This window comes from Coloeus monedula, assembly GCF_965178545.1.
Source record: "Coloeus monedula genome assembly, chromosome: Z".
Taxonomy (NCBI): domain Eukaryota; kingdom Metazoa; phylum Chordata; class Aves; order Passeriformes; family Corvidae; genus Coloeus; species Coloeus monedula.
The window spans coordinates 9,613,036-9,714,236 of NC_138822.1; the positions used below are offsets into that span (position 1 = coordinate 9,613,036).

The 101,201-nt window shown below is 42.6% G+C and overlaps 3 protein-coding genes across 4 annotated transcripts; 1 reads left to right on the plus strand and 2 right to left on the minus strand.

The window, feature by feature from the left end:
* Nucleotides 1–8,708: 8,708 nt before the first annotated feature.
* INIP (INTS3 and NABP interacting protein) lies at nucleotides 8,709–20,817 on the minus strand. 2 transcript variants are annotated; one of them, XM_082302113.1, is made up of 6 exons: nucleotides 20,728–20,817; nucleotides 20,279–20,386; nucleotides 19,652–19,739; nucleotides 12,951–13,053; nucleotides 10,363–10,453; nucleotides 8,709–9,453 (listed from the first exon to the last, which is right to left on the minus strand). In XM_082302113.1, the coding sequence occupies exons 3-6, from the start codon at nucleotides 19,674–19,676 to the stop codon at nucleotides 9,358–9,360; spliced, it is 315 nt and encodes a 104-aa protein (XP_082158239.1). In that variant the 5' UTR covers nucleotides 19,677–19,739; nucleotides 20,279–20,386; nucleotides 20,728–20,817; the 3' UTR covers nucleotides 8,709–9,357. The 2 variants fall into 2 exon arrangements, with proteins under 2 accessions (XP_082158239.1, XP_082158240.1); XM_082302114.1 differs by having other exon boundaries at nucleotides 20,279–20,480; nucleotides 20,728–20,802.
* Nucleotides 20,818–29,590: 8,773 nt separating this feature from the next.
* Nucleotides 29,591–84,777, plus strand: SNX30 (sorting nexin family member 30; the record flags this gene model as incomplete). The annotated part of the gene is made up of 9 exons (XM_082301440.1): nucleotides 29,591–29,752; nucleotides 55,481–55,669; nucleotides 62,004–62,114; nucleotides 65,693–65,851; nucleotides 68,422–68,617; nucleotides 69,918–70,117; nucleotides 75,658–75,744; nucleotides 82,185–82,337; nucleotides 84,469–84,777. The coding sequence occupies 9 exons, from the start codon at nucleotides 29,591–29,593 to the stop codon at nucleotides 84,526–84,528; spliced, it is 1,317 nt and encodes a 438-aa protein (XP_082157566.1). The 3' UTR covers nucleotides 84,529–84,777.
* A 5,959-nt stretch (nucleotides 84,778–90,736) lies between these two features.
* Nucleotides 90,737–96,326, minus strand: SLC46A2 (solute carrier family 46 member 2; the record flags this gene model as incomplete). The annotated part of the gene is made up of 4 exons (XM_082301446.1): nucleotides 90,737–90,794; nucleotides 91,847–92,003; nucleotides 93,624–93,707; nucleotides 95,267–96,326. The coding sequence occupies 4 exons, from the start codon at nucleotides 96,324–96,326 to the stop codon at nucleotides 90,737–90,739; spliced, it is 1,359 nt and encodes a 452-aa protein (XP_082157572.1).
* Between the last annotated feature and the right edge of the window lie 4,875 nt (nucleotides 96,327–101,201).

Below are 101,201 nucleotides of genomic sequence, written 5' to 3' on the forward strand. Positions count from 1 at the left end.
TTTGGCGGCCAGGAGCTCCTAAAGCTTAAGTGCCTATGCTTTCAGAGCCACTGTACAAAAATTACTTTATTGTGAATCATATTTTTTAATGGTTCACAGCTGTGTACACTTGTTCAGTGTATTGTAAATACAGTTATTTTTCACTACCTGATTATTTACACTAGATCTGTAGGCACTGCTATAAACTCCTATTGGCTATACCAAATAATAAACAAAGAGATGAAATTAATTAACAAATTAATATCAGACAAAAAATAGCATCCGCAAAGGACAGCATTTTCAGTCAGTCACGTATAAATGTTGAGCACCTAAATCAAAACCCAGCAGTTTGGGGCTGACCAGGTTTTGAGACATAGTAAAAGGGGCTTATATTAGGAGTCAAATGCTCAGTCTGGCATCCAAATGATGCAATTTTCAAAAATTGGTGATCAGGTATAAAAATAATTGCCCTCAACTCCTACAGCTATGGCTTGGTCCACTTTCTATTGAGAGGAAAAGTTCATTTCAGCTGGAGCTGTGATGAGCCTTTAAGTCACAAACAAAGACAACCTGGAAGACTTAACACAGAGCTGGGGAGCAATATTTGATGATGTACAATCAGCTTCTATTCTAATGGAAGGATATGGCTGGGTTTTTACTTACCATGTAAGTCTTGCAGCACTGTGAGAGGATTGGTGAGGTTTTCCATGCCCACTATACAGACACTGATTTTTCTAGCTCTCTATAACACCTCTCCCCTGCCATGTCAGAATAAAGCAAAACACTATGGCATAATCGTTGATCATCATCTGACTACTAATGAGATGCAAATATTTCAACAGTTATACTTGCAACTGAAATCTGTAAGTCACCAAAAGATCATTACTCCTTCACCTGAGTTCTGAATTCTTTTCAATTCTAAATCCAGTCCGTAAATGCAAAAGAATTAAAAACAAATTCCCAGCCATTATGTGAATTATCAACATTATGAGATGCAGGAAAGCTAACACTGGCTGGTAAATAATGCATTATATATCAGACCAGTAAGAACCCTCGCTGTGATTCAGTATTTTGCTTTGTTCTTCATGAAAATGGTCTTGGTTTTGAAAAGCTGTCATATTTATAGAGGACTGCAAGGTGTATTTTGTTACTCACTGTAAATATTACTTATGGGGTTATTTCTAAAATCAGTTTGACTGTCAGATAGAAGCCTGTAATTTTCACTATAGTGTATGCATTAGGAAATCCCACTGGTAGATCTCCTGCCACTTGAAACCAATATTGTAGGAAATAGCTGACAGAAAAGAAAAGCATAGATAGAGTCAGGGAGGGGGAAGGAGACCCAGCATTGGCTTTCATTGCTGTATCAAAAGCAAGCAAGAAATCGACAGTGACATAGCTACATGAATCTATAATGACATGTTTATGGGGAATGCACAATGCATACTGAAAACACATTGCAGAACTAGGAGGCAGTGAATTGCTGTCTGATGGAGATTTATGTCCTCTGAGTGAGGGAAAATTCCTGTACTAATTCTGTTTGGGTGTGAACTACTGAGAGGAGATGAAGCCTACTCCAGTTTGGCATTATCCTTGTTCTGACCTTGCATACAAATACTCACTAGCACAGAATAGGCATTTTCCTGAGACACCTATCTCAACCTCCCTCTTTGGAACTGATCCTCTTTAGATAGACACTGAATTCACTGCCTTGGACAAAACCAGCCTTATTACCTTCAGGGTCAGGCTCTCATCTGGCCTGTGTGAAACCGTGGGTCAGCTTGGGTTCCAATTATTTTTCCACCATTTATCCCAAGGGAAGAAGCTCCAGTTGGATTGAGAGTACTGCCTTTGCAAGCATGAATCCAGGCACTTTCCTGTGCTATGGAGGTCAGGTTCACGTTCCACACCTGGACAGAGCAGCACACAGACTGCGCCTGCGTGGTGAACTCTTACCTCTGGGGTTTTTGGTTGCCTTCTCAGATGGTCTGAGAAGCACTAGCACAGAGTAAGATTATTCTGAAGTCCCAAGATCTCCCTTGGAAAGTGAGAACTAGAGCCTCACCCGGCTCTAATTATCATTTTGTATTTAAGGTGACATTTGCACTTCCCAGCATAGAACTGGAGAACGAGACTGTCTTAGAGGAGCAGAGACTAAGATCTCTCCAGAGCTAAAAGGATGGAGGTGCTCCCACATGCACAGACAAACCTGTGTTTCAAGACAGCACTGGCATTGCATCTTGCAGCCCCATGGGCCACAAAACAAACCTTCATCCAGTCACCACTCACCTGTTTTACCCTCTTTTTCTGACCCTTACAATCCAGTGGCAAAAATAAGTTTCTGGGAGGACTGTGCCAGTTGCCTTCCACAGGGTGTGGCAAAGTGACCAGATGCGGGGTGCATGTGGTCTCTGTGGGTTAGAGCAGGGGAGCCTTACACCCCCTAGCCTCAACCTGTCCCCTTAGAGAGCTCTGGGCTGAGATGGCTTGATATGTGCTTTATCAGGTGCTGTTGTGACTCTTCACCAAAGTCAGGTAGCATCCCTCACTCATGTCATCAGGCTTGTGCTCAAGCTGGAATCAGCCAGCATTTCATTTGACTCGGCTTGCTAAACTCTTCACAATCTACGTCACTCTTCATTAATAATTGAACTGTTTAAGTGCTGCAAAAAACCCCCCAACTTTCTCATCGATGAATCTGAGTACTTTAGGGTGATGCTGAGCTATCCAATAGAGTCATGGCCTTTCTCAACTGAACACACTCTGACGGTTCCCAAAAGTAATGTTCTGATCCTAGTCTTGCTTGCACATGTCAGAAAACAGAATTGCATCTTGTTTAGTACTGAAATAGAGCTTCATTAAAGCACGTTTGCTGTGGCATAACCAAGTAGCTACGGTAAGGGACACTGCAAGGAAGGAACGCTGATGGGGGGTAAGGAAGAAGTGGAGCTGGAGAAGCAACAGTGTAGCTGTGAGAGATGAATGTGTCTAGCAGAGGAAAAAATGGCAACTCTGACAGGTTGACCCTAGAAAGTCTTAAGAAAATGCTGACAAGACTTAGAGAGGACCAAAAGGGTGTAATGAACAGGCCAGCTAGAATCACAGACCACGTTAGTGTGGAAAGACTAAAAAGTAATAATCACAGAAACAAGAATCACCATGTTTCCTGCTTTAGAGCTCTGCTGCTGTACTGTCTTCAGCCATGCTGGGGGGAAGCAATTTGCTGACTTAAGACATGGAGGATATCACTAAGATGGGGTTTTGGATAAGCAAAAATTTATTAGTCTTGAGACTATCCACTCTTGGCTGACTATCAACAGCTATCCTTAACATATGTCTGCATCACCAGAAAGCTGTGCTGAGTGCTGCTGTCCTTATGCTTTCTTCTTACACACTGCAGGGATCAGGATGTCATGCTGATATCTCTGAAACCCTGCCTCTGAGTCTATCACTGGAATAAGGTACAAAGTAGCACAGAGGATATTACTATAAATGGGAATAATTTTTTTGTGATTGCTCTGGTAATGCTAGCTGAAAGGAGGATCAGTAACAGAGGCTGCACCAGAAGTAATTTGTGCCTAATAATGGCATCCTGTGCTTAGGAACCTGTCTTATGTCGGGATGCTGCTGTGCCAGGTGATGACCAAACCTATCAACAAAAGATGGTTTATCCCAACCAACAGATAAGCAGGCTTGTTTGCTGACTCAGCAAACTGACCAGTTCAAGGTATTGAATTGAAAGAGATTAGGCCTGAATCTGACAAAACCAATCTGTGTGTGAATAAGAGACTGGGACATATACCCAGGTCCAGCTCAGAGGGAAAAGTTTGCAAACCTCAAAGTCCAGGGAAGCAGGCTATGCTTAGAATGAAGTAGCTTCAAACCAACCCTTCATTTGGATGGGACATAAACCACCTGGTCCTTACAGGTGCTACCAGGGGTGCTGGCACTGCAGCCAGTTCTACACAGGCCAACACACAGCATTTTGCTTTCTCTGGACAGGCAAGCCCTCTGCTGGGCACTTTGAGAACATACGACTCTTGGTGTGTCTCTTCTGACAGGCTGTAAACACTCAGTCCTTCTGACCCATCCCAGTTGTCAGAGAGAGTGGTTTGGGCCCATATCTGGCCATTCCCACTTCCACAAATGGCCACTGACTGCCACACGAAGAAGGTCTAGAGTTATCCAGGCAGACAGGTGCTCTAAAGTACCTCTACTTAGGGCATGCAGTGATGGCTAAACCCCAGCATAATGGGCAACTTTATCTGGGCACTGTTGCAAAGAACAAAGCACAAAAAAAAAAAAAAAGAAAGCCCTTTCCAAAAACCAAGTATAATGTTGCTCTCTTTTGGTTTCCATCTCTCCTACCCAAAATTTTAAACATAAAAGGCCCAAACTCTGACTTTGTTGTCTTCACCATCTGAAAAAATACCCAAACTAAATCTAAATCACTAGCTCTCAATGAAAGCAAAGACAAACCAGAAACCAAAGAGCTCTGCATCTTCTTGTAGGGGGTGATGAGCCAGCTGCTGGTGTGGGATGCAGAGCAATAGTCTCCAAATGATGCCTCACACCAGCTGACTAACCAGCAGCTAATCCTGACAATTCCACTGGCTTTCTGTGTACCTGCAGGCATTGGAATCCCTTGGCATTTTTCTCCATCTGCAAAAATGAAGGTAACAGTAACTTAGTTTATGTCATGTGAGGACTGAAGTAACACACTGAAAAAGCCTGTGAAGATGTAAAGATGTCTGTAAATCTACATAAATTTTTTATGATGAGATACTTTCCCCTACTGAAATTTATGCACTACCAACCAGTCATACACATATGCTAATGTACAATGCCTAGTGAAGGTGGAATGTAAGCTTGTGATTTGCATGTTCCAGGTAGATTTTGAACTTTCAGACCCTAATTACAAAATCTTGATGCAAAAAGAAGCAACACTGACACCAAAGTACCCCAATTAGAGGCCTGAATCAGAAAAGATTGAGAACTATGTCACCACCTTTCATAATTCAATGCCTGAATGAACCTGGCAGAGTGGAATAGCTAAGGAAAGTAATTTCCTTGCCAGTAGTTTAATGTAATTTTTCATAATGTCTCACTGAAGTAATCAAGCTTTCTCTAGTACATTTAACTTCCTCTCTAAAAAACCTGTATTCAAGTAAGGATCATTTCCCCAGAAATGTATATCATTTGGTTCCTTCTATGAAGAGCAAGAGCTAGGAAACTGGATGGTGGTGTCCTTGCAGTAAAATGCCTGAGGCAAGCTCTGTGCCTCCAACAAATGCAGAAACTCACTGAGCAAGCTATTAACCTAACAGCATATGAAAACTACTTCACTGACTAGTCATCGAAGTTACCATTCACTCCAGAGAGCTCTGTATTTTAGCCCAAGAATTCCCTATGGCCTCCACAAGTGTTTCAGAACACACTGATTACCAGGCTTTCCAGACACAAGGGTGTTACTAGCAGGTGCTATAGAATTTTCCCTGTGTGTTAGTAAAACATAAATCAGGCACACAGAGCATGGGTAGATTTTTCCAGCTGGGTGTCACACAATCCTTCCCTCTTTCTCCACCCCCTCCTTCAGAGGTGTCTGTGAACACAGACCACCCGGCAGACCAGCTGACTTTTAATAAATTTTTCCCTTAGGATTCATGTGTCTTTTTGGGAATCAGCTTCAGTTTCAGCAGAAGGACTGACTGACCTTCAAGAAGACTTGCTATTTGAGCTGATTTGTCAGGAGGAATCGCCACAGCTATAAATTTAACCAACAGGAGTCATCCCATTGCTTTCTCAGCCATTCTCCTGATTTTGAATGGATTAGATACCATAATGCTTAAGAGGATGTGCCGAGATAGTCACTGCCTCCTCATGTCTGTGACTCCACACCATACAGTTTTAGGCTCATTTCCGCCTTCAGCCCTTGTGCTCTACTGCTGCAACACTGCAGATTCTGTAAGAGAAGCCATAAAAAGCTGTACACTCTTAAGATGTCATTGTCTGCGTTTCCTTCCATCAGTTCAAGCTCATGTTCCCTGTAAACTGGTTGATAATTGATACTTTCCTCTTCTCAAAAGAGGTTGGGAAAAGCCTGGCCTCCTCACGTATTTCTACAAGGCTTGGGTTGGAGCACTAACTTCTCTGCTATGCAGCAAGATGGTATGTGACCTCTAGCCTTTAAGTTACAAAGATGATTTAGTAAAAGACTAGAGCCATCCAAAGTGTGTACCTCAGACTAGACTTCTCGTCATGAACAGTGCTACCCAGCTGTGTCCCCAGTACTAGAAAATTACAGCTGCCTTGTCCAGTGCTGAAAGCATGTGAAGGCAAAAGCAGCATTTATCAATTTTAACTGATTGAGCACATCAAAGCAATTAGTAAGATCTAGGCAAGGAACATTAGGGGGTGTAATTTCTTTCCAATACTGAGTTTCATGGAGTATTTTGTGTTCTGATATAAAGTCCAATACAACATCAGGTACTATTGATCAGTTTAATACCAGTGCTTCTAGCAGATCAGCAGAATGAAAATGCTAAGGAAAAATGGAGACTAAAAGCACGTATGGTAGGAAACCACACATGGTTTTACAGGCCAAGTTTCTTGGGTTAAACCAGAGCATTTTCCAGAGCCTATGGTGGTGGGGAAATGGTGGGTGACTTTGGAAAACAAAGATATGAAGAGAAAACTTGTCTAGTGGAAGAAAAAGAAGACAGAGCTAAGAAAGGAGCTGTGGTTCAGTTCTTTTAGTGCTTCAGTACATCTTTGACCCCTTTACCTCATCTGTTCTTGAGAGATTACAACTCTGCCGTCACTTAGAATATCTGACCTCACTGTGTATTAGCCCAGAATGTGAGCTGCCTTCACCCCACCATTCAGCTCTGACACAGACTCTACACCAGCCTGTGGTGAGTGGGAAGGCTAATTACTACTGTGGCAAATGAAGTAAAATGACCTGAGCCATGTGTGTTGAGGTACACAGGTCAGCACTATATTACAGGCCTTCGGTTTTCATGTGATCAACTTAGTGGCTACTGCCAGAAGCAAGACATTCCAGACACCTCCTGGTTCACATGTATTCTGACTAGTAATGATTTGAATTTGAACATGTGATTCCAAGTGGAGAAAGGGTTTTGCTGAAATTACTCTATAGGGCTAGAGTAATGTGTTCAATACTGATTAATAGTAGGAAAGAAAGAGTGGCAGGACAAACTGATGCATCTGACAGTAATTGCTCGAGGCTGTAATTTCTAAGATAGCTGCTTCCATATATGGAATTTGTATATTTGACAGTTAATCCTATCTACATATATCACCAAGACCCCCACAATTGCAAGGAATAATTTGAGACACTATAACTTAAAAATACCACAACAACTGTGTTCATTTCCACCCCCCTCTTTCAAATTCTTGAGCCCAGGCCCTGAATTTTCAAAAGCAGATCTTTCAACACCCAAGGTGAAAACAACATAGCCAACAAGGTAACTCCTTCAGTGGAGTGACAGTAACTTTCCAAGGGGGAATGATGATTACTGTTTCATTGCTTGGATCGTTTGCAGTCCATACAGCAACACTTGACAGATTCTATAGTTCAAATTTTTAGCACAGAGCTCCTTTAATGTTAAATTCAACTCAAACACAAAATCCACACTTTCTGCTGCATCTGCTTTAACTTCTTTGCCTGTGTATGTTTCCAGGTTGGACAGATTCATAGCTGCCTCTTCTACACAGAGATTTGCAGATCTTTTTCTTCAAAGCATCTAAGATACGCAGCTCACACTGCAGAATAATGGTCAGGACAATTTCATATAGTAATTTCATATTCACTCTTGGTAATTAAAAAGAAAAAGCTACACAGAGCCAACCACTGAAAACAGAAGTGACTTCTTTCTCCGCTGCCCACAAAAACCATCATCACTCCTGTGACTCATCACATCAGAATGCAAAAAAAAAGCAAATGGTAAATAGTTCTTGTTAAAATTGCACATCTTTAAGCTCTATCAGGCTGGCTCCAGAAGATTTTCCTTCCTGAAAATGTTTCAGTATGCTCCAGTTTTTGCAAAGGCCTATAGTCAGCTGAGGTATATGAAAGCAGTGGCATTTTCCTTATATGTGCATCCATCTCTTGGTACTTGTTCTGTATTCATGATTAATGCAAACATTAACAGTGAAATATGAACAGATAGCTCAGTAGTGCTTACTGGGTTCACGTGATCTGCAAATGGGAACAGGATACCCTAGATGTCCCTAAGGAAATGCCAACTACAACCCTGGAAACTTCATGGGACAGCTAAATTTCTGCAAAGGACAGAGCTGCTTCAAATGGGCACCAGTTTAACAGATGCTTTCTGATTTATGGTTATCACATAAGTTTTCCTGTTCTTTTCTGTTTTCTAGAACTTGCTTCCACAGGCAAAGCAATCAATGCAGTAGCATAATTGTATAAGTAATTGTATAAGCAAAGCTGTGGAGATATAAGAAAGTCTGTGTAAGGACTATTTTTCACTCTAAGTTACTCTATCCTGGTAGCACAACCACAGTTCCAAAATCATTTACCTTAAGATCAACAGATTTTCTTTCCGCAGGAAGCTGGAATTGTTTACCACAGATAAAAACACTAAGGAGAAAAGTGAACAAAAATAAAACCCACTGAGTCTTGAAAAAGACATGACTAGAAAAATTTGACCTTTTAAATGGAATTGTTTTTGCAGACAACACTTTCCACCTGAAATTTCCAGAGAACTTACGACGTTTTATTTTGTCTGTAAAAAGACTGTTTGACACGTTTGCTTTTTTCCCCACTTTAATTCATTTCCATATTTCACAAAACAAGGTAAGAGGCAGGCACACTATAACGAAGGACTTGAGACCAGATGATGTTACAATGGCAAACAGTACACTAGAAATGTTCCTGCATAGGAGGGGGTGGGGAAGGAAGACTGGCTGATGCATTTGATAAATTCGTGTCTGTTTTGATGGACAGAAGTAATTTTTTTGTTATTCATTACAAAAAATCATACCTGTACATAACAAAAAAAACCCACAAATACTGACGGTTTGTGCATCTCCTGGTGACTCTGGTTTGGACATTTATTTAAAGGAAGCACTGAAACAGGGAAGAGAATACCCTGTGCACTTCAAACCCCAAGAAAAGTCTTGCATTTGACTTCGACCTGACAGAGGAACAGAAATACAGGATAAAAATTTTTCAACAACACTACTTCCCCATAACTAGAGTTCACACTCCTGAATGGCATTTGCAAAAACCCAGAAAAAAGTAGGTTTTAAGATACATAAAGAAATTAAAAGGTCAGACAGCTCCTGCTATGGACAAAGATCACGTCTTAAAAGTTCTGAGACAAACAACACTCCTCATTCTGCCTCAAGTCGAGGTAAGACAGGAAGAATAAGATTTCCAAATGCAGAGTCTTGAGTTATGAAGTATCCTGAGGAATGTGCATGTGCATGCTGGAAAGAGAAAAGCATTTGTTAAAGCATAATTCCCTTCAGCACTGACATGATTTAAGACTTCATGGCTTCTGCAGCATTAATTATTTATTTCTTCCAGTCTGCTCCTTAATTCTGATAGTCAAATTCAAACCCAGCATTTTAGATCAGCCACATCAGAATAGGGCCCATCAACACAATTAACTTGGACATTTTCTCTGCTGATCTTTTCAGCCAACCCCATGGAGGTGGGGCAAATCAACTCCTGATTGCTCCTCTTTGCCTAAACCCCGTGTTTTCCACTCCCTTCCACAACTAGCTTGCAAGTCTTGGTTTATGACAGCTGCCACGTAGAGTGCTACCAGACATACTCCTGAACATGGGACACCAGGATTCTGTTCAAGTGGTGTAGATATGCTTGTTCACCTGAGGGAGGCAGCTGCTCTATGGTTCTGGAACACCTTTGTGAAATCCTACATACCCTTCCCCAGTCCAAAGGCTGGACTTCAGCAAGTTAGATGTTCTGCACATTCTCTCCCTCCACCACTGGGGAAAAGCCCTGCTGGATCTCAAATTTAGCCTGAGCCTGCAGTGTGCCCTTGGAGTGATCAAGGCTAACTGGCACCGTGGGCTGCACCAGCAACAGCATGGCCAGCAGGCCAAGGGGAGCTATCTGAGTTTAGTTTGAGGTACAAACTGGAGGGTGTTCAACAGAAACACAAAGAGAGGGCTGTGGGGCTGCGTGAAGCTCTCCATACCCAAGGACATGTTTTGCCATTATGAATGAGACTTCACTTAATGACAAATACAGACATGTGTGACACCTAATCTCTAAAAGGGGCTTTTCAATATCTCTAGGAGCAGGGCTGCTCTCTGAAGGGATGCGCATCTGAAACAGAGCCAAGCTAAACTCTGACTGTATCAGCTCACCTGCAGTGCAGCCTTCTGCTGTGCTGCAATGTGCTGTTGCTCAGCATGATCACGAAAATCCTTATTCAGAGGTGATCTTGCAAGCGCAATGCTGAAAGAAAGAGTAAGATGGTATGACACAGACCACAGACAAAACACGTGTCCTTGCAATTCTAGCCATAGATACTATGACTTCCTCAGCTCTCCATTTATTTCACTCATGGCTTGACAATTGTCAGTTACTGTTTGGAATTACTATTTGTTAATATAAGAGAAAAAAGGCTAGATAGAATGACCACAGCTGTACCATTTGAGCCATCATAAACAACTCCTGCCAAACTAAACCTGAAGCCCATTGCGAATTTTCCTCATGGGTTGAGTCCCACTGAAGTCAGTGAAACCACTGGGGTACAGTGTTACACAATACAAGGAATTTCTAAAGCAGCTTTGTGCTTTCACCACTGCTCAGTCACCGAGTGACTGTTCTAAACAACTTTGGTAAATGGAAGCACTAACAAGAGCTCTGCAGACTTCAGTACAAGAATAGCTCTTTGGTGGGAGGACAGCAGTTCATTACCTATGCTAAAGGAGCTTCCTATTGATGTTAACTGAAATAATGATCCCTTGATAAGAGCTTGGAGTACCTAAACTGATTTAGCTTATCTATTTCAAAGCAGCATAAGGTTTCAAATTAAAATTTATTACTGTTTTTTCTTGTCTTTCATATCTTAAGACTTGCCTGCCTTCTTAACCCAAAAACAAGACATGAAATGCATCCCCAACTCTATAAAAGTATATATATACACCCAACTACATAAGTAACATGGAAATCAGATGAGGGTTGCCATCAGAATTGTGTTGCAAGACAGTTCACAGCTACCTCTGAAATTGTCACTGGAGACTGCTCTTACCAATCACAGAGACAAAAGTACAAATGATGAGGATTCCAAGCAAACTCATCAACTGAATTTTACCAACAGCTTCAATGTCAACAGCTGATTTAGTAAATCCGTTTTTGAGAAGCAGCCATGCTCCTGAAAAGATCTTCAGCCAAATATATGCCTAAATGCATAACAAAACCAAAACGATTCAGAAAAATTTTTGCTTATGGCAACTATTAAGATAAGCTTCACTGCTGGAGAAGAGTACTACTCAGTTTATTTAAAACACAGTATTTTTGGTTATTTTGAAGGTATTTGATTTTCATTTAATCTGTACCCCCTAACTTTTCAATATGATTTCTGTAGATAAGCTTAAGGCTTCACCATAAGCTGACATTTTTCAAAAGAGGTCTTCTGTTCTTGGATGCCAGAGGCCAGAAATCAATTAATCAAATCATTCACTCTTACATTGTCCATACCACTGTTGTGCTTCAGGTACATCAACCTCTTTTGGTCAAGTTTGCACAATTTTTATTGTCTCAATTCTGACAACTCTGTGGTCCAAGGCACAACATGAAAAAACTGTAAGCTGCTCAAAAATCACACATCAGCCCACCATGCCAAAGCGCAGACTTTGACTGCTGCTTTGTAGGTTCCACCCATGCCCACCTTCAAAATTAGTAAATTCAAATTCTGCTCACTATAATACACTGTTGTATTTCCTTAAAGAAAAAAGAGAGTAAACAAGCACACCCTGAAACTCTGTCAGACTTGTAATGAAGTATGGAAACACTGTTGCCAGGAGTTGTACATAACAGCATGATAGTCTGATTTTTCTTTCCAACAATTTTGCTCAAATAATAACCACATACAGTTATTACTAATAACTTCTTATCTCAGAGGTCTACATCAGGAAATTTCAAGTATTCTGCACGTTTTTTCACATTAGGACGGAATTAAAAGTGCCGTGGAATCTCTGAAAAAAAGACATGGGCAGCCCTCAGACTGCAGGCAGAGTATTTGACTCTGGTACAGCTGTTGTGGGTTACACTGTGTCTAGAATATGGCACTGTATTCACTTCATGCTAACCACAAGTTTAAGGATCTCAATTTCTCCACATAAATTATTGCATGATTTTCTAGTTACTGATTTATGACAAAAATCTCATCTTTTTGTCTTGTATGGGAGAAATGCAAGTAACAGCCCTTCCACTCAGATTAGATTATTACACCTTATGGTGTGGAATCATCCTTACAACACATAATCTTTTACAGGATTATCTGCTGTAACATAAACTGGCTTCGTCTTGCACATAGGGAGTTTCAAGAAAAACTCACTCCTGCTGTAACTGTTCTTCTCTAAGCACACACAATCCTGAACCTAATGGTCTGCTACTTCCATTCCCCAGTGTGTTTCAGCTTAATAATTACATGTTTTCCCAGTGTCTGCTTCCTGATTTTTCTTCATGGTAGACTTTAACACACTTGAGTAAGCATATCTGCTTATCTCACTCTCAAATGGAAATTATGTAAGCCAAAATTCATGCTATGTAAACAAATTTAAATACTAATATGTTCCTAAAGAGCAATGTCCCTCTGCCTTGTTATTAAGGATGGTCAGAAAACACTTCTGTTAAATATTTATATAAGTTTACGGCTCACTAGCTGTTTGCTTTCTTCCCTTGATGTAATCAGTGATGTCCAAACAGGTCTAAGAACATGAAATACCTGGCTCCAGGGTGATTTGTGGAAGACTGGTTTTGCATAAGTAACTTTCTCTTCTCCTTGTCTAGTTCTGCCAGGATTGCAACCCTATTTTTATTCTGGAAACCTGGTGAGAATGACAGAAAAATATTAGAGATATTTACTTGACTTCTGTGGCCCAACTCTAACCCTGTGGAATTAGAAGTCCCTGTACAAAATTACTCTAAGATGAATACACTAATCTTCAAAGCTTTGTACTCATTTGAAAAGGCTATTAATAAATAGGCTTAATTTTTCCTTTTCTTATTTTACAGCATGCAATAGCTTCCATAAGCTATCATGCATATTAACACATTTTAAAATAGAGGCTTTTAACTCAAGTTAGATCCTATCCCTTCCCAAGCTGGCTCTGGAGCTACAATCAAGGTACACTATCAAGTAACTGCCTTCCAAAACAAAAAGTCAACTTACCAGGTTCTAGATTTAAAATGTAGTCACTGAATGTTCAACTCAACAATAACAATGGAGTAATACACTCATGGGGCCTAACTTCTCATGTCAGTGATCTCAAACTATAACACAAGCATTATATATGTAACAGGTAAGAATGAGCTAATCACAAAGCTTGCACATGTGCTTATACAAACATCTTTCATTCAATCGGTGCAGAGAAGTTTAAATATACTGTTGTCCTTACCTATATACACTACCCTTACTCTAAGTATGATCAAATGCTGGAATAGAGAAGCAAAATTAAACTATTAAGCTGTCTGTACACAATTTAAGACTGTGGCCTCCATTTGCTTTCATCATTCTCCCAAAGAGACCTTGGATACTAGGGAAGGGGTCAGGAAGTAGGGTGACTTGAAAGAATTTTAAAAATGCCTACAATAGCTGCAACCTATGTATTTTTCAAAGTTGCCTTCTAAATGCAAACATGACAAAACTGCTGTACCTACACCAGACTCATATAATAAAGGATCTCCCTGCAGCCCTCAAACAATCCAGATGCACAAGTCCCTGGTGTTGCCAAGTATGTGCTAAGAGCACAGCTGATGACAACAGCTCCAGGCCTGACTCTTACACACCTCTGTGCCACCAAGGACACTCCTCATGTCAGAAATACACACTTTTTGAATCTCTGATTTGCTGCTGTTCTACAAATAACAAACTATGACACCACCATAAAAAACAAGACATGTAAAAGTCAAGTTCTTTATTTTCTCCATACAAAAAGTCAAAGATTCCCACTGGAAATTGCTGCATGATGTGCCCTTGCCCTGAGAACTGTATCAATGACAGCACTAAAATATGGTAGCACACAAGCTGTTAGGAAGGCCAGAAACAGTAACTCTTAAGGAGAGTATTATCATGTCAAGGTAAAATGATTTATTTTCAGTAGCTGCACTTAAAGGTCATCCTCTTTGACAGACCTTGTGTTGATGCTCAATTACATAATCCAGAATTCCTGTCATCTGCATGGCTCAATGAAGGAAACAATTACCAGAGAGAAACCTTCAATTCTAAATAACAATTTGTATCTATACTGCCTTGCTATCAAACCCTTACCTTTTCCTTCTACCATGCCTAACATACACACCCCATTATCCTCAGTGTCTCAAGAGTTCTTGAAAGGTGCACAGTCTTTTGATTATATTGTGCTGTGGTTTTATGTAAGATCACCCACAATAATTTTGACGTTAGTTAGTAAGATTTTCAATTACATTTAATTAACTGGTATTTTTTGGTCCACTAATCTCTCCTTCCCATGTGGCATTAGCTCCACTTAAATTCTATTTTGCAAGAGTATTGATTCAGGTCTTTGATGTTTCTCTGCTCTTCGGGCACTGTACACTATCTCTTTTTTTGAAGACCTTACACGTGCAATGAATCTGAAACATTAAAACACAGATGACATACAAAGGCTGACAAATCTTGCCAACAAGCTAGGATTTAATATTTCTGAGCTGCAACTAGCCCATACTTTACACTCTTGTAAATTCTGGAAGCAATGTGGGAATAGGATGACAGAAGCACCTCTAAGAAGGTCTGACCTAAAACAACCATGTCTGTATGCTCATTCTACACAATTTTAATCCAAAAAATCTTTATACTTGACATATTACTCAGCACCCTTCTGCTACTGCTTGCTTATCCTGAACTGCATAAATCTAAATGCATGCTTGGAATTCAGAAGATATGATGATTAAGGAAAGAAAAAGGAGACCAGTTTTTAATATAAGTTGTTGTGACCTAAAAAAAAAAAAGATTAAATATGCTTAAATTTATCATGAAGCAGATGGTATGATTCAGAAAAGCCTGAAACATTTAAAATGCTGTTTTTAAACTGTGATGAGAACCTGTAGAAGATTCTGTCTTCTATTTTGAGTCCTGTTACAGTATCTTTTGGCAGAAACTCTAGAAGTATTCAGAAGAAACCCAAGTCTTTTTTCTTTTCTTATACCTCTACTAAGAGCTTTGTGGTGTGTTTTTTGTTTGATTTGTCAGTTGCTTCCTAAAGTAGTACTTTGCACTAGAGTTCAGACAGTGATCATCAGCAACCTGCTGTGCTGAAAAAGACACTTAAACAAGAAAATTTGTTACTGGTAAGGAGAAAAAAGCCTATTTAAGAAAGTGGACAAGCACATTCAACACGTACATGTTAGTACTCCTCAGCTGAGCAACGTAAAGTTCCTGCAGGTAAACTTCTTCAACATGGAAAGCAAAGCTTGTTAATTTAAAGGTTAACAAAAGGAGGGGGTAGAACATGAGAAATCCATTTTACAGAGAAATTCTGGCATCCTGAGAAAGTAATTAGCCATATTTGGCAATATATAAGCAAGACTTCCATTTAGATTCTTCCCTGTCCAGGAACCCAAAGCACTTTCATAAAGACCAGCTTGAAACTCCTACAGAAGTTTCTCACTTCAATTATAAATAAGAGTAATTTTTCATCTGTAGATCTGTCGGTTCTGCTTTCTAGTACTAAAAATGTGGACATGCAAAAATCAAAAGCCATCCTTAGTACAGACCAGATTCTCATCTGTGAAAGCAAGTGCAGATTTTAAAACATGGGAACTTCCCAATAAAGTTTTAAATTTACACTTCCCTTGACTGGGCTGAGTTGCATTAATATTTTGAGTTCCAACTGTTTGAATATTGCAGTTTATTAATATTCTCTGCTTTGCTGACATGAGTCCTGACACAAAATGACCTGTTCCAGGCAGCTAAATAGATTAATGGCATGTCAGACATCAAACTAGATCCCCAGATTACTCTCTAATGTAGCAGATTCAGGACATTTAAAATTTAAACCTTTCTGACACCTCAATTTCTGGTATCAAGCATTGTATCTGTGCAGGACTGGAAAGACTACTTGCACCTATTTTCTGCACATGAAAGGCAGAAAGCCAGAGAAAGCTGAAGGCTTGCTGAAGGATACTGGCAGCTTTCAGAGCTCACAGCAAGCTTCTTTCCTTAACCTAACCTTAACACCTTATCTACCACCCCATCTCACCATTATCTATGTCAGTTAGTTCTTCTAACTCTGCATGGCAAGAAACAGCATTACCTTTATCTTCTTTTAAGTTTTTGCTTTTCATTATCTTCTCCTTGATCTGTTGGTTGCTTCAAATTCACAGCACATTTAAGTTTTTTCTAAGATGCACTATTTATCATTTGTCCACAGATGTGTAACAGCACAAAAGAGCCCTCCACTACTCTGTGTTCAAGATACACATTTACTTGGAAAATGCTTTCAAAGCTGTATGTCAGCTCCAAGCTCTGAACATTGAAAGGCACTGCATATTGTCCTGCCTGCTCAATTCAGAAAGATTTAAAGCAATTTCTTTACTGAAGTATATGTTGCTATAAATGGCAGCATTCATGAAGTGAGGCAGCACCCTCTTAAAAAGCAGAATCTAAAGACCTTATTAAACATGCACCACTTGTGAAAAAAATGGAGTAATTCTATTCTCATGTCCTCTTCTGCTTATGATGACTGGCATCTCAAAACATCATCTAATAGTCTGCTGCACGCCAATACTCTCAGTAACAATTTACATCTGGATAGGCTCGCATATACTTTGCGTGACAATGAAACAAAAGGCAAACTGGTTAAGTAAATTAAGTTGAATTACTTAAAAATACGTGAGTATTTTGTCTGTGCCTCCAGAAAACAGCTACATATGCATAGCTGAATGTAAGTAATTGACAGCTTTATGGCTGCAAATTTCTCAAGTACTATGTTTACACACAGATCAGACACAGATGGGGAAGAGCAAAGTGTGTACATGATGATAAAATTCAGTGCAGAGCAGCACCATCTTTCTTTTCAGACTCAGTGAACAGAGAGCCAAATCTAGCTGCTTAGACTGTTCTATGTGAATGCACTCACATACCTTTAGTCCAAAAGCATAAACAACTGCCAGGATATAAACAGACTCTTTAGAATTGCTACAGCCTGAAACTTGGAATTCTGTTCGTATTTCAAGAGCTTGTTCTTCCAACATGCCAACATACCAGAACTCTTCTTTTCTGAAATGTTCAGCCCTGTCTGAAGCAGGATCTGTATTTTTTCCACCTTTGGGGACCTAAAGGAAAATTCTGTCCTGAGCAGTTACATTTCTCTCATCTCAGAGGGCTTCCTCTAGGAGGACTCACACACAGCATGGTAATTCAGTTACACACAAGGTATGCTTTGGCCTTGCAAAGGCATTACCCAAGAGAGCAGCCTGATGAATGCATGCTGCCCAAGTACTGTGAAGTGTTGCAGTAGAAGCAGTGTATTTCTGAGCACCTGGAAGTATTTGCTGTAATTCAGAAGCTGATTTCCACCCCTCAAAGTGTACCACTCTGGTCTATGAGCTCATCTGGTGGACAATGCACAGCATGCTAGAAGATTTTCCACTGCTTTTAAACGCCACAGTCAGTGTCATGCAATCAGTACTGTGTGGTACTAACAAACTGAAATAAGGATTTTCATTCAATTCTGCTAGGTTTTTCTGCACTCACATGCAGCTCACCACCAAGAGTGCTTTTCTAAGAGGCCTGTGAATAAAAGTTTGGTCCACAAAATCTTAACTGTTATATCAACGGAAAACTCAAATTAACTCCTAAGAAATACCTGGTACCAATCAAAGGAAAAGGAGTAATTTGGTACAAAAAAATCCCATTACTATCTACTGGTGTAGAAGGCTAATGTTTAATTCATCCTTACAGCTCTGCCTAAGTGCTACCAATCGGAACCATTCTGGTATGCATTTCAGTAAACTTCTATTCCTTGGATTGCTTGAACAGTACTAATACATATGCCATGAGGCAAGCAAAAAATGCAGGGTTTTTCTCAATCATTTTCACTACTAGACTGCATCTAGCCAAGATAGAAGCCCTGAACTGTTGTTTGTATTTACCTGTTCCTTTCTAATTTTCCTAGTGGTTCTGTTTATAGGCTTATTTGGTAATTAAACTTGATAGTGTTTCTTGTCTGCTTAATGCAAACAATTTTCATATGATAATTACACAGTTCCTTTAGTGAGTCTGTAAGGGATATCTCAAATATAAAAGATTTGAAGTCTCTATTAAATTATAAGGTCTGGAATTGGGAGGAAAGCAAAGGTATTCTGCCACTAAAAACCAACATGACAACATTCTATTCCTTGCAATGATGCTGATTTGGTATTCACAGAATAAAGCAAGATCTATGTACCAAATACTTTCTCAGAGTTAAAATTTGCAAACAGACAGCTCTGCAATCTGCAGTACTCCTCTCTCAACACCTTGCAAAATCTCATTCTAGAAACTACTTCCTTTTCATCAAGTAGCAAGTCAAATCTGTGTTTTGGACCCACATGAGTCATATAATATCCCCTGAAGTATCATCCAGCAACACCCAGCTTTTCAGGCATTGAGGTAAGGACACAAACACAAACATAGATCTGCAAAAAGTCTCCAACTGCTGGGAAACTGAACCCAGAATTCATTTCTCATAACCAAGTAAGGGAAGAGCCGTACCAGAGAAGCTTTTTCCTTAGCTCTTTGACAAAAGAAAAGCCTCAGAGATTCCCTACGGTTTCCAGAAAACACCTCTAGAGGGCGATTTAAGACCTTCCTTCAAATTTACCGGGTGACACTCCCAGACCCTCAGCCCCCTCTAAAGCACCTGCATTGCCTGGACAGATGGACCATTACTAAGACTTTTATTATTTTAAGGATGCAACTGAGATGCATCTTGGTACAATGGAACATTTCATCGCAGTTAGCATTATGGTTTTAATTGGCTTTCCCTCCTAGGCCTGGCCACTTGCTGCCTGTGACAGATATTACTGCCTGGGTCTTGCTGTTCCTATCACCACATGGAATGTATTTGACTTCTGGCTGTTCTCTCTGATGCTGAGTGCAAGAGCTGCAAGTCATGTTCAGTGCCAAGTGTTGTAAGTGTCTGAAATAAGCTTCAGGAAATCATCACTGTACCACATGCATGGTAGGTACTTCCTAACCCTGAGCATGACATTATGCTCAGTCATTCGGAGCTCCCCAGCCATCAATGGTCTTCTTCAGCCATTAAAAGTGTGTACCTTGTCCCAGAAGAATTGCTGTCATTCTGCTGCTTTCAGTCCCACCTCTCTTCCCTTTCTTCATCTTTCCATAAAAATAAACTTACAGTTATTGGTGACTTCACTGACATTTTGCAGTCTTTTCCCTTGAATACACAGAACAAAACCTACCTTGTCCTGAAGGATTTGCTGCCATCCTTCAATTTTCAGCCCTTGTTTTATTCAGCTGGAGTTCAAGCCTTTCAACCCCCACAAATATCTGCAAAACAGGCACAATACAAGATAAACATACTCCTTTAAAAGAAGAGCTTGGATTTCAATGTTGGAGACTTCATAAATACGGCAAATGTTAGAAAGCACAAGACAAACACAGCATGTGTGTTGCTTAAAATGTCTTATACAGTTTATATTGTTCTGACTGAAACTTTTGGCTTGAAATATCAAGGGTTGTGATCAATCCTTGTTTTCAGATTCTAGTGATTTCTAGTAGTAGTAGTAGTAGTGGTAATAATTTCTTGTAATTTCTATTCTAGTAAAAATAACTTTATAGAGTCATACAGTCATTTTCCCACCTGAACTTCTTCCTGACAAGGTATGTCAGACTACACTTAAGAATAACATCAAACCTTTGTAGTCCTTAAAAGCTGAAGCCTTGGAACACCTCAGTTCAGGCTCTAACTCAAGAAAAACTCAATTGTTTGAGGAGAGGCAATTTAAATCCCACATACAAGGCCAGCCAAAGTTGGCTGCAGCTGTGGCAAAACAAAAAAGGAGGCCTGCTCCTCGGCCATACGTCACCTCGGGCCACCATCAACTTCTGTTTCCATCAAGGTGCCAGGCTGTAAAGTGCAGTGGCGAAGAGCTCTGGCTCAGCCAGGCGGAGCCGAGGGACGGGAACGCTGAATCCTGCAGGAAACGTGAATCAGAAGTCACAGTCAGACTTCCACAGGAGACCGAGCCGCTGTTACGCCCTGGACTTGTGGGTCCCTGAGCAGCAGCGCTGCAATGAATGAATAACTCAATGACAGTATTAATTAAACACAGTGACAGCGGGTTTCTCCAAGGGCCATGGATGGCCTGACCCACTCCCGCCGCTGCCCGCCTCCCCCCACACGGCTCGGGAATGGGCTCTCCCGCTCGCCTTTTCCCTCCCGCCCACAATGGATGGATGGACTCCCCGGCTCTCCCCGGCCTGGCGGCAGCGCTCCGCCCCGGCCCGGGTCCCTGCAGTCCCGCCCGCCACCCACCTGCCCGAGGGCTGGGGGCTCCAGCTCCTTCTGCCCCGCTCGCCCTTCCCGCAGCGCGACCGCGCTGCCTCCGCCTCCTGCTCGTGACGCGCGCACAGTGCGACAGCGCCCGCACCTCCCCTCGCTCTGCCCGCGCCCTTCCTTCCCTCTTCCCGTGCCCTCCCCTCGCACTTCCCGTGCCCTCCCTTCCTACTTCCCGCGGCCCCCTCGCCCTGCCCGCGCCCGGAAGGGTCGGGCTTGTGCGGGGTGTTGCGTTCAGCGGTAAGGCTGTGTCTGCCTGTGTTGGCTCCTGCCGTGGGCATCCGCCCGGGCGCGGGAGGAAGCGCGAGGGTTTCACGCTGGGGCCACGCTGTGGGGACTCCAGGCAGCACCGCGGTTAAATAGTAAAAAAACTCACAAGTGGAAGGGACGGGGTCACAGAATCAGGTTGGAAAAGACCTCCGACGTCATCGAGTGCAACCTGTGACCCAACACCACCCTCTCAACCATACCATAGCACTGAGTGCCACCTCCAGTCATTGCTTAACACATCCAGGGACGGTGACTCCACCACCTCCCTGGGCAGCCCATTCCAACTTCTAATTGCTCTTTCAGGGAAGAACGTCTCCTGGAGCAGCTCGAGGTTGTGTCCTCGTGGCCTGTCCCTTTTTTTTCTTTCTTTCTTTTTTTTTTCTTTAAATCACTGCCATGCAGACTGTGTTTGAACACAGCAGCAATATTTGGCATGAATTCCAGAAAAGTTTGTTCATGGAACCAGTGCATGGTTTGCTTTTGGAATGTCAAGTAACAACTCTATAGATTAGGGTATCTGATTAAGTGATTCGGTCTGACCTGGAGAATAAATCTTAGTCTTAAAGCAGCAATTTGAGACTTTTTGGTTTATGTCTTTGTGGTTAAAATACTTCAGTTTGCATCAAACTGAACTGAGTAGTGATTGAAACTGTGGCTCATAGCAGCTGTAGCTTTGATTGTACATAAATCAATTATTAAGGACTGCTATAAATAAATAAATATTTAAAAGACTGCATACAGATAGGCCAATACTGACCTCTCTGTAGCCAAAAATCAATCACATTTTCTACTTCAGTTTTATATGCAGGGTTTTTTTAAGGCACTAAACAATTTTCATGAAATAAAGGGCCTTTTTCTTCTTTACCCGAATTTAAGGATAAATACAGGAAATCGTTACCTTTTTTTATGACTTAGTTCAAGGTGTCTAGACGTGCTTTTACTGCAGGATATTAAATTTTTTAATATTAAGGTTTTGATGATGTATGTAACAGGCACTTCTGAGCAAATGACACTTCCTTACAGCAAGGATGTTACTGGATCTTGTAGTCAAACCTTCAGTATACTGCAGGGCATTTAATTTCATCTGCTTTCTCTTTCATCAAATCCTAAAAGTCCATAACCTCCTCACTCTTCAGGCCTAAAGTAGAAAAAGGGCTTATTAAAAACTGTTGGTTTAGTTACAATGGAATTATTTATCTTGGTAAGGACACACGTAGGGTATACATGGTGCTAAATGTCACACTAATCCATTAGTTTGGACAACCAAATATATACAGAGATATTGAAGGCAATTAACAATTTCTTAAGATCTGCTGTAGCCAGCTTTACTAGATCATGAAAAAATCACATTTTTGAGAGTGTACAGTATACATAAAAATACTGTCAGTAGCTATAATAATGGATTAATTGGTCTTAAAATAGTGTGCCTTAGTATTATATACAGAGATTCTGTGAGATAGGCAATATTTTGCTAAAGAAGTATGCTGTCTCTTCTTGCATTTGTACTTTTCAAGGACTCACTAAGTGTTTGACATTTGTAAAACTGAACAAATTTGTGTCTGGAAACTTGAAATGTCCAGATGTAGAATTTAGTTCCCTGGATTGTTTGCCTGGTAAAAGCAGTGTGTGTGTGTGTGTGTGTGTATGTGTGTTTTTGTAAGGGGGTGTGTGTGTGCCTGTACCCAAACCAGCAGACAATCTCAGGGAGTTTTCTGTTTGCTTTAAGGCCTTGTTGATTAATATTGTGGGAAGCAAACACTGCTGCCATTCCCACTCCTATTATTGTCAACTGTTCTCTTTGCATGAACAGCTGACTGAGCACCTGCCCTCCTGATTCTGTTTTGGTATTGGTTTTTGTTTTGTTTCATTTTGTAATTTCTCATTTTGCCTTTAGAAATGTCATATGTGCTAATTTTTTTCCCTTTTAAATTATTCTCCCTTGGATGATCTGCAGACCATTTTATCTAGACACCTCGCTTGCAATCCTTAACAGCTGAGAAGCAGGGTGAGTGAAGAGCAGCACAGCACCCAAGCTAATAATTCTACCTGGTGCAATTCTGTGTGTTGTAATGCCAGAACTGAGGATGTATGTGATTCCAAAACCCTGTAGTTTGAGGCAGATGGGCCTAGCTGCTGCTCTCCTCTTTATGCAGCTAACACTGGTAAGAAGAATTAATTAGTGGACAGTGGTTCTTCGTTGGGGGTCAAGAAAGGAAGATAGAGAAACAAGAAGCAGCAGGGCAAGGAAGAAGAGTCATGAGCAAGGAAACTCAGCTGAAAAAAAGCTGGGACTCATTAATTCTTCATTTCTGTACAAGTGTGGTGAATATGGATCATAGTAGTAACTTCAAGCATCTCTACAAAAATGTGGTCATGCCTCAAGTCAAATGATCCCTTGGCTTTGGGAGGAGTTTCATATCAATATCAATTAATTTCCTCCTTGGATTGTAGAAACAGGAAGAAGTGTAAGCCTTTAAAGGAATTGTGTCTAATCTCTGATGTGTCAGAATACTTTTGCCTGAAATTCCTCCTTTGTGTTCAGCATAAGCAAATTAAAAATATATATAATAAAGCATTTATAGTGTGTCTTTCGGAAAGCCATCACAAAATCTTCAGTGTAAAAAGAGGTTGTTCTTGAACACTGCCTCACAAATCTTGCCATGCTGTCCCTTGAGGCAATAAAATGCTTTTCAGGCTAGCTGTTCTCATCATCTTGGAGTAGAGGGAGCTGTGTATCCCATTATATAAATGAAAGCTGTATTAAACTGACTGTAATTCTGAATGAATATAAACTGCAGTATTTCAGAATGACAATAGGCAGTTCTATTCACTATAGGCTGAGGTAGAATAGTTGGAATAACATGTTGGGTTTTTTCCCCTGTAAGTGAAAATAGTATGTACATGATGTCTCCTTGGGTTGAACCAAGATCTTACAGAATGCTGTTTTTATTTCCATATGGCAGTGCTACTCATACATATCCATCCTAAACACTTCCTTTCTCTATTTATTGTGTGTGTCACAAATAAACCCCTTCAAACAAATAAAACACATTTTAAAGAGCTTTAAACATTTTAGACTGATTGGGGTTTCTATATCCAATTGTGTAAGATACTATATCCATAGTTATAGTCTTTCTCCTTAATTGGGTTTTTGATTTTTCATTTTATAGCCATTTAGCACAGATTTCCACTTTGTATCACAAGTGTCCTTTGTTCCCACAATCCTGTTTATGGCAGCCCCATAAAACCTGACAGCTTTGAAGGCTTTTGATGCAGCAAAAGCTCATGCATTATCTAATATGTGTGCATGAATGTGCAGGTGTTGTGTGCTCATGACTTGAAACTGATTCTATCTCTGTAGAAACTAATTGAGCATGTGCATAAGATTTTATATGATCGAGTCAAAAGCCTGCCCTCTCCAATCTCTGCAGTACAAGACATGAGGTCTAGTAGCTTATGGAAGGCAGGACCTTTTTTAAAAGACAATTGTTTTGGGGGTTTTTTTACATCTTCTAGAGTGGTCTTGTTCCATAGTAGTTTCATGTGTGCCTATGTGCAGGCAGACACAAATGTTATCCTTGCCAAGGTAGACCACAGTAGGGAAAAGATAAAGCAGTTGAGAAGAGGCTGTTTGACAGCAGGGAAGAAAACTTCTACTGCCCTTGACCTGTCAAACCAGCCAAGCCTGCCAGTGTCTCTGTGGCCTCAAGCCTACCTTATTGTTTGTACTGTCTGGAGTGTGCTATTGAGAATCCTAGAATTTAGTCTTTAAATAGACTACTTGATGAAAAGCAGGTGGGTTTTACATGTACATTAATAGAACGTGAACCTAGTCTCCTGATACTAACTGGAAACCCTGTTGCCATTTTATGTCTCATTATCTGGACAAGAAAATGAAGATGCATTACGAAAAGAGTGTTAAGAAACAACTGAGAGTCCTTCTCAGGCTCACACTGAGCACTTATAAAGCCATCTGCCATTATAAAAACATCCTGGGTGGTATTACTGGAGTAACTGTAGCACTCCAGAACAGCAGTGCAAGATAGGCGTTACGTTTACATTTTAAAGTAGGTTTTCCTGTGCATCATTCGTGGATCCTTCTTCTCCCTGTTTATCCTAGTAAACAGTCCTAAGAGGTAGCCTGCAGGACTTTGATTTCAGTGATACAGAGACAGAACTATTTTTTTCAGGAAAAAAACATGTGAAACCAGTGACATTTGTCTTAATTGGTGAGATTCTTGAACCCCAACCTGACCATTTGTCTTCTTGCCCACTTAGTATTACACACATACCTCTCTGTTTCGTCCTGCTTCTGAGCTGAGATGATGTAAACATAATAAATAGTTATGACTTTGCTAGGAGAGCATGCCAGTTCTTTCAAGTTAACTTGGGTTAAGATGTGGGCAATGAATAGCAATCTCTTTCTTTGCCACTGATTTTGGTTTCCACTGTGTATTTTATTCTGGTTGCATGTTTCATGTACTGAATGGTTTTAGCTTGGTTGATGTTTAACAAAAAGAAAACTATCAATATATACATCAAGCAAAATATTATGGTTGTAAAATTACACCACCATGGATACATAACCATGTTTTTAATCACTCATCATTTCCTAGCAGAATTAGGACATTTATTTATTTCACTGCTGGTATTAGAAAAATAGACACTTTCCTTCCTCCGTTTTTCGCAGTACCTCTTGTGCCTGCTGTTGGAGCCAGATGACCACATGCTGACACATTTAGAGGTTCCTATTTGTGTGTAGAAAACAATTCGTACAAGAAGTCAGCTGCATGGCGTACCTTTTTTTTCCTGTTTCATTTCATGCACAATAGATTTGGAGTTCTTTATGACTGCTGTTCATATTGTGTGACTAGTTCTAATCAAGGTACAGGAATTTGCTCCTAAGTCTAATTTCAAATTCTATGTTCTATCATCTTTTTGAAGTTCCAGTTCTTGAAATCAACTACATAACATGGTCATCTTCCATGTTAAAAAAAATAGAAATGGGTTTGTCTCATAGCTGAAGAAGCAGCTAAAAGCTCACCCTAGTCTGTGATATGAACTCACAGAGAATACAGCAAAGGCCAGACAGTTGTACAGATTTTTAAGATTACACATTTAAAGTAAGTTTACTCTATTTTCAGATATGATTTATGATTTTTGAGCTCTTCTCATAGAATATAGAATTGTTTGGGTTGGAAGGGACCTTAAAAATGGTTTGGGTTGGAAGGGACCTTAAAAATCATCCAGTTCCAACCCCCGTGTCATAGGCAGGGAACCTTTCACTAGATCAGATCACTCAGAGCTCCATCCAACCTGGTCTTCTTCTCATTTCTCAGTATCATAGTTTGCATCTGCTACCTAAGATATGTATCACTGTTAAACCTAGATTGCTGTCTGTACAAATCTTTGCAGATTTGGTACTCACTGAAATCAGAGGAAGAGAGACATCTGTCATTAGTCATCAAGACAGTTAGGGTTAGATCGCTTACCCTGTCTGTTTTTGGGTTTTTTTAAGCATGTTATTATCATAAATTACAGTGAAGTGATCTAGTGTCAAGAGTTAGCCAGCTTGACTTTACAGTATGCTATGGTGTTGGAATTCTGAAATTTAACATGACTTTCATAGCCAGAATTTAGGAATATCACCATAATAATCATCAAGTTTGTCATTTTCCTTTCATGTAACAGCTCTTCCACTAATGTCTTCTGAAGTTTTTCTAAATAGATTTCAGCTTACTTGTATTCACAGGTGCACAAATATTCCTGCATTTTTTATTTACTGATCCAGTTAGTTATTTGAAAATGTTTCTAAGTATTCTATGTCAGATGAAATGAGTAAGGATGACATAGCAGAAACAGGTAACACAGATAAATGTAATTAATAAACAAAGAGGCATATATTGCCCTATCACAGGAAACTAGGCCAGTAAGTGAATCTCTGCAGCTTGGAAGTTCATTCTTATATACAGATCAATTGAGAGGTCAGTTTACATAATCTCAAAACCAGACATCATGACTTCTATAGCAGCACTGAATCATTCAGGCTGGAAGGGATGTAGGGAGATCTCTGGTCCAATCTCTTGCTTAAAGGAGGGTCAGATGTGAGATTGTGCCAGATTGTCTTGACAATCTTCAGGGGTGAAGACGACACAACTTCTCTCTGCAATCTGTTCTGCCTCTTGACTATCTTCTGGGGGAGGAAAGTTGTTCCTAACATCCATTAGGAATTTCCTGTTTCAGTTGATGTCCTTTGTCTCTTGTCCTCCTGCTATGGTTTGCTGTGGTAAGCCCACTTCCATCTTTTCCACCCCCTCCCTATGGGATACTGGAGGATGCAATTAACTGCCCTTGAAGCTATCTGCTCCAGGCTCAAAAAGCCTCAGCCATGCAGCTGCTGCTGCAGATGGTCACCAACCATCTCAGTGCCCCCCCTCTGAACTTTGCCCAGTTTGTCAGCATCAGTATAAACGTCCCACAATCGAACACAGGATTTCTGATAAGGTTTAATGAATGCCAAGCAGGGACTGATAAACCCTGCCCTCAATCTGTTGCCTGTGCTGCCTGCTGTTTAGGCAGCCTGGATACCACCAGTCTTCCTTGCTGCAAGGATGCAGCAGCCTTATGCTCGGCTCACTGCCCACTAAGCCAACTTTTAATGAGTAGAAGGTCATCTGTACTTGCACAGAACTAAGATGGCCCCAGGTTTCCAAATATTACGTGTTGGTGTCCCTGACAGGCTTCCTTTGGAAAAGAGTTGAGTTGGAAACACAGGATGCTTAAGGGAAAAGAGAAGAAGAGCTCTTGGTAAGGTGTAAATCTTTGAGATACAGACTGTTTCAAAACTGAAGGGAACCAATTCCTGAGCTGTGTGGCAGATACGCGAACCTGCCTACTGCTTTATCACAATAGTTTCCACTTTAGATTTGGATAGTCTAAAAGAAAGTTGGGATGCATGTGTTTAAGCAGGCTAATTTGTATTGATTCCTTCTCCTGATAGATAAATAGGTTGTTGTTTCTGAAGTGTAATGAACAAGGAGCATTTCACAGGTGCTTTCTCACTTTGGGCCCGGCCCTTGGCTTGGACTTTTGATCTTTGCTGGGGTTCAAACATTATGCAATAAATAGTTATTCATAGTAAGGATTGATATTTTTTTTCTGTATTTTTTCCCCATGAGAAACAGCATTTCTTTTTGTAATGATAGTCCACAGTGTTGTGCTCTCATGCTTGTCCAGCTATGTGGCACCTGGCAGTGACACCTGTAAAACTTGCTAGCTTAGCTTTAGGTATTGGTGCTGCCCTTTTGATTTCAATGGTCAGGAAAAGTTAAACCCAAGTGAAATGTTTACAGCATCCAAGTCTTATCTGGCCACATACCTCCATGTTTATCTTCATATATCTATCTGTAGCTTGAAGGATTGTGACATTCTTACAGTGATACATCACTTTCCCCAGTAGCGTGTTACTCTATCACATCTAATTAGTGCTGCAGCCAATTTTTTGGAAAAAAAAAAAAATCAGCCAAATTTTGCTGCTTTATCTGCTCAGGGAACATCTTAGACCAGACTATGATTTTTCTCCTATTTATTAATTATTCTGCAGTCATGAACACTTCTTCCACACTGTTAAATGTGGATAGATCACTGAATTTTTGTAATGGATACATGCTACTAGACAGATTGGCATGGATCGCTTCTACAGGTCTTGGTGTATCTTTCAGCTCCTTTCAGCACGATGAAACATCCTACACTACAAGATCTCTCAACGTGAGATCTCTGTGCCAAACGTAAACACATGGCATCAGTGAAAGCAGGTTTCTGTGCAGGCCTTGCGTGCAAGACATCTCCCAGTGTATCTGCCTGCGGTGCATTCCCACCGTGAGAGAGTCCCGGAGGCCGGGCCTTGTCCCCTCCTGTGCCCGGCTGGGGTAGGTCCTGCACCGCAACCCGCCAGTTTACAAATTTCCCTTCAAACATGAGCGTAGTTTGAGGTCGGCGAACTGAGCCTGGAAAAGCCGAGGAGCTGCATTACTTTTCTGGCACTTAACCTGCCGTTCGACAGCGTGCAGCGACACCGCCGCACTCCGGGGTTACCGCCGGGACCGCTCGGTGGCGCGGGTGCCTCCCCCGGCTCGGCTCGGCCCGGCCCGCCTGGGGCTCCAGCAGACCCGATGCCTTCCCCCGGCCCGCCCCGGGCTCCACCAGACCCGGTGCCTTCCCCCGGCCGCCCCGTTCCATTCCGTTCCGCCGGGTGGCTGCCGAGGGCGGTGCCTCTGTCCGCGCCGCCGGGCAGGGCGGCCCGCGCCTTCCGCTGGCGGTCCGGGCCGGCCCGGGCGGAGCGGGGCGGCAGGTGGCGCGGACGGCGCTTTGGAAAGGGGCGGGCGGCGGCGCAGGCGGATGCTGCGCTCGCTCCTCCTCCTCCGCTGTCGCCGCCGCAGCCGCCGCCTCCTGCGCCTCCTCGTATCGCGGCGGTGGCGGGCAGGCTCCGGCCGCGGCCCCGCAGCTTCTCGCCGAGGCGGCGCGGCCTCCGCTCCCTCCCTCCTTGCCTCGGTCGCTGCCCGGCCCCGGCGCGATGTCGGGCGGTGCGGCGAGCGCCCCTAAGCCCCTCCCGTCCTCCGGGCCCAAGTCGCTGCGGGAGATGCCGCATCCCCTGGCCACGTCCAGCAGCGAGGAGATGGGGCCGGCGCTCACCCCCAGCCCCGACCTGCTCTTGCCCCGCAGCATCGCCGACAAGGTACGGCCCGGGGGAAGGGGGCACGGCATTTGAGGGGGGCGTCTGGTGTTGAAGGGGTCTCTGCATTGAAGGAGAGCAGGGAGAAGGGCTGTGTGTGTGTTTTCTTGACACATCCCTTTTCCCGGCTTCGTCTCCCCGCGGGGAGATGAAGCCCTGGGCGCTGCTGACATCCATTGCAAGAGCCCAGAGCGGCTCCGGGGGAAAAAGGCATCGTGTCCCTTGCTGCGAGGGACCGGCTGGGACACTGGTGGTCGCGCTGTCACCGGAGGGTTGCGAGAGGCAATATTTTACTTACTGTATCTGCCTGTGGCTCATACCGTCCACAGATAGATGTAAATTTTTCAGGAATTGCTGCAGCTCCTTTCCTGTCTCCTTCCTCTAAGCCCTCACGGGAAGGCTTGGAGCTGGCATTGTTTCCTTATCATCAAGTTGTCTGTGATTGTCCTTTCCAGGCTGAACTCCTGCTCACTTCTTCCCAGCACTAATGCAGACGGTGCTCTGCAGGAGTATCTGTGTCTGTTCTCCCTTTCCTAGCTCTGGCATGTGTTCACAGGACGCTAGTGAACTCTGTGAAGTGCCTTCCCCGTGGTGATAATTCGGTAGTGGCAGTACAACACTGCTGATACGTTAGCTACACTTGCAAGGACTTGGTATCTCTGTAGATAAGACTTCCTGAAATTTTTAAGGTAGGATTTCCTGGGAGCAAGAACTGCAAGAGGTGATACAGGCTCGAAAGCAGTTCTGGCACAGCGGGTTTGTTCATGCAAGATATTTCTGAGTTGCTGGTGGCAAGAAGTGCTTCTTGTATGGCTATTGTCCTGGGAAGTATGGAGCTGCTTCTGGGAGAAAGGATCCCCTAGGCTCCAAAAGCCTTGAGGCCGTCAGCAGTATCTGGCCCGATACACTCCCATGCTACAGGAGAGTGAGTCAAGGTAGCCTGGCCTCTTCCATATTTCACCATCTGCTGTGTGCAGCTGTGATGTAGGGATTCAGCACTTCTTCCTGCCCATGTAAGGAGTCCTTTCTGTGATCATTTGCCCACTGTTGCTCTAGTGAGAAGCAAGGCTTACCTTCTCTTCAGGAACTTATGCCTTCATTTAAAGAATTAGTCAGAGTTGGTGACCTGCTGAGAAAAGGGTATGTGACTAAGGCAGGGGTAGAAATTGTGGAGGTTTTTGTCTGTGATAGATTGGTTTAATTATGTAACTAGGTTGTTGTGTGGCAAACGTGTAGCAGTAGAAATTGGCAGCTGCCTTCACAAATCTTGCAGCTGAGGAGCTGCATCTCTTAGCACAGTCCGTCCACACTGCTAGATAGCTGGTGAGAAGCAGTGTTCTGAGGAGTTACTCACACCCTATAACGTCTTTCCTCAGTTGTCTTGAAGAGCTTCTTTGCTTTTGGAGTGCAAGCAAGCTTCTCTCTACTGCTTTGAGGTTTTGAGAAGTGTATCAGTATTCCTGACAACCTGGAAGCAGAAATAACTCCCTAGCCTTGGGCTATGGTCAGCTAACGTCTGATAAGTAGGAAAGTTCTCGCCCAGTTTTTCCGTCAGCAATAAAAATGAAATGCACCTTCCCGTACCCTGTATGTAGTGCCATCCTGTTCTAGGCACTTGGCAGCATAGAAGTACTCTAAAGGCAAAGGAAAAGTGGCTGTGGTAAGTGATGTTCAGACTTGAGAGCAGTTCTGTGCTTGACCTGGAAATGGCACTAGGCTATGATCCTTGCAGAATAAAAGGATATCCAGTAGGAAGAGAATATAATTTTTTTTTCCTTCTAGCTGAATTAGCAGAAAAAGCCAAGTGTCTTATCCTCTTGATGGAAGGAGATCAACAGCTCTGCTGTATATGGGATGTCCCTTCTTCAGCTTAATACTTCACACACTGGCAAGAAAAAAAAATGTTAACTTCTTTACCACCTTAGAAGAAAAATTCAGTAGACAGGTGTTCCTAGCTTTAAGGCAATGCTTGCAGTGTGTATTGTGTAGTCTACAGAGGAAGTATGGTAAGAGGAGGTAAACTGGTAAAACCACTTTTTGAGTGATTTGTATGTCTCAGTCTCAGAATCATGGAATGGTTTGGGTTGGAAGGGAGCTCAAAGATGATCTAGTCCAACCCCCATGCTGTAGACAGGGACACGCCTCACTAGGCCAGGTTGCTCAGAGCTCCATCCAGCCTGGCCTTCACACTTCCAGTGTTGATTTTAAAAATCTTAGTCTCTGATGGTGGATTATTGATCTTTTGAGAGACTGGCTCACTAATCAGATAACAGTGCTGAGTAACTTCAATAACTGAGTAACAAAGGGAGGTCAGCATTCAAGTCTGATTTAGGCTTAAAGCTCTGCAGTTGTTATTTATTGATTCTTGAGTAGGAGCTGTTGTAATCTTCTCTCTGGCCTTTTGGGAGAGTCTGGTGGAGACTGGTACTGCACAAGTTTTGGTCGAAGTCTCCTGCTTCAAAGTGTCTTTGAGTTAGATTCTTTAAGGACAATTCTCCATATCAGACCTGTACTAGGATATCCCTTTGGGAAGAGGGCTAGTGACGATAGCTGACCCATCACCACGAAATGGATAATTTGCTTTTTCTGAGTTCCTCATATTTTCTCTGAGCAAATACTTCCTAAAATCTGCTGCAAGCTGCAAGTACCTAAGACTGAAATCCTCTGAGTGGAGAAAGTTCAGAAGTAAAGGGAGGTTTTCTGTCCATAAGGTGCTTCAATTTTCGCTGCCACAGATGTGTAGCTTCAAGTGGCTGAACCTCTGCTGTGCTTTGTGTTCTTTAAAGCATGCTTTTCTTACTTTTTTTGATCCATTGAGTAAGGACACCACTTCAGAGTCAGGGAAACCTGGGGGACAGGAACACCTGCCTGTGTGTCTCCTTTTGGATTTTGATTCAAATATGGGAATAATGTAGTAGTTCAGAGCCTGTGTAACTTGAAAGTCTCATAAACCTTAGGTTGCTGTTCAAGAACAGTGGCTAATGCTACTAGAGCAGAAGGTCATGGGAAAGGGAAGGCAAATCTTTTGTGCTGTTTACTGAGGCCATCTAAGTAGACTAGTCTCAAGTTTTCCAAATTGTAAGAAGAGGGCTGCAGAGCTTTTGTTGTCTTCATCCTGACTTGTTGTGGGAGATAGTTTTACGACCAGGATGCCTTGACTTTTGATAGCATCTACCTTTTAAATGAAAGGACATTTTAGCTAAGTACTTGACTTTCACAGTGATGCTGGAGGAAACATGAAACACTTGAGTTGTAGATTCTTGTTTCTAAAGCATTTATATATGTGCTTCTACAAAGATCTTTCTGTTCCCCTAACATCTAATTTCATAAAACATTGTCTTGACATGTGACCACCGTGTCTTTGAGTTTATTCTCCCTTCATCCTTGCTAGCTTTCAGATAAGGAGACAGTTAAAGCTGAACCTGAGTGCTGCCATGTTTGTTGTGTTTTGGTTTTTTTTCCTTTTATTTGGTTGGGGTTTTTTAACATCAGGTGAGAGGAGAAACATCCAGCACAAAAAAAAATCCTCAAGTTGCATGGCAGGGTTAGTCATAGAGTTAGTTGTAAAACTGAGGTCTTTCTGGTTTAGATTTTGGAACACATGCAAGCTAATTGAGATCTGGTTTTCAGGGCAGATCCTCTGCTGAGGAGGGCAAGAAAAATGGGGAAGTGTCTGTGGGTTTCTCTCTGCCTTTTCATTTTTAAAAAAGACGGAAGTTCTGCTTGCACATGACTGCTTGACTCCAGTGCACAAGTTTGTCAGGTTTGTTAGCAAATCTGCTCTGTGCGCTAGGACAAACACTTCAACAGTGAGGAGAAAGGCAGTATTAATAGGTTACTGGGTTCAGAGCAGAGGTGAGAAGTGGATGGTATTTTGCTGTGTGAAGAATCAGATTCAGCTCTCCTGAGGCTGTGCAGATTTAATAGGCTGCTGCCAAGAGTTGGAAGTGCTAGGCTGTGCAGAGTTAGAAAGCAAGTGTTCTGTATGGCTTAGTTCCGCTGTTGTCTAGCTGTGGTCTCTGTAGACTTGTATCATCTAATAAGAGTATCTTCCTAACTCAGTGGTATTGGCTGTTCTTGCTACAGGCTGCCTTGAGACTGGCAGCTATCTGATAAGAGTCCTGATTCATACCACTGATTTCTTGCCAAGGGCTCCAAAAGCTTTCATATCCCACCTGTCCTAGGACTCAGACTCTGTTGTCCTTTTTCAGACATCTCTGACTACTAGTACTGGCCATCTTGTACTTGTACTACATCTCTGACCACTGTATTTGTGGCCAGCTACCTGTAACTTTCTCAGCTTTTTTTCTTGGAAACTCTGCATACCTTGCGTTTACCTCTGTTAACTCTATACAGCTGAGCTTCAAGGCTGTTTTTCATGTAGTATATCAAGCAGATCGCAGAGCTGATGTGGAATACCAGGCTTGCAGTGAATGCATAGCTTGAATTTGCTAGTTCATGGAGATGGACTTTAAAACTCCTAGTGCAAACTTCTGGTTACTAACTGAAAACTATTGTTTGCATGCTCCTCTGCTTCCAAGTTACCACCCTGGTGAATTCCTAGAGTTCTTATTAGCACCTGATCAAATAGAAATACTTGGCATTTGCTGGAGTGCTGTTACATAGTACTTGTTCTGAAAGCCTGGCATCTCTCCAACTCAAAAAATGTACTGGGAGTCTGAAGCTCTACTTCAGCCTCCTTGGTTGCTATTTTATAATTATTGCTCTTAACTTTATCCACCCACAGATGAAACCAGTTTGCAGTATAATCTGAAAACTTAAAATAGATCTGCCTGAGCTTATACAAACTTCTTCCTTCTCTGACTAGATGGGCATCTCTGACTAGATGAGAACTTCTCTGACTAGATGGGCTCCATGTATTGTTTTTTAAAGGAAGCTGGAGGTAAATTCTCAGTTGTGGGAGAGACTGAAGACTGCAGAAAGTCAAACTGAAGTTGGTGAACTTGGGAAACAATGCCAATATGGATGGATTGATCTCTGTTCCTATCTACAGGGATGCAAAAATGACAGTCACAGTGAAGTTGAGGCTGGAAGGCAGTTCTTCATATTGTCTAGTCCAACCTCTTGGCTCAGATAGAGCAGGCTGCCCAGGAAGTTGTGAAGTTGTTTTTTGAACAGCTCTTTGGGCATCCTGTTCCTTCATCCAGTCACCCACAAAGTAAAATATCTTTGTCATGTTTAAGTGAAACTTACAGTATTTTAATTTTCACTAAAAAGAGTCTATCACTTCCTTCTGTACACCCTTCCATCAAATATTTATCCTTATTGATAAGATTCCTGAGCATTATTATCTCCAGGCTGTTTGCCATCTTTGAGGCATGTTGTTGGCTCTTGGTCAACTTTTTCATCAGTGTCTGTGACGGTTTTTTTCATTCCCTATGCCAAACTGCATTTCAGTCAACCAGCCTCCAGCATACACTCCTGGATGGGGTTGCTCCTGGCAGGTGCAGGACTTCGCATTTCCTCGTGTTGAATTTTTTGAGGTATCCCACAGCCCATTTCTCCAGCCTGCTGTAGTCTTCCTGAATGACAGCACAAGCATCTGATGTATCAAGCCCTCTGTACAGTTGTATACTCTCAGTACGCTTGCTGAGGATGTACCCTGTTCCATCATTAGGTCATTGATGAAGGTGTTAAAACAATAGTGGCTGTAGTTCTCTCTGATGATGCACACCATTTGGAATTTGTGGGATCACAATGCTTTGAGCTCAGTGGTTCAGCCAGTTTTCAGTTCACTTTGCTGTACATCTAGGATGATGTCTAGGATGTGTTATAAGAGATTTTGTCTAGGATTGTGTTATAAGAGATTTTGTTGAAAGCCCTCTTAAAGTTGAACTGTTTAAAGCTCTCCTCTTGCACGCCAGCCCAGTGATATCTTCATCGCAGGTAGGCATTGAGTTGGTTCAGCATGACTTCCCTTAAGTCCTTGCTGGCTTCTCATCACCTTGTGCTATGTGTGTTTGGAAGTGGTTTCTAATATTTGTTTGACCATTTTCCAGGGATTGAGGTGAAGTTGCCTGTCCTTTAGTTCCCTGTATCCTTTTTGAAGACAGGAGTGAGCTGTGTTTCCTAGGCCAGAAAGCTTCTAGGTACAGGCAGTTGTCTGCCACATACTTCCTAAGTAGGCCATCAGCTCTCAAAGGCTGAGCTTGGTTGTCATCTTGTTCAAAGGAACTGCTGTCTCTTGTCCTGTTGCACAGTGTGTGTGCATGCTCTTTTCTATTCTGATTAAAAGATCTTACTTAAACCTAGCATGGCTTTCAGCATGTCATCAGTGCTCTATCCACAATCAAGCTGCTGGCTGAAGCCAGTTTCCTGTCTTTCATTATAGTGGTGACTGGAGCTGCTTTCTGTAGCTATTCATCTCTCAGACTTGTAATACCACTTGGATAGGTTAATACCACAGTATCCTGCTGAAAAGATAATGTTTGTCTTTTTTTTCCTTGTAGCCACTCTGAGGTTTGGTGGTGTAGAAGCAAACTGTAACACACAAGAGGACATTGGTGCTCTTACTTGCAGTTGCCTTCACTTGTAGAAATGGGGAAGGGTGCTTTCATGGTATCTGTCCTGGGTTGCAGTGTATTCTATTACCATCCCCATCAGCCGTTGAAATCAGGTGGGGCAGTGTTTCCTTGCCTCCTTCCCCCAGACTATCTTGCTGTTAATGGCCCATCATTGTCCTGCCGCCTGACTCATAGATAACTCCCTCTGGACTATCATCTGTTAATGAGCCCAATCAACACCTGGCCTTATGACTCATTACCCCATTGTGAGATGCTCCACCCAGAGGGAGGAACCAAGCATCCCAGCGTGGATATAAGCTGAGGTTGAAAACCAGAGAGGAGACCTTTCCACTGGATTTCCAGAGGACAGGAGCTACACAGTCACCATTGGACCTTCTGAGGAGGAGCAGACCCTTCCTTTTCCTACAGGATTGCCACTTCGGGAGGACTGCAGCCACCATTCTACCAGACCACCACCACCACCCTGACTAACAGGGTGCCAGGTTGTATCTTAACTCTGTCAGTTTAACCCAGTGTTATCCGCTTCTATTGGGTTTTTTTGTTTTTCTTTCCCCCTCCTTTTATTTCCCTATTAAATTGTTATTCTGACTTGGTGTCTCCCACTAGTTTGTTTTCAAACTAGTACATAATTTGGCGCCCAACGTGGGGCTGGCTGCTGAGAAAAGTCAGAATTACAATTTCGTATTGTAGAAGCCACCTACTCACTATGATGTTCAACATTCTTACATGGGTCTTGTACCTGGCTCTCTATATTTTTCCGCACATGGGGAGCTATCTGCCGATTGCAATGCTCCTGTGTAGACCAGGGTATGGTATAAAATTTGCTTTATTAGTCTATTACGCCTACTGCATGATAACCTCCGAGACAATGAACATAATTCGGAATATATACTCAACTTTATCTGCTTGTCCTACTTTAGGCTGCTACATCTGGGGCTTCAACAATCATACCCAGCCCCTGGGGGGAGGATTAAAGAATGCTTTTTTCCAGCCTTTCAGACCGGACACAGCAGTTTTTGAAAATATTGAGTTCCCTGTGGATGTTAAGGATGGCATAATCTTCTTGTCAGTTCTCTTCTCTTTTTTCTCTATGACCTGCACTGTGTACACCATGCTTAGGATCAGAGCTATGGCACAGCATCCCCAGGATGAGAGGAAAAAAAAGAGCCGAGCAACAAGCACAATGTCTACACAGATTGTCGCAAAGAAGAAAGGAACCAAAAGCATAGTGACAGCATCCATCCCTACGCAGACTGACGCAGAGGAGAAAGAACCCAGACGCAAGACTGCAGCATCCATGTCTACGCAGACTGACGCAGAGGAGAAAGAACCCAGACACAAGACCACAGCGTCCATGTCCACGCAGACTGATGCAGAGGAGAAAGAACCCAGACGCAAGACTGCAGCGTCTATGTCCACGCAGACTGACGCAGAGGAGGAAAAAACCAAAGGCGCTGTCAGCATCTCCACACAAACTGTTACTGAACCAGAACAGCCTAAACCGATTGCAGTTGCCCCCGTTCAGAAGAAGAAATCAAAAAGCAAATCAGTCCGCATAGTGACTGACGAGGATGCAGCAGGACCTTCGCACCCAGCAGAAGAGGCAGAGCCAGAGATCATCACTCGGTCGCTATCCCTGGGTGAGCTGCGAGACCTGCGGAGGGAATTCACCCGCCAGACAAACGAGTCTATCCTGACCTGGCTGCTCCGCATCTGGGATGCTGCAGCCAATGACACCATTCTGGACGGAAGTGAGGCCAGGCAGCTGGGATCTCTGTCCCGGGATGTGGTCATTGACCAGGGGATCGGGAGAACCCAAGAAACTCTCAGCCTCTGGCGGCGACTGCTTACAAGTGTAAGGGACAGGTACCTTTGTAAAGAAGACCTCCAGGTGCACCAAGGGAAATGGAGCACAATGGAACAAGGTATCCGGTGCCTGAGGGAATTGGCTGTGCTGGAGATAATTTTCTCAGAAGATGAGAGATTTCCGAAGAGCCCAGATGGTGTCCAGTGCACATCACAGATGTGGTTGAGGTTCGCACGCCTTGGACCAGAGATATACTCCCGTTACCTGGCAACACTGCAATGGAGGGAAGGTGAGGACAGGGTGGGTGTCTTGGTGAACAAACTGAGGATTTACGAGGACACCGTCACAGCCCCATTTCGCACTCATGTCTCATCTGTGGAAACAAGGCTGGCTGAGCAAGTCCGGAGCTTGATCGAAGAAGGCCATCAGAAACTGAAAAAGGAACTTAAGGAAGAGATTTACCCGATCTCGCCAGAACCAACAAGAGTCTCTGCCATTAGGAGCCGGCGTCCCCCAACCAGGGAGAGAGGATACACCCCACGAGGTAACCTCTGGTTTTTCCTTCAGGAACATGGAGAAGACATGAGTAAGTGGGATGGAAAACCCACCTCCTCCTTAGCAGCTCGGGTACGTGAACTAAAAAGAGGGACAACTACCACAAGAAGCGCATCTAGAGTCAATATTGCTCCGGTCTCTCGCACACAGAACTCCAGATGGTACCGGAATGATAATATGACCGATCCTCTTGAAGGGACCTCAGGAACGTATTCACCGGAAGGGAGCAACATGCAACACGACCAGGAATAGAGGGGCCCTGCCTCTAGCCAGGTAGAGGAAAGGGAGAATCGGGTCTTTTGGACTGTGTGGGTCCGATGGCCTGGCACATCTGACCCACAAAAATACACGGCTTTGGTTGACACCGGTGCTCAATGTACTCTGATGCCATCAAGGTATGTGGGAGCAGAACCCATTTCTATTTCCGGAGTGACAGGAGGATCCCAGCAGCTGACTGTACTGGAAGCTGAAGTGAGTTTAACTGGGAACGAGTGGCAGAAACACCCCATCGTGACTGGCCCGGAGGCCCCGTGCATTCTTGGCATAGACTATCTCAGAAATGGGTATTTCAAGGACCCAAAAGGACATCGTTGGGCTTTTGGGATAGCCGCTGTGGAGACAGAAGATATCAGACAACTGAGTACACTGCCTGGCCTCTCAGATGACCCCTCTGCTGTGGGACTGCTGAGAGTTGAAGAACAACAGGTGCCAATCGCCACAGCAACAGTGCACCGTCGGCAATACCGCACCGACAGAGACTCTGTGGTTCCCATCCATGAGATGATTCGCAAACTGGAGAGCCAAGGGGTGGTCAGCAAGGCCCATTCACCTTTCAACAGCCCTATATGGCCAGTGCGTAAGTCCAGTGGAGAATGGAGGCTGACGGTGGACTACCGTGGCCTGAATGAGGTCACGCCACCATTGAGCGCCGCTGTGCCGGACATGTTGGAACTTCAGTACGAGCTGGAGTCCAAAGCAGCGAAGTGGTACTCTACTATTGACATTGCCAATGCCTTCTTCTCCATTCCTTTGGCAGCAGAATGCAGGCCCCAGTTTGCTTTTACCTGGAAGGGTGTGCAATACACCTGGAATCGACTGCCCCAGGGGTGGAAGCACAGTCCCACCATTTGCCACGGACTGATCCAGACTGCATTGGAAAAGGGTGAGGCTCCAGAACATCTGCAATACATCGATGACATCATTGTGTGGGGAAACACAGCAAAGGAAGTGTTTGAGAAAGGAGAGAAAATCATCCAGATTCTCCTGGAAGCTGGCTTTGCCATCAAAAGGAGCAAAGTCAAGGGACCTGCTCAAGAGATCCAGTTCCTGGGAGTAAAGTGGCAAGATGGACGGCGTCAGATTCCCACTGAGGTCATCAATAAGATCACAGCAATGTCTCCACCGACCAACAAGAAGGAAACACAAGCTTTCCTAGGCGCCATAGGTTTCTGGAGGATGCACATTCCCGAGTACAGCCAGATCGTGAGTCCTCTCTACCTGGTTACCCGCAAGAAGAACGATTTCCACTGGGGCCCTGAACAGCAGCAAGCCTTCGCCCAGATCAAGCAGGAAATCGCTCATGCGGTAGCCCTTGGCCCAGTCAGAACAGGACCAGAGGTGAAGAACGTGCTCTACTCTGCAGCCGGGAACAATGGTCTGTCCTGGAGCCTCTGGCAGAAGGTGCCTGGTGAGACTCGTGGCCGACCACTGGGATTCTGGAGCCGAAGCTACAGAGGGTCTGAAGCCAACTACACTCCCACAGAGAAGGAAATCTTGGCAGCCTATGAAGGAGTCCAAGCTGCCTCTGAGGTAATTGGCACTGAAGCACAGTTGCTTCTGGCACCCCGACTACCGGTGCTGGGTTGGATGTTCAAGGGAAAGGTTCCTTCCACGCATCACGCCACCGACACCACATGGAGCAAATGGATCGCCCTCATCACACAGCGTGCCCGTATTGGAAACCCGAATCGCCCTGGGATTCTAGAAATTATAACAAACTGGCCTGAAGGTGAGACTTTTGGATTATCTTCTGAAGAAGAGGAAGAGCAAGTGACTCGTGCTGAGGAAGCCCCACCATATAATGAGCTACCGGAGACTGAAAGACGTTATGCCCTCTTCACTGATGGTTCCTGCCGAATTGTAGGCGCTAACCGAAAGTGGAAAGCTGCAGTATGGAGCCCCACACGACGAGTTGCACAAGCTACCGAGGGACAAGGTGGATCGAGTCAGGTTGCAGAGCTTAAAGCCGTCCAGCTGGCTTTGGATATTGCTGAACGAGAGAAGTGGCCGAGGCTCTATCTCTACACCGACTCGTGGATGGTAGCTAATGCTCTGTGGGGATGGCTGGATCGCTGGAGAAAGGCCAACTGGCAGCGCAGAGGGAAACCCATCTGGGCCGCTGAGATTTGGCAGGACATCGCCACCCGAGTAGAGAAGCTGACCGTGAAGGTTCGACACGTGGATGCGCACGTACCCAAGAGTCGGGCTAATGAAGAGCATCGCAACAACGAGCAGGTGGACCGAGCTGCTAAGGTGAAAGTATCTCAGGTGGATCTGGACTGGCAGCACAAGGGAGAATTATTCCTAGCTCGTTGGGCCCATGATGCCTCTGGTCATCAGGGGAGAGATGCAACATACCGATGGGCCCGTGACCGAGGGGTGGACCTTTCCATGGACAGCATCTCACAGGTCATCCACAGTTGTGAGACCTGTGCTGCAATCAAACAGGCCAAGCGGGTGAAGCCTCTGTGGTACGGTGGACGATGGTCAAAGTACAGGTATGGGGAAGCCTGGCAGGTTGATTACATCACCCTTCCCCAAACCCGCCAAGGCAAGCGCTACGTGTTGACCATGGTTGAAGCGACAACTGGATGGCTGGAGACCTACCCTGTGCTTCATGCTACAGCCCGGAACACCATCCTGGGCCTGGAAAAGCAAGTCCTGTGGAGACATGGCACCCCTGACAGGATCGAGTCGGACAACGGGACTCATTTTAAGAACAGCCTCATCAACACCTGGGCCAGAGAACACGGTATTGAATGGATATATCATATTCCTTATCATGCACCAGCTGCCGGAAAAGTTGAACGCTGCAATGGACTACTTAAAACCACCCTAAAGGCACTTGGTGGGGGGACCTTCAAAAATTGGGAAGTGAACTTAGCAAAGGCCACCTGGATGGTCAATACCCGAGGGTCCATCAATCGAGCTGGTCCCGCCGAGTCTGAACCCTTGCACACAGTGGATGGAGATAGAGTCCCTGCGGTACACCTGAGGGGTATTTTAGGAAAGACTGTTTGGATCAATCCCACCTCAGGCAAAGGCAAACCCATCCGTGGGATTGTCTTTGCTCAAGGACCTGGTTGCACTTGGTGGGTAATGCAAAAAGATGGGGAAACCCATTGTGTACCACAAGGAAACCTAATCTTAGGTGAGAACGGTGCGTAGGGTTTCATTGTATATATATATATATATGTATGTGTGTGTAGAGTTTAAAGAAGGTATTGATTTGGGATGATGTAGATGGTAATAGAATAAGGGGTGGATAATGTCCTGGGTTGCAGTGTATTCTATTACCATCCCCATCAGCCGTTGAAATCAGGTGGGGCAGTGTTTCCTTGCCTCCTTCCCCCAGACTATCTTGCTGTTAATGGCCCATCATTGTCCTGCCGCCTGACTCATAGATAACTCCCTCTGGACTATCATCTGTTAATGAGCCCAATCAACACCTGGCCTTATGACTCATTACCCCATTGTGAGATGCTCCACCCAGAGGGAGGAACCAAGCATCCCAGCGTGGATATAAGCTGAGGTTGAAAACCAGAGAGGAGACCTTTCCACTGGATTTCCAGAGGACAGGAGCTACACAGTCACCATTGGACCTTCTGAGGAGGAGCAGACCCTTCCTTTTCCTACAGGATTGCCACTTCGGGAGGACTGCAGCCACCATTCTACCAGACCACCACCACCACCCTGACTAACAGGGTGCCAGGTTGTATCTTAACTCTGTCAGTTTAACCCAGTGTTATCCGCTTCTATTGGGTTTTTTTGTTTTTCTTTCCCCCTCCTTTTATTTCCCTATTAAATTGTTATTCTGACTTGGTGTCTCCCACTAGTTTGTTTTCAAACTAGTACAGTATCTTACACCATAGATGCTCTAGTACTGTTGTAAAACTCAGTGGTCTCTTTAGGAAACATAACTACAGCGAGTTTCTCAAATTGGCAATTCACCTCTCTTCTGAACAAGATGAAGGCTAGCTAGCAAGTTGGAACAAACACTTGCATAAGCATAACTATCTTAGTACCATTACATTTTCAATCTCTCCCGATAAAGCTAAACATAGCTTCTACTGTATAATAGTATTATTACTTTGTGGTTCTTACTTCAGCTTAATGGAGGGAGGGGTGTATACGAGGTTGAATTCAGTGTTGCACATCTTTAATAATCTTTTCAACAGGATTTCTTCATACATAACGAGACAGAGTATGGAAAACAGATATTCAGAGCATATGTAGAGGAACTTGGTTCTTCAGATGGATTTCAGAAGGATGAGGCTTGGCAATAACTTGTCAGCCATGGTGGAAAAAGTTATGCTTGGTGGTCAGAAGGAATCCTCAGGGCTGCCTGTGCTGGAGCGCCTTAAACTTACCCAAGTAGCTGAATGCTTTCTGAGCTCATTCATGGATGGAATGGGATAACTACTTGATAAGTTCTGTTATCACAGTTGTGTGGGTGCTTCCTCCTACTATCAGTGCCTCAGGCAGCATGTCCCTGTAATTGAAGGTGGGAACGGCAGAGAATAGAAGAATGAAGGTTTGCTATTGACACACTCATCTGGGAGACCTTGGTTCCTAGATTAATGTGCAAACTGTTGTCCTGGTGTCTTCTAGCATTGTGGTGTATTCTTGTGGTATCTTAAACAGATGGTCTGGCTGTCACATGAGCCAGTCTGCTCCTGGTCTGAGTTGAGAGACTGGTCTCTGTAAAGGAGGTCAGGAGACAAGGCAGGGAGCTCTTTTGGTGCGGTGGGACTTAGTGCTGCTACAAGAAAATCTACTTGCCACAACTGAAGTGCATCTTTGAGATTGTAACTTGTATGTGCTTTAAGTCTGCAGAAGACTTTTAGTAAGTCTATTAAAAATGGCATTTTATCTTGTGTATTTCTCAGAAATAACTTTACTGAGACTTGTTCTCTGCTGACCTTGAGCAAGATCTTAAATGCTGAGCTGTACTGAGTCTTTAAGCTGTGACTGAGTTGACTGCCTGAGCCTGGGTGCCAGCGCAGCTGAGATATCCAAGTTCTTGTGGCTGGGGAAAACTGCTCGCATCACTAGGATGTAATGGGGAAGAAAGGTCTGAACTCCATGGCATCTAAAACTATAAAGTAAAATCTGTGTAAAGTTACTCTTAGCAAATTATTGAAAAACAAAGGGGAACAGTTTCTTTCCAGTTACTAAAGGCAGTAACTGACAGCAAGGTAGCTACTAGCAATACTGCAATTACCAACTGAAGATGGAAAAAAAATTAGTAAGCTGTAATTATTTTAATGAGTTAGCACTTTCCAGAGCCAGTCCAGCCTAAATGGCCTTCAAAAAGGGTGAGAAGGGAGACCTAGAGGGAACTACCGACTACTCAGTTTCACCTCAATCCCTAAGAAGGGTGATGGAACAACTAATTCTGATAGTCGTCTTTATCCACAGGGAGGACAAGAAGGTGATTAGGAGTAGTCAACATGGATTCACTAAAGGTAAATCATTCTTGACCAACCTGATTTGCCTGCTGTGAAGAAACAGCTACCTGGATAGATGAGTGGAGGGATGTTGTCTTCAGCAAGGCTTCCATCTCTGTCTCTTACAACATCCTCATAGGCTAACTCAGGAAGAGTGGATTGGATGAGTGGACAGGGAGGTGGATTGAGAACTGGCTGAACAGCGGATCCCAGAGGTCATAATCAGGGTCCAGTTGGAAGCCTGTTCCTAGTGGTGTCTCCCAAGGTTCAGTACTGGGCCCAGTCTTGTTTAACTTATCCATCAATGACTTGGATGAAGGGGCAGAGGCCTCCTCAGCAGTGTCACTGGCAATGTAAAGCTGGGATGACTGGCCAATACCCCAGGGTACTGTGCAGCCCTTCAGAAGGACGTTGACAGGCTGGAGAGATGGGCGGGGAGGAACCTTCTGAAATTCAGCAAAGGCAAATGCAGAGTCCTGCACCTGGGGAGGAACAACCCCAGGCACCAGCACAGGCTGGGGGTGACCTGCTGGAAAGCAGCTCTGTGGAGGAGCTGGGGGTGCTGCTGGACAACAAACTCTCCATGAACCAGCAGTGTGCCCTGGTGGCCAAGAAGGCCAATGGTACCCTGGGCTCCGTTCAGAAGAGCATTGCCAGCAGGTCCAGGGAGGTGATCCTGCCCCTCTACTCAGCCCTGGTGAGGCCTCACCTGGGAATGCTGCGTCCAGTTCTGGGCTCCTCAGTACAAGAAGGACATGGAGCTCCTGGAGCAGGTCCAGCAGAAGGCAACAAAGAGGATTAAGGGACTGGGGCATCTTTCTTATGAGGAAAGGCTGAAGGAGCTGGGGCTTTTCAGCCTTGACAAGAGATGACCAAGAGGGGACCCCATCAGTGTCTATGAGTATCTGAAGGCAGGGTGTCAAGAGGATGGACCAGGCTCCTCCCAGTGGTGCCAAGCAATAGGGCAAAGACCAGTGGGCAAGCAGATGCACAAGAGGTTCTTCTGAGGAAGAACTTTACTGTGTGATAGATGGAGCATTGGACAAGTTGCTCAGAGAGGTTGTGGAGTCCCCCTCATTAGAGGTATAAAAACTGTCTGGATGCAATCCTGTGCAACATGCTCTAGGTTAACCCTGCTTGAGCAGGGAGGTGGGGCCAGATGACCCAATGTGATCCCTTCCAACCTTGCCCATTCTGTGATGCTGTTTTTTGACAGATGAATTTATGGGAAAAATTCTACTTTCTGAATTGGGTGGGTCAAAGGGTTGAAAGAGATGTCACCTTCAGCTGTAAGTGATGTTACAATACCAAAACTGTTTATTCTTCACCAGATAGTTCACTGAAATCAAGAGGTATCTATCACGGTAAGCACCTAGGGAATATGGTTAGTGGAACTAGCTGAAATGGTTCTGAAAATAAAAACAATAATCTGAAGTTTATACAATAGTCAAGGAAAGAGTTTAGCCATGAGCTGTGGTCAGAGTGGTCCTCAAAGCATAAATCCTCTTAGAGAGCATTACTGTCAGCCACATTTGGAGCTTCTACACTGCTGCTTCTAGGAAGCTATAAGCAGTAGGTAAGATGCTACTGTGGAAGTGAAAGTGGTGGTGTCTATAACCCTTAAAGACGGGTTTCTGCTTTGTCGTTTTAGGTATCTTGGTTGAAGACTACTACTCAAGTGTGGGAGCAAAGACATGGCAAAAATATGTAGTACTCTGGTTTGCAGGAAGATGTGGAAAATGTAAAATGTAAACTTGCTTCTAGATTATGCCTCAAATTACAGAGAGCAGACCCTACTGTGAGAGTGACAACCTCTTCCTGTCTTGGAGTGATCAGTAGTATTACTAATGTAGTGGTCTATAGTGTTATTAGTGATGGAAGGCTTACAGCAATGAAGGACATGCTTTCGTCATGATTATCAATCTGTCCTCTGATCTCATGCTGAATTTAAGTCTGATAAAACTCCCCTGCTATTAAGTTTTACTGTACAGTTTGCCTCACTTTTCCAGTCAGCTTGAATGATGCTGTGTATTCCTTGAAAAGGAATGCATTGCAGACGGTGTTGCTCAGGGGCAGGGAAGCCTCCTCCCCATCACCAGTGCAGATGGGGTTAGCAGCAGGCACTTTCAGCTAACTCTGTGGCGAAAGCACTGGCATCTGGGAATGTCAAGTGATAGACTACCCTGACAGTACTCAAACCCATGGTTTTCTGTGTGGAACTGTCGCCTTTGCTGTGGCTTTTTAGATGCTAGTGTAAGGCAAATTGAGTGAAAATCTTCAGTATTGACGAGATGAAGTTGTGGGTTTTGGATTGTTGCCCAGAAAATCTGTGGAAATTTTTAATCAATGTCATTTATTGCCAGTGATCATCTTGACCTCTTCACAATTTGTATGCTGACTTCCAGTGTGCTGACTAGCCTGCTCCTGGATCAGTATGCTTCACTTAAAGCCATGTGTGCTAAATAACTTTCGTATACCTTTGTGGCTGTGGTAAGCCTAGACCATCAACTAAAAGGTGTTCCTCTAGATAGTCTGTAGGTCTCAAGTCCATCAGTCTCTATAGATAGTTTTCTTACTGAGGAAATACTGTATGACTGCTTTTGCTCAGTTTTTCTCCTCAAAGCAGGGACTGAAGCAGTCATACTGTGTGGGTTTTGGTTTAGGGTTGGGTTTTTTTTCTTCCAACAGGTGAGCACTTCATTTATTTTGTACCTTTGAGAGCAAATGGATTTCTACTGGAAAATGTCTTGTGTATCAGTGAATGTAATAGAGGGATATCTCTTTAATTGTACCTGCATAAACTAACTCTGAGAGCTTCTCCAAGAATACACTCCTCCAACTCTTCCAGGGTTTGAGATGTAAACATGAATACTCCCCTCTTATGTATCTTTGCCTCTGTTACTTGCACAGTGATACCTTGTCAGTCTGACTTGCTCTCACGAAGTCTTCACTGGACTGCATCAGGAAAGCTAATGCAACTCATCTGAAACAGAGAGCATGAGGGAACTCACATCATAGTGTATGCATATTCTGTCTTTTTTAAATTAAATATTCCCCAGGATACTACAGTGCTTTCCAGCCCTCTTACGTCTTTCCCTCCTATTTCTTCTGTGTTTCTCCCCAGTCCTTTGCATCTGTCCACATTAAAAAAACTGAGCATATTACTATTTGCTCTCAAAGGCCAAATTAACAGTTTGGTGACACTGGGTACCTAGATAACAGATGCAACTAAACTTACTTCTAGAGGGTGAACAGGAAAAAAACAAACTTCTGCATGGTGTGTCTGCAGAGCTTTAACACAGAACTGTATGTCTCTAGGAGAAGGCAGTTTAGTTTGGACAAGCTTAATAAGCCGTTTCATCTGTAATCAAATATAAATCTGGTTTCTTGGATTGGAAATGATTCCTAGTCATATGCAGGACTCAAATTTTCCTGCTCATGGTCTGAAATCCTGGCTGCTACTTTGCTATTTAAAGTCAGAGCTCAGCTTCTGAAAATGAAGCTTTAAACAAAACACTGGGTGTGTTAGACTTGTTTGTTAACAAGGTGCTCTTTAACATGTTAGAATGGTTTTTGGTGTTTCTGTGCACAGAACTGCAGAATCCATATAACAAACAATACTACTGAAACAAAATCCTTGCATACAGATGTGGAACTTAACAGAGCTAGAGGAGATTCATAAATTCCATTATTTTCTAAATGTTTCTAAGGACATGTAGCTTCTGCCGTTTATGGAGGCCTTTGAGCTCTGAAGAAAGAGTGGAATTGGTGCTTTCTACTGAGAACTGTAGAAAGAACCTATGGCTCTTCTAATGGAGCATCCAAGTCTGCTGAAATCTTAAACTCTCTTGCTTTCCATCAGGTCATAAGTACTACTTTGTGTAGCTTAAACTTAACTGAACTAATTGTGCTGGACAGTTGCCAGCCTGGCATCTTCCTTAGGAAGATAGATGTAGCTTTCTCAAAGGATTCAAGTGCTCTAAAAACAGATGTGAGAGCTAACCTTTTATCTGGAACATCTTATGTCAAGAGAGCAGCTCATCTTGTGGATGTGTTAAAATACCTCTTGACGTTTACCACATTAAGGAAGCTATGGCAATCCTGCAGTTACTCCTTGCACTTTCTTTCCTGTTCAAAGGATGTGGGGGTCTACATGTCAGCTTCGTGGCAGTTAATAAGTCAAAAGCATGTCGTATACCTTTACATTTTGCCTAATTAATGCCTGCTGCAAATAATAGCCCATGTCATCTTCCAGATGCCTGGTCTTCGAAGGCATTTGTCCTTTCATGGACAGAGCAGCACAGTAACATGGCTTATTACTAGTATTGAAAGTCTTGTCTTAATTGTCATAAAACATCTGTGAGATGCCACTCGCATTCATCATTTTCAGAGTCTAACCTGAACCACATTTAGGTTTAGAGTGGTGTTGCACAGTTCCTGTTCCAGACTAGGGAGAGAGGCCAGCCTGTTATGGACTGTGAGAAGACAGACTTGCAGCCAGACTATATGAACAGATAGTCTGATGTGGTACTTCACACCTTCTTGTGACACTTGCCTTTGCCGTGGTGCACAGGAATGCTGAAGCTAAGCCATATTGTAGCTGAGTCCCTAAAGACTTTAGCAGCAGAGGTTGGAGATAGCTTATAGCTCTTGCTGAAAATGGTGTTTTCCAGAGTATTTCTGTGCCCACATTCTTGTTCTGTTTAGCTTAACTGTGATGACTTATGGGAAAACAAACCACCAAGTAAAATAATCCGTCCTATGCAATTTGGCTGTTAATCTCAGAAATGAGGTGAGAATCCCGTGACCTACATGAGAAGGCTTGGAAAATGCTCGTGTCAACCATGCGGTGCCTCTATGAAGCTTGTTTCAGTGTTTCTCTGTCCAGCTGAAATGCAAAGAAGCACTGTTCCAAGTATGATACCTGTATATGCAAGAATGCTCCCAGGCCTTGAGTGGTACCAGGCTGCAGGCCATCGTGATTAGCTGTTGCATCTTAAATTCTTATTTTTTTAAGGGATGCTGAGGAGCATGTTTCTAGGCAACTCTGACCAACAGAGCAGAAATATTAGTTCAAATGAACACCAGAGCAAAGTTACCAGACTCATGGCTTGGCAGCATGTTGTACTTGGACGCCTATTTAAAATATTCTGAGAGCAAATTGATCTAGTCTTATCTAGTGGATTTTTGGTTAGATGGGCAAAATACCAGTTGTACTGCTGAAACTTTAGAGATGAGGCATGGCCCTGTTAGACTGGGGGCTTTCTGCCCAACCCTGCAGAGCCCACAGATATGGTTCATAATACCCCATGGCTAAGAAGTGAAAATTTGGGCTTGTGTCCTCAGAAACCCAGGATTGTTCCTTGTCTACCGACACATTTTAAAGTAAGAGCAAGAGGAATTCCTTATGATTTGTACTTATTCTGTATTGCTCTTAAAATGTCCTCTTACAGTCTGATTTTAGATTATTATTATAATGGAAACCGCTGACCTCTTTGGAAAGTACCATCTTGTTCCTTTTAAGTACATCCACATAAATTATACCATCCTTCCCATTACTGGAGAAGGATGTCAGGAGCTGGCACATAGAACCACTTACCCTTTCCCAGGAGGGTAGGTCTAGCCTAGGAGTTGATTATCACAATTCTTCAGTTCTTGTCAAACAACAACTTAGCACTGTCTTATTTGCACATCAGTGTAAGAACATGGTTATTCTTCCTGGAAATGAATAGGGTTTTTGGCATTTAACTATGGGGATTTATTTTTTTTTTAACACAGTTGAGCATTACCGCCTTGTTCTTTCCATCCCTTTTGTGTCCATAGCATTCTCCCTTCTCTGCACTCTGTCTCCCCGTATTGGTGACTTAAATTAACTGCTCAAAAACAAGTGCAAGGTACTGTCAAGTACCTCAGACATGTCAAGAAACAGAAGTGACCTCTAATAAACAAAGTCTGATGCTACTGCCTGATAGAGAATGAAACCGACCATACATAAAGGGAAAGTAAATACATTTTCTTCCCTTGTTCTCTATCTAGCTGGTATTGGATAATAGTCTTGTGTAGACTGAAATTTCACTGAACAGATGCTTAGTGGGGTCTTCTAATAGAATGCTGTGCACAGATGAGCTAATCTAGGTGTACTGGAGGATGCAGAAGTGCTTTTTCTTTCTACATGGAGCTGACCTGTCCAAAAAATACCTGCGTTCAAAACTTGCTGGGATGGGACCTGGAGTGCTGTGAACAGGTTTGTGAAAGCCAAGTTCATGTAAGCTTTTATAATGCCTTCAGGAATGTTTATGTCTAAACCACGTCAGTCTTCCAGTCACTGGCTGCCACTCTTCTCTGACTTACTGTCATGTACTGAAGGTATGGAGATTAGAGTGTTCCAAAAACCAGCTGCAATTTTTGTGTGGAATTGTTGTCCACTTAACACAACTCTGGCTGTCATTGTGTCTCTGGGAAATGAATGGAAAAAAGCAATGGAACACCTTTTAGAAGGAGGAAATATACAGCACTCTGAATTTCGGAAATGAAGCAATGAGGTTTTAGGAACAGTACAGGCCTGGCTTTATGGTCCCTAAGTTAGGCAGGGCTATTTAGGGTTAAGTGCACCTCTTGCATATAAACACCAACATTTCTAAATGTCTCTTACTGTCACACAATACTTGTTGAATGGGAGCAATGGGCACAGAACATCACATGGGTTCAGGCTAACCCTTTCCAGAGGTGAGTTCATGCGTGCTTGGAAGACCTGGCTGAACCACGCCTTCTGCTTCCTTGTAGACTGCTGCTTAGAGAGCAAAGCCATCTGGTTAAGCTGTACACTTGCTCAGGCAGGATAGGTGAAAACTAGCACTTAGTTTGTGGAAACTGTTATATTGACTAGCTGCCTGTACCTCAGCAGAAGACTCCATGGTCCTCACTTCACAATAAAGCAATACCTACAGAATTTTAGACCCTTTTTTGGTATTCAAGGGTTGAGTCCTGGATGCTTTCTCTGGCATACAACTCCGTGGGAGGAGGCTTCCATCCAGAAGACTGAATACCAAGCTCCTGAAGTTTTTACTTTACGTGGATCCAAACTGCTCTGTAAATGGAATCGTGGAAAATCTCCTGGGAGAAGATGACAACAGCTGGAAACTTCCCAACTCATTTTGGATTTCACATGCAGACTTCTAGTCTAAAAAATTCAGTTGAATTTTATATTTGGATGGAGTGAACTTCTTGATAGATTTAAGATCTGTTTCTGGGCAGGCTGGCCGGTCAAGGTGTTTGGACAGCGTGAGACAGCAAACTAATGTGAAGCAGTCTTACTAGATAGCAGCCTGCATAGTTGGCAGGGTGCATTTCCAACACAGGCAGTTAGTTCCTACTTGCCTGGCACTGTAGGATACCAAACATGTGCTGCTAAAATCATCTGACTTATGTATCCATAAATTCCGTTGTCTTGGGGAATTCTAGAAAATTCATAGGAATGCATGAAGGGCCTGCCTTTGTGTGGTTTTACAACTGTACTCAAGAGCCTAGTATGTAGCTCATGAACATGAAAGTCTGAATGTCACACTGTATCTACTTCAGGTTGTGATCCAGGCCTTGCTACACCTTCACCTGACCTACTTCAACAGTTAGCAAAACTATGGCAGTGAGGGACAGAGACTAAGGATCTTTCCTTTTTACTTTAGAAAAAGCTTCAAAAGTTGGGAAAATCTATGGATGCTCTCTAAGAAGTGAAGAATGTCTTGACAAAACATGTCCTCCATGCCACCTTGACCAAAGCCAGAAGCAGCCTCCCCTCCTCTCTGCTGTGGGACTGCTCAGCTCTATCGCAGACTGACCACTTTGAGTAGCAGGTACTGTGACAAAACCTGCTGTGACTTGGACTGTGCTGGTCTAATAATGCAGAGAGGTACTTAAAACATGGATGGGCAGCTACTTGGTGCACTAAAGGTGAAGCTGATGCGTGAGCCACTGGCACTGAAGTCAGACACAGCTTGCCAGCTTGTTTATATAAAATAGATAATACTGGCCAGTATTTCAGATGCGTGTGGGTATGATAGTTAGAAAAAGGTGGAAGGTAGAAACACAGGTGGCTGCCCATCTCCTTTCCCACTAGACTCTGCAGAACATACTCTGCTCTCTGTGGTAAAAACAGACCTACACCAATGATTCAGTCTCATTTCCACAACAGCAAAAAAAAAATTTCTTCAGGTCCCATGGAAGAAAGGTGGGGCAATTAACATGACAGGCAGGTACTCCGCTGGTAGGATTACAACCTGAAATATCTTGCTGGGAACTCTGTCATACTTCAAAGCCTGCCTCTTTCTAGCAATAGTGTAAAACTTCAGCAAAACTGATCCTGTCTACTGTTAAATGAGGGTTCAGCAGCCATAAGCATCGTTTCTAGTTTACTTAGCTAGGAGGTTCCACCCGTTCAAGAGGAGAAATAGTTAGCTTCTAACTTGGCTTTCATCTACTGAAAACTAGCCAAGTAGCAGGATATGATGCCAGCTGTGGCTGCCAGGGGAGGGAGGATCCTGCAGATGAGGCAGTATAGCACAGTAACACATCATCTGTCCTTTCCCCACCACTGCAGCTAGCTGCTCTCCTGGTCTGAGCCACTGCTGGTACAGAAACTCTATTTGAGACACTTGAGTCTGGAGTGTTTCATCCAAGGTAGAACTATCACAGCCTTTAACACCCAAGACATTCCACGGGACCCATGACTAAAAGAACACATTCAAGTCCAATGAAGTGGATTCAAGCCTTCACAGACTTCTGCCCTGCTTAAAATGTGCAAAGCATACTCATATGATATTGTTACCTCCCAGCAGAACTGGTGAGGAAAGTGCTAACTTCATGCAACTGGCTGCAAGCTCCATCTTTGGTTCTTTCTCTAGATTCTCATATTTTAAGCAGATTCCATCGTATTCTTTAAGCTGTCTTTTGGAAGAGTTTTCTTATAAGCTTTTGAGATCTCCTGTGGAACCAGGCTTAAGCTGTTTCTGCAAGTTAATTGTCATACTGGAAGCTTAGAATTTGACTGGCTGCAGTTCTGGCACAATTTGTACGTTAATGCTTATTGCACATGGGCAATGATGAGCTGTCTTTTCCTTTTGGAAACAGAAACAGATTTGTCTCCAGCTACTGTGGTATCCCAAGGTTTGCTTTGCTTTTTACTCTGTTCAGCCAAATTCTCTTGTCTAGCTGAACCGCAGACTTTCTGAAGCCATCTCCTGTTGTTAACCATATCCTGTCTACTGCTTATTCTGTTTGTGTAATTTCAACAGAACTTGTTATCTACTCAGCTATTGTGACATTGCTTCCTCCTGTTACACATGTTCCTCCTATGCTGAGTCCAAGCCAGATGCTTGTGTAGTTTGAGGTGTCTACCTCATGTCTGAACTGGCAAGCTATGTCATGCTCATCCTGCTCTTTTGCCCTCTTGAGAGTGTTTGGGTGCCTGCCTTCTGGTCTTGCTCATGTGCCAGTCAAATCTGAAACCTTTCATCTGTTTGTTGGCAGGCTCTTCTGTACATTAGCTGAGAGAATGTATCTAACCTATCTGTTAATAAAGAATAGTTCAGATCCCCCCTTTCTGAAAATGTCTAGGCTAAACAATTATTTTCTCTACTTCATAAGGCAGCCCTCTAGGTGAAGAGCAATGCTGCTACGGTTCTGCAGTACTGCAACAGACAGATGGCTCTCTGTGAAATCCCAATACTGTCATGATGGGTTTGTGACAACGGCTGGTAGGAATTTAGCTGTCTTTTTAGCCATTATCAAAGGCAGACCTTTGTAAATAACTTTACCTCAAAGCTCTTGCCTGTGATTCTGAACCTTTGGCTAAAGGAGCACTGTTGAACAGAGACAGTCTCACCCATACATGATTGCTTTACTAAGATGATATATTTTGTCCAGCCACTTACAGATTGTTTGAAATTTGGTCTAAGAAGTAACTGTATAAGTAAAACACTTTCAATTAATGTGGTGTTTAGCTGTAGTGATGTTTCTCTGCTTAGCAACAAGGGAAATCACTCTGTAGATAAATCTATCTCTGTGCTACTATTAAAAAGATGAAAACAAAAAAAACCTCACTTCTCTAAAAAAAGAGCCATGGATCCTTAGGACTTTCTAATACTGTTGTTGATGTTCCTATGTATTGTACAACTTGTCACACACTGTGAGCTCCCTTTGCTACAAAACCAGAGCAAAGAACATGTTAAGTTGCTGTGATACTTATGCAAGTGCAATAACCACTGTTACAGAGTAGTTGGTTTGTACTCAAGTGTGAGATTTGAAGGTGTGTGGATGTACCAAGTTAGCTATAAAGTTGTTTTGTGGGGTTTTTTTCCCGTGCTGCCAGATCAGTTTCAAGGAATTGCAGACTTCCTAAACATTTGTGGTTTTCTTCCTAAAACAGCCACTTGCTGGATCTTTTAGCCGCTGTCTTCTCTAGGCACTGGATGATACTCTTAGACTTGGGAGAATGGGAATGAGGACCTCTCCAAGGAAAAAGCAGTGTTTTCCTTTGCTTTAGAACTCCCAGCAGGGAGGTGTGCCAGGACATGGTGCGGGAGAGTAGGATCCGTGACTGTTCTGTAGTGCAGTGAGGACAATTCAGGCTCTGACTGCTGCTGTCAGCATATGTGGAAGTTAACAGACTGGATGGGAGGCCTCTGAGGAGGTGCTCCTTCATCCACCATAGGAGTCTCCAGAGGTGAAAGCTGACTGCATTCCAGGCAACTGAACTGTTGCCACTTTGCCTGAAACCTGTCTTGTAAGTAGGTCTCTTGATTTACCTACCTGATTTGTTTTCAGTCTAGGCTGGCTCAGTCTCACCAGGAACTGTGGGTTTAGCAGTGCTCTACTTCCTTATGAATAGAAAGCAGGTTGTGCCGGACTTAGGGGTGGTATAGTGGTGATGTGCTTTCTCCTCAGCTTAATGCTTGAAGACTTCAGGGTGTTGCCCAGGTGTCCTGGAAGAGGGCGATCCACGGAGCTGCTGAAACAAACAACTCTTGTAATGTATCAGAGAATGGTATCTTTGAAAATACTGTGCTTTACCTTATTGTTTTTTTTCCCCTCTCCAATACAGGATCTCAGTCTGCCCAATGGCACACCCGTGGACACTTCTAGCCCAGCCTCCTCCTCATCTCTCCTCAACAGACTGCAGCTGGATGATGACTTGGATGTGGAAACTAGAGACCTCTTTGTTACTGTTGATGATCCCAAAAAACACGTGTGCACAATGGAGACATATATCACATACAGGGTTACAACAAAGGTACAAAGCAATATTCTCTTTCCTAGTACTTCCTTCTTTGTGGAATAACTTCAGGGCATGTTCTGGATATTCACATCTTGCACTGTGTTTTCCTATCTTAAGGACAAGAACTTAGTATCTTTTGGTACCTTGTGAATGTGTTGAAGATGAGACTTGTCTTAGCAGAACTGTTACTTCAGTGTCTGAAATTGTGGAAAAAGCTTTTAACATGTCAGCTTAGATTTTTTTTTTTTTTGTCTCTGATTCCTAAATAAAACTGTCTGTAAACTTGTAAGGCCAGTTTCATGAACTTCAAAATTTTTTCATTTAAGTAATCTGACACTCATTTGGTTTGAGTTCCCTTGAGGGGAGTGTGCCTTGATGCTGGTTCACTGTTAATCATCTCACTTTTTGTGTCTATCCTTTCCTGAAATGCTTTAAGCTTGTTGCTGGAATTGTTTACTACATTTCCTCTGTTATTCACTTTAGTAAAAGTCTTGATCCTCAGCTGTAAACCAGCTTTCATGCAGTTGCTGGTTCATGTAGCTGTGCAGCTGATAATAAAATGAAGTAGCCTAAGAATGCTACTCCCTATCAAAAGAGGCTGGAGATTTTTTCAGCACCTGTTGTAGTTCAATCATGAGTGTAATCTACTTATATTAATATGGAAAGTGATCTGAAAAGTCCACAACATTCGCAACTGAAATGTTGATTTCTCTTAACTGAATCATTCTCATGATAATGAGCTCCTAGGTGATTTTGACATCTGTTTGGGCACTTGTAGTTACCTAAGGCAAAAAGTGTTCACTAACTTGACTAGTAACATACTTGATACACTTGTCCAGAAAGATTAACTAACATTCCTCTGGCCCACTTAGAAGGCAGTATGTACTGGAGCGAATATTTTTGTTGGAGATAAGGAACCTTTACAGGCCACAGATAATTTTTTTCCAAATGTCCACTTCAAAGTTTCACTTTCAGACTGCACAGGAGAAAATGGGGTTTCTCTGAAATAGTAGCTATCTATTGCTGCACTTTTAACACAGTTCTGTCATTTATTTTTACTCTAAGAGTCTTAATCTTGCAGGAAACACTGTATCTTGACTACTGAATATACTAAGAGGTATTGCAGGAAAGTTTTTTTACTTGGAGGAGCTTAGCCTTCAGCTTTTACTTGACCAGAAGGAGTAGGAACCACAAAATGAGATGCAGCTTTCCACAGGCAAATGCTCAAAATTGACTAACGTTGTTTCTCTCTTAAATTAAGACTCAATTATTTTGTCAATATAAAATCTCTCTATGCAGTGGCACCCTAATAATGTTCTTGTGCTTAGAAATCCTTATTTCAAGGGTTCCTTTCATTTTTAAAGCAGAACTCTGAAACATGGCCAAGGTATTTACCATATTTAGATCAGGTGTATTACCCAACAGTGTCTCTTTTTTAATTAAAAAAAATAATTATATACTTCTGATTTGGATGTCTACCTACCTTATTACCTATTAATACTTGTTTTATTTTGCATCTCATTGTAGCACATAAATCTGCTATATCATACCATCGCAATGCTATTATGAAACTGTGTAAGTTATTCTTCTGAATCACCACGAAGTCCTCATCTCTTTGGTTTTATTATTGTTGGAAACTTTTGGTTAATCTCTAGGGTCAGAACCTCTAGCACTATCTACCATTTTTTAAGACTAACAGTATTAACGGTCTAACTCATTCTTGCCCTACAAACAAGACCTCTTCAATGCCAGGCTAATTGCCAATTAGCCATTGTAGCTGAAAGCAGTAATTAAACATGGCAGAAAAGCTGCACAGGAATAATCCGTAGAGTGAGATGAGGAGCCTTCTCAAAACCTCCCTTGCAGCCTTGCAGGAAAGAAGTCTGAGACCTCTACAGGGTCTCTCTGGTGCCCCTGAATGAGGAGGCAGGGATCGCTGGGGTTTTTTTCTTCTCTACTGGAGAATGCTTCTGGAACCTCAAAGGTTTGGATAAACATAGGTCATAGAATGAGTTATTCTGAAGACTGAAAAGCAGCATTACTAGGTGCAAGAGGGGAGTTGCTAATGCTGTAATGTGTGGTTGTGGCTGTGGCAGAATGCTGTTGTAGGGAAGAGCGTACACCAACAGTCACAAACAGTCTTGTTTGTGTTGTGTGTGTTTTTTTTCTTTTTTCTTTATACAGGTCTTTCATTGTAACAGCAAACAAAATAAGAGAAGTCTTGCAGTATGCCCCAGGCTTTTCATCTTCTTATACCTTGTCAGCAGGTGGTGGTGACTGAGGAAGGGTCAAAACAGTGGCTTGCAAAGGAAAACTTAGGAGTTTACTTGACCCTGCTTGTGTACCTGTTTTCACAGCTTCCTAGTAAGAGCCAGGTAGCATTCCCTAGCCTGTCTTTTGGTTGAACACATTTAAAGAATGTAGTGGTAATCCTCCAGCTAACAAGACAGTGATTCAGGACTGACTCTATTGATTCTTTCATATCCTGTTTTCATCTTGCTAATGCAGTTACTAATGCAAGATAGTAAGAAGTTTCCTTACACAGGGAGGCTAGTGAAACCGTAAAGGTGGGTGAAACTTGTGCTGGAACTTAATTAGTCTTGACCGTGATGATTGAGGTGTCTTTGTGTTCTTCACATAGACAGGTATGTGTCCTAGAGGGATTTCACATCTTTTGTAGGAAGGGGGAAGTAAAGCTTGGCCTTATGTTCTGTAGTCATCTCTCCTGAGTGAAACATAATTAAGTGTGCTTCTAACTTCAGTTTCATTGTACTTTCTAGGATAGCAAGGCCTTTTTCTGTGCCTTTTCCCATGGAGGTCTGAACAGCTGAGTGCCATTCTTGAGAGTCATGCAGTTGCTCTGCAGGCTTGAAGGGAGAGTCTTTCAAACCAGTCAGTACTGAAGTGGAGGTCTTGTTTTCACTTTCCTGTCCTTCTCCTCATGCTTCCAGTCCATGCATTGGGTAGATTACTCAAACACATGAAACGGCTTGATTCCCTAGAGAGGAGCAGGTGAAAGTGATATGAAGTCTTTTTCAAACAGCCTGAACTATTTGAGGCAAAGGAAATGCTGGAGTGCTGAAAACACCAGCCTTTTTCCCTTCCCCCTCCCCTCTCTTTTCCTAGTTGAAGATTTTGCCTCAAACTTAAATAGTAACATGGAGGGGAATCTGCAATCAAGTCTACTGACTTAGAGAGTAGAACTAGGGTTCAAAAATACTTTCATATAGTCATCACAGGCTAGCTTTAGGTTTGACTGCTAACTCTTTCCAAGAAAGACAATAATTTTACACAAGACCAAGACTTGGTGATTGCCTTAATACTGCCTCTAGTCAAAACCATTTCAGCAACTGAGGTAGAAGTGTCTGTAACTCTGCCTGATTTCCAGCAAGTAAAACTGAGCCCAGAGTGCTGCAGTGCTGACTTAGTAGAACTGTGCTGGAATCTTCAATAAGTTCCTGGAATCATCTTGCCCGTTATTTTTTGGGAGCTTGAGATTGGCCATGTAGGTTTCTCAGCTTCCTTTGGAAGAGACATGTCCTTGCAAGATGAGATTTATGAATCTTACTGAGAAAGCAGGAGGAATTTAACTGTGTCAAAAACATAGATGATTCACTTGTTGTCCACTTGTTATGGAAATTTCCCTGCCCAACCATCCAGGAGCCACTCTGGCAGTCACTCTTGCACCATCTGAGCTGGGACCGAGGCCCCCAGCTACTCACACAGTCACACCAGGTTTCCTTACTGGATTGACCCCAGGTTTCCCATAGCAGACTCTCAGCCGTCTCAACCCTTAAATTAATTTAAGCATAGTGCAATAACAAACCAGCAGCTTGAGCTCGTGCCTCTGAGGAGGGACCCAGAACAAAGGAACTCCTGGGCTTTTATCCCCTCACCAGTCTGAGTGTGGGAAGGTCTGGGATCATCAGCTCCTGCCGTGTCTCAGTGTCCGGTCCCCTGGCTGGGCCACAGGTCCCCGGGCCCTTGTTGTGCCGAGGGTCAGCTCTTCACAGCCTCTTTGCCAGAGCTCAACCTGCAGCTCCCACTGCAGCTGCACCACAAGCTACCTCAGTGAACGTGTTCCTCAATACTGTGCTTGGACAGTGGCAAGATCATCCTTCCCCTTATGTGCAGTTTGGAAAAAATAACGTGTGCTAAACTAATGAACAGTTTGATCTGAGATCCAAATTCTTTCAGCATTAGTGAGGTTCCACTAAAACCTTGAAGGGCCTTTATGTTCTGCCCAAATAGTCTTTTAAAAGCTTATTTGCTGTCTAGATTTGATAGCCTGTACAGTAAACACTGAAATGTTGCTGCTGTATTTTCATCTCAGAGGAAAAAAAATGTGATAGATGGTAAACTTTGCAATTCTGCTTGCAAAGGAAAGGCAACAGGAGCAGTTTGCTAGAGGTGAACGATAGCTAATGTATTGTTTCTATACTGGGACTTAACCCTGCTTTCCTACTCTTAGACAGTCCTATACAGTTTTCCTTAACTGTTAGCAGAATAGTGGTTGATAAGCTTCTCAGTGCTAACAGATGGGAAAATTTACCTTCATCCTCATGGTACAGGATAAGACACTGTAGTGTGTAGCCATTCTGATTGCTCTCATTCACTCACTGTCTGATCTCTTAAGATGCCTTTGGGCAGTGACAGTTCACAAAAGCTCTGCTTTCTTCTAAGTAATTACTACCTCCCCCCTTCCCCTCTTTTTCTTTTTAAATTTCTAGAATAATGGCATTCAGTCTGTTACTCGAAACAAGTGAAAATGATTCACATGAAGTCTCAGAAGTCACATTTATAGTGTGGTACTCTTACATGTTAAATAAGCTGGTGTTACTCTGAGGTGTGTGTAGCTGAGTAAAGCACAGATCTGCAGTGGGTGTCTAGGTCTTGGTAATCCCTCATCTGTAAACATGACTGCTCCAGTTCATGAGGATTTGTTATGTTAGTCCATGGCTATATTGCTTACCATGGCTAGCATGTCAAAGGAGGGAGGAGCTGATCGCACCTTCTTCTTTTCTGTCTGTCTATGCCTTCCTTTACTAGAAGCCAAGCCATTTCTTAGGTAACAGCACATCAGCTTGCTGCTTGTAGTATCCTAGACCTACTGTGCTGTTGATACTGTGTTAAGGCTCCTGACTTCACCCTAGGAAAAGATTTCAGATGTAGAACTTGTGCAGAACCCCCAGTGCTGACTGATGGGAGTAAAATGCAGCAACTGAAGAGTTAGTCATCCAGAGAGCAAGTGAAGAGGTGGAATGCATTTAAAGGCTGCTGCTGGCTGGAAGTAGCAAAGCAACTAGGTGCTGGACTCGATGCCAGTTCAAAGCTGGGATTGCTGGTATATTCCCCAGAATGGGCTGGGTTTGGTGCCTGGCTGCAGACATGTAGTGTGCTGGCACTGCAAGCCATTCGTTGCAAGATGGCTGCAAGTAACTTAATTATAGCTCCCTGTGCTTCTCAGCGGGACATAAGTACAAGGGCCGTCTACCTTCTAATCAGGGCTAATGCCAGGCTCTTCAGCAGACACTCCTAGTTGGTATACAGTTTCACAAATACTTTCAGGCAATTGCACTATGTGCTCTGCAAACAGCCCCATACAGTCTGCCTTCCAGGCTATGGACTGTTCAAGGAGTGGATAAAACACTTGCCAGCAGTTTCTCTGCATACTTACTTTTTTCCCCTCAAACTTGTAGCAACTTTGCCCTAAAGAAGGAAAATTTAAAAGATTTCATTTAAGGCACTAATGTATCTAATCAGGCATACACATAAACAGACTTGTTTCTTTGTCTTGAAAATCAACAAAAACAGTCCGTCGAACCTCACATTGGCCTACATTCTGATCTTTTAATCTTAGAGTGTGAAAAGCCCATCAGTTGCAGAATACAGGGACAGCAGTGAAACACTTTTTCACTCATGGATAATCCATGCCATAGAATAAGTCAGTAAATACCTTTACTTTTAATTCTTGATGGGTAAAATACTCATGTCCTCAGAATGAGTATCTCATACAGTCTTTGTAATCTTGTAACTGCCAAGAGAGTAATGTAGTACACAGTGCTTCTGCTCTACAGACTTCTCCTGTAATGAGAACAGAACATGTAATGAACTACAAATAGATCTTAACACATCAGTTCCAAGTAATCACCTTTCATATTGCTTGCTTTTCCACTGCTTGAAAAGCCAGAGGATCTTTCTCTCATGCTGGCTGCACAATTTTGGGGATTAAGACTCCCTGCAAGGCTTGTTCTGCCTCACCCTTGGAGGGATGGCTGTACTGCATTTTCTGCTAAGCTCTGAAGTGAGAGGCTTTGGTGCAAACTAAATATATCCTGTTCTTTTCCAGACCACACGGGCAGAGTTTGATTTGCCAGAGTATTCTGTCCGTCGGCGGTACCAGGACTTCGACTGGTTGAGAAACAAGCTGGAAGAGTCTCAGCCAACGCATCTTATTCCCGTAGGTAGTAAGCAAGAATCTGCTGTTAAAGACAGTTGTGCATCTGTCTTCCAAGGGTAATACTTGGATGATATGTGTCTGGATTTTAAAAACATTACTCCATTCTCTTTGAGTATTTAGAGTTAAATATGGTACTTATAAATTGTCTTATAGTGGAGTGGAAAGAACTTTCCATTCCTGACTGGTTAGGAAGCGTAGACTTTCCTTGAGTGGCACACCTGAGAGGTGAGCTTTGTCAGCCTCCTGCATGGCAATACATGTGCTGACTTCAGTAGTTGTGACATAATACATTTAATCTGTTTGCTCAATTATTACATCTGTATTTCAGAGCATCTGGGGTTATGAAAAGCCACACGTACTTCAGGTTCTAGTCTCGGTTTTCAAGATGGCCTTTTGAGCTGGTTTTACAGGGTAGTTTAAAACTATTTGTGCTAACACTTAGTAGCCGTGACATTTAATAGCACAGACTTGGAAGTCTCAGCCTCTGGCTTGGTAGCTATTGCATGCCTTCAGTAGGCAGAAGTTTACTTAATAACATTAGCTAAACTACTGCACCTCTTGTTGCTGAAACTGGTGATTTGACCACATTATTTGATGTGAGGAAGTTAGTACTACCTTATAGGTTTGTTGTGTGCATAGGTAGGAAACCTGTGCGATCACCACCTTCAGCCCTTTTGAACAAAGAAATTTAAAAAGTCCTGTAGGAATTGAATTGTCAGGAAATAACAACACTACTAAAATACTTCAGCTTGCCTGTCTGGGGTGGATGATGTGATGGAAGTTCCTCTGCCCTCCCTCCCTCCCTCAGCAAGGAGTAGGCTGTGAGAGAAGTATTGTTAGGTTGCTCTATGGTCGAGCGCTGTTTTTAAGTCCTTTGTTACGCTGGGACTTGCCTCAAGTGGAATAATAACTGAGTCTCCCAGAGATAAGAAGTACTTCACAAAACCATGTGACACCACTAACTGGCAGCAAATATGTTTAGTGAACAGTAGGGAAAAGAAAGACAGTGTGCATAAGGTGGAGGCATGTGTAATGTGTTAAGTGCCCATACTCTTTTCTTACTCCCCATTCTATGAACAGCTGGAACAATTGCAGTTAAGTTTCTGCAGATTCTTGGGTTTACTAACAGGCAACCAGTTCTGCCTGAAGCCTGTAAGGCAGTAAATAATAGTAGAGTAACAGGAGGTGAGTCATAGGCAGGGAATCAAGCTGCTTTGCTGTGACCAGGAATTTGTTGCACACAGAGCAGCAAACTTGGCATGAGTAGCTCCTGTACACGGAACCGGCTGCAGAACAAGCCAACATCTTAGGTGCCTTTCTTCTAGAAAATCTGGAGATATAAGGATGTGCTGCCCTGTTTTATCTGTTTATGCACAAGTTAGCAGTTATGGAATCTCCTATTAATCTCCTCCATGCAGGTTATGGTGGGGAGACTGCTAAATGCTTTATGTATTTATCATCTAGAAATAGATGGAGTGTAGAAGCTAAAGGCAGTTCACTCAAGTGCACTCTGAGAAGATGTTTCAAGACAATCTAAGACTATATGTATTTGTAATTATGGATACTGCAATCCTTGAAAGCCTTTTGTTTTAACAAATTATCAGAAGGGAGTTGTTTTCCTAATCTATGTAGTGATTCTGCCTAAAATTTTCCTGTAGCAAATGATGTGTCTTCTCAGTGAAGTGCATCATGATAGCCTAGACTTAGGAGCCAAAACTAAGCTCAGTATGGGTTCCTTTTCATCTCTTCAGCTACTGATAGTTACATTTTCTTTAAAAGATCTAAGGCGTTCTAATCTTTTCTTTCAAAAAACAGTAAAACTGATGTCAGACCTGTCTCTAGACTAGAAAGGTAAACCTAATGCAGCCAAGGTCCTTGTCCTTGGATGGTCATGTTTGGGTACTTGAAGCTATTTCTGATTGCTCTGTGTATTGATTACTTGAGATGGACCTCCAAAAGCCTATAATGGGAAGGAATGTACCTACTGCTGTAGTTGAAAGCAGGTTAAACAGCAGAAGTCTTTGTAATAGAGATGGTCTCTTCTGTGGCTCTCAAATGCTCAAACTTCAGTGATTATTCAGTGCCAGTTTGCATGTGTTTGGTTGAATTAGTGTTCTTTAAACTCGTCTTCCTTTCCCTCTTTTTTCTTTTCTTTAAACATTTTTCTTTTCCTCCTGCTGAGGTATGATGCTGAGGTAGTGACTTCCTAGAGTCCCAGCTAAAGTTTACAAAGCAAAGGAAGAGAGTTTCTTTCTCCCTGAAGACTAATGCACAAGGCATTATACTTTTGAAGAAGTCTAATGATAGTGTACCTTACACTGGTTTAACTAGATTGATTGACTGATTTGAATGCTAAGCATAACAAAGTAGGTCTTAAATTGTAAGAACCAAGTACAGTGGTAAAAATGTAGCTGTATTGCAGCTAAGTCATGCTGCCTGTGCTTACCTAGGAGATAGTGCCTTTATGTACAAGCCACATCAGCTTGGGTATAGTGGGAAAGCAATATGTATAGACTTCTTTTTCTTTAATTATTTTTGACAGATTTTAGATGACAAAGACTCTTTCCAGAGGTGAATCCTGCTTCCTGAGCTGGGTGAAAATGGCTGTCATTGCTAGCCTTACTGTAAGCAGATTGTCTGGATGGACTGGTTCACAAGAATGAAATGTGAAGCACAGTTTTAAAACTGATATTAATCTTGAAGTCAGTGCTGTCTGTACAGAAAAAAAGCAGATCTAGTGGTAGAGCTGAAACTAACCATGCTTCAGCTTAAAAAGTTGTCTTCCATCCAAAGTGGTAGTTCAGAGTGTGTAATCTAAGTGTAACAGGGGAGACTGTAGCAAGTCTGGAGACAGTCTGGGCTTACATGCCAAGCTGGACTGCGGAGATGAACTGATGGACTCAAGGCAGTAAGATGTAAGAGTGGACGTACTGTCAGACCTTCATCACTTACAGAAGCATACTGAGGAAAGTCAGCCATGATAGATGACTGGGTGTGCTCGTACTTCAGAAAAGATCCAGCCATTTGCTGTATCAAGCTGCTGGTTTGTTTTTGCTCAGTGTTCTCAGTAAGGCTATCAGCCTTTTACAGGAGGACCGTGTTCAAAACCTCTAAATTGGTCAGAGAGGAGTGTGTGGAGTAAGTAGAATAGTCAAATTTTCTGAGTTTCCCTAGACTGGGCAGCCTTGCTTCAACACTGGGTGGTGGGGGGGTGTGTACACTTCTGTTACAAATAGCATGCAGCTCTACTGGCATCTCTTTAGAGCTGGATTGTGAATGTGGATAGCAGTAGAGAGAACAATCTAAGCTATGTTAAAAGTACTTAGTGTGAGTACTGTCTGACTTCCCTGGTGTGGCTCTCAGCTGAAGCCACTCAGTAGAATGGCTAGCTTTAAGCCAGACCAGCTAAAGGGTAATTCTGAGCACAGCTTGAATCCCATCTGATGCATGGTTCCTGTTAGCAAACACAACGTTTCAATTCCTGTTAAGACTGGAATTTGACTGCTTTGTTTGCTTCCAAATAACAAAAGCAAGTTTTTGGTCTTTTGAATCTTGTGCTGTTTGCTTATCTCTGACAGCCTCTGCCTGAAAAATTTGTGGTGAAGGGTGTTGTTGATCGCTTTTCGGAAGAGTTTGTGGAGACAAGGAGGAAAGCATTAGACAAGTTCTTGAAGAGAATAACTGATCACCCAGTGCTGTCTTTTAATGAGCACTTCAACGTCTTTCTCACAGCTAAGGTAAGCCAGTAACTTTCAAATGCAGTTGTTGACAGGAACAAAAGAACAGAAACCTTTGCAATCCCTTCAAAAATTAAGGTGAAAAGGCATTAACAAAACTACATGTGGAGATCAGAGCTTCCTCTGAAATACCAGAGGGTTGTTGGGGACCCTGGCTATTGTGTGTGATGGACCCTTATGAGTGACAACAGTATAGGTTCCCTGTGCTTGAAGGGAAGAGGAATCCTCTTGGCAGATTGATAAATTGAATTCTTGTTTTGGAGCCTAGAACATACTCCTGTTACGCAAGAGAGATTAAAAATTCAGAAAGCGGTAGACTTTAAAATCTGGTTTTGGGGAGGAGGGAAGGAGTAGAAGAAGAGAAGTCTCCCTTGCACAAAAACTTGCAAATTTCTTGACTTTTTATCTTGACTGTGCTTTTTATACTGCTTGCACTTGATGCCCTCAAAACTAAGCATGGAAGCCTCATTCTCATTTGTTCTCAGCCAGCAGTTACATGCTCATCTTCTGCATGACTCATGCAGGAATGGTGCAATTTTCTTTGGCTTTCTTTAGAACTGCATTTTAATCAGACTAAGAGGACTGGCAGCTATGCTTGGGTTTTACCAGATAGGTGAGAAGAGCTATAAAAGCACGCCTTTCCAAAGTCACATTACTCTAGCTCACTTAAATGTGATGTTTGAGCTCACTTCAGGTTCATGGTCTGCTTGCTGTTAAGAATCAGTCTCCAGTGTTCTTTTATTTCCCATCCATGGTGAACTTAACCAGTGATACAAGCCTGTAACAGAATTTGTTTAGCACCTTAAATGTCAGATAGCTCTGTTCCTCTTTTCAGCTGTCCAAGCATGATGCAGCTTTCTTAGCTGCTTTTTTCTCTTCTTCCACCCCTGTAAAATGAATGTCAAGGGCTTCATCCTGTGCTTTTGGCAGAGTTTGCCTTGAGGTTACAGAGCATCCTGGGAGGAAGGGGGAAAGGACAGCTGTTCTGCTGACTGTCTCTAGTGTTTGAACTTGGTCCAGTGGAGCAGTGAGTGTCAGTTCAGTGTGCTAGGACTTCAGAATTTAGTTACTACAGGAAGTCATAAGATCACCTTCTGGTTGAAAAGGAGAAACCAGCATTTCTTCAGGGTCCCTGTTTCGACCTGTAACATACTAGAATGCTTGAGAGAGTGAGTGAATAATTTTGAGTTCAAGGATCTTTTCTGATTCCTGTTTGCAGCTAGAGCTTAGGACACGCGGAAAGTAAAAGTCAAGGAACCACTGCATTTAAATGCAAACATAATAGAAAATTATAATAGCTGCTAAGATGTCAGGTTTTTGTAATCAGACTTACATTTGACTTATGTTAAGTACTTGGAAGGAATACCATAGTGCATGTTTTGAAGATGGCTGCCGGTTGTTTGTGGTTTTTTTTTTAAGAACACTTAAGATTTTAGTGTAGTCTGTAATATGTCTGAATGCTTGATCTCTACAGGCCTACTTCGTTTGAACACATCTCTTCCTCAGGCTGTATAGGATAACCTAGTTATAGCTTCTGGCCCTGTCCTGTTTTGAGATGTTGAATACTGACCTCTGCTGGAAAGAGTAAAATGCAAAATTCAAAATGATTTTTGGCTAACTAAAACAATTTTTTTCTGGTGTACTGTTAAGATGAAATCCCTTGAAGATTGTAGGCAGACAGTCTTGTTAGCACGGGTTTTCAGAAAGTTGGTTTATGCAAATGTGTAAAGGAATGTCAAGGAAGTTTACACTTTCTGTGGAGGCAACATGGATGCATCTGACCCAGCCTGAGCTACAGTGCCTCTTGCAGAGAAGCTTTGCTGGTCTCCCCATGCTGCACTTTTTCTGCGTGCAGTCTTCACCTGCCTCCTGTGTGACCACGGAACTGGAGTGAGGAGGCTGCTTACCAAATAAGTGTGCAATGTGTAGCTCTCTACTAGGTCATGAGAGCCAGCTGCACATCTGGTTAATACTGGCATGGTGGCTGTGACTTAGATGTATGTGTAGATGAATGATGTGAACTGTTTTGGTGGAACCAGAGCTGTTAATATGGCTGCTTCTCTGGTGAGAGTACAGGAACATGGGACAGTATGGCCACATGCAAAGTCAGGCTACTTAGTTATTTCTAATGTACTTCATGCTATTCTCCTGGATAATATACCTCCATCTAGGGGTAGACTTGAAGCTGTGCTCAGCTATACAGCTTGTAGAAAGCCTTTGTCCAAGGCTGCATGTCACGTGTAATCTCTTGACTTCACAAGATTTGATCTTGACTGGAAAGTATCCTTCATTGTATTAACATTTGAACATGTAAGTGAGTATTCCTAAACATATTTCTTCGTGTGTGTGCTTTTGGGTTTTTTGTGTTTTTGTTTTGTTTTGGATTTTGTTGTTGTTGTTTTTTGTGGTTTGCTTTGTTTTGTTTTGTGGTTTTTGTTGTTGTTTTGGTTTTTTGTTTTTGGTGGGTTTTTTTGTTTTTTTTTTGTTTCTTTTTTTAATTTGTTTTGGTTTTTGTTTGGTTTGGTTTGAGGTTTTTTGGTTTTGTTATTTTTGTTTGTTTTAATTCCTAGGATCTTAATGCCTACAAAAAGCAAGGAATGGCTTTGCTATCAAAGATGGGGGAATCTGTCAAATACGTTACGGGAGGCTACAAATTAAGAAGTCGGCCACTGGAGTTTGCAGCCATTGGGGATTATCTGGACACATTCTCTCTAAAGCTTGGTACCATTGACAGAATAGCACAACGGATCATCAAGGAGCAGTTGGGTAAGGACACAAGGTGTTCCATCGTAATACTTCCATCTGAATGCTCTGTGTCTTACTCTGGTTGATAGCATGATCAAGATAATTTGTGTTGATGATTCTGGCCTGTAATAAGTCACACGCAGGGCAAAATCTAATGCGTGTTCCAGATTTTAAAAAGGCCCAAAACCTAACACAGTATCTGGTATTAGCACAACTCTCCAAATATTTTTTTAAAGTTGAACTTTTTATACCAACCTACTATCTTACTAGAGTAATTTTTTCAAAGAATTTTTAGAAGGTGGAAGAACCTGTAGATTCTATGGGAGCCCAGAATGCAGAGAACATTTCTCTGCCTGTTTGGAAGGGTCCTACCCCCCTGGACAACACTGTTTTTGACCTTCATCCATGGAGAAAATTGCTTACCCTCTGGGAAGAATTAGAATCTACACTGGTGTGAGCTAGGTGATAGAATATTATGTAAAATTATCACAGGGTGAAAAATTTAGAGGTTTTGGGTTTATTAATGTAGTAAGTAGATAAAAGCAAAAAACATCAAAATGGAGGATTGTTGTTGTTCTCCAGACCTTCTTCTTCTTCTTCTACTACTCCATGTTCTGCAGTAGAAGTAGTTTGGAATGACTGGATAAAGAATTCCGCAGTTTCTCTCTGCGTGACAAGAAAATTTACTAGACTTTGGTAGAAAAGTGAAAATATCTTTCATTTTTAGTTTTTATTGGTTAATTTACCTTTGAAAAGGCTGTGCTATCTTGATAATTTGGCTTTTCTTGCATTCTCTACTTCACGCTATGTCTGGGTCACGATAGTGGCTTGTATTTCGCTGATAAGACTTAATAAACAACGACAGAAGAAAGAGAAGGCTAAAAGTCCCATTTGTCTCTGACTCCTGGCAAAGACTCTAAAAAGCCTTCTCCATCAGGGGAGACACAATTAAGGCACTGGACTGCGTCAGATTCCACCTGGAGGAATAAAAATGGAATTCTGAGATGAAGACAAGCTTTACAGGCCTGTCTTAGTAAAGTCTTATGTATGTTTAAAAAACTAACTGGCTACTGCAAAGGTGCAAGAGTCTTTGTATTGGAAGTCTGTAGGAATGGTAGGTTAAGAAAGAGGCAACTTGAACCTGTCACCTCTGCAGCCGTAGGGCTCCGTCTCTTTAAAAATGCTAACACAACACAAATCTTGGCTCCCTGTGGGGATTAATGTTACTCAGACTTGGTGCATAATTTCTCCTGTTTTGTGTTTGCACATCTTTGTGTCTTGCTCTTACTCTGTTAATCTAATTTTCCATCTGCCTCTGCAGAATACTTGGTGGAACTACGAGAATATGGGCCTGTTTATTCAACCTGGGGAGGGCTGGAGGTTGAGCTGTCAGAGCCACTGGAAGGAGTGTCTGCCTGTATTGGGAATTGCTGCACAGCTCTTGAAGAACTCAGTGAGGACATGACAGAAGACTTCCTGCCTGTGCTTAGGGAATACATATTGTATGCTGAGTCAATGAAGGTAAAGAGAGCCCTGTGGCAGAAAGTGCTGTCATTGTGTTTGCCTGGAATTAGCGAGTTTGTTCTTTTTAACAGGGAGAAATGCTGGTAGTGGGAAAAGTGGGGAAGTAAATAATACATTAAGTAGGAGGATATTTTCACAGTCAAAACAAAACTAGGTACGTTTAATAGCTGGGTACTGCATGGGTAGCAGTATCTGTCTGGTCTGCTCTTCAGTCAAGCTAGGGTTAGTGTTGTAGGGTGTACACAACATGTTGCAGAGTTGCCCCTTCATTGGTGTGGCAGGTGGTACTCTATTGGAGACATCTTGTGGCTGCCTAGAATCTTTCTTTGAGATTTGAAACCAGTTGTGCTTCAGCTCTTCATGACAGGGTCAGTGCCTGGTCCTACAGGAATGATAGCACAGTAATTTCTGTCACTTGTATGTAGCAGAGTTGGGTGCCTTGTTTTAGAACCATGTGTCCAAATGACAGGCACGGCTTCCTCTGTCATTCCCATACCCTAGGCATGATGTGTCTGTTGTTAAGTTCTGCATACCAAGTAACTGCGTAAAGATGGTATTCTGTGACTCTTAATCTCTCTAAGAACCTGGTGTTTTACTGTTTACGCAGATGTTATAAAAGCTGCTTTAATGTGGGTTTTATTCTCTTGAAGCTAAGGAGTATTGGTAATCAATCACATCTAATGGGGAGAAGAACTACTGAGTAAACTTCACTAAAATATTATATCAAGGACTTTGGTTCATCCATAGGAGCTTTTCACTACATGCCTATGGCGCAGTACGTATTAGCAGTCCCTCTGTAAGGGACTTACAGACAAGTTCCTTCTGAAGACTTTCCACTTGGAACAACTGCTACAAGGCTATGATACACACTCCTTTACAGATCTAACAACCCATTATAAACTTACCGTCTGAACATGGTAGTCGTTCTTAATCTCATCCTATGCTTCTCAAACTGAGAATTGAAACACTTACTTGTAGATGTCTTTTCCTAACTTCAGGAGTAGTGCATCTCCTGTGTGGCTAAAGTATTCTTGCAGGTGACTTTACACTAATTCCCTGAGTATATTCTTTGCTTTTGTCACCATGGATTTGACCCCAGCATGAATGAAGTGTGTTTTCTTTACGGAAGTTTATTAATAGTAAAGTATTACTTGAACACAGTGAGCTGTAGGAAGCCTTGTCTCAGGATGTTTGGACTGTAGGAAGTGGAGGTAGATGGAGTGTGCTTACAAATAAACATGAGGCTAGTGATTAAATACTTTAACTCAGAATGTCTGGCTTTTGATGCTAAAAATGCCTACCAAAGATGGCATCTGAAGAGGCAAACTGAGTTGTGAGAGGTGCTCTTCACAAATATAGCAGGGGAAATTTTTTTTGAGCTAAAAAGCAAGGGTTTCTTTAGCTGAAGAGTTACTCTAGGCAGATAATCACCACTTACCACAGGCAGAGCGGCATTACAGACTTGCACCTAAGCTTCCTTTTGGCCTTTTAGAACCCTTTTATAATGGCACTGTCTCAAGCCAACAGTTACTTAACTGTCTAATGTACTTCTTCAGCCAAAGAAACCCTTGCTTTTTAGCTTGAGCTTTTTAAACTGTGGACTTGACTTTCTAGTGTTCTAAAGGATTATGCTGTTCAGTGTCTGGCTTGGGCATCTTACTGAGATGCTTTACTCAGTCTAAAATTTGAAAATTAAAAACAAAAACTACTGTTAGCCAAGACTGTTCATATTTTCCTTACCTCTCAAATAGCAAAACTGAACTCTCAGGTTCTACAAAGTGCAGTTTTCTTCTGCTAGGAAACATCAGCCTGTTGCTGTTTCTGAAGTGGCTACTGAACTGTTTTTGCAGAATCCATAACACCAAGGAAATAACCAAGGTTAGTAAGGAGGTTACACTTGGAGTGCAGGAGGCTTTCTGTTGAAAGGGGCGTCCTCTTCCCTTGCAGTGCATTCCTCTTCATCAGCTGCTGTGAGGACTACCTGTGAGATGAAAGTCTGTTTGGGTCTTTTAGAGCACATCTTTTGCACAGGGTGCTTGATGGACGGTAAGTCTTCAGGTACTAGGAGTTCAGTGCAACCTCGATTAGCTTCTTTGCTGCACACTGTACCGCTGGTGTAGGTATGGGAACATGATCTATAGAGCAGTCTGTAGGTGGCTGAATGGCTCTCAGGTAAGAACTGCCAGATTATCGTCACTGTTCCGAGATGAAGAGGCCTTGATGTCTTCAGGAGCATGGTTGTAGCTGAGGGGAAGAGCCGAACTGCACGTATGGAGGCAAAGCCCAATAGTTCTGGTTGAACAGAGTATTAGCTGGTTTGAGGGAAGCCTAGTCTCTGGGTTTGTTTGAAAGATTTGCAGAACGGGGCAGAAGCTGCTGTTGTGGCCTTGAGTTAAAACGTGTGCTTGAAGCGTCCAGGAGAGACCTTTTCCAAATTACTCACTCTGCTCAGCGCTTGTTAGGCCACAAATGTGTTCAGTTTTTATCCCTGCTGCACAAAAAAATATGTGGACATGTGGAAAAGCTGAATAGAGTCCGGAAAAGAACCACAAAGACAGTCAAGGGACTGAGAAGCCTGCTGTGTGAGGAAAGGCTGGGAGAGCTGGGTATGTTCAACCTTGAGGGAAGGCTTATCTTATCACCATGTACCAGTATTTAAGGATTGACTACAAATATGATGGAAGCTCCCTTTTCACAAGGAGACCGTTGGAAAAACAGGGATAATCAGTGCATATTATTCTTGGGGACATTTTTGTTGAACACGAGGAGAATTTTCACAATGAAAACAATCAACCTTTGGAATTATGTCCCCAGGGAAGTGGTAGATTCCCCAACACTGGACCTATTTAAGATCCAGCTGGACAGGGTCCATATTGTCTAGAGTGTGCTTTTGCCAAGAAAGGTTGGACGAGATAATCGTTGAGGTCTCTTCCATGGTTTCCATGACATGGCACGGTTATGTCTCCATTCCTGATGCAGTGGGGCCCATGTCAGCAAACATGTGGTACCCCATTTGCTGATGTACACTGGCATTGCCCAGGTAGGCATGTGCAGAGGACAAACTCTCCTATACATTATTCAGTGCAGGTATTAGGATGTTATACGACTTCTGTATGCTTAACATTGCTGGAAAGGCTTATCAAATGATGTGATCCTCAGGGATGTTCTTGGACATTACTTTTAATGCGTGTTCAAAGCAAGCACCACATTAATAGTTAACTGTGTCTTTAGGGGAATGAGTAACTAGAGATCCTTTTGTGACATTTAGTCACAGTAGGAAGCTGTGGTGTGCAAATAGGATCAAAATTGAAATTTGAGATAGGAGGCTGATAGCAAACTGAAGCTGTGTATGGGCCAAGGTAGAACCTTTCAACTAAATACAAAATGGAGAAGGAACTGCGTTGCTGAAACCAAGCTAAGTCTTCAGTGTTCAGACACCACTGGTTTAGTTCTTACCTGATAACTGAGGTGTGCTGGTTGAGTTTTTTCTGTTTGGTGTTTGTTTTCTTCCAACTTTTAAAAAATTTTTTATCTCTCTAAGTGAGACTTTAACTAGTATTGCATGGTCTGTGGTAATTTTGAGGCTATTTGATGCAGAGCTTTTCATAGTTGCTGCTATAGCATCAAGGCATCGATCTGGAACTGAGAGGAGATTCCCTGGAGGTGCCAGAGGAAAATATGGGACAAGTGGAAGGGAGGGCAATATCCTTCCCATCACTTACAAGTCAGCCATTATTGGATACTTAAAACTGTATTCACAAGCTCATTGTTAATAGTCCACAGTAGGTGGACTTGAGCACTTCAGGGGAATTAAGACACCTGTTCTTTGAATCCAGTTTGCCAATAACTGTTAATCATTGGCTAGTCCTGGTATAGATTCAGCTTCCTGCCCTAACTCCAGGCTTCTAAAGGCAAAATGCAATTGCTGGAGACAGTTGTTTTTCACAGAAGAAATTTCAGTTGGCTGAGGTTCAAGAGGCAGTGCAAACTAGAAGTACCTATTAAATCTCTCAGACTTTAGTTGCATTGGTAACCTCAATCACTTAAAGGCCATCCCACATAGTTGCATAGATTCCAAAAAGAACGGGGGGATGTTGTGTTTGTCAAGCAAACACAACCAGTGGCATGCTTGCTTGTGGGACAAAAGAGAGAGTTAAGCTGTTGAAGGTGAACTTTTCAGGTTTCCCAATTTTTATTGACTAATCTAGTAGCAGCTTTGTGGATCAGGTGCCATTCCCATTTATTGTGGATTGAAGTTTATAAGACTGTTGATGGCAACATCTCTAGTCTAGAGCAACTGCACTGTTGACCTTCTCTTGGCTTAAGAAGGAGGAGGGGAAACGATGATGATTAGTAGATACGGGACTTTTATGTCCTCAGTTAGATCTAGGCTGGACTGGCTGTTAGAGCTCTGAGGAGCTACTCTTTTAAAAACATAATTCTGTAGGCAGCAGTGCACATGACTAGTCCTGTGTTACTAGCCTTGTCTGGAACTGTTAAAATGACTAGTTATCACTTCATGTCCTAATGGGGCAATTCCTTTTAGGTGGCAGAAGGGAAGACTCAAAGCCAAGTTAGCTGCAAGAGAATTTCAGATTTACAGTGAGTGTTGGCTGACTTCCCTCTGAGCATTTTTAATAATTACTTTGCATCAACTGAGTAATTGAAAAATACTAGTTGTTTCTTTGTGAAACCTGAACAGGTAAATTGCCTGCTCTTACAGACACAAAACTGCTTATGTTTTAGTAAGACATTCTTATAAAGACAATTCCTGTGATTGTTTTCAAATTGTAAGACTGTGGTATAACTTTAGTGAAGCTCTTTGTGGATGTAGTAGAAGCCAAGGGTAGCATCTTTGGCTGTCTGTTTTGTGAATTCTCTGTCAAGAAAATGTTTACTGCTTGAGAAGCTCTCTCAGGCAGTCCAATGCTTTTCATGTAAATTGTGCTTTTCATAATTTTCTTTTTTTTTTTTTAATTAAACCAACAACCAAACCCTGCAAGCTGATCTAAAATAAAGGCTTACTTTAACACCAGGATGTGACAGCTTGCTTGCTTTAAAGGATTCTGAAGAGTCTTTGCAAGTGAAAAGGGAGCTGTAATACCTTCTGTGGTGGTATTCCTGTTTCTTAGCCAATGCTGTTGTCTGTCTGCTGCTTGAGGATATCAGAAACTTTACATTAGTCCTTGTCAGCTTTGATGCTTTTGTTTATATCCTTTTCATGGCAATAATAGGTCAACTGATGAATTAAATTTACGTAGTCAGGGTTATATTAATGGTTTCATGACAGCGTCTATCTTGCATGCCTCCAGGTTGTCCAAATGTTGAATTTTATCTGACCCTGCCAGCTGTTGGAGAGCAAGTGCTCTTTGTTATTAAAAGCTACTCCCTGAATGCTGTAAAATAGAACAAAGTAAATCTGAAAGTCTGACTTTGGGCTGAATTGGCACTGAAGATATGTCACTTTAGTGTTTCTTGCAGGCTGGGGGAAGGAACAAGAGGATCCCTTTCACAGCTGTCTTTTCTCTTGCCCATAGAATGTGTTGAAGAAGAGAGACCAAGTTCAAGCCGAGTATGAAGCAAAACTGGAAGCAGTAGCCTTGAAAAGAGAAGATCGTCCAAAGGTTAGCACTTAAAATTGCTCTACAAAACTGGTTTGCACTTACACTACTTCCTGAGAAGAATGGGGAAGCAGAACTTGCTTTTTTCTGGGTCTTGTGTTTTCTTTGCAGTATAAGCAGTTTCGGGCAGAACAGAAATTTGTTGTTGGTAAGCTGGTGTGAAATAAAGACCCAAGTATGGGTATATGTAACTTGTCTAGCAACTTCTGTACTAGTGATCTTCCACAGTTCAGAGCAGGATGACTCTAACACTTCAAAAACAGCCAGCAGGCAGTTGGACTGTGCAGTGATAGGGACTGAAGCAGTGCTAGAACAGTCCCATGTGACTCAGCAGGATGTCAGCTAGCTGAGTTAAGGTCCTATCCCTGGCACTGTGGAGCTGTATTGTGGCAGAACACCGGTTTTGGCTTTGGAAAACTCCATATTTTGCCCTTTCTGCTAGGGAGGTCTACCTGTGTGATGCTGAACAGAGATGGCATGTGTCACTGGGTGACAGGTTTTGGCTGGGCTCCATGCAAAGGCAAAGCTGTGAACTGACATGCTGCCACCTGCTTCTGCATGAAACAGAGTGCAAGAGCCTTTTCTTAAATCACTGCACCTCTAATGATGATGGCAACAGGGTTTGTTCCCTTCCTCTTCTTGGAGGTTTTTGGTTCCCCTTTTATTTGTGTTAATAATTAATGGATGGCTTTCCAGTGTTATGGCTACTGTGCAATAAGGTTCACTGTACAGGAGGTTCACATAATATTTTGAACCTGAGAAGCTGAAGAGAACAAGAGCATAGAAATGCAAAAGTGTTTTTCTGATATTTTGTGTATAATGAGCTACAAATTGTGGTGTATTAGGTATTTTGTGGTGCTCTTGTATTTGGGTCTACTGCCTGCCCCTCTGCTCTCTGGTGTGGTATGTACTCTAGTTCCTCAGTGTAGCTTTGTATAAACAGGTATTCTAACAGTTGTATCTGGGATGGACAGAACTAAATCTAGCACATCCAGCAAGCCAGTTGAGGTTTTTAGGCATTTGACTTTACCAAGATCTTGATGCAGTGGAACTGATGAATTTTGCTGATCTCTCACCTGTTAAAAGGCCTTTGGATCTCATATTTCAGTGGGATTATTGTGTAAAGTACAGCATTTAAATCTTGCAAATTTTTTGAATACTTACATCTCCTCTCCAGAGTATAAGCATATTTTTTGGCAACTCCTTGTACCTTTTTGTAACAAAACTAGTTTGTGTCATTTACAAGATGAAGTTGAACAAACTGTATAGAACTCCTTGCATGTTCACAAAATACTATCTCTGGGGTTTTCAGAACCTTTCCAGCTGGAGCTGATAGCTCAGAGCTGTGCCTAGCAGCATATCTTATATTCATTGAGGTCTCCCAACTATGACTTGCAGGAAGCTAAAAGCAGGCAGAGAGTCATGCGCTGCAGTTTTGGGATGGTATTTGTGTGCCTTGTGGCGTATTTACTGATTTGGTAGAAATTATGTAAAAAGACCCCAAACAAAACCTTAAGAGAACAAAGGCCTATGTTTAGATCATGAAAGGAAGGCCTAGGACTACTTGATCTCTCACTGGAGGGCATTCTGGGCCTCCTGTGCACATACCCAGCCTGGGATCACAGAGCTCACCAGGCCGTTAGATTGTTCTGGCAGTGAGATCATCTGCTTAGAGCTCAGGCCTATGAATGCAGAATGCTTGTAGGGCTGCTGTGACTGTCTGTCAGCAGGTACTGCTCAGAGTGCTGAAGCTTACACAAAAGCAATGTGGGTGGTGTTTACCAGTAGCAGCAAGGTGTTCATGTGGAGTCTGCAGCCTTTCAGTTTCTAACGAGTGCAGTGGTGAAATGCCTCTCACCCATTTCTGACCCATGCTGGAGCTGATTTTGCAATAATCCAACCAGCGCACTGAGGTTGTGGTTTCATTTTGGTGAGATGAAGTTGGCTTCTGATGACCTGTTTTATTCTCTCTTCCTCAAGGCTTTGAAGTGTGGTGATCTATGGGAACAGTAAACATGGCAGTGCAGAACTTGAAGTAGAAGGTGGCCATATATATTTACAGGGAAAAAAAAAAAGCCTCGTAACAGATAACTGTTTCCCAAGAACTAGGAAGGTAGAAGTATCATATGCAAAGACTAGTTGTCTAATTAATGCTGGATTTTTTCTGCTTTGGGACCATTTATTACTTGGTAATGATGATATAGAGGAGTTTTAAAGTGGACACACCATCTGTAATTGCCCACACTGAACTACAGATGTTAGGCAAGCTTAGCTTTTTAAGAGAACAGAATCAGCATGAAAATGATTAAATGTACATGCAGAACTTCTTGCCATATATATACAATTTTATGCTCAGTTCTTGCTTGCATATACATCTCTTATCAGTTGAAAGTGACTCATTAAAATAGTCCTGGGCCGTTTAAGAGTGTGTTAAGAGTTTGAACCAGTTGTCACTTTGGTTTTGTGGCTTGAGGGGCTTTTAAGCTATAAGGTAGCTGAGAGCATATATCAGTAAGGAAGTAGCAACTTCCCCCAAAATCCAGTCTACTTTCTTCCTGGTTCTTAGTTGCTAGCTAATATTTAGCATCTCCACTTGTAAAAGCAGATAAAAGCATCAGCATAGATGTTTCAACTTAGGCCCAAATTTGATGATAAACACGTAATATCTCTTTGCATTGACTTTGCACTGATATAAAGTGCTTAAAAGCTGTTAATTAACTTAAAATTTTGTCTTAACTACTGAGTTGTTGTAGTGGTTTGGCCCAAAATACTCATTACTGTTTATCTTCTGTGAGATAAGAATTAGGAGAAATGCAAAGCAGGCACCAAACTTGAAAGAATATAAAGAAATTTATTAACAGACCTAAAAGAAGGAAAAAAAGAATTATACCACCTTCAGAACTCTCCTCCTCCCCCCACCTTCCTCCCTTCTCCCACTGACAATGTAAAAAGACAACCCTTAAGATGTTCAGTCTGTTTACCACTTCCATAATAACCTTGTTCAGTCCATTTAGAAAGAGAAGTCTCTTCTTGCTCGTGCTATGAGAACATTATCACCACGAGACAGCCGCCCACTTCCAAATATTGTTCAGTCCATTTAGGAAGAGGAGTCTCTCTGCCTGCGTGTGAGTCCCTTCCCCCGACTTGCAGCTTTTCCTGCAACTGCTTTCGAGGGTCCACTCTTGAAGTTTTTTGGGGTACAATTTTAAGGTTGAGCCGTTCAGAAACAAAAAACAGAGGCCCTTCTCCTTCCCTGGGAGCAAAGGGTCTTCATCATCTTCATCGTTAGGACTATCTCTGGGAGCATCTCTAGGAACTGAGGTTTTCTCCTTTCCCATTTGGAGCAAAAAGTCCTCATCTGGTTCATCTCTAGGAACTGAGGTTTTCTCCTTTCCCGTTTGGAGCAAAAGTCCTCATCTGGTCCATCTCTCCCTGTCCAAACTTCTCATGAAATTACAGCTGCGTCAGCATCTGCCTATCTCAGCGCAGGTGCTTTGCTTACGAGTTGAACACTCCACCCCCCATATCTTCATGAAATTACAACAGGATACTCTGATATATCATAGCTTCACAACAGAATTTCAGCTTTAAGCATCTCCTCTCTCTCTTCCCTCAGGTTTTCAGCTCTTCACAGCAATAAAAGGGTTAATCTCACCTCGGCCTTGCAGCTTTGCAGCTGGAATGTTGAATTTTCCTTATCGCAGTGGAGAGGGGGGAGAGCCGAGCCGCTCCGGCTGCCCACGGCAAGGCAGTGGGGGGGGTTCCATGGCTGGAACAGGTCCATGGCTCCAGGATGGCTGTGGCCCAGCCTGGCCTGGCCCGAGCAGGTCCTGGGCTGGGCCCACTGGCCCCCACACGGGGCCTGCAGCCACCTGTGCCAGCACTGGAAACGAGAGAGAGCTTGGAGGGGAGTTTGTCTATTCTTAAATGTGGATCACAGAGGTGGTCACAACTTTAAGTGGCTTAGAGAATTGTGCATATTCAAACTGGCCAGCTGATAGGTTCTGTCAGGTCCCAGAGGAAACTGTAAGCACCCCTTAGCAAGGACATCCCTTCCAGGACTATGCTTGCTAACCTATGACAGTTGTAAATTACGTTGTAGGAAGCTGCAGTTTTGTAAGGAAAGGCATTTGCACTTCTAAATAGTACTGCAGCATGTGCAGATACAGCTTTCATGATGCCTCTGGAGACATAGTTGGAGTTAGTTGTTGTTGTTCCTTAATGAGAGCACATGTGATGCATCTGCTGATCACTGAGTTATCCCTGTAACTCTAAACTCATACCGTCCTCTCAGCCTGACCAGCCAGAGAACTTGCTGTGAGAAAGAACAGATTTTTGTATAGCTTCCTTGTGGTTTCAGATCCTGGCAGAAGAAGCAGGAAGCTGATGAGTGCTTAGAAGCTAAGTTAATTGGATTTGGAAATCTTACATGGTTTTGCTTCCAGACTTCATAAATATTTCTCTTGATAGCCTAGCCTTTCCCATTAAGGTAGCAGAGTACTTCTGATGCAAGGAATACATGCCTAGAGGGGAGCATCCCCTAAACCTTCCAGTCACTGTCTTGGTCGTTCTTGTCTGAAGCCTATGAAGGAACTTCATCTGGAGTTGTAGCAGAGTGAATTCTGTAGCCGTAAGTACAGTGCTCAGACATAGTAGGGGAAAAGAGTATCTACTGAACCTCCAAGCTGCCTGTAGTGTAAATTCAGTTGTGTGAATAAAGGGGAACTCAAAACCCATGAGTATGAAGAGCTCCTGCATCTTGAACAGGTTGGTATATTGGAGAACAGATGTAAGACCTTCTCTGAGTAATACTTCAGTGATCAGCCCTAATCCAGGTCCTGGACAAGAAACACAGTTGGTGTGTTTCTGCCTAAATTGAGTACCTTGCCGAACTGCAAGATAGGAGCACACATCTAACTTCCTGTAGCTGTCCATGGAAAGCTTCTTATCTAGTCTGTTCATCCTCTTCCTTCTTTCATGCCCCTCAGAGAGAAATGGAATTCTTCGATACAGGTCACATGGGAACTGTTTGTGTCTTTAGGGCTACACATATTACCTTTTCATTTTTCAATGTATACCTGAAAAAGCCATGATGTTTTAACACCTATGTTTATTGCAAGATTCAGAACCTGGTAAAGGTATACAGGAACCTGTATAATGCATGGTCCATTACTGAGCATAGAAACAAGATCGCAGTGCTTGCTTTATTGTGCTGGTGCCACTTAAGAGAAGAAACAAACACCACAGAAACTATACAGAGGTAACTGGGCAGCAGTGAATTATGCATCCTCTGAGAGGGACTTTGCCCTGGCTATGGATTATGAGGAAAACTGGGCTGATTTAAGGATGGCTGAAGGAGCCACATGTTCAATTTACTGAAATCAAATACGAGGGGAGCCACCACAAAGTTCTTCAAATGTTCTTCATTCTGCATTTTGCCTTTGTGCAGGTCACAGCTTCCAGAGCAAAAGTTCACTTCTTGCTTTGGTACCAGGATTCAGGAGTTTCCTCTTCTGAGGTCGTGGGCTTAGTCTACATGTCCTTACAGGATTCCTGTGTGTGGACCATGCAGCAATGAGAAGGGAGAGAAAGGAGTTTGGCTTTCCTGCTTGAGGAAACACTTGTAAATTATTCCTGTATCTGCTTGGTAGTATACATTATATTAGTTAAAACATAAACAAAGAACACCAACTTAGTTGGTCTAAAGTGTATGTACCTTGAGCCAGTGACTACTGTCAAAAATCCATTTAAATCTCTACCTCAGCTTGCTCAGTGGGCTGTCCTTCAAGATGTCATTCATTGCTTTTACATGGTAATGTGTCCAGTGTTGAGCCTAAAGGTTCATGAGCCCATCCTATAGTGATGATCACAAGTGCTCTGCAGTTAAATTTTGTTCAGGAGGCCTGTAAGGTTCAAAGTGGAAGCTGGAAACTGAGGATTTAGAAATTTTATTCTGCAGCTGTCAATACTGAGATCTCTTATTCAGCTTTTTTGATAAACCTAAATGTTTGTTGTTACGTACATGCTGGTGTAAATCAGGAAATTCCTACCGCAGCTATAAATGGGAAGGAGGAAAGTTTGCTGTGGAGCAAAGCTGCTCAGTTTGAGCACTAGGAACTGAGCCTCGGTACCAGCACTTACACCAAATGGTTTTCCTGTGCCTTTAGCAAATGCTTCCTCCATCTGCCTCTATATCAGGCATGGAGATGGACAAGCACAAGCATTCACCACCTCAAACAGCGAAGAACAAATGAAGCAATCTCATATCCTCTCTAGTTCAGAACTGTGGCTTTTTCCCTGCAACCATAGGTCAGTTGATTCAGGATAACTGTTGGATTGTGAACTTAACCCTGTCTTCTGTAATTTTGCTCAGTAAGGTTTGAGCTAATTCAGCAATCTAGCACTCTTAGTGACAGTTTTAATCTTCATTTCTTTTGCTGCAGGTACCCACAGATGTTGAGAAATGTCAAGACCGAGTAGAATGTTTCAATGCTGACCTGAAAGCAGATATGGAGAGATGGCAGAACAACAAAAGACAAGACTTTAGGCAGCTACTCATGGGCATGGCAGATAAAAACATCCAGTACTACGAGAAGGTATGTGTCACTGTTGGAACACTGGTAGGAGTAAAGTAGTTTGTTTTCCTCTGAAGTGGTGATAATTCTTCAGGAAATCTTCATACTGTCTTGAAGACAAGAATATTAGACATCTGAAGCTGCTCTTTGTCAACAACTGATGAGTTGCAAGTCATGCTCAAGTGATCTCTGTGAGACTAGTGGACTTTTGCAAACACTCTAACAGCATTTTATCATGTATGCTTGTCTGTTTTGCACTCTTGAATTGAACAAATTACCGAGCAGCAGCAGTGGTGGTGAAAAAAACCCCAGAATTGCATATTTTAGTAAACTTACCAGAGTAGAAAAATCTCTTGATTCTGCCTTTTCTGAATCAAACTATGTGAGTTAATGCAAGTCCGCGGACTCATATATAGATTACACCTGTTACATATAAATTATTCTAATCTCTGTCCCTTGGTGCATAGTTCTGTCCCTTGTGTACTAGTCCTGAAAATACCTAGCCTCTGCCCTCTTTCAGTTGGTGCATGTGTACCTGAGGTTTGGTGTCAGATTTTTTTATTTTTAATTAAAAGGACCTTGACATTTAACTGCATATGCTTCCAGTCTAGTTTTCCATCGTGCTAGTGCAGTGCAGCCCAATGAGGTGGTTGATACCATAGGATCACAGAATGGTTTGGAAGGGACCTTAGAAGTCATCTAAGTTTCAACCTCCTGCCAGAGGCAGGGATGCCTTTCACTAGAATAGGTGGTTCAGAGCCCCATCCAGCATGAACCTAAAACACTTCCAAAGATGGAGCTTCCACAGCTTCTCTGGGCAAGCTATTCCAGTGTTTCCTCATCCTAATAGTAAAGAATTCCTTCCTAATTATCTAATCTAAACCTGCCCTTTTCCAGTTTAAAGCAATTGTCCCTTGTCTTATCACCACAAGCCCTTGTAAAAAGTCCTCCTTCAGCTGTCTCATAAACCCCATTTAGGTATATTAAATATTAAACACTACTAGAACTACTATGCTTATGCACAGCCTAGTAAACATACTTCATCTTGTCTGTTCATTTTTCTACATCTACTTTATAAGCTGTTTCCTGTGCTAGGTTACCTCCCTGTGTAATATTAGTATGCAGTACCCTTTCCCCTTCCAATGTCTGTCTCGTTCATAACTACTCACACAGAACTTCCTTCATCCTGGTCTCTCTTCTAAGGCTGCTGTGGAGGGGGATGTTAGAGACTCCACTGAACATCCAGCAGTGCCTCTGCAATTGATAGTTAGATCTGTACACTGTACATTAGTTTTGCTTTTAGCAAGGAAGCTTTTTTGGTAAGAAAGTGTCCAGTCACTTCAGGGTACACACCTAGAAGTACTCTATTTATCTGCAGTACAGTCAGCAAAGTTAGAAGGAAGACGTCTGTCAACAGTGACTTGTTGATATAAGAGCTGCTGATGAGTTTGCCCATTTTCAGCATTTAATAATTTGGATCCCACAGTCTTTATTTGCCCAGTTTTTACTTCTGGGCTCTATGTGTTTGAAAGACACAGTACAAGTACTGTAGTAAGTGTATGTGTCCAGGAAAATGACTCCAAAGCCCAGAGTGGATTTCTAATAACCCAGAAGCTACACTCCACTTACAGTTTACTGTATCAGGCACTACCAGTTTTTCTGGAGTCAAGTCCCAGAGCTGTACTGTGTCTCAAAACTAACTTCCCTAAAGGTGTGTTTTCTTTCAAATACGTTTGCTGGAGATAGTCTGTAATAGCTGCCATTGTGTCCAAATCAGTGTTCCCCCACAGTCACACCACAAAGATGTAAATTTCTACTCAAAACAGTTTGTCTGCCTAGCTGAAAGCTGTGGTATTCTTCAGTTTAGAAAAATCCAGGTTAGTATTTGGAAATCCTGGGTGTTCTGGTGACTTTTAATGGCTTGGGCCAGCTGGTGACTTTGAAAAAGTTGAATTTGTTTGGAAGGTGCAGCTATTCTAACACTTACTTGCTGTTTGAGATCCTGGATTTTTTTCCCCCTTCTGTAATCATCTGTAAAGACCCACATAACTTTTCTTCTACTTGTATGCTATTGGTCTAGAAGGGTTGGTCAGAAGTTTCATGAACCGATATAAAATCAGTTTTTTAAATCAATCTTTCTTTATTTCTTCAGTGCCTTACGGCGTGGGAGTCAATTATACCACTACTGCAAGACAAGCCAGAGACCAAATAAGAAGTACCTTCATGGACAGTCTAGCACTTCTATGCTCAGTACCACTAGTCATACTGGAACTGTATGGAGAACTCTTTTTGTTAAGTTAACTGAAATGACAGCTGCACTTAGTTTTTCAGAGTATCTGTTCCAGCCTATTTGAATTTTTTTTCCTCAATTTTTGTGTTTAAACTGGGGTATGTTTCATCTTTTTGAGTTATCTTGAATGGTTCCTTCTTTATCCTGTGGAGTGATTGGGGTTCATAGTGAAAGTGCATGGGGATCTTGATAAAATTTACCTCTCTAGTCTGGAAGGAACTAATGAGTGGAACACTAAAAAGATGAAAATAAAACTCTACTGCAAGGTGCCAAATGACATCTTTATTACCATTCTGTTTTGTTGCTTAAAAAAAACCCCCCAATAATTATTTCTATGATACAGTACTCCCTAACCAATCCTTATCCCTTTTTTTTTTTTTTTTTTTTTGGAATGGACAGGAAAAGGCTGCAAAAGAATATTTTCTGTTTTGCTACTGCCCATGTGCTCCCTCTGGATGAAATGGTCTCTGGAGACTTTTCCATCTGGGAGTCGGGCTGGTTCTAGACAGACCATACCAACACCAGCCGCAGATAGGCGGTGATGCAAGCATGAACTGTGGTTTTTGTGAGTGTGGCATGCTGTTGGTTCATACTGAGTATCTTTGTTTACCTTGGTGATTATGAAATAATGTCAGTTGACTGAAGTGTACTTGTGACTGACTTGGGGATCAAAACCAGCCTAGCTGTGGGAATGAGTTGGACAGCAGCCTTTCAAGGGTTGTGGGAACGGGGGAGGAAGTATGAGTCTTTAATTTTCCCAAAGCTAGCTCCTGAAGTTGCCTGGTGGAAGTTTCTTGCACCATGCTTTGAATATGGGTTTTACTAGAGCTACTTTAGGCTTGGTCGCCTAAGATGCCTGCTCTAGTAAAAGTAGAACTCTGCTTTCTCTCCCCACGCTTTCTTTGCAGCAGCCAGAAGCCAAAAGGTGTAAATGCTTCCTTCCACCAAGCGTCAGTGTGTGAAAGCTGCCTTAAATGGTTTGGTGGGGGATAGATGGGTACCCTATGAGGTACACATAGTATTCAAATCTGTCTCTGCTGAACCACACGGCAAGTCTTTTAGGACTACTTTTGGTATAGATCTATTTTCTTAGTAGTTTCTGTTGGCCTTTAGAATTGTAGCTGCTTCTGCAAGTCCTTTTTTGTCCTTTCTCTTGCAGTCCAACCCCAAGTAAATGCCTACTTGGTGTTAATGGCCTTAGGAATGTTGATGTGGTTTAACCATCCTAAGTGAGGGGGGTCGGAGCTCATATGACTGTAATACTGGGATTTAGGGCAATAAATAACTGTGCTTACTCCTAAATTTGAGTGATTACTTGTTCTCTGGCAACATTCTTGCAAAGAATGTGAGCAGTGATTGACTTTGTGCAACTTTTCTGTTCTCCTGTGACAACCTACCAGGTGCTAGTCTGATTTGGAATTTATTCCTTCATAAACACCAACTGAACCTGCAGCCACCCTTCTCACCCTGGTGGCTTTATGGAACCCTCAAGATGAGTTATTGCAACACTGTGGTAGCTGTCAGGCTAATGAGATGGTGCTCTCTGCATGAAGAAGTAAAATATAAAACATTCTAAGAAGTTCTTCTTGACTCAGCCTTCACTGACAGCTCCGTGGTACTAAACAAACTATGTTTCCTGTTTTAAGGTCAGTTTGTCAATATGCACTTTTTGGTGTAAATGAGAACTCTGGTTTAAGTTGCTGTTAGGTTCAGAATCGCAGACTCCTCTTGTTCAGGGGAAGTACTTAAGAGGATAATCTTGAAGCAATCTAGAATAAGCACTTGTGTACTAGCTAACAGTCTGGCCTTCAGGGTTACAGTCTTCCCCGTTTTCCACAAAGAAATATCAACGTGCTTTTTGAATTAGTTCATGTGGAGTAAATGGAATTTTGTAGTTGACTCTACAGCATCACTGGGACTCAAGCAAAATATAATTTGAACTAATATTTAGTCAGCCTTCCCACCATCTTATTAAAATAAACGGCAAAAGATGAGTAGGAAGGGTGGTGGTTTTTTCCTACAGATGATTTAATCTGATGCCTTACAGCACTAAGGTCCTCTTCCTGCTTTGCTTTATGTCAAACTGAAGAAGTGGCTGTTGCTTCTGGAGAATTTAGCAATTAACATCACAGCTGTTCATGAGAAGCATAATGGACAGTGGAGAGTACCAAGTGAAGTTCAAATCAACATGTAACTGTTGGAATCAACATGGAGCTGTTGAAGATCGGGATTTCTTATGTGGTCTGGACCAAAACCTCTTAAGCTCATACAAGGGAAGTAAAACTTGACATTCAAAAGAGAAGTCCTCTGCAAGAATTGCTGCAGTGTAATAAGGGTGTGCAATGGTGGGTCTGAGCTTCTATGGGCAGTGGAGTGGTCTTATGAAGAGGTGTTGTAAATCACTAGGTAACTGAGGGAGAAGCTGTGGGTGAGGTGTGGGGACATTTGGGGCAGCCATGCCAGTCAGGAGAACTACAAAAGTTGCAGGAAATTCCTGTAAGATGTGGAGAGTGACACTTGTATCATATACAACTGCTGTTAGCGGGAGGTGGAGTCCTGAACTGAGAGTGAAACTCTTAACATGTTATCCTGTAATCCTTACAGAATAAAAGTCTTTACTTTGGAGGGTCCAAACTTCCATGAGAGAAATAGAAGGTGTTGGTTAAGGGAAGCAGGAATAGTGCAGGAGCTTCATCTTTGAGTAACTTGTTAAGTGTTAAATCACTTAAGATGACTCTCTGCACGTGCACCAAAATGACACCAAAAGTAGCTGGCAACCTTTCTATGAGCCTGTTTAACGTGTGCTTCCTTCAGCCATCCTTAAATCAGCCCAGTTCTCCTCATAATCCATAGCCAGGGCAAAGTCCCTCTCAGAGGATGCATAATTCACTGCTGCCCAGTTACCTCTGTATAGTTTCTGTGGTTTGTTTCTTCTCTTAAGTGGCACCAGCACAATAAAGCAAGCACTGAGATCTTGTTTCTATGCTCAGTAATGGACCATGCATTATACAGGTTCCTGTATACCTTTACCAGGTTCTGAATCTTGCAATAAAACATCATGGCTTTTTCAGGTATACATTGAAAAATGAAAAGGTAATATGTGTAGCCCTAAAGACACAAACAGTTCCCATGTGAGTTGTATCAAAGAATAAAGTATGATTCTTCACTGAATTCTACTTGGATTTTTGTTGCACTAAAACTTATGCTAAAGATAAAGTAGTGGAATTAGTGATAGAAAAAAAGCATGAGTGGCAGAGACAGTTGTGTGGAAGTACTGTGCAGTAGCCTTGAAGCAGTGGCTGTGCTTAGCCTGTTCATATTGCTTCAGGTGTCAGTCCTGCAGATGCCAGGGTACAAAAGAATTCTCTCACAGATCAGCAGGAACTGTTCTGTATTTTAACAGGAGCCATACTTTTGTTAAAACTTGCACAATTTAACTGGATATAGTTATGATTATTGTTGCAGACTGTTGAAAATCCTTGTCCTGATAACCACTGAACAAAATTGTGTAGACTATACAAGCACATTAGATGAGATGTTCTGTCAAATTCTGGAGGTAGAACATTCTTTCCTTGGGTGCATTAACTTCTACTACAACAACTAATACATAGGGAAAATGAGGACTATTTTTTTTAAGATAGGCAAGTTGCAACTACTTGTTGGGTTATTTTTTTTTTCCTCTTGTGAAGTAAAACTGGGGATCACAGGAATAAACTTGCCTTCAGGCAGACTGAATGTGGCATTTAAAACCTTTTGGGAGTGCTGTTGAACCAATTTACAAACTAAAATGGCAGTGCTTAATTCTGTGCATAGCACTTGGAAGTCTTGCTGAAGTATCTGACTTGTACAAGTATGTAGTAATGAACTGGACAAGTTTTAAGGTTGCATGCCTAGAGCACAGTAAATGTGCAGAAAATAAGGAACTTTCCAAAGAGGTGTAAGTAGATCACCCTTTTGTAAATGGCATGCTAAAACAATAATAGCTAGTCACTGTCCTAGACTACTTTGAAGGTCTTGGTGTTCTATGCTTTGGAGCTAAACCATTTCCTTAACCCTGCTGCTGGGATATGTATCCATACATTCAGGTCAAGCTGCAGGGTTATCGCCAGTGCAACATTCCCACTGCACAAGGAGACAGATTGCTGAAGGCCAATCTTACAATAAGAGCCAAAGGGCTTTTGTCTATAGTACACAAAAATAAAGGAGCACCGTCCTTGTTCTCACTTCTCTGTGCCTGCATCCCTCTGTCCCTCCCTAAGGTCTGGAGAGTTGGGCCATGCAGGTGAAGGCAAGCTGGCTGTGAGCCTCACACACTGTGGTGAAGGTGTCGGTGATGGGGACCAAAATGGTGCTGGTTCCTTGTCCAGACTCCTCTGCTTTCACTCTATAAACCCACTCACCAGAACCAGAGTCACTGTTCATACCATTAAAATACAAAATGAAAGCTGTGAAAAGACTTATCTCTGTATGAATTAGCTAGTAAATAATGTAAAAATGGGAAGGAGGCTTTTGTTTCCTGTACTTGGCCAAATCTGGCAGCTATGCTCTTGTTCAGATTCGCAGGCTAGGAAATGCTGTCTTGCCTTCTGGTGCTGGCATGTTTCTATACCCTTTCATATATCCTTATAACTATACTTTGTGCATTGTTTACTATGGAACTAGTATTGATGGAGAAAAATACTTTGAGGTAAAACTGTTTGTAATTCTCTATTAGTGTGTACATTTTTTTAAAATGTGCCATTTGTTTACCTCAATTAATTTAATGGAATGGACCAATAAATGTATTTAAAGATGACTCCTTTACTTAGAATAAAGTTTCATTTTTTTGCAATCTTCACTGTTGAAATTACGTGTGCTTATTTTGCTGAGCAGCTCACTATCTTACTGCAGAAATACCCTTCCCCTGAAATCTCACTCCATGGTTGATGTAACTAGAAGTCATCTGACCTGTTGCTGCATTACTTCTGGTACTGAAAGTGATGGAGTTGAGGAAAGATTTTGTCTGTATGTGGGGGACAGGGTGGCAGCAACTTTATCTGAGCAAGGCATTGTGTAGTGATGAACCAGCTTCTGCTTGCTATACCCCTGGCTTGAACTGAAGCTGCCTGATTTACCTCCAGATTATTTCAGTTATTTAAGGGCTTTTAACTTCCCTTTACTTAGTCCAGGACCTTGGTAGCCTTAATCCTTCTTAGCTCAATTAGCATGTAAGAAGACACATCCTTGTGAGACATGCCAGACTTTTGACTCATGTTTGGATTTATGTGATATCATCTCATGCTAGTTGCTGTATTGTATGAGCTTCCTTTCCAACCCAGATTAAAGCTGAGGTAACATGGTGACTATTACATGGTATCAGCGTCCTTACACCTCCAAAAAGCCTGTAGGAACTGTGTGCTGCACTTACCTGTTCTTAACCTGTTACAAGAGCAGCACATCGTGGTGGTGTGAGCCGAAACACCAGCATTAGCTCTTGAGTCTTAGTCCTCGCATGAGCTCTGTTGAAGCACTGTCCAGGGACAGTGTGGACAATTTCCCAAAAGTCAGGGTCATGAACATCTGTTCAGGGGTGTTTTATTGTAGGGATTACTAAAATTCTGTTAATCTTACATATTTTTACAGTGGTATTTTTCTGTTTTCTTTTATGTAACATTAATTGGCTGGGCTGATAACATCTTCTGTTGCAGGTGGCGAGTCAGTGTGTCCTGCTGATGGCCCTGTGCACATGGCATATGGCTTGCAGCCCCGTTTCATCAGCCAAAGTCACAGAACTGCCCTGAGATTTCTGAATGAACAGACAAGAAGGAACTAATGGAAAACCAATCCTCTGCTTTCCTCTTCCACTCTGAACGATGTGTCTGGAAATGCCGTTTTCATTTCTAGCCTGTATTCTTGTCCCTCTCTGGTGTTACTAACCAGCCTAGCAAAAAGCAGAATGCTCTGAGGATTTCTGGTGTGCAGATACTCTGCAAGATGAGGTGCTGCAGAAATAACAAGGCAGACGTCTCTTCCTGGGCGAGCTGAGTGGCTGAGAGGTTGTGGCATGCTGTGAAGTGGAAATACAAATGCTATGCAGCCCATAGTGTTGGTAACTACTGTAGGGACTAATGATCACCAAAAGATGCCTCTGTTACTCAGTCAGAATCTCCAGGGACCCAGTGGTTGACCGTTGTTTGATGGCCACAAAGCTGTGAAGAACAATACAAATGCAGATAATAAGAGTAATAATAATAAGAGCAAACTACCTTCTCAAACTGCAGTCCACATCTGTATCTTAAACTTTGTCGGGGTGTCTGGAGCTGGCTGAATGCTATTGGGATTCCTCTCAATGATCTGACAGCCTCTTTTGTGTACAATCAATGACACTGGCACCATTTGCCATCCTTCAGACTTTAATAACACCTGTTTGTGCTGATAATGGTACTTCTATTTGGAGCCTGTATTAAAAAGCATTTGAATACCTAGCAGTGACCCCTGTTAAACAGAGGGTTGTGCATAAGAAACAAGTCTTTTGTGTCTGGGAGATTTGAGGCAGAAAGCACAGTCGGGAATGATGACTATGAAGCAGACTTCTAATGGACAAGGTGTAAAAGTAGACGGAGAGGTTGTTCCAGCTTTCTCTCTTCTAATTAAGCTGGTTTTGTGCTTAAAATTTGTTCTTGAAATTGTACCTCTCAGTCACTCTCAGTAGTAGTACTGTTGGGCAAATTCAGTGGACCGGAAAAAGTAACCATTTCCTTCACCGTGGTAATGGTTTCTCTTTGAAACATTTGAGAGAGACTCAGATTATTCTTTCCTGTCATAATGGGTAAGTAACACAATGGAATTTTTAAAAAACACTTTGTGTAGGGTTATTCCTTCATTCTACTTATTATTACTTTCACAGTATCAAACACTTGTATATGTGTGAATGCTTTGTCTCCTGGCATTATTAGCTGTTAAACTGCCAAATACTCTTCCTACAGCAATTTGTGCTACATTAAACAAAAATAAGATTAAAAAACCCCACTTACTAGACATTGCAGTTTTCATTCTTTGAATCTCCTTGATATTTGTCAACTCATTTCTGCAAGTTTCTTTGTTTCTTCCTTTTATTTTTTTTTAATTCAGTTGGGGAGGGGTGTTGTTGTTTTCTTTTTAAATTTTTTTCCTGTATGTATTATATATTTTAGACCTGGAATCAGGAAGCATGGAGAAAATACAACATGTCCTTTTGAACAAAACTTTTCCTGTTTCTTACCTTAAAGGTAGGAAAGTCAGGCAGCCAACCAGGAAAGACAAAATGAAGCAGAAGCCGCTGTACCAGTCCAGTGTGTTTTGATAGATCTTGTTGTAGACTGTAGATGTCACTACTCCCGTGGTGACTAGAGACAGCTGCAGCAGGACAAACACCTTACCTGGAAGACAAGAACATAGTTTGTTACTCTGGGGATTAAAAAACCAGCTGTGGTATGTCCCTGACAAATCCAGGATCACACCTGTGTAGTCATTGCTTCACTGACACCAGATGGCATGAGTTTGTAGACCACAATTAAATTATTTTTCCTTGTTTTAGACGTGGGACAAAAGATCCAACCGGAAAACTGTCTGCCTAAACAGTCTACATATAGAGGTAGCTGCTTGGAAGAGCGGCAATAAACTGGTCAGTAAGTGTTCCTTCTCCTAGGAGGTAGAAGAGTAGTCTAGACTAACATCTTCAGGACAGGAGAAATTTTAGTCAGGGTCTGCTTCTGGCCTAGGCCAGAAAAGTGGTTCACAGGGTTAAAATTATAATAATGCCTGAAATAGGGATGTGTGTGTCATTTGTATGATGTTTCATGTGGAAGAAAGGTAGAAACTGAATTCTAGTTGAAACCACTCTTTACTGGAGGGTTTCTGTCATGATCTATGAGTGAAGGGGAAGTAACCCAGCCCTGCTGGGACATGGAGACAGGGGGCAAGGTCAGGGCTGTGTGCTGAGCCTGCTGCCCAGGCAGCCTTCTGCAGCCACTCAGCACCAGCAGCTACCAGCTAAGGAGATGAGATTGCAACCAGAAGGCAAGGGCTGCTCTGCTGCAGGGTCCTACTCGAGGTCTGGACTGATGCTGTTGTCACGTGCAGCCCGTATGGCTCAAGGGGGAGGTTAAAAATGTTTGATTTCTAGTGATTAATTTGAGTTGTGAGCTGTGCTGCTTGTGGCAGGTAGATGATTTTGCTGTGGTGGATGTTGACGGAGCACAAGCAATAGGAATTAACTGGTGACAGTGCAGTCTCATGTTCATATGGCAGAAAGGAGAAGGATGTGAAGGATGGCTGAGGGAACATGTCTGGAGGAGGTATGAGCAGTTGTGGGCCTGTGGTGCTGTTTGAATGAATGGCCAGTCCTGTCTCTTGTGTCTAAATCTAGTTCATTGGGGTAAAAATAGTAGGCTTCAATATGCTGTTGTAAAATACATTTTATTAATTTGTAATACATATATTAATGGAAAAGAATTCCTGCTGCTGTTCCAAGAAGGGTCAATTTTTATATAAAGGTTATTATTTGTAGTTAAATCAGGTCTCAGGAACAAACTGCCAAGAACTTGAAGAAATGTTTAGAGAGCATAACTGAAAAAAAGATGAAAAAATCCATCCTTCCCAAAACTGAAAGTAAAAGAAGCCAGATATAAAATGGTGTGACCATCACACTGCTTCAACTCAATGTCCTGCTTTTCTTGGTTCTCCCTGCAGTACTGTGTTTTTAAGCAGCACCTCAGCTATTTTCCCTGCCTTTGAACTATGCATGGATTGTAATCTTTTGAAGTATGTGCTGAAAATTCTGTGGATAAATGATGATGCAACCAAGGACAAGAAGATTGGATGTGAGAATCTAGTCCAGCCAGTTTCTCTGCTTCTCCCTTCCTGTTTGTGGTATCATGTGTTCTGGTATTATTACACAAAGCACAGATTGCAGCAATAACTTACCCTTCTCTTTGTACTCTAAGCAGAATAAAGGGATTTCAGGGGGTTTTGATTGGTAAGGTAACCAAAATACTCACCATAGGATGATCCTTCAACATGCTTGGACAACATGGACCTGATGGTTGGTAAAGGGATGAGGGCAAAGAGCATCACTGCCCGTGCTGTAATGCAATGAATTTTGAGTTATCACCAGTACCTCTTTGTCACCCAACACAACCACTGCTTTTGAAGATTACATGTCTCTGGCTTGGGCAGGCACCCTGCTTCACCTCTTCTGATCCGCTGAGTGCTAAAAAGAGGTAGGTCCTCACTTCATCCAAGGCAGATAAGCCACCTACTGCTCCCATTAGCAGAGATACTTTGCCCAAACTAGACATGGTCTCTTGTTCTCAGCCAGACATCCCAGCATAGATGGGATCCTCACTCTCCTTTGAGGTAGTGAGGATGATGGTTTAAGTGGTAACATGCAGAGAAAGCCCCCTGTGCTACACAGTCTTGACAGGAACAGTACCTTTGTAACGCTACATCTATCTTGTATCTTGGTGCTTCTGGCTTGCAGTATTCTAGCCTGCCTCTACTGTGAAAATTTATAGGGAGCTGGAATTACCTTCCTGTCAGCAGAACCAACCTCAGTGAAGACCTGGTCCATGTCTGGTGTACCAAGGTGCGTCTGCAATTCAGGGAATAAGCATCCTACACACTGCATAGCAGCATGTCTTCATGTTCAAGATGAGCCTAATTAGTAAGCAACTTTATTTTTTTATCTTTTATTCCCCAGCTTGATTGCCTAAACAAACAAAATCTCTTAAAATTTTTACTCAGTGTTTGGCTTAGTACACAAATACAATATCCTATCATCTTTCCCTTTAGAACAAATTCATATAATTTTCTATTTCCCATTCCCTGTAGGGACAGACAGAAAAATCACTTCAGGACATTTTTCTCAATTTATTTCTCACTTTCAGAAGCAAAACCTTAAAGCCATGCAATAGACAATACTCTGTGAGATAGCTCTGCCACAATGAATGCAATTCCTGGGTTTTGTTTTCTGTGTTTTGTCATAGGGTAACTCCCAAAAATAAACTTGCCTTTCCTTTATCATGGGATGCTGCCCCATCTATTGTTACCTGTCCCTTAGTAATTTATGTACACTGTGAGATTTGTAAACTACATTATTGTGATAGTTTACACCTCCAGTGTTTCACTGAGTTTCCCATCAGCCATAAGTGCCTTCATATGACAAAAATAAATCACATCTTAAGGTGTTCACTTAATAGGAAGCCGTTGCCATTTTGTTTCTGTTGTGGCCTGAAGCCTTACCTCAGAAGTGAAGGAAGTGCTTCCCACTGATGCAGTGATGTGGTCCTACCAGTACAGGGAGTCAGCAACAATTCCCAGTCCCCCTGAGTGTGAACATCTTTCTGCTCAGACCTGGTCTGTGACCAGCTGATGAATTACAAGTCAGTGGGCCTTAAACTAATCCTTGGCAGGAGTGTATACCTCCTCAGAATATTGTAGAGTGCTGAGTCTTAAGAGTACAAAGGGAAATGTGGGGAAAGAGGAGTAATAAGAATGTTCTCCTGCAAATTGCCCATGTGATGGTCTGCCTAACTCCCTGCTTGCAAACTTGTCATGAAGCAAAGCAAAAAGCTCTTCCAGTGATGTTGAAACACCCCTGTCCCAGGGTGTATTTACTTACGTGAGTGGCTGTTCAACTCACCAATGTAGAACAGGAACGTCCACTGCACGAAGGCCATGATGAGGATGCCAGCACTGAACGATGCTACTCCGATCATGATCATGGTAATGTCCCTCAGGTATCTGGAGAACACGAGTACCCCTAGGAAACTGGTAATGAAGATCACGTACCCGGCAGCGTTGCCATGGCCAATCTCCACAGCATTCCAACTTAAAGGTTCCCTGAGCAAGAACAGTGGGAGCACGTTCATTGCGCCAACCACAGCAAGGTCATAGAGGATTGCCGCCACAAACAGCAGGATGATGATAAGTTTTGAGGGGGATACTGGAGTGGAGATGCTGCCCTCTGACGGTTGGGAACTCCCTGCTGCTGCTGCTTCAGGTAGCTGACCACCCACCTCCTCTGCGCTCTTGGCTTTGGCTGGGCAGGAAGCTGCTGGCTTGGGGACTGTGAGGACAAAAATGCTGTAGAGGAGACAGAAGGCATAGCAAGCAATACTGCAGCACACCAGCACGGTGCCTTCTCGATAGTGGTCACTGAAGCCAACAAAGAGGTAGCCAGATGCCATGCTTCCCAGAAAGCCAGCGAGGCCATACACCAGTTCAATAATGATGAGCCGCAGAGACCTCTTGCTCTCAGAGGACCCCAGGGATCCCAGAGCCATGATGCCTGCCCAAAGTGTGGTGAAGCCTCCAGTCAGCCCATTGAAGGCAGCAGCCCCATACATCACCTCCACTGGCCAGTCCAGCAAGATCAGGAGCAACAGGAGAATTTTGGAGCCCATATAACCAAGAAGAGGGAAGCAGATGGGGATCTTCCGATGTATCCTGTCCCCCAGCTTGGACAAGCCATAGGCTGACACCAGTGGGCTCAGGCCCAGAACTAGGTTGTAGATGATATAAAAATTAGATACAGCCTTCTGCTGAGCATCTTCCATGGCATGGGAGGGAGCAGTGCTGTTGGTCAGATTGTAGTAGTTCTTCACCACCAGCAGCAGTGCTGTGTCGTAGAAGGCACTGGCCACTTGGGAACCCGCGACCACTGGTTCAATCCACGTCCTCATTGCTGCTATCCCCACCATGCTGCTAGCCACCACGTCTTCTTGGAGAGAGCTGCTTTCAGGGAGATGCACGTGAGGAAACAGCTCCTCAGAAGCTCTGCTCTGGAGGTGTGTTTGGAAACAAGCAGCAAAAGGAAAAATAAAAGGTCTGCCAGGCTGCACAGGATTGGAGAGTTGTGGAAGAGATGATCTGGCTGGGAGGATATTTGCACCTCGCCTTGCTATGTGTACACACACCTGCACATCCCTGTGCTGCTCTGAGCTCTTGCTCATACATGGGAGGCTTTTGTACAGCCAGAGAACGCCCTGCACTTGGTGACTGCTGCTGCTCCTCTTCCTGGTGTGGTTTCAACAGAGGTCAGATGACCTGGGGAATTTCTCTCTCACAGAGTAGGAAGTGAAAATGCCCAGTCAAGTAATTGCTGTAATTTGGGGTGGTGGTTTGTTTTTTGTTTGTTGACTTTTTGGGTCTTTTTTCTCCTTTTGGTATACTTAATGTATCACAGGACTCTCAGAGTGGTTGTGGGGGCAGGGGATGGCTATGTGCCTTTTTATCAGGTAATTTGTGAATTTCCCTTACTGCCACCTCATTTTTCTTTTGTGTACACAAATATGTCATTGACTCTTTTGCTTTTTCCTGCTCCTGTTTTCCCTGTTGCTGCATCATGCCCCTTACGTCATTGTTGTTTCAATAATGCAGTCCGGAAATTACACCAAAGAGAAATTAAAAGGGAAAAGTTCTATTTTTGGTAGCCTGTCTCCTATGGCTGCCACTCTGCTTGCTGCGTCCCTTGGCTTTACAGTGTGGGAATTTCCAAGCAGTTGAGAGAAGTCCCAGTTCATCCAAAGACATCAGTGACTGCTGTGTCCCAGTAATCAGCCATTTCAGCTGCAGGCAGAGGTGGGTGAGAGTCCTCCTCTGGAGAAGAGTTTTCCAGCCCTAGCTCCTCGGAGAGATGGCTGTGCATCTCTGCAGGTGCTTATTGCCACACACTCTCAAGCTTTGTAGCTTGAAGTCAGCTTCCAATTTTGCTGCTGCCCAAGGGGCAGGTGAAACAACCCACTCAAGGAGGGCCCCGTGGGCACGGCAGTGCTGCTAGCCAGAGGCACAAGAAGCTCTTGGACCAGGACGTGGTGGAAGCAGGCTGCCAGCTCCAAGGACAATGCTTGCAGTCCCAGCTGCAGGAAGTGCTTGGAGGATATTGGGCAGTCTCAAAAATGCTATCTTAAATGATAATGATCTCATTTTGTACTGGTTTAATGAATCATAACAGGCAGAATAACAATCTGTTCTAAGAAGATTTATGGTCATTACTTTAAAAAGTAAATTAATGATTAATTTGGAAAAGCAATGTTAAAACCTCCATCTGTTGGACTCTTAGTTGATTCAGGTGACATTTACTCAATGCCATGGCTCAAGAGTCTTTTTTTTCACTCTGTTTGGTTGTGCAATAATTTTTGGCTTGTATTTTGATTAAAGGAAGAAAGACCCAATATCTAACAGGGAAAGGAGTGGGGAATTGCCTGCTAGAATGATTTGCTCTAGAAAATTTCATTTTCATCAGAGAATTTGTTTTTTTGTTAGACCAAAGGACTCTTAGCCAGCTGTAAATTATGTGTGTTGTTCCAACAGTTGTCTTTTTTTCCTTTTCCCCAGATTAGCTGAAAAAGGTGTCTAGGTTCTTCAGGTTTTATGGACAAGTGTGACAATTTTTTTTCAGCAAACCCTGAAATATTTTCAGAGGATGGAAATTCCAGACAGCCTTACTGAAAACCCCAAAGGATAAGCCTGTGACCAGTTTAAGCAACAAATGCAACCAAAGAAATGGCCACATTTTGCTTCACCCAGGAAGCCTTGTGTCTCCCACCAGAATTACAAGGAGAGATAAATTACTTGTTTCATTCAAGCTTCAGTGTGGGATGTGGGGTCTGGTGCAAAGGAATTAAATTGGAGTGCAGAGGTATGTTACAGTCAGTGTGCTCAAGACACTGCAGATATGCTCAACTCCTACTGGAGGGGTATTTTTGCTCTACACTTGATTGCATATACAGACTGCTTGGCTTATTCAGCCAACACTGTTCAGGCCTAGACAGATAATGAACTGTGCTAAATGTTACTAGTGATCTCATGAATTACATCTATATTTCCAGGCTATTCTGTGTGGTCACTCACATTAAATCTACTTTTTAGAACTAGTTCAAGTGGAAGGATATTTTTCCATGTCAGCAATTGCAAAGCAGTAAGTGCTAAAGTAAGAGTTTAGCTCAGGCTCCAAAATATTTACCACTGAAAAGCAATTTTCACAAATCCCATATTCATTTGATGCCACAAAGTCTTCAAAATTCCTATTATCTAGTAATTTTTCAGAGGGCTCTATTCTTAGATTACTGATATTTATAGGGACATTTGCATCTGCTTTAAAACATCGCAGCATAAATGTAATGGAGCCTTAAGAGAGTGGCCCTTGACATTTAAGAAAAATGTACCTACAGAATCAGAGACTATCTTAATAACAAAAATGCAATGGTGTAGCCTGCTGGAAAACGAACACATTGTTTCAGGGAATTTCCCTCCAGAGTGGTCTTATCTGGAGGCCCACTAGAGGCAGGGTCAGAACAGGTTTTACCAACTCTTCAACATTTTTCAGCCTGGCCAAACCAGAGGTGTTTGATGTTTCCCTTTGGTGATGTTTTGCCTTCATGTGCAGTATTGCTGTTTCTATTTATGTTTCTTTTCCATTTAGGACAGTTACATCCCTTTTTCTTTCTGAACAGAGTTGCTGTAGGGAATTCAGTATGCTGAGGGACCTGGGCTAGGCAAGTACCAGCATCTGGAACTTTGTCTTCAGCATTCCTTGTCTGAAAAGGTCCTTTTGACATCCTGGACTGCAATCCAATGTGGGCAAGTAAGCCCCCTTCATCTTCCTCCTCTCTAAGCCTGCTAATGAGATTTGTGATTTACAATCCCCTTCTGGCAAGGCATTTCATTTATATTCATGTATTTTTAAAAATTGTTGCCAAGGTATATATGTGTTTGGAACAGAAGCATTGCAAATTTTAAGAGTGTGCAGGCAGCAATGGCCTTGACAAATAGAATGAAATAAACTATCCTAGCACTACAGCTTAAGCAATCCTATGTTGTATAAAAGTGGATAGTCTGGAAAAATGAAACAGCTGTAGCAAAAGCATGATTATTAAAAAATTTTGCTACTGAATGAACTACAAACATTAATATATAAAAACTTGATTCAAACCCAAAAACTGCTTTCTTTGTCCTGAGTGCTCTCCAAAGCCATTTAGAAATAATTTTGCTGGTCTACTTTTTTTTTGTTTGGGTCTGGAAGACTTTTGGCAATGGTGAATTGGTACCAAACAGCCTATAAAAACATTTAAATAACAATGTTTGCAGAAAAACATTAAGGGTGAATAAAATCTCTGTAGAATTTGACTTGGGACTTATAAATTTGGAGAGGATCTGGGTGGTAAGTGTCAACATGAATTAGAGGAAGATAATAAACAGAGCATAATGTAAAGAATAATACAGCAGAATAAAGGAGGAGAAAGAAAGAAATAGTGAATCACCTATCCTTAGGGGGGAAGGGGAAGGGGAAGGGGAAGGGGAAGGGGAAGGGGAAGGGGAAGGGGAAGGGGAAGGAAAGGAAGGGGAAGGAAAGGAAGGGGAAGGAAAGGAAGGGGAAGGAAAGGAAGGGGAAGGAAAGGAAAGGAAAGGAAAGGAAAGGAAAGGAAAGGAAAGGAAAGGAAAGGAAAGGAAAGGAAAGGAAAGGAAAGGAAAGGAAAGGAAAGGAAAGGAAAGGAAAGGAAAGGAAAGGAAAGGAAAGGAAAGGAAAGGAAAGGAAAGGAAAGGAAAGGAAAGGAAAGGAAAGGAAAGGAAAGGAAAGGAAAGGAAAGGAAAGGAAAGGAAAGGAAAGGAAAGGAAAGGAAAGGAAAGGAAAGGAAAGGAAAGGAAAGGAAAGGAAAGGAAAGGAAAGGAAAGGAAAGGAAAGGAAAGGAAAGGAAAGGAAAGGAAAGGAAAGGAAAGGAAAGGAAAGGAAAGGAAAGGAAAGGAAAGGAAAGGAAAGGGAAGGAAAGGAAAGGAAAGGGCTGACTTTTCTGGTCTGATTGGACCTTAGCTAAGTAACTCAGCCCTAGCCAGGTACAATTAGAAGAAATGTTTATCTCTCCATAACCTGAGACTCGGCAAGAAGTAAGAAGAGTAGCTGGCAGAGGACATCAGGACAGTGGAGAGAAAGGGAAGAATCCACCCCATTTTCCTGGCTGAGAGGTGGAAACCATCAAAAGCATCATAAATGCATAAAGATACAGTCTCTGCATTTATGCTTTCCGTAAGGCATAGTGCTTTTTCAGGAGAGGGGTAAAATATATTTCAGGGAAGGTAAAATATTTCTTTATATCTTCTGGAGACACCTTTGCCTGGTGTCACATGACAGATCTCAAGTTAGCTCTTTGCCTGGTTAAATTTCTGTTTTTCAGGCAAATGAAGATAATGCTGAAGCCATCACCTGCAGTAAGCCCTCAGTGATATCCCAGATATTCAGAGATCCCAGAGCAAGCAGATGGTAACTCACTCCTCACAACCTCTGTCTGTTTACTCTCCTGGGCTGGGTCCTGAGCACAGAAATTGGCTATGGTTTTAGTCATTTTGAGGTTTAAAATTTCCATGCTATTTTATTCAGAACATCCTGTCATTTGTCACAGTCGTTCATCAAAAAGAAAAAGCAAAAACCAAAAAGTGGCATACACAACCCAAAAGCTGCAGGTACTGCCGCACACTCCAGTGACATTTCTAAGCCTTACCACCCTTTTATCCATATGGGAGCTCTTCAAGTGGGGGGTGTTTACTCAGCCTCTGCAGATCAGAAATTAAAACCACAGGAA

Bases quoted from the DNA above. Each gene is read 5' to 3' on its own strand.
- INIP (XM_082302113.1), bottom strand. From the start codon at position 19,676: ATGGCAGCAAATCCTTCAGGACAAG. The intron at 13,054-19,651 runs GTAGGTTTTGTT...CATTCTCACCAG, and splicing joins AGCAAATCCTTCAGGACAAG to GTTTCCAGAATAAAAATAGG. The intron at 9,454-10,362 runs GTGAGCTGATAC...TTCTCTTTCCAG, and splicing joins AGCAGAAGGCTGCACTGCAG to CATGCACATGCACATTCCTC.